Source organism: Paroedura picta, chromosome 2 (assembly GCF_049243985.1).
Source record: "Paroedura picta isolate Pp20150507F chromosome 2, Ppicta_v3.0, whole genome shotgun sequence".
Classification (NCBI taxonomy): domain Eukaryota; kingdom Metazoa; phylum Chordata; class Lepidosauria; order Squamata; family Gekkonidae; genus Paroedura; species Paroedura picta.
The window spans coordinates 125,870,763-125,979,184 of NC_135370.1; the positions used below are offsets into that span (position 1 = coordinate 125,870,763).

Below are 108,422 nucleotides of genomic sequence, written 5' to 3' on the forward strand. Positions count from 1 at the left end.
CCCCCCGCAGGGCTCTGCGCTCTGCGAGTGAAAATCTTCTGGTCGTTCCCGGCCCTAGGGAAGCACGCCTAGCCTCGATCAGGGCCAGGGCCTTTTCGGTCCTGGCCCCCACCTAGTGGAATGAGCTCCCGGGAGAGCTGCGGGCCCTGCGGGACCTTTCAACGTTCCGCAGGGCCTGCAAGATGGAGCTCTTCCACCAGGTCTATGGTTGAGGCTGGGGCTGCTGGGGTACATCGACTGCTCTCCCCCGGGCTTCTTCTTGAACATCGTTGACCTCCTTCTCCTCCACCCCCCCTTTTTTAGGAAGGGAGGTAGGAAGGGGATCTTATTATTGTGCCACCATGTTGTGACATTTTAAAGTCTTTTAATGGGAGTTTTAATGGGGTTTTAAGACACTGTAAACCGCCACGAGCCATTTGGGAGTGGTGGGAAATAAATAATAATAATAATAATAATAATAATAATAATAATAATAATAATAATAATAATAATAATAATAATAATAATAATAATTTTCACATAGCAGTTCTGTCAGAACTCTGCCAGCCCCAACTACCTCACAAGGTATCTGTTCTGGGGAGAGGAAGGCGATTGAAAACCGCTTTGAGATTCCATCTGGAAATCGCGTGTTTGGGAACTGGGGGGCTTTACGCACCGGGATCTTTGTTGCAAATTGGTCACTGAATGAAAAATCGCCATTTAAAATAGTGGAATTTGTCGTTATGCATACCTGCCTTTGTAGTGGTATCCAGTTGCGTTTTGTAGCGTTTCCCACAGGCTTCCGGTCTCGGCAGAAATCGCTAGAAAGGAAGCGCTATTGCCGAGCTCATCCCGCCCCTGGCCGTCAAGCAGCCAATGGGCAGCCGTTAGCATGCTCCCAAACAGCCCCTTTCCCTTTAAGAAAGGTTTTAAAAAAAAAAAAAAACACCCATTGTAACGAATCTGTGTAGATTCGTTGCAACGAAGAGACCCATCCAGCTGCCTGGGGTGTTTGAGCTGTCGTTTGATCGTGGCCACGCTGCCTCCGAGTGAAAACCCCCCCCTCCCCCCCCCCTCTCACGGGCCCGATTTTCGGCTGAATGACTGTGTAAAAAATAAAGTGACTGCTTAGTAGTGTGCTTAGTGACTGAAGGGGAGGGACTGAAGCCGGGGAAGCCTCTGTTTGAGCTGTCATTTGATCGTGGCCACGCTGCCTCCGAGTGAAAAAAAAATCCCCCCTCCCCCCCTCTCACGGGCCCGATTTTCGGCTGAATGACTGTGTAAAAAATAAAGTGACTGCTTAGTAGTGTGCTTAGTGACTGAAGGGGAGGGACTGAAGCCGGGGAAGCCTCTGTTTGAGCTGTCATTTGATCGTGGCCACGCTGCCTCCGAGTGAAAAAAAAAATCCCCCCTCCCCCCCCTCTCACGGGCCCGATTTTCGGCTGAATGACTGTGTAAAAATTAATGGGAAAATACATCAGCAAACGGGCTTTTCTGTGGTTTGTGCTTAGTGACTAAAGGTGAAGGACTGAAGCCAGGGAAGCTTCTAAACAGAAAGAGGCTCGCTGGTGCGTTTATCTACGCTCGCTCGGAGAAAAAAAAATGGCGATCGCTTCACCGGAAGTTTGGAGGACAGGCTCAGGAGGAGGGACTTTGAAGAAACCGCAACAATGTTAACGCACAGGTCTTTTTCGCTAGTGTTGCAGATTGGTTGCAAGAGTGTAGCGCTTTCCGGAGGGTGAATCCACTTTTTGGGATTCCCCTGAAAGTGCTACAAGGAAGCGCTTTTTGCAGATTGGTTTCAGGTGTGTGGCAGATTGTCTACGACGTCGTGCGTTAAGGCAAATCAATAGCGTTTCCAATTGGCAACCATTGTACGATTTTGAAGGCGTGCAAAAAGCCCCTGGATGTTGACCATATCATTTGAGTGATATCTACACTGGATCCCAGTTTGTTTCCAGGCTCAATTCAAGAGGCTGGTATTGACCATTAAAACTCTATATGGTAGAGATCATCATACCAGAAGGACTACCAACTACCTTTTGAACCTACCTAACCACTACGGTCACCTTCCCAAGCCTGCTTTGGGTGCCCCTGCCTTCTGAGATTAGCAGATGCAACCCAGGAGAGGACATTCTCAATCATGACACTAAAACACTGGAACTCTTTCACTGGTGAGACTCATCTGTCCCCCTCAGTTGCTGTCTTTCTCCAGTGCGTAAAGACTTGCTTCATTTGGTGTTTCCTCCGTAATCCATCCTTCCTATCCAGTGTGTCAGTTGTTGCTTTTATGTTTTTTGTTGGTTTTAAGGGTATGACTTTATTATGAAGGGTTTTAATTTGTTAGTCACCTAAAGTGGTCCTTATGAGAGCAGAAATGATGTATCTATCAAAATCGGACCCTCATCTGTGGGCATCTAAATCTGTGGATCAAAGCTAAAAAGATTTTTCTGCAAACTTGGGACACCTCCTAGGTTTGCAGAAAAACCAGAAATCGTAACTAAAAATATTGGGAGGGGGGGTTAAATTGCCTTCAAAATAAAAACAAATGCATTCTCTGCATTTACCAGCAGAGCTGGCGGTGGCTGCTGCAGGGAACCATTTCTGGTACAGACCACTGTAGCAGAAGACACCAGAAGCTCTAGAGTCAGCTGCCATGATAGAGGACACCAGGAGCTGCTTTGGACCTACCCGCTGCTGCAGAGGACACTGGAAGCAACTTGCTGCCATAGTAGAGGACAACAGGAAATCCTTATAGACCACCACTGTCACTGAGTGCGAACGTGGATGATGGGGATCAGAACCATGCTAGGCAAGGCAGACATTTTGCAGGATTTCAGCTTTGCAGTCCAAAATCATGTTTTATTATGCTTTCTTATTCATAAGTAAGTCTTTCTGATCTGGGGCTTATAAGTAGGAAATTGCTATCTTATCAAAATTTACTTTCAACCACCACAGTTAGTCTTTGGAAATGGTCATCTTCTTGTATTTCACTGCTTGAAGAGTTTTTCAAAATCATAGTTTAAAGGTCTTTAAAAATTTTTTTAAGTAATCTAAAAAAACAATGTGGTAACCTCCAAAGACAGAACTATTTCAGTAAATTAAATAACATTGCTATCTTCAGCAGTAATAGTTTGCAAAACGATAGTATCCTTTTGAGCTATGCATTTGAATTTCCATGTTTACAGAAGAGTTTGGGTGGGCATGTATCATTTCAGAATGTGAATTGTGGGTACATTTGGCTGATTGGGGTTTCTTTGTTTTCCGAACTATCTTGGACCTTGTGTATTACCCTAATACAGCACAGAAAATGTTTAAAATGGCATGTCTTTCTAAAAATGGGCAACTATTATTTAAACAATTAAGATTCTTTATATACTGTTTATATATTATAAACTTTGTATACTGTTTTATTGTTGGAAGGGCAGGAGAGAAATAAAAAATATTCTTATATTCTTGTGTGGCACTTTACAGCCTAATACGTATGGCATACGATAGAGTAGCCATGTTGGTCTGAAGCAGCAGAACAATGTCCAGTGGCACCTTTGAGGATAATGTTAGATCTGTAGTTCAAGCAACATGGAGGCACTGGAATCTTTCAAGTCTTTATTGGTGATGGTACATACTACCAGAGTGTACCAAGCCTTCACTGAACCCCCCCCCAAACAAACCCCCAATACATACAGACATAGAACAATAGAGCTATCCGGAGAATCCTACTGCAAGCCAGCCAGTCAGGCTGCAGCTACCAGATACGAATCAACTGGCTTCCGCCACAATGGCTTTGAATTTCAATCCTGCCTTGGACTTCAAGCTTGGTCCTCAGCAGGGCTGCCTATATAACAGACAACAAAGTTTTAGTTTAGGTATAAGCTTTCGTGTGCATTTACTGTGGTACAAGCTTTGTGAACTCCATTTCCCAGGCCACAACAGTGTTCCATCCTTCTAAACCAGCTATGCGCTTCTCAGCCCACGGACTTTAATGGACTTTGAATGCAGTAACTCTGCTTAGGCTGGGATGGCATTGCCAGTCTCTGCACAAAACCGTTGTTGCTGCTCTATCCTGCCCACCGCTCTGCCTTTACTCATTAGCCTGCAAATTATCCTATCTTCATTACCTCGGAAAATGCGACTATTTAGGTTTAGGGGTACGAATTTAATATGGTCAGTGGGCAGTGCAGTAACTGTCATTAATATTTACAGAATGCCTGCCGGAGGGAAGTGAGGCAACAGCGGTACCCCCACCCACCGTTGACTCTTCTCAGACTACTCCGCTCCCTCATTGCCCCACCAGCATTCTTGCCCGATATATCACAGAAAGGAGGGCGCTATTCGCTCGCGCAGAGGGCGTGAGGCGAGAATACCGTGCACGCGCTCGCCCGTGACGTCTGCTGAGAGGCCGGCCGCCAAGTGCGGGCGCCGCTTCCCTTCCCTTTCTAGACAAGGTGGTCGAGAGTCTCGGGGCGGCGACGATTGCGCCTGCGCGCAGCGAAGAGGCGGTGCTTTTGCTCCTGGTATCTGGCACAGGGGGCGGGGCGACGTCGGCTGAAGTTGTGGCTCGCTCTTTTCTCTCCCTCCTTGGCGGTTGCGCGCGAGGTGAGTGGGGAGGAGCTTGTCTCGCGGCTCGGCTGGGGCCCGTCTCTGTTCTCCGGAGGGGCCTGGCGGGAGGTGGTGCCGGCGTCGGAGGAGCCGCGGCCGCTGGGGCTGGCGATGGGAGCGTGACGGTGAGAAGCGCCCCAGGGACTGTTCTTCTCCCCTGGCCCCGGAGGCATTCCACAGGTTCCCCCGGGAGAGGCCGGCGTGCAGTGGGGAGGTGCCCTGGAGCTGCCCAACTTCAAAGAGCAAGCCTGCTCAGAAGTTGTTCCGTGGGTCTTCCTCCCAGAAAAGTGTCCTTCGAGGTGGTGCTTCGGGTCCCCCACTCGTCGTTCTTAGGCTTGGTGGTGGTGTAGTCATGGAGACGTCTTTCTCGGGCTGGGCGTCTTAGGGAAATAGGTGGTGCCATTCCTCTGCTCCCCCCTCCCTCCCCCCCTGTTTGTGTGTGAACTTTATCTCCGTGTCTAGCAGCTGGTCGCCTCCAAGCCCTATCCCGCCTCGCTGGGGTTTTCTTTCCTGCCTGTATTTGTTGTGGAGAGAGTGAAAGCGTCTACATACCTGCCTGTTTGGGGCTAGGGCTGGCTGGCTGGCTGCGTAGAAGTGGTTGGTGTTCCATGTGTTGATCCTGCCGATCTTGTCGTTCGTATGTAATCTGGGTTTCTGCTTCCGTCTGGCACGAAGGAGCCTCGAGATTGGTTAGTTTGAGGCCCTTTTGCCATTGTTGGTTTAGCCTGTCTATTTCGGTGTGTCCTGTGGTTAATCCTGCCCCCACTTTGTAACCTGCTGGAAATCTCGTGTTTGGGGAACTGGCCCTTATAAAGCCTTTAGTCTCACCGGGCACACAGAAATCTTGCAGGAAGGATTAAATTGGTCAACCGGTGCAAGCTAAGCATACATACATTAACACATTTGTTTCTTGAAACTATTTGTTTGGGTGGTGGTGAACTCTTTAGGAATCATGCTTAAGGGTGTGAGCCTTCCAGAATATTTTGCAGAGAAGCCTTGAGTGACGGCTATGGCCCTGGGAGTGTATAAAGCCTGGCACTATAATGTTTTACAGCTTTAAGAGATTAAGCTTTTCTGCATTTTGGTTTATTTGTTTAGGACAAATGTTTTTGCCCTTCTCTGTGCCTGACCCAATATGCATTGGTATTGTGGGACAAAAGTAGAAAATGAAGTAGAGTTTCTTGAAAAGAAATTGTTGGATGTTAATAGCTCGTTTTTGTTGAACAATAAGGTTGGTAAAAATTTTTTTTAGAAAGGTTGATCGTAAAATCTGGAATTTTTGCATGTTAATAAAAGGAAAAGTTTAACTTACAAAATAATTTACCTTTTGTTGTCTTTTCTATCTTAAACTAAGTACCACGAGTGGTGGTGCTTTGTTAATAATTTGTTATGCTACAGTTTAATTGTTAGATTTCATGGTTCACAGGTGTCTTGAGAGCCTATAGATTGAGAATGTGGATTATGATTAAATCAAATATACATAAACTAGAATACAGGCATTTCTATCAGGCTTGGAAGCTATTATTTCTAGAAAGCAGTAAGGTTTATTGTTTTCACTTTCTGGGCAAAACATTCAAACTACCCAGTAAAAGAGTTATAAGGGAAGAAGCAACAAGCACTGTGAGCCAAACAGTGCAGTGTTTTTAAGAAGTCCACATGAGACTTAATTTCCCTGCAGATGCATAGGAGATGTAGGGAACATTTCATTCTGGCTCTTCCACTACTTCCTCTGTCCCTTCCTCAAAAGCCCTCAAAGCCTCTCTTCTCTTCCTGATTCCTTCTCTCCTTCCTACCAGCTGGTCTTCACTTACCTTCCTCTCTTCAGCTTTCCCTCCTTTCCTCCCTTTGGTAGCTGAGACTTGGGAAAACTATATCCCAGTGCTGTGTTATTGACAGCTGTGCCAGAACCAGTTACTGGAGAACCACAAACACTTGCACGGGACACAGCACTCTCCAGTATCCCTCTTCCTACAAAATTCCCTCCTTACCTCCTCCTGGCAACCTTTCCTTGCTTCCTTCTTTCCCTTTTGTATGCCAAATCAACCTTTTACCCACTGCCCCCCCATGTTATATTTATTACTTATTTCATTTATATCTCAGATTTTTTCATGATGGGGACACAAAGCTGCTTATATCATTCTCCTTCTTCGCTTTTATCCTCATGATATCTCTATGGTGTACATTAGGCAGATAATGCATAACTGGCCTAAGGGTACCCAGTGAGCATCTATGGCATAATAGAGACTCAAAACTGAGTCTCCTAGATTTTCATCTGAAACGCTAACCGCTGTACTGCCTTTTGTAGACTGGCCGTTTTGAACAGCAGTGAGCAGCCATTCCCGCATAAATCATGCAAGTTGCATAGTAGCAAATTTCCCAATGGTTGCTGATGGGCCAGGCCCAGTGATTCCTTCTTCAAAGGACAAAACAACCCTAGAAAGTGCCATGCGTTTTACTCACCAGCTTAAAGGCTGGTAATACTGTTGTGGTTGCTTAAAATCCCTGATGGTGCCCATTGTGAAGGCATTCTTTTTTTGTTTAAGTGTAGGTACTGCTTTGGTTAGTTTGGTGGGTTTTAAGCCCTCAGTGTTGTGTGTGTTGTTTTTCTCAATTTCAGATTTTGCTGCAAACCTGGGCTTTTTGGAAGGTTTGTAAAAAGATTCATCGTGTCTGTTCATGGCTCTAATCTCTGGATTAAAATATCCACAGAAGTTGCCACATTGGGTAAACAAGCATGGGATCGGCAAGGTAGATGCAGGGAGAGGGCATTCCATTCCCTCTGCCTTTCCTTCCTCCCCCAGTCCTGTCACTCTTTCTCTTTATCTCTTTCCCCTTCCTGCAAGACTTATGGGGGAACTGGCTTGCACACCCACCTCCTCTGCACTACTGTTTCTACCTTCTAAGCCATTCCTCCTTCCACTGCTTTGGCTCAGCCACATACCCTTTGCTGCTGTTCTTCTTTCATACCCAGCAGCCCAGTCATCTGCCACATGTTGCAATGACAGCAAAATGAGGGCATGGGGGGGGGGACTCATACTCCTCCTTGGTGACCCACTCAGGCAACAGAGCAAAAAGGGGGTTGGGTCATTTGCCCAGCCCCTCTCCCTCCAGTGTTCTTGCTGCCCATCTTAATGGCAGCTTCAGTAGCAGGGGGAGGGGGCTGCAGAGGCTTCCCATTCTCTTTGCCTATTCATTCCCCCTCCAGTACTGCTGCCTCAGCAGTTGTTTCAGCTGTGAGGGCAAGATGTGGGTGGCATAGGCTCTCCCTCTTTCTCACCCACCTGCCTGCTTCCATGGTTGCTGCCTTAGCAATGGCTGAGTAGCCTTGGGAGCCTCAGAGCTTCTCCCAGCCACCTTGCATGTTTCCAGGGAGGCCAGCTCAGTGTTGGGAAGGAAGAAAGAGGGAACCAGAAGACAATTGTCGGTTCAAGTGCAGGCAACTGCTCTGTGACTTTGGGGGGGGCACTCTTTTAAAACTTTGCAGGGTTTTGTACAACTTGGGTTTCCCCAAGTTTGGAGGGGGGGAAAGCTGCCTTTTGTCAATGTGGTCCAGATCCATGGACTTATCTGCAGATTTGGGCGTGTTGAGAATTAAAATAATAGAATCATAGAGTTGGAAGGAACCTCCAGGGTCATCTAGTCCAACCCCTTGCACTATGCAGGACACTCACAACTACCTGCCTATGGTGACCCTAATTTCATGCCCAAATGTTCTTTCCACCAAATATCTCCAGAATCCAGCCTGGCCTGGAGGAAATTCACCTACCATCCCACAGCAGCAATTAGCAATTCCCTGGGTATGCAAGAAAGGGTCACAAGCGACAAACACTGGGATTGATACCTCCAATAGTGGACTAAACTAGAGGGCAAAATTAAAGTTGCAGAAAATCCTGGTGATTATATTTTTGAACTCCTTAACTCATTTATGTCTGGAAGATCAAGATGGGCAGCTGTGTTTGTCTGTAGCAGTGGAAAAGAGCAAGAGTCCATAAATACAGAAAAAATCGAGGCAGGGTATGAGCTTTTGTGAGTCACGACGACAGAGAATGAGGTGGCTGGATGGAGTCCCTAGAGCAGTTGGTGCGAACTTAAATGGACTCCGGGGAATGGTAGAGGACAAGAAGGCCTTGGAGGATCATTGTCCATGGGGTTGCGATGGGTCGGACACGACTTCGCACCTAACAACATCAACCACTTCTTATACAGATTACTAAGTTTCTATGGTGCTGCTGAACTAATGCTCTGCCCTACTCCATTTTGCTCAGAAATATTCTCGTTTTTAAAGTAAACATTTAATCTAGTAATATTTTATTATTTACACATTAATAAACAGGGTGTTCCAGCCTTAAATTATTCAACATTGATCCAGTGCTTTTTGTGTATCTCAGCTTTGCATTGTACACTTGACTTTTGACAATGTCTTCTGAGTTTTTGTGAAGTAATTCCAGGTTTCATTCTGTTTTGTACTTGCCATTTTCCCCACTCTGAAAGCACCATTAACAAGTAACAAACCTTATAATAATCCGCATTACCAGCATGGGATGTGACATAAACTTTTGACTTCCCATTTCCCGGCATTGAGATAAGTGGCTTTAATCAGCTGCTGCAATTGTATATATACAAAGAGTGATGTCCTATCCATATAGAGGGTTGCTTTGCTTGGAGCCACATACTACACAAATATACTGTAACTTGACCAATTTCAGTATAATTGGAATTTGCATGACACACAAGCAAAATGTTTACTCAGGAATAAATTGTGATCTGTGTCTTGCAATTTTCTTGGGTAGTGGTTGGGTTGGGATTGAGCTAGGATATCATTCCAGGGGCCTACAGAATGCCAGCAAATTGGAATGTCATGTGACACAAATGGCATACCGGTAACATAGATTATCACAATTGTTGCAGGCTGCCTTTCCAGAGCAGGAAAAATGTTTTGCACAATAAGGAGTGGTGTCTGGTTGTGATTTGGCTGGTATTTCACAATATTCTGTAAATGAGTGGACTAATAATTTATAGTTTAATTGTCCAAACATTTAACATTTTACACCCCTAAGCTACATACTATCTGTAAGAACTGCTTTTACGTGAGTTATCAGATTTGTTTCTATCCATAAAAGACTCTTTCTTAAGCAATGTCACTTGAAGATACAGAGCCACTCAAGGGTAACTAAAACTACAGTACAATGTTAATAGACTAATAAAAACATCATTGTAAAAATGGAAATATGGACCGGGTAGCAAAACACTTTTAAGTCCTCACATTTGACAGGGAAGTGCATGTTTTAATTTCTTCTCTTGAAGCCAATACAACTTTTCAGTGGCAGGACCAGTTCTTTCTGATAGGCTCAGTCTTCTGGAATGGCTTACCAGTGAGTTCAGAGAACGCCTTCACTCACTGCATTTAGGAAGTGTGAGGGCATAAGGTAAACTGCATTGACAGATCTGGCTGCATTTTTAACCTGTGTAACATTTTTATCTTTTTGAAGGACCCTTTATATTGCTTTTATGTCTTTTTAACATGTTGTTCTTTTAGCTGCCCACAGTAGAAAAGAGCCTTGAAAGAATTGCTAATTCTGGAGGAAAGTACTAAATTTGACTTGTCCCTCCCGCCCCTACTGTTATAGGGAAACTTTTTTCATCTTCAGGCAAGAAGATAAATTCTAAATTTGGTCTCGTGGTCAGCAATGGTAGCATTAAGGGAGACTTTTAGAGTTAATGAGCTAAGAGCTGATCAGCTAGGCTTTTTTTCTCCTGCTGGGTGGTCAATAAGTCGTACTTGAGCTATTAGTATTAAGGATCTGCTTTGACCATTCAAACAACCTATTCTGTCCAGTCATTTAAAGCTTAGAAGGGCATCAGATAGCAACAAGTTAATTAGTAGCTTAGGTCTTATTTGCTTGAATTTCTAATGTGTCTCATTCCATGGCACACTTATTTTTATTTTACTTTTCTCTGTCTTGCAGCTTAGCTCTAGCTGTCAACAGTGAGTTCAAACAAAAGAGAGGTTTCCTTCGGAGGTATTTGAATTTTAACAGATTTACAAGGAGAATTTTGCAAAGGTTGTACCTGCTTTTATTTTGAGTTATCTGTCTATTTTTCAAGTCAGAAACCATCTCAGTATTTTAATATTCCATTGAAATTAATGGCAAGAGGTTGGTTAAGGCATATCTTTGGTACTCTTAATTACATGCCCAAAATCATGTAATTTTTATTACATGTAAAATCATGTAATAAAAACCACCATGCTGGAGGATTAGACCAGCATCCTGTTTCACACAGTGACCAGCCATATGCCCCAGAAGGCCTACAAGAAAGGAAGGGAGCCCACGGTCTCCCTCTGTTGCTGCTTCCTACCACTGGTTACTGGTCATGTGGGTTCCATTTAGTCATCCTGGCTAATAGCCATTGATGGACCGATCATCAATCCATTTGTTTAATTCCCCTTTAAAGCCAACTAAACTAGCAGTTATCTCTGCATCCTGTGGCAATGAATTTCTCAAGTTCTGAGTAAAGAAGTGCTTTCTTTCTCTTTGCCCTGAGTGTATTGCACTTTAGCTTCATTACGTGCCTGCACATACTGGTATTATAGAAGGAGAGTTCTTCCATTCTGAGTTTCCCGACCTATGCATATTTTTTATCCTCTTAGTGTTATTTGTAAAAATGTAAAGGCCTCAAACTTCTTAACACTTTCTCCTATAGGAGGCACTTAAGCCCCTTGATCTTTCTGGTTATGCTTTTCGGTTCCATTTCAGCTCTACAGTATCCTTTTGGAGGTACAGTAGACATGTGCCCTACCAAAAAAATCTGAACCACTTCGGGCTCTTGGACCCTTAAAAGCCTGTCCAGAGCAGCTGTTTTGGATCCAGCTTTGGCCGAAGCACTTCAGACATCTCTGAAATGCTTTGGCCTTTAAAGTCAATGGTGCCATTGACTTTAATGGGGAATATAAGGTGTACGAAGTCTCTGTGGCCTGGGTGGGTGAGTTAAGTTAGAGCAGTGGTTCTCAACCTTACCTGCTCGGCAACCCGAGCATTGGTGGTGGCTTTGGCAGCAGCATGCTTGTATGCGCGTGCGTAGGCGTGCGCAGGCGCAAAACACTAGAGGCAGTGGGGAGGTGGCCATTGGCAAGGCACCGCCATTCACTACCTGCCTCCACACGCTATTGCCCGGTGCCACAGCAGCCTGCAACCTGGGGACCCCGGGGAAGGCGCCAGGCAACCCCAAATGGGTTCCCGACCCACAGGTTGAGAACCACTGAGTTGGAGGCTCCAAAATTTCAGAATAGCTTTAGGAGGTTCCTCTCTGACTCCCCTACAAGTTTCAAAAAGATCGGACCAGGGGGTCCAATTCTCAAGGGTTCCCAAATCTTCACCATAGGACATAATGGGCCATTACTTCCAATGGTGAGAATTTATTATCAGAACAGAGAGTCTATTTTTTCTCATTATTGGATATAATGGGGGTAGGATGGGGATCCCCTAGAATTGGACTGACCGGTCCTATCTCTCACAACGGGAGAATCCCCTAAGGGATTGAAAGAGGCTGTGGTATTGTCCACTGCTGAAAAGAACATCTCTAGATCCATGAGAGCCTGATGACTATCGACCTGTCTTGGACCTAGCGTTTCTGGGGAAAATGGTAGAAAGGGCTGTCGCAAACCAACTAACGGCATACCTTGAAGGTTTTCGGCCTGGCCATGGGGTAGAGACAGTGCTAGTCACCCTGATGGATGACCTCCATTGCCAGTTGGACCAAGGCAGGAAGGCAGTGTTGATATTATTAGACCTCTCAGCAGCGTTCGATACATTCGATCATGAGTTAGCTCGCCGCCTCATTGATGCCTGAATATGAGGAATAGCCTTGCAATGGCTGATCTCCTTCTTCCGGGGTCATCGATAGAGGGTTGCAATAGGAGAGAAAACATCAAACCGCCGACAACTCACTTGCGGAGTCCTACAAGGAGCGGTCCTCTCATCCTGAAGGAGCTGTACTCAGGGTGAGAGCTGGCCACGGGCAGGTGGGGGAGGAGCAATAGAGGTGCTGGCTTCCTCCCCACCTTGGCTGCCAACTCAGCTTCCTGGGACATCCACCAGACAAGCCTTGGAATGAGCAGCACTTGCCATTCTGAGGAGTTCTTCTCCCTCCCTGTGATACTGCCCTTGACGCGCGGCTCACACATGGTCTCAGCTATGTATGTTTCTGACTTTCAGAGGGGCCCAAAGCATTCCTCGAAACCTCTTTGGAGCCTTTGTGCACCGCATGCATGGCTGGAACTTAAGTCTGCATGCACTAGGCCTGGGTCTATAAAGGGGGCATTACCTCACGGGTCTTATGGACCATGGGGAAGACCAGACCCAAACTCACCATGTCAGATGAGAGCATTTCCGTGAAGGTCTTGAAGGGCTTAAGAACCCATAGTCTGGGCAAGAATCTTCCCCTCTTGGTCACTGAACGAAGACCCAATCTCAAAAATCCTTGTCTCTTGGATCAGGGCATTGATGGCTCTCCTCTGCTTCAACAAGTATGCAAACATGGCATATCTCCGATCAGGCAGTGGTCTGGCACACCTATCAGGACCTGCTTTCCCGCAGTCAGAAGTAGTCAATCAAGCTGTGGTTGAAGTGAGCCACGATCTTCCAGCACTTCATGATGAGAAGCTGGAACTCATAAGGCTTGGTGGATAAAGTGGATCCATGTTTGGAACCAATCCCAAGGGCATCCTTCACCAGCAGGTGGAGAAGGTGGACCGCACAGGAGATATGCCCTCAGGCCCATGTCCTTGACGGCTGTCTTCATGTTTAGGGCGCCATCTGTCACCAAGAATTCCCTGGTGACCCCACTCCCACTGTCTACCCAGCCCTCTAACAGCCACATGATGGTGCCCCTGATCTTGTCTGCTGTGTGACGCATATTGAAGGACTTGATGTGTAGCAAGGCATGGCGATCAGCAGCCATCACCCTGCCTGGCAGAAGCCACCCTATGCAGGACCTCACTGATATCCCACCAATTTACAATCAGCGATATGTACGCATCATGTGTATGACGTGCCATCCATATGTCCGACATGAAGTTCATGGTCCCAGAAACTCAGGACATCTCTGCCTCCACATGGCACCTGGCTGACCTGTAAAGAGAGGGCAACGCTGACCTGTTAACCATCATATGACTGGAGGCATGTCCCAGGTGGATATGCGGTGGCATAGTCTGTGTCATGGCCCCGTCTCCAGAGGGTGCCTCTGCACCACGGCCTGAGCTCATTCTGCCAGCTCTCTCGGAGGAAGAAGTGGAGGAGCTGGAGCAAAGCAGCAGGGTGCTGCTTAGAGAGGCAAGTCCCGATAGGGAGCCACAACCAGGTCCCAGCCGGACAAGCACCATGCCCTCTGCACCAGCATTACCTCAGCCTGCAGCAACACCCCTGAACAGCCCAGACTCATCTCCAGAGCGCAGGAGGGGATGCAGGAGGACAACGTTGGCAACACGCAGGCAAAGTGCTCGGCTTAGACTACAGCAGCAGGCTAGGTTGCGCTCAGGTGGGGCTCATTCATCGGAGGAAGGCTGAGTGCCAGGTGCAGCCACTTGGTGTGACAGCTCAGCTTGTTCTTAAGCACAGCCAAGGTGCTTCCCAGTGTGGCTGCAACTTTGTGCATATGTCCACCCGTTGCCTTGACTGGTTTCTTGATCCCCGACGCTTCGGCGAAGCTCTGCTTGACTGATTCCCAGCTTGACCCTGCTTCACCCGACTAGACTACGCTTTGATTGAATGCTCCACAGATTCCCGGCTTGACCTTGGTAAAGATAAATGACAACTCTTTCGGTTCTCCACTAGCAATTCCTGATAAGACCTGGACTGGACTTTTGACTACTCTCTGGTACACACTTTGAACTTGCTTGACTTTGTAACCTTGCTTGCCCTTGCACTAACCCTGCGTGTGCCAGGCTAGGGCAGCAGAGTCTGTGGAACACCTCATCAGCCAGGGAAAAGGGGTACCCAGCCACTGCCATCAGCACAGCCAGCTCGTGGTTCATGGCTCTGAATGCTCTAGGCACACTGGCACCAGCTTGCACAAGCATCTCCATCAGAGTGGCTTGCCATCCTTGTACTACCCTCCGTGAATGCTTTGGGAGAGCTCTGGAGGTGGAGGTCACAGGGGGACTCTCCCTCCTGCTGCTGGCTGGTGGTGCCACACGGTGGTGCCACGCAGTGGCAGCCTGTCTGTTTCCCTGAAGGAGGACCTCCTGGTGGTGCCTCTTCAGGTGGTTCATGAGGGCACGTCGAAAAATGACGGGGTTCTCTTCCTTGACTGACCCTCTGCCTACAGTTCTGGCACTCTGTGAAGTAGGTGCCCTCCACTATATGGAAGTGCTTCCAGATCTGGGATGTTTAGGACCCCCCAGGCTGACTAGCAGCCTCAAGAATCCTCTGAGCTGCCTCCTGTGATGAGCTCTGGGCAGACACACCATGTCCAGAGGTGGGGGCAGAAAGAGTGAAAAGAGGGGCAAGGGGTTGAGAAGGTGGGGCGGGGGTTGCACCTCCATCTTTCCCTCTTGCTCCACCTCTCTTCTCTGCTCCTGTTCCTCCCCCCCCCCCAACTCAGGCCCACTGGATCCTGAAGGAGACAGTGGAGTTGACTAGCACACCTAATTGGACACCCCAAGAAGAACCAAACAGTGTACCCCAGGACACAACAACAGCAAACAAGAACAGCAGCAAATGAGCAGGGTGGCGGGCCACCTACCCAGGTAACCATAGTACCCACAACAACAGCAACAACACTGGGAAGAATGGATTAAAAGTTTAAACTCTAACAACAGCACCCCAGCAAGAACAAGTGGTGCCCCAGCAGGCCATAACATCAGCAACAACAGCGGCAAACCAGAACTGAGCAGCAGGCCACCCACCCCAAAGTGGGCAACCCCCACCGCAAAAACAACACTGAAAAAACTGTAAAGACCAACAGCACCCCAAGAAGAAAAACCAAACAAACAGTACTCTCCCCCCTCCCAGGCTACAACAGCACTCAGTCAGATAAAAAAAAGAAATAAACACAAAGAGAAAAAAAGTGAATCCCAAGCACCCCAGACCTCACCCACAGAAACTCAAAGTTTAAAAACTAGAGATGAAGTCGAATAAAGTGAGAGTAAAAGTGAAAAGAGGAAGAAGAAAAGTGAGAAGGCAAGAGGAATAATAGATCATTAGTCCCTCAGTCAAACCGTCCGATGTCTTCTCCAGCAATGAAGATCCTCCAAGGTTTAGTTCAGCAGCAGCAGCCAGCCAGCCAGGCCTCGCACTCACTCTGGGAGTCAGACTCAAAGAATCTACTCTACCAGAGCAGCACAGGCCAGCAGACAGCAAGAGAAGCAGGTAAGAAAGACCCTCTCCTAGCCTTATACACTACACTCTCTTGGCCATGCATAGAAGATTTTCAGAAAAGAAAAACCTTCTGTGATTGGCCAAGAAACCTGCCTTCCTATAGGCTAACTCTCCCCCCCCCCCAGCCTGCTCCTGCCTCACTTACCTTGCTAACTTTACAGCAAGCTTAGGACGGCCACTTCGGCTCGTGTCTTTCAATGGGAATTTCCACTTTGGACTGTATTCGGTCAATCTGTCTTCAAAGCAGCCGTGCTTCAAAGACTATTCGACCAGAGCAGTCTGAAGCACATATGACTAGTTGTATGCATAGATAAGCTTCCCTGACAGGAAGGCACTTTCATCAACACTGCTCTTAAGAGAAAATAGACCATCAGATACAAAATGAGGGGTGAATTGGCAATCTGCAAAGAGAAGGGAAAATCACTCTCCTTTCCATGGATAGAAAATTAACTTGGATCCAACCTGTCATTCCAAGTATCTAGCATTCCAAGAGTATTGCAGAACTGGCCGTTTTGTTTTCAGTTCTGTTTTTAAAAATCTCTACCAGAGGTTCACATTTTCACTGCCTCCACATGTGTTGACATTTTCATTACCATGACCTCTAAACATTTTCTAGTCAGTCATAGCATTTTTTACTCAGATATGCATCATTTTACAATTATAATGAATCTCCCACTCAACTAGTTTGGAGAGATCCTTTAAGAGTTGTTCACAGTCTGTTGTGATCGTTGTAATGAATAATTTAGTGTAACTTGCAAACCTAGCTGCTCACCTTGATTCTAGATTGTTTTTAAACAAATTTAAATAGCAGGAGTCCTGATTCTCCATGGGCCCCCGGTGTTTACTTCCCTCCTTTGTATGACCTGTTTACTCCTCTCTGCTTCTTGCTGTTTAATTAATTTCTAAAATATGAAAGGCATCTGCTAATCCCCATGACTGATACATTTATTTGAGTTTTTTTTGTGAATGACTTAAAGGTTTTTTTGGTAGTCCATATATAAAATGTATCTGAGGGCACCCTTTTCTATGTAAGTCAACTATCTCAAAGATCATGAGAAGTTGATTAGACAGGGCTTTGCTTTACAAAAGCTATACTTTTTCTGTTTTACAATTACATTTTGAATACATTTTCTTACTTCCTGGATCTCTTCTGGATCCTGTTTTAAAAGTTGGCGCTTCATTTGCTACCTTATAAAACTCTGGAAGGGCAGGCTAATTTAGCAGTCACTTTTTTTTTTAAGAAATAAGGAAGTCTACCTTATTCTGTAAGAACTCATATGTATGTGTTTTTTAGACACTGACTTGTTAACCTTTTAATCTATCTATTAATCTTACTATTTCTACAGAAAACTGTACCTCTGGAAAAGGTAGCTGTCCCACTTTTTTGCTGAACAAAGAATTCATCCAGTCTCCCAAGCTTCTTTTAGCAATTATTTTATCCCTTTTCCAATCAGGGCCCCCACCTCCTCCCCGACCAATTTCTTGTTTCTCAAGTGTTAAATCAACATACTTAATAATTCTTTTAGCACTGTCTTCTTCACATTCTCTTTTTGGCCTACTTAACATATTTATTTTGCCAGATCTTCTTCCTCTTGTTTGGACAAGGACTACTTATTACCTTAGGGTCTTCTATATGGTGGATTTAAATGATTTCCAAGTATAGAGAGCCAGTTTGGTGTAATGGTTAGGAATGTGGGCATGCCAGGTTCAATTCTGCACTCCCCTACATGCAGCCAGCTGGGTGACCTTTGAGCCTCCTCCGGGCAGGGGAAAGCGGCATATAAGAACCAACTCTTCTTCTTCTTCTTCTATCCTAAAGAAGTTTGAACCTTTTACTCTTATGTTTTCCATTGGTCTAATAGTCTCATTTTTAAGACATTTGTTTTTCTAAAATAGGGCTTCTGAGAGTGGGTGGTATGCCCCCCTGGGGCGATGAAGGATCCAGGGTGTGATGAGGAATTTGGGAGCAGTAATGGGTAGTGAGGGGGGGCGCAGTGCCATTCTTCCTGCTGTGGCCATGTTTTCCTAGTGAGAGACATTCCAAGGTAGCTTGGTATTGCCTGCCTCTGGGTAGTAGTGACCCTGGACTTCCTTGGTAGTCTTCCATTTCAGTGCTGACCAGAGTCAGCCCTGCCTAGCTTCCTGAAGAAAATGGCAGCTTCAGAAGGTGGGCTGGATGAGATCATATTCCTGCTGAGCTCCGTCCTTTCCTCAAACCATCCTTCTCAAGTTCTAGCCCAGATCTCCAAGGATTTCTTAATTCAGAGCTAGCAACCCTTCAGCAAAAATCTCACCCTCCCTCTCCATCTGGAGAGCCACAGTTTGGCCATCCCTGCTTTATAGCATAGCCATAAAAAGTAGGATATGCTTTACTTTACTATTATCTCTCAAGCTGTTTTCACTACTGATTATTCAGTTCTAGGTACATTTGCATGTTCAAGTTCAGTTTGACACTCAGTTGCAAACCTAGATGAAGTAAACAAGACACTAAGCAAAATGTAAATTCTCGGTGCAATAGAGCACATATATTACTCAAGGGGGGGACTCTGCAAGAAAACCTATGTTTTGACTTAATCTCCTTATTTGGCATTCTCACTTGAATGTAAGTTATGATGATTTGAGATGGAATTCCATTTTATGTAGGTGTACTTAGGGATTGCAACCCGGATACTGTCATATCCAGTGTGAACATTCTAATGGATTGCTTCCTGCAGTAGGAATGGTATCATTGCTATAAACAGAGGGGAGTGTATATTTGGGGGGGGGGGGGACAGGAATTCTGACTTTTCCAAATCAAATACATGGATTAAAAATTATTAGAATGCTTGGTTGATATCTTGTAGGATGTTGTTGGGTAATCTGTGTGCTCTGGGGGAAGAGTTGATCATCTTCCCATCATAAAACAACATAAGGACCAATCAGATAGGCTGTGTGCTATTCCCGAACACTTCTCCTTGGCCCTGCAGGCATCACCCACCCCAGAGGGACCAATCAGGTAGGGGATGCCCTATCTCTGACTGCCTCTACCTCCTCCTTCCACCCATCTGCAAAGGCCTTGGTGCACCCATCTGAGTCTGGGGGAGGGGTGGGCTGGAAGGCCCTGAAAACGCTGATTGGGCCCATGCTGGTGGTGCCCGGTGTTTTTGGAGCCTCCAAGGGCCACCCCAGTGTATGGCGGCCCTCGGAGGCCTGCACATGTTGCTGCATTTTGGGAGGGGGGGAACCCATAAGGCCCATAGTGGCCTTTGGACACTCCTTTGTTCACCCTGATGGGGGAGGGAGGAGATTCTCCCTTCCTTTCTCTCTCACTCCCTCGTCCTCTTTCTCCTGTCTTGTCCTTTCTGTCCATCATTCTGTCTTTTGTTCTTCCTGTTATTTTCTCTTTTTTCCTGTCTATCTGCCTTCCTTTCCCCCTTCCTTTCCTGACCTGCAGGTTAGCAAGCCAGCTGGCTGCATGTAGAGAAGGAGTGGGGGAACAAACCTGGCACTTGCTATTTGAGTTTGCTAATCTTTATTTACTTCACCATGGTTGGTCTCAAGATCAAGCAGGGGGAGGAGGGCCAGCACCAAGGAAGGACAGACTGTAGGCCTGCGTCCTAGTGCCCGATGCATTCCTGGGTGTACCGGGCTTTGCCCCTAGTTAGTTAAAATTTTGAACCTGCGGGTTGATCCTGAAATCTGCCTTACTCTTGGGGGGGGGGGGATGCAGTAACAAGGAGTGCCTTTTGCCAGCTACATTTCTTGTATAACAATCTTGCAATGGTTTTGTAACTTCTAGGCTTGGCTATTATGATGTGTTCTCCATAGTGCTACCCTTCAAAGTGACTTGGAATTTTCAGTTGGTGATGCTACTCACTTCCTGATGAATATATGGAGGCAGAAATAAATTAAATGAATGTACTACCTACCTATGGACCTGTGAGCTAAATTCAAGATTATGGTGTTTTTGTTCAAAGACCCTCATGGCTTGGAACAAATCAATCTTAATTTGACCTCCCACACTGGTTAAAATCTTCTGTTGCTTGAGGTGCAGTCATCAATGGCTGGAAGCAGAGCCTTTCCTGCATCTGCTCAAAGGTATTGTAAGCTACCAATGGAGAACAAACTAACTCCACTCTTCTGATTATAACTGTAAGGCTTATTTATTTCAGGTTGCTTTTGAATGCTGATGGAGTAGCTGGCGATTGAATTTCTGGAGGGGTTAAGTTTTAATTGTTCTTTACCTGTAGTGGTTTCAGCCTTGGAAGGATGGTGTGTTCGAAAATTAAATAAAATCTAGCAAGCAAGATTCCATGCTCAAGCTACCTTGTGGCATATATGTATGTACAGGCTCAGCACTCAAGCTGATTCTTATTTGTGCAGTAATTTCAAGACTGCTTTAGTATTTACTTATGAGTGTAATTAGCTGTTAATGTTCGTGACTTCTTTAGTTCACTGCAGTCTAGTATATTGTTAAAACATACCTTATGAAATTCTGCACCAGTCTGTGCACCTACAAAGAATGCAAATTTTGTTCCTTCACCACCCCTTGCTATAGTCCTGTGTGACAAGACCTGCCATCAAGATTCCACAAAAGGCAGAAATGACAGTCTTAATAAACACAACTTTTTGGCAGTCTGGAAGGGCTTTTCAGGAAGCCACCAACAGCTTCTGAGTTAGAAAGGAATTGCATTTCTGGTTTTTGTGCTGGGTGAATGTGAAGCAGATTTTGAATCCATCTCTGGCTTCTTACCATTTCACTAAACAATGAATGTATGAGTGGGAACTTTTGAACATGCAAATATGAAGTCATAAATATAGAAAGATTACACTAGGATCAGAATAATAAGGACTTTGAATAAAAGTTGACTGCTCTTAAAGATGTCACTAGATTCAAACTTTGTTCTGTTAACATCTGTATAGCATACCAGGCTTATTTTAATAAAATGGTGTTATGTGGACTTGGTATCAGATTGGACTTCAGCCTTCTGGGAAGAAGAAAAGGCAACAATAACCTTCAGTAAGAAATATAAAAAATAGTAGTTGCTCAAACAGCTGGGCAGGAAGAAGTGTTGTTGAGTGTTGGTTTCTTTCTTACAATGTGTGAGGGCAGTGTGTGAGGGCATATAAGTTACAGGAGAGTGGGGGCTGTTTGAGTGTTGTTGTTTTTCCTGTTCCTTGCCTGGGTGGTAATCGCTTTAACTGGTTTGCCTTCGTTTATTTATTTATTATTTTGATTTATATCCCACCACTTCCCACAGGCTCGTGGCGGGTAACAACAGTCTTAAAAATCCCATTAAAAACTCCCCATTAAAAGACTAAAATATCCATAACATGGCGGTCACACAACCTACTCCCCCCCCTCCCTCTCCCTGCCCTACAACAAGGCATTGAGGAAAGGAGCGAGGATAATGTCCACTGTGGGCAGTTGACATTAGTTGCCAGTTTTGCCTGAGTCTGGCTGCTAGCTCCACCCTGTACTTGGTGGGTCTTTGTGCTATAAAAGGCTCTTGCTCACCAAAGGAGCACACCAAAGGGCGAGAACTAAAGGGCTGTTTGCTTGTAGATCAAGCCGGGGCTCTCTGTAAGTGTTCAAAGTTTTCAGAAGGGGTCTGGTTCTTCCCACAATGGATCAAAACGGTGTAGCTAGTGATGGACCTGACATTGTGACATGCTCTGTCTGTAACATGTTTGTATTTTTACCTCAGGGTAACTTTAAATACATGTGCACCAAGTACAAGTTAGTAGCACTTCTGGTGAAGTTACAGAAGCTAGAAGAACACCTGTCCACACTTTATTCTATAAAGAAGGGTGAAGAGTTCCTGAAAGGAACTCATGGAGCACTTTTTGGAGGGCAAGTGGGAGAGGTAGGAAAGGTGTCTCACCAGTTAGAGGAGAACCCAATACAAGAGGACAATGGATGGAAGAATGTTACACAGGTGTCAAAAATAAGATATTCTGCCCCTCCAATACTCAAAGTGTTTCCAGGAACTGCCTGTAGATAGTGACTCTGGACCACAGGAACAAGGGCTATTCTCACAACTCCCCCGAAGCTCAAAAGATGTTTCACAGGCCCCTGCAGATAAGAGAACTAGCTCTTCTGCTCCCCAATGTATTAGGACTAGGAGATGTGTGCTGGTAATTGGAGATTCCCTGTTGAGAGGCGTAGAAGCCAAAGTATGTCAAATGGACTACTTGTCTCGAGAGGTATGCTGTCTACCTGGCACAAGAATCAATGATGTCACGGAAAGGATGGAAAGACTTGGAAAGCCCAAGGACAGATGATACTGCCCAGTGCAGTGTGAGGCATATGAAACGAGACTACAAGACCTTGCGGGGAAAAGTGAAGGACTTGGGAGTGTAGGTTGTGTTTTCGTTGGTTCTTCTTGTTAATGGCCAAGGCCTAACAAGGGAAAGAAATAATGCAGATAAATGACTGGCTGTGTCATTGATGTCATTGGGAAAGATTTTGGTTTTTGGACCATGGATTGCACTACCGTGATGAGGCTCTTATGTCAGGAGATGGTTTGCACCTCACAATGGTGGGAGCAAATGTCTGCGAAGAATCTTGCAGACCTGGTGACGAGGGCTTTAAACTAAGTCCAATGGGTGAGCGAGGTATACAGTCAAAACCTAGTTAGATGACAATAACTGTAGATGGAAACACTGCAGATTTAAAGGGGATTGTACATATGCAAGGAACTATTGACTTACAGGAAAGTTCAAAAACTACACGCCTGGGGTACTTGAATGAAGGATTACAATGTCTCTGCACTAATGCACAGAGTATGGGAAAACAGCAGGATGAAATAGACGTCCTAATAAAGAGGACAATGATCTAATAGGCATTACAGAAACCTGATAGGATAACAATCACAACTGGAATAATAGGATTGGGGGGTACAACTTATTTAAAATGGACAGACAAATAAAAAAGGGGGAGGAGTACCACTATATATTAAAAATAAATATACTTGTGAGGAAATATATGTGTCTGAGCATGAGAGTTCAGCTGAGAGTCTTTGGGTAAAAATAAAATAAAAGGAGTAGGAAATAATAGTGGTATTATGGTGGGGTTCTGCTATAGATCACCAGGCCAGGCAGAGGACTTGGATGAGATGTTCCTAGACCAGATTAGAAAGTTCTCAGAGACCGGACCTAGTGGTCATGGGAGATTTCAATTGCCCAGATATCTGTTGGAAGACCAGCTCTGCTAAAAATGGGAAGTCCAATTCTTGACTGGATGTTAACTTCATATCCCAGAAAGTGGAATGAGCAACCAGTCTGCTGTTTTAGACTTGATTCTCTCCAGTAGGGAAGAACTGGTTGACAAAGTAAACGTTGTGGGTGTGCTTGGTAGTAATGATGATGTGATTTTGGACTTTATGATCTTGGGGAAGAGGAAAGCTGTACCCAGTTACACATACAGACTGGACTTCAGGAGACAACATTTTAACAAAGTTATATTGGGTAGAATTCTGTAATCAGAAAAACTTAAGGAGATGGCAGTCCAAGAAGGTTGGGAGTTTCTCAAAAGTGAAATACTGAAGAAACCAGTGATGTAGGCAGTGAAGGCCTATATCAACGAACAGAATGGATCAAGATCTATCAATCTTCACAGAAAGGCCCAAGAGCCTTGGGCTGGGTGGAGAGGAACCTGGCCATAATAAGGGCAGACAATGTCCTGGGAGTAGAGAATGTTGCGTCAGAATGGCTGAGTTGGACTCCGATATCTGAAGTGGAATAGCAGCTGAAGGGGGAGGTCTGTCAGTGGCTGACAGATAGGCTGGGAGAACTGGAGGTGGACATGTTTATGTCTCATCTAAACAAACAGGCGTAAAGTTTCTTCTGAACGTACTTCTACCCAGACACTGTGAACATAGATGCACTGACAGCATCCTGGCCAAGGATGCTTCTCTATGACTTCCTTCCACTTCCAATACCACCATTAAGAAAGGTGGTAAACTGTCAGGCTGACATAATAGTGGTGGCACCATGTTGGTCAAGAAGACCATGGTTTTCAATGTTAATGGGGTTGGCAGAGTGACAGCCGGTTCATCTACCAATAACACCAGATCTTCTCATCCAGGGGCCAGTGTGGCATCTGTATCCAGACTGGCTAAATCTGGCCTCACGGAAATGGAAAGGCAAGGCTTGAGGAATCTGGGATATGGTGAGGAGAGCCAGTTTCGTGTAGTGGTTAGGAGTGCGGACTTCTAATCTGGCATGCCAGGTTCGATTCTGTGCTCCCCCACATGCAACCAGCTGGGTGACCTTGGGCTCGCCACGGCACTGATAAAACTGTTCTGACTGAGCAGTGATATCAGCGCTCTCTCAGCCTCACCCACCCCACAGGGTGTCTGTTGTTGGGAGAGGAAAGGGAAGGTGACTGTAAGCCGCTTTGAGCCTCCTTTGGGTAGGAAAAAGCGGCATATAAGAACCAACTCTTATTCTTCTAACAAACACCATCTTTACTTCAAGGAGCAGCACCACTGATAAGATATACAGTTATATATGGAAAGTGTTAATGTGCTGGTGTCGACAGAAGGTCACTAGGTCTGAAGGAAGTATTCCTACTAGATGGAGTGAAGCAGAATTTACAGTGTCACTGAGAAGGCAGTTAGCAGCGTTGTTATCAGTACTACTAAGCATTCAAGGGAAGCTCCTGAGGAGACATTCCCATGTGCTACAATCCTTAAAAGGGGTGGCAGCAACATCAGTGCTGGTGGTGTATAGGTTCCCATCATGGAAGTTGAATATGGTGGAAAGAGGACTGACAAAAAGCCCATTTGAACCATTGAAAAAAGTGCCATTTAAGTGGCTGCAGATGAAGGGTCCTGTCTTTAGTTGCCCTCGCATCAGCAAGTAGGGTGCCTTGTTGGTAAGAAACTATTGCTTTGTGATCCACAAGGACAGGGTGACATTGAGACTTGACCTGACATTCATGCTGAAAGTCACTTCCACATTCTGCAGGAATCAAGACATAGTGCTTCCATCCTACAAGAACCTGAAGAATGACAAAGAGAGAATGTGGCATTCCTAAGATGTTAAGAGTGGTTTAAATGGTCATAAAAAGCATGGTGCCATGTAGGAAAGCAGAAGCGATGTTAATCTCAGGATACCCACCAAAAAGGGGTCAGAAGATTTCACCAGTGGCAGTGAACAGGTGCCTTAAAGAGTGTATTGCGGAGGCATAGAGGCATCAAAAGAAGATGCCTCCACTAAGCATCACGGCTCATTCAATAAGGAGTGCAGCCACAAATGAAGCCATAGTGAAGAGACCTACAGTGGAAGAAATATTTAAGGCGGCAATGTGGTCCTCCAATTCCACACTTATCTGCCAGTACAAGGTTAACTCTTACAGCAACAGTTAATTGACCTTTGGCAGAAGAGTTCTAGAACACTTATCACAAGAGTGATCCTGATGATCCTACCCAAAAAGAAGGGGGACACAATTTGGGAAGATCCCAGAAATGCCCTCGCTCCTCAGAGGGAGAATGACTAGTAGACATACACAGAAGACAATTTTGTTCAAGCTGGCAAACTATAAAAAATTAAAGCCAGTTTTACAAATACACACACACACACACACATAGACATAACAGAGAGAGAGAGAGAGAGAGAGAGAGAGAGCAGGGCTCTGCAGGACCTTAACCAGTTCTGCAGGGCCTACAAGACAGAGCTGTTTCACCAGGTCTATGGTCAGGGCCCAGAGAGACCTACAAGAAATGCTAACCTCACTGCCATAAATTGAGTTGACTGTTTTAAAGATCAGACCCTCCCAATCAAATCCTGAATTAGTCAGTGGTTATATAAGTAGAGTAATTTTATTGCATTTATAGTTCATTTTATAAATTTACTAATTATTTTAACTGTTGTTACTTGTCCTGAGTACAAGAAGGGCAAGTTATAAAAATAATGATGATGATGATTAAAGATTTCTGGTGATAACATGTAGTTGCTTTAATAGGGCAATCAAGCTGGCCATTGTCCAACCTTGAATTTTTTCTGTAAGTCTTCATAAGACATATTTTTAGTGACCTAGAAGGTTTCGTTATTATCTGCCAAAATTGGTCATTAGTCATGGTCTGGATGATAGGAGTCTTGAAGAATTGGAGAAAAGGGTGTGCTAAAGTCCTCAGAGAACCAGACTTCTCCTTCCCATAATTGTCAAGTACTGCATTTATCCTGATTAGGAGTGTCTAGTTTGTTTTTAGAGATGGATTCTTGTTATACCTCTGGATGTATGTAGCTTGAGGATATTGGGAGGGGGGGAGGGGTCTAAAGGATGACTCCCAAGGTAAGTGGATCTTGTTGTAAAGTTAACTCACCAGTCTTAACTGCATTGGTGGGTACTGTTGAAATCCTCATTTCAGTCACACTATTTGAAATCCTAATTTCAATCACACTACTGCCAACTTCCTTGTGAGATTCCAGAGGGTGCAGTTCTGATGCTATTTAACATCTTTATGCACCCTCTTGCCCAGTTAGTCCAGAGCTTTGAGCTTGGGTGCCACCAGTACTCTTTCTCCTGACGGACGATCATCCAGTTGCCACTCTCACTGCACTGGTCCAGTGTCTGAAAGTGGCAACAGAATGGCTTAAAGCAAATTAAACCTGTGGCTGGAAAGGAAGGGATCAGATTAGGAAGCACGCCTTCCCACGCTGGACAGGGTACAACTCACAACTGCACAATCAGCCAGGAACTTGGGAGTGATCTTTGACACTTCCTTAATGATGGAGGCTGAAGTCACAAGAGTAGCTTAGCTGGCATTTTTCCCATCTGCACCAAGCTAAACTATTAGCACCCTGTCTGGCCATATGCAACACTCACCTCCAGACTTCATTACTGTAACTCACTCTACAAGGCCTATCATTGACCCTGCTCTTGAAACTACAGCTTGTCCAAAATGCAGCTGCTTGGGTTCTCAGGCGAACACCATGGAGAGCCCACATAAGATTTGTGTTGCAGCTGCTGTATTGACTCCCAGTCAAATTCCAAATCCAGTTCAAGATTCTGGTTTTAACCTTTAAGGCTGAGGGACCGCCTTTCTGAATATGTGCCCGAGAGACCATTGCTCTCTAGTAATACCAACCAGCTACGGATCTCTGGCCTTAAAAATATGCCTGGCTTAAAACAAGAAGACGAAGAAGAGTAGGTTTCTATATGCCACTTTTCTCTACCTGAAGGAGTCTCAAAGCAGCTTTGCCATCCCTTTCCTCTCCCCACAACAGATACCCTGTGAGGTGGGTGAGGCTGAGAGAGCCCTGATATCACTGCTCGGTCAGAACAGTGCTGTGGCGAGCCCAAGGTCACCCAGCTGGCTGCATGTGGGGGAGTGCAGAATCGAACCCGGCATGCCAGATTAGAAGTCCGGACTCCTAACCACTACACCAAGCTGGCTCTTGCCTAGTGGAATGATCTCCCTGGGGTGTGGGATGAGAAAATCAGGTCCCTGACCAAACTTGCCAAGTCCCGCAGGAACTGTAAGATGAAGCTCTTCCCCCAGGCCTGTGGTTGAGGCCAGCCAGATTGTTGTTGTCATTAGGTGTGAAGTCATGTCCGACCCAACGCGACCCCATGGACAATGATCCTCCAGGTCTTCCTGTCCTCTACCATTCCCCGGGGTCCATTTAAGTTCACACTGACTGCTTCAGTGACTCCATTCAGCCACCTCATTCTCTGTCGTCTCCTTCTTCTTTTTCCCTCAATCACTCCCAGCATTAGGCTATTCTCCAGGGAGTCCTTCCTTCTCATGAGCCAGATAGCTACACCAAAATACTGGTCTTCCTTCCTGTCCCTTTCCCTTTTTCTCGGATGCCTCCTCACAGTTAACATCATAGCTGGTTAATTGACCATCTATCTTAGTAATCTGTTGGTTCAGTCAGTGGTTTTGTTGTGATTTTATATTGCATTGATGATTTCGGTTTATTGTAAACTAGTGGAAAAGCCCATTCTACTGGAAAATACAATGGGCACTAGCCTCCTCCTCCTCCCTGCCTTGGGCAGGTCAGCCGAGGCCTCGGTGGGCCTTTTCCAGGCAGGGTGGAGCACTGCTGGGGACTCCCCCCCCCAATTTCTCTGAGAAACCTCAAAGGTAGACAGAAAATAAATACTACTCATGATTTAACTGTATTATTAATGGTAATTAAGATGTAATGAGAATTTCTGTAAACAGTTGCTTCTTGAATGAGTGCACATCCCTTCCACTTGCACTCGGTGGGACTGAGGGGGCAGATTTTCCAGTTGGGATGTAGTCCACTTCCCAGTCTCGTATGGCGCACTGTTCCAGAGTCCGCTGCCACTCAAGAATAGTTTTTGGGAAGGGTATCAGGGAGGGGCAGATGGAAAATAGATGAGAAGGCCCCTTTGTTCTCAGGAAGCATCATAATTATTTATTTGTATCCAAACAAAATGAGTTGATTATGTTTGTGAAACCTGTTCTTTTATTTGTTAAAATGGCGGTAGAATGGTTTTCTTGTCTGTGCCCAGAAATCTGATCTCTAGGTTGCATATAACTAATGCCATTCCAGGGTGGTGGAGATTATTTTGTAGCTGTGTAGAATTATTTAACACCTTGTGTTTGCATAGGCTTTAGAGGAAATAAATGTAGAGTTCAGTTGAAGATATCTTGATGGGTGAAGAGGGGACTGTGAATAATCTAATCTAAAGCAGGTGTGTACCCTATATTGATATAATTGAAACTGATAACTTTTATTCTTAAATGGAATCTTTCTGTGGTTGGGGGCTAGAAATAACTTTTTCACCTGTGTTGTTAAATTTAAGCACTCACCAATGATTGACATAAATAGAGCAGATAGTTTACGTGCAGTCCCTTAAAGGTTTTGGCATCATTGCTACTGCTTACTAGGAAGCTTTAGCCATCTGCCGACTGAGCTTGATACAGCTAGTAGAAAGATGTTCAGCTCTGCATATAAGTAATCATCTAATTTTCTGTTTAACAAGCTTAGAAGGGCAGTCACTGTTACTTTAAGACCAGAAGAAAAGAATCTGGGGAGACAGAAATCTTTTTTGGTTGCATGATGTGCCTTTTTTTGTTTTTTGTTTTGCATGTGTTGCATGCTAGCTGGCAAAGCTGTTTCCATGGCAACATACAGTCAGCGCCAGAGAGTGCCAATGGAATGCTAATCTGGTATAAATGAGGAGTTCCAGCTGCTGTCCAAAGGTGGGGAGGCATAGAAGAGGAAGTGAAAGCACATTCCATTATTTCAGAAGTTACTCTTTGCAATTCCATGAGAAAATAGTGCAGTAACTATAAAATACTTGCATAATAGACATGTATATTAACTATGCCTTGGCCTGTATGGCCTAGGATATCCCTGTCTCATTGGATCTTGGAAGCTAAGGAGTACAAGATGCAATTTAATAAAGATAAGTGTAAAGTTCTGCATCTGGGTCAGAAAAATGAAACACATGCCTACTGGATGGGGGATACGCTTCTAGGTAGCACTGTGTGTGAACGAGACCTTGGGGTACTTGTGGATTGTAAATTAAACATGAGCAGGCAATGTGATGCAGCGGTAAAAAAGGCAAATGCCATTTTGGGCTGTATCAACAGGGGCATCATATCAAAATCACAAGATGTCATAGTCACATTGTATACGGCACTGGTCAGACCACACCTGGAGTACTGTGTGCAGTTCTGGAGGCCTCACTTCAAGAAGGACGTAGATAAAATTGAAAGGGTACAGAGGAGAGCGACGAAGATGATCTGGTGTCAAGGGACCAAGCCCTATGAAGATAGGTTGAGGGACTTGGAAATGTTCAGCCTGGAGAAAAGAAGGTTGAGAGGGGACATGATAGCCCTCTTTGAAAGGTTGTCACTTGGAGGAGGGCAGGATGCTGTTTCTGCTGGCTGCAGAGGAGAGGACGTGCAGTAATGCGTTTAAATTACAAGTACAACGATATAGGCTAGATATCAGGAAAAAATTTTTCACAGTCAGAGTAGTTCAGCAGTGGAATAGGCTGCCTAAGGAGGTGGTGAGCTCCCCCTCACTGGCAGTCTTCAAGCAAAGGTTGGATACACACTTTTCTTGGATGCTTTAGGATGCTTAGGGCTGATCCTGCATTGAGCAGGGAGTTGGACTGGATGGCCTGTATGGCCCCTTCCAACTCTATGATTCTACTTGGATGGGAGACCACCAAAGACCAGGATCGCTACACAGAGGCAGGCACTGGCAAATAGGGTTGTGCGCTTCGGTGTCCAAAGCTGCCGTTCCAGGCTGAAGCAACCACTGCCGCAGCGCAAGGTGGGGAGGGGTGGTGCCAGTGCGCCAGTGGGCGCACATATGGAGGTGCAAGAGCTCTTTGCCTGTGTACAAGTGCCAGGTTCCGCACCGCGACCCGCGTCTCATGCTGGCAGGGAGTCATGGTCATTGTAGCCCATGGATATCTAGTGAGCCACAGTTTGGCCACTTCTGGTATAGAACATCCTGTATCTAGCATCAGCTTCCTATCTTCTGGGTGTCTCTCACTAAGGCTGGGATTGACTGCTAGAGCCTTGCACCTTACCTGTGATTTTTTTCACTTGATGAGATGGGTTTTCTAAAGACATGTGCATGTATTTCATTAGTTTGGGGGTAAATTGGGATTTTGTTGTTCTTTATTGTACCTTGGATTTTTTTTAGTTTAATATTGTAAACCATTTTGAAATAATGGGGAAAGATGAGGTATAAAATTGTAGTAAAAAATAAAAACCATAAAAATAAAACAATAAAAAGGAGTAATCAGAAAAGATTCTTCTTCCCCCTGAAAAACTGTTTCTGTAAGCCAGGAGTTCTTCAGGAACAGTAAGATGCAGGAGTGGGGTAGAAAAGCAGGAATGAGCAGAAATGACACATACATGTAAAAACGGACATGAACCTAACAATTCCAATTTGGGGTTCAGGTCAGCCCCCAAACCAAATCCTGAACCACGCCAAAAATGCCCTGAACCAGCCAGTTCAATGGGATAAAGAGGGCAGATTGGCCAGGAAGGGTTAAATGGCTGCCAGCCATTTAGCCTGTCTGTTTTGCTTCCCTGGCTTCAAAATGAGGGGGGGGGAGTCAAATGGGAAGTTTTATTGGCTCACCGCTATTTAAACCTAACAACTGACAGGACCGACACACCTTGCTGTTAGGCTGAAATGGCTGACTAAACCAAAACCAAAAAAGGAACACAAGTAGGAACTCAGAAGTTGATCTGTACAATAAAATAATTTAAAAATGTTAATTATTTATTATAGTGCACAATTAAAACAGAATAAAAACTACATAAAAACTATACAGAAATAACAGCACATGAGACCAAACGTGTTTCGACCCTACTGGGTCTTCCTCAGTGGTCAGAACTGTGACAATATACTCTATCTAAAATCTCTAAACTCATTATAAAGTGTAGCTGAGTGGTTGAATAGGATCTGTAAATTATGGCTCCAACCAATATATGTAACTTTTAGACTTTTTGGAGACCTTTTTTCTGACACACATGAGATTCTCAGTACAGAATTGTATAATAGTGAAGAGTGGTGAGCTTGGGCATATGCCATAGGAGGTGGTCCATTAAAGCTTTCCATTAAAGCTTTGTGATATATAAATCATGACTGAATGATTGGAACACCTTTAACTAGCTGATAGCCCCAAGTCATTAATTTCCTTAAACATGAGTATTTAGGACATTCAAAGTGAATAGAATAATGCCTTTTTAAATTAGCACAATGTCTATTCATAAAAGAATGTAGAATTTTCTAATTCTGACTGGCAGAATTCATAGTTCTATATATACTTCCTCCAAATTTGTCAAAGAGAATTGTACTGTAACATTCAGTTTGGATACATTGGTTCCTAAGACCAGGGTATCTTTGACTTATTGTACAAAATGTTACTATTAAACTACTGTAATATCAGGATGGATATATAATTTGAGACGTCTATATCAGAGTATAGGACTCAGAGGTGAAGCCAGCAGAGCTTGGCAGCTGCATTGACAAACTATTTTGTGCTTTGTTGAGTTAATTGTATGGGTCAACCTTCTGTCTGGCCATAGTGTGGTCTGTTTGCAAATCAGCTGTGGTTGCTTGGGTTTTGCCTGATTGCAGTGAAACCCATAGAGGTGAAATGTTATCTCCATTACTCAGCAGCAGATGCTGAATAGTTAAAGCTAGAGAGAGTGAAAGAGAATGGTCTGCTGATATCCGAGAACCTTCTGTGTTTATTGCTAATGGCCAGTCTAGTTGGGAGTAGGGATGTTTAAGGGATAGAGGCCAGGAGGGATCTTTGCCACTTCCCCTGTTGTTGCTCAGTCCACTGTGTACCCTGAAAAGCTACTCTGAACACTCAGAAGATCCTTGGCAATAGTACATAGCAGTCTGCTGCAAGAAGCTTTTAGGTCTTTTAAAAGATGTATACTATGTTTTATGAACGCACACACTAGTTTTTATCCATCATAATTAAAAAAGCAATATATCTGTTTAAAAAAACAGTAGAAACAGTAGTGCATAGTAATAGCATCCAGTACAATAGTTATTTAGAAATGCCTATTCTCTGTAGAAACTGGAGCTGTAAAAATTGTCAGGTATTTCCCCCCTGGAAATTTGGGGTGGGTGGGTTGGGAATAATATATGCAGTATTTTCTTGTAAAATCTAAATACATTGCACAGCTTTAGTAACATAAAATATATAACTCATATCCAAGTGTAACATTTGTTATATTTATACTAGAATGTTTTAGTATTCAACAATTAAAATTGCGAAAGACCTAATCCTTGAGAAAGAGCTACAAAATGCTGTACTATGCCATCTTAGCATATATTGCATAGTTTTTAGAAGAAGAATTGGTTCTTATATGTCACTTTCCTCTACCCAAAGAAGTCTCAAAACAGCTTACAGTCGCCTTCCCTTTCCTCTCCCCACAACAGACACCCTGTGAGGCTGAGAGAGCCCTGATATTACTGCTCAGTCAGAACAGTTTTATCAGTGCCCCGGCAAGCCCAAGGCCACCCAGCTGGCTGCATGTGGGGGAGTGCAGAATCGAACCCGGCATGCCAGATTAGACGTCCACACTCCTAACCACTACAGCAAACTGGCTTTATCTGAGAGATAGGAAGAACAGTGAACAAAGATTTTATTTTGGCAAATGGTCTCATACAGTCACAAGCATTAGCAGCATATTTGGCTATAGAGTTAAAAACATTAAACTCTTGAGTTTAAAACTATTATATACACTACTGACTGTGGGCAAATTAGTCACACTTTAAATTATAAATATATGCTTGCAAATATGTTCTGTGTGTCTGCATTATACATAGAAACAAATCAGGAGAAAAAGAGTATTATGCGAGATGAACAAGGGTGGGGTGGAATTAAAAATATTAACTGTATCTACAACAAAAAGTAGAATAAGTCAATAAAACACCTGTGAAAATATGAATGTTTTCACATAGCAAAGCTTAAAAAAATTGTGACTAGATAAATTAGCAAAAGAGATATCTTATACCATTTTATACCATCCAACAGCCTTTGTGCAGAAATCTTGCAACTTACATTCTGCTTTATATCTAAGATGTATTTAAGGATCAGAAAGGAAGGAAGAACTTGTGTGCTTTGTAGCTGAATATAACATAAGAAAAGTACCCTGAAGGAAACTGGTTACAGCAGAATCTCTGAAATTTGGTTCTCCCATCTCTTGAGAATGGGGCAGAAAGAGGCATCATGGTGAGTCAGATCAGGTGGTGGCAGGTTGACATGGACAGAGAGGCTGTTGAGAGGAACCTGATTGCATTGGATGAGTTCAGATCCTCTGAGCTGGATGGTATGCACCCAAGAGCACTCCAAGAACTTTCTGGAAAGTTTCCAGAACCCTTTCCCATCATCTTTAGGACCTCTTAGAGCAGGGGTAGTCAAACTGCGGCCCTCCAGATGTCCATGGACTACAATTCCCAGGAGCCCCTGCCAGCAAATGCTGGCAGGGGCTCCTGGGAATTGTAGTCCATGGACATCTGGAGGGCCTCAGTTTGACGTCTTAGAGTAATGGAGAGGTGTCAGAAGACTGGAGGAGAGCAAATGTTATTCCAGTCTTTAAAAAAGGGAAGAGAGATGACCCAGGAAATTACAGGCAGGTGAGTCTGACTTCAATTGCAGGGAAGATAATGGATCAGAATTTAAAGGGGCAATCTGCAGTTATATGGAGAACAATGTGTTGATCTGGGGTAGTCCCTACAGATTTGTCTCCAACAGATCCTGCGAGACCAACTTGGGCAGAGTCTGTTTATTTGTTTATTCCATTGTCAATCCTGTTGAATTCAGATCGCTTTGAACTCTGGTCTTCCTCTCCCTCCCCCCCATTAAAACAGGAAAGTGTTCTGCACGTGGTTAGGGAGGCTCAGAAGGGGGGTGGGGTGGAGGCAAGCCTCTTTCTTTCTTTTCATGAAGGGGGGGGGAGAGCAGCCAAACAGGGAGCCTCTTTATTTTCTTGGGTGGGGGGGAGAGGATCGAAAAAAGGCAGGGAAGGGAGAAAAAATCCAGGATCGACAGAAGTTGAGAAAAATTAGGGCTTCTCCTTTAAGGCAAGCTTGTCACATGACCAAGTGTGACCTATCAGAGGTTCTCTACCACGGAGCTTGCTTTCCCAATCCGGATTTGAAAAATATTGAATGTTAAAAGCACTCTAAGATATCACACAATTAAGGTAGGGTTGCTCCGGATCAATCCTTCTTGCTGCAGAAGGAAAATTTAAATTGTCCCAAATCCAAACGGAAATCGCATTCTGTGTAGATGGCAGGGACTGAATCGACCTGGGATTGGAATAAAAGCTCCATGCAGTTTACACCCTGGTTTCCTTCTTTGACCAGGTGACAGGCTTATTAGATTGTAGAAACTCAGTGGATGCTTCATTAAGGCTTTTGATTGGGTTCCCCATGATGTTCTGAGGGAGGATGGTTTCTATGATTCTATGATCACAAAGGTAGAGGGTATCAAATAGCCAATTCCACGAAGTCTCTGAAAATCATTTACCTGCACTACAAAAGTATTATTAAAGGGTTACTATGGTCCAAAGGTACCTAATGATAACTACTATTGTTCTGTTTAAGGTTTCAAGTAATTTTTATTTGCAACGGATAGTTCATTGTATTCACATTTCAAATATAAGGTTTGTTTTGAACTTTATGTATATTTTGGGTTGGATTTAATGTGGATTGTACAAGTAAAGCACCTGACTTTCATTAGTATATGCAGATTTTTATTACTTGCCTGAGGAATACGAAGAATCATATAAAACACTTTTTGGAAGTAATATGAAATTCCATTTTCCATGTTAACTCTGTAACATGTAGCATACATCCTTTGGATTTAAGTTTGCAATCTATAGTACATTATGTTATCTTGAGGTTTTCATTTTTAAAGCCAGACAGTACCCCATAGGTGTGCTTAGAAGCAGACTTTTCCATTATTCTATAGAAATAGCATTTTCAGGTAGATGTTAAACCACTAAATTAGAAGCTTGTTTGTTCATTTGTTTATTAAAACTTTTGCATCCCAACTTTCTCCTTGGTTCAAAGTAGCTTACATTAATAGTCTAGACATCCACAGCATTCAGTAACATAAAACTTAAAATTACAAGTTTGAAATCTCAAATCAGTTGTGTTTGAAGAACTATTGCAGTGAAATTTTAGGTACGCTTGTAATACAAATGGTACTCATAATAAATATAAGTAACACAGTGAGAACAGGTTGCTTCCAAATATGAACAAGACTATATCTGCAGGTATAAAACTTCTCATTTGTCACTTCATATTTTACTCCCAGGGCTGTGGAGCACGATTTGGCATTTAGTATAAGAATGGTTGCTGCTGAAAGTGGTGCTTGCTGACACCTTCTGAGAGTAATACAGGAGATGGTAATCACATCCTGCTTGTGAGCTCTCAGAGGCATCTTGCTGGCTAGTCCTGGTAATAGATTGGTGGTGTGATCCAGGAAAGTTTCTTTCCATCTAGAGTAGCACATTATACTTTTGAAACATAATAAAAAGGTTATTCTCCGTAATCAGCAATAAAAGACATTATGCCAAGAATACTCCCTCCAATGCCATCACAAAATTTAAGTAGATGGAAGTAAAGGGAGTTGACCAGTGTCAATAGAAACTTTTATTTAATTAAGCTTCATTTTGGAATGACCATCATGGTCAATCTGACTTTTGACAGTCAGCTTGTATTGTAGAAATTATTAAAGCAGCTCATTTTGCTGATGTAAGCAACAAAAAAGCTTCCTGTAGAATAATATGTTCTAATTACTGATTAGAAATTCAGAAAATGGCAAACATGCCAGTCTTTTCCTCCTCCCCATCCCCTGCCAACAAGTAGGCCTAAGCTCAGGTAAGTTTGGGGCCACTTTTAAAAATGCTTACTAGCAACAGCATCCCCCCTTTCACTGTCTGGTGAAGGCAATTATAGTGAGGTGTTAGGGAAACCTTTGTGTAAGAGGTCATTTTGACTCCTTCCTAGAGTGTTGTAATGTCAGTGTTGTTACCAGAGAGTCTGAAAAATGTGATTTTGCAGGTTCTGAATCTGTACTATGGATGTCCAAGAAGTCTGGGTGCCCATGACAAAGCATCCTTAATCTGAGGCTGGTTTAGGGAGTGTTACAAGCCAATACGCTTTCCCAGTTTTTTGTGGTAAAATTAGGTGCCTCGGCTTATATTCAGGTCGGCTTATACTTGAGTACAGTATTTGCTGGCTTATAAGACTACTTTCCCCCCCTGAAAAACATGCCTCCAAGTGGGGGGATCGTCCTATACGCCGGGTGCACTTCAGTTGGGATAGACATAGCTGCCCATAGTGGCCATAGTGGCCTCCCGATGCCCGCCCACCTCCTTCTAAATACTATCCAGTATCGCACGGTATCCAGCGCGGCCGTGGCGGGTCATCAGCGTGGCTGCAGTGAGCATCAGCAGCGAGACAGGGGTGCCAGCCTTTTCGGCGTGACCAGCCCGTTCTGCTCGGCAGGAAACAGCGGTGCTCTGGCCCGCCCCTTGTCTATGCAGAGCTCGCACATGCGTACTTGCGCACTAGTGCTGGTCACAGGGAGATGCAGGGGCGGGCCGGAGGCACTGCAGTCATGCTGTGGCCGTACAATGGTGACAAACTCTATTTTGAGTGGAAATATTGGGGGGGGGGTCATCTTATACGCCGGCAAATACGGTATATACAGTATTCTGTTTGAGAGAGAAACTACATAAGCACCATTTCCTTCCTCCCCCCGAGGATGTGTGTGGGTTTGATAAATACCTATTCATACAGGGATCACCTTCTCCCTAATCTTTAAACTCCTCTGGGAACGGTATAAATAATTGGTTAAGGGCTAAGTCGGCGGAGAGTGGGCGGGGCCAGTCCACGTGAAGAACCAATCGGAAGGTGCTTTGTGCCTTTCAATTGGGCCCTCACCAGGACAAGCCAAATTTCCAGCCAGGCACGACAGCATGAGTACAGAGGGAGGCCTTCCCCAGGGCCCAGAAGTGAGGCCCTGGGTGTGCTTCTGGGCCAGGGGGGAAGGCCGCGCTGTGGCCGGGAGGGAGGGGGGATAGGAGGCCTTCTCATGGGGCCCAGAAGCACAGGCCCCCGGGTGTGCTTCTAGGCCCAGCAGGAAGGCCATGCTGCCACCGAGCAAGAGGGAGGCCTTCCCCCCCAGGCCCAGAAGCACACCCTGGGCCTCGAAAAGGCCCCGGGTGCGCTTCTGGGCCTGGGGGGAAGGCCACGCCATGGCCGGGGGGGAGGGAGCCCCAGGGGGAAGGCTGAGCCACTGCCATGGCTGGGTGGCGGCAAGGAGCCCTCTCAAACCCTTATATTTCTCTTTCTTTTGTGCCCTCACTCCTCTCCATCTGCTGCTACCTTCCTCCCTCTCTTCTCCATTCACTTTAACTCGTCCACCTCTGGCCCACCTCCTTACCCTTCACCTGCCTTCCACCCCCTCTGTATTCTTCCTTTCTTTTCTCCCTCTTGCAGATCTGTCTTCTTCATTCATACAACTCTCTCCTCCCAGCCATCCTTTCTAGCACCCATTGTATTTACAAGTACAACGTGCTTTAAATCTAGTACTTACAAAATTGCACAGATATATGGAAGTTTTTACTTTAATATTTCCACTAAATTCACTAAAACCAATGACATATACAGGAAATATTGAAGATAAGAATTGGCTTTTCCTTATTAACACTATTTCCTGTGTTTTATGTTTCCTCATAGATTATCTCGCTGGATATTTCTTTTCATCTGGGTTTGATAAAGTGTAAGAAGAATTATTTGAAATTATAATGGATTTTAAGTGGTACCATCAAGAAAATAGCCTTTATAATAAATTTTATGTCTGACAAGTTGTACAACTTTTTATGTACAACAATGACAACCACTCATATGAATGGACATGTAACAGAAGATTCAGACAATGAAACAAAAAATGTGGATCTTGCACCTTTTGAAGAGCCTCAGAAGCATAGAGAGATGGCTGTTGATTGCCCTGGTGATCTTGGCACCAGGATGATGCCACTACGACGGAGTGCTCAACTTGAGCGAATTCGACAACAGCAGGAGGATCTGAGGCGAAGGCGAGAAGAAGAAGGAAAGAAACAGGAACTGGACCTAAATTCTTCTATGCGACTAAAAAAGCTAGCTCAAATTCCTCCCAAAACTGGAATAGACAATCCTATGTTTGATACAGGAGAAGGAGTTATTTTGGAGAGCCCACACTGTGCTGTGAAAGTCTTAGGTATGTGTTGCTCTCAAATGGAATTAAACTTTCATATACGTTTGGCCTCTTAAAACAAGATTCACTTTGCTACACTTGTTAGGCAATAGTTCTACCAAGATGAACGTCCACCCACTAATTGTTGTGATTACCCCAATTGCTTTGATCATAAAATGTGATAAAAGCATTTTAATTCCCACTAAGAGAATTTTCAGCGCATGATACTTTCTTAGCACTATTTATTATGACTACCTCACATGTGCCTGAGGCTGTTCATGAGGATTTCTAGCCCCCACTAGTGATGTATATTGTTAGCTAGGGTAATGGTGGTGAAACGACGTATACTTGCTAGACTTGAAAGCTGAATCAGATGAGAGCCTTAGAGATAGGAAAGTTTAATGTACATGGAATCTAGATGCAGGGTGGCTAAAAAGAGACATGAAGAGCTAGTGGCTGGTGGGGGAGAAGAAGCCATGGAGAATGATCAGGAGGTAGGCCCAAGGAGACAGATAAGTTGAAGTAAGCATAGGCCAGTCATAAGGGAGGAATGGGGGGAGCATTCTGGGAAAGTTCCAATATAAAGGCAGTACCAGCCACATATTATGGGATCTCACAGATTTGACACACAGATTCTATTAGCAGCTTATCTACATATCCTATGCACCCAGATTGCTGCTCCATATAGCAGTTTAGTCAGTACCTTAGTGAGGAAAACTGTAATTGTTGCCAGCGAATACAGTCTCCTTTCCTTTAGAAAAAAAACTTGATTGCAGTGCCACAGCAGGCCACTGATACTACCACAGCTTTTTATTGAGGTCTCCAAGTTAGAGACTACTTGTGATTATCAAACACATTATAGCATTTTCATTGTTGCCAGAATTACTCATTTTAAATAATAAAATGAAAAGGTACTTTATATGTCTACAGTAAACATAAACAGTATCATTCCTTAATGCTTTAGATTGTCTTGCATAGAAAATTTCATGCTATATACTGAGTGTACCTTGAAAAGAATGTCACTCATTTGAAAAGAAAATCTTAGTAGTTTTCTTTACTGCTCCTCAACATTTCCTTGGGTGGGGGTGGATGTTCTTCCTAATTGTTCTAGTTTGCTGAGCCTTCACATAATCTCTGCTCTAGCACAAATGAATAAGCAGATGCCTAAATGCCATTGCTTTTAATTCAAAGATTAGTACTTGGAAAGCTATGAACTCTAGTGATATCAGGAGATAAGATAATGTCTCATCAAGGAAATTAATAGAAAATATTCAAGATACTCCTTGGACAAAGCCCATTAATGATCATGGGTGTTGTTTTAAGGAGAAGAGAACTTGAATGCAAATAAATACACTGAGAAGTCAGGAGAATGTATAGCAGGAACAAAATTTGGTGGTGCTTGGAGAGACAATAGGTAATGAAGAATCATTGTTCTTTGTAACAGGGCTAGTACTGTCAAGATTAAATGTCACCTCTCTACTAACTCTGGTTACAACTGAATTCCGGTGCAGAATTTAAGAAGAGAGACATTCTTCACAGATTAGATCCCATTTACTTCCCTATTTCCATTGATGGGTATACCTTTGGTGTGACACCCCTTGTCCACTCACACATGAGTTTCTATCACTCTCTATAATATTTTATTCAAGTTATGGGTTATAAGTAGATCATGACTTCAAACTCACCACCTTTCTTTTTAAATTTTAGAATCTATTTACGAATACAATGGGGAATACAAAACAGAAAAGAAGAAAAAAGGGGGTTTTACAACATAATTGTGTTTGTCAAGGACAAGCATTTAATGCAAAATGTATAAGAAATTATTTTCCCTTACATCCTCTTTATTATAATTTTTAAGGTATTAGAAGAACAGTTTGTTCTTATAAGCTGCTTTTCTCTCCCCAAAGGAGTCTCAGAATGGCTTACAATCTCCTTCCCTTTCCTCTCCCCACAACAGACACCCTGTGAGATAGGTGAGGCCGAGAGTCCTGATGTTACTGCTCAGTCAGAACAGCTTTATCCGTGCTGTGGTGAGCCCAAGGTCACCCAGTTGGCTGCATGTGGGGAAACGGGGAATCAAACCTGGCTCACCATATTAGAAGTCCACTCTCCTAATTAAGCTGGCTTACCTATAATATACAATGGTTCTTACTTCTGTTGGGATATGTCTGTATTTAACATTGTAAGTTTAAGTTTCAAACTTCATAATTTTGACTAAATTGTTAGTTTCATCATTGCTACATATGCAATGTTACATATTTTCACCACTTCTACATATTCGTTAATCGGTAAACCGCTCCTGCGGAGTGGTAGGAATAAAAGGGTAAGGGCTAAAGGGGAGGAGAAAGGGCGGGCCCTGTCCAGGATAAAAACTCGGAGGGCCCAATCAGGAGTTTAAGTGCAAATGGCCAACTTGAGAAAAAAATTATGTTCCCGCTTATGATAGCAACCCATTTACAGACTTGTATCTTGGTTATTTTGTAGGCAGCTCCTTGGGCTGATGCAGAAGCAGGGTAGTCCCTGAAAAGCACTTCTTGGTATGTTTGAACAACAGACCTGAATGACTTCAGCATTACTTCTGAATATACTTCCACCAGAGAGGCTGTCCCAACATGTTGGCTAATATATAACACAATACACACTTCTGTATCAAAAACTTAGTATGACTAGGTCAAGCTATCTTTAGCCTTTTTTCACGCATGTAAACCTTGTCTTTTGCTCACTGTATGCAATTGCTGGCCTTTTACAGCTATGTGCTTGTAAATGAACAGGGTATCAAAAGCCTTATTGTTTTCTAGCAATCCTTATTGTGTTAATAAACAAGAGCAAAGGATTTGGGATGCCACTAGCTCAGCATTGGGGAAATCTTCCCACTGAGGCAGGTTGGGAGGAGACAGTAAGGTCAATAAAAGCAGTCAAGCCCACTGCTTGGTAGTAATTAGATTTTGTACTCAAGAAGACTTGCCTTTGCTGGTGAAAGTACATTTAAAGATCTAGGTGAGTGCAAACTCCCATGGCGATGGGTAGGCATACAGATGCCCCATCAGTGAATCACTCTCTTGCGAAAGTCTTTGGAGCATAGCCTTCTCTTAAAAGCAAGGTATCGTTATTTCCTTAAATGGCTGCCACAGCAAGTTTAGCCAAGATGGGGTTGGGACAGCCAGCACAAATCTATAAGGGGAGGGGGGGTCCCTCCTTGATAACTGTTTTTCAGTCTCTTGTGTTGAAGGACTGATGAGTGCAAAAAAAGACTAAAATTTCATTGTTAAATATTTTCTATATATATTCGTGACAAGATTGAATAAAACCAAGGATAAATGAATAATGCTAGTTTTAAGCAATCCTTATTTGAGGAACCAATTCATAAGGAAAATATCCAGGTTTCTATGTAACTAATCTTCTAGAATAAATTAACTAGATTTTAAATGTTTAGAACCTGAAGGATTGTGAAGAGCTTCCCTAATTTTACCTGCAAATATTCAGTTTTCAAATAATAAAAAGGTAGTTAACAGCACTTTAAAGTTCCTTTTTTTTCTGTACTCTTGCTTTATTTTTCTGCTTTTCTATGTTTAGCAGTCAAGGATTTGGCATTTTTGTTGAACTTCAAAACAAAATTTTAGTTGTTTTTTCTTAAGCTATCAAACTTTAAGATCTGTATGTGTGGAATAGCCAGCTGGATAATATGCTTTTAAAAATCTCAGTTCCTATATCATTCTCTGCTTGCTTATTTAGAAAGGGACAGTGTATGATTGCTGTTGCACCCCTGGAACTTTAAAAAAATTGCTTCCCTTAAAACTCTACTTTTTTGTTGTGGCTCTATGCAGATTACAAAATACAGGCATCAGTTAGACAGCATAAGATATCCATTCAACAATAGAATAGGATTTCCAGTCAGGAAGTTTCCTTCTCTGATTTCTGTCATATGAGAACAAAGTTAAAAATCCTAAATGAATCCAGTGTTCCATATGTTCACAAATAAGTAAAAGTGAATCTTCATTCTAAAAAAAAGCCTGTTGACCCTGTTGTTTCAAATAACAAACTGTCTTGGTGATTTCCCCTTATGATACAATAGGGTTCTATGTGATAAGGAATAAAGGAAATTAAGAAGATGTAGTTGTATGTTTGTTCATCTCCTGTATTTTATTTAAAATGCGGAAGTGCAAAAACAAAGTTTTCCATTAGCTCACTAATTGCATTGCGCAAAATAAAGAATGTTTCAGTTGGTAGGTGAGCTGGTGTTCTCAAGCCTCCCAATCTTGAAAAAGAGTCCTCCCTCAGAGTCACTGATCTTTTCCTCTTATGTTGTTCTTGGGTTTGGACTGGATTGGCTATCTTCCTGTCTGCTGCTGAAGCCAGAAAAGGGCGTCATTTGACTCATTATTATTCATATTATTTTAAATAAAAGACCTACTGGGGGGAGAAATACGCATTGCCATTTATCATGGTTGAGAAGAAAACCTGTCATTCTGTGAGTAAACTACCTCTTTTTTGGCCATGTATGTGCAAAATACTTCTGCATGCATATGGGGGAGTGGGTGGTTGAGGGCTTATAGCTCCTTAAGCTTTGCGGGGTGCTACTGTGAAGTATTCCCAGTGTTCGAGTTGCTACAAATGTGGAACTGAAAAGCACTTTAGATTCTGACTTGTGTTTTATTTAATTAAGAAGAGTTGCTTGTAAGGGTCTGTTAAATGTTAGCGTATGATGAAGCACTTTAGTTGAGAAATAAGGGGAGTAGGCATCATTTATCCATATTTTATTTGAGAGAGCCAGTGTGGTGGAGTGGTTCAGAGTGCTGGATGTTTATTTGGGAGACCCAAGCTCAAATACCCACGCATACCATGGACGCTTGCTGGGGGAATCTTGGGCCAGTCACCCTCTGTTAGTCTGACCTACCTCACAGGGTTGTTGTGAAGATAAAATGCAGGAGAGGAGAATGCTGTAAGCTGCTTGTAGTCTTTTTTGTGTATAGTCAAAATTTTGTTTACCAGGGGTGTTGAGATGTATGCAAAAGAAACTGTTATAATTCCTGTCCATGTTTTGCTTTGTATAACAATAATAATAACAGAATTTTCACTTACAAAAAATGTTAAGTCTTTTAATCCAAATCATTTTTGCTGTTGATTTTCAAGAAATTAATTCACATTCCATCTAACTCTACATATTTATCCTAATTTCTGAAACATAACAGTCAAATCTTCTGCCCTCTTTCAGAAGTGTAAAGTGAGATAAAGATCTTTTATGTTCTAATGCCTATTTATAATTCTTTTATTATTGCTTTCATGTTTTAAGATTTATGATGTGCTGAGGAATGATAGCGCATTCTTTGCTTCATCTTTCTCCCTCCTCCTTTCCCAATTAAACTATTTGGCTTTTAGTCAGAAAGGAGGGATGTGACTTTACTTAAGTACTGTAGAGACTTGTGCCCAATTGTCATGCTTTTCTGAATGTAACAGATCAGTGTTGATAAATTTTGTGTTCATAATAATTAGCTTAAGCAAAAAGTGAGGGTGCAGTTTAGAAAACTCCTTTGCATAGAACAGTGCTTTTGTTAGTATGGTGTACCTAGTGTGATAGGCTTTAATATACATGGAGACACCTTCCTGTCCCCTGAATAGGTTGAATGACTCTTGACACGAAACCTCACTGGTTTACATTGGTTTTGTAGGCACTATTGTTGCCTCGTCCCAGTATGGTTTGGGATGAAGAGGGTTCAGAAAGTATTGCTTACTCAGGTGGTTCTTTGATCTGAACTAGGACATCTTACTCTTCCGTTTGTGATCTCAGTATGTTATTATCCAGCCCAGGGGTTCTAGCACACACTCATATGCTCATAACTACATGCAAGGATCTCTGCATGTTCATCTGGGGGGCAGTTTAGTGATGCAATATTGCTCCCTAAGGGAGCATAGATTTAGAAGGGAAGGCACTTCAGAATCTTTGAGAGAAACATTCTGTTAAACATAGTCTGCATATAATGTGTGTTAGACTTTGTCTCTGTTGTCTGTCTTCCAGTGCATATTAGAGAATAACATATTGGTCTTAATTTGAAATAACACTGCAAAATGTGTAGAACAAATGTGTTATATATTGAACGGCTGTTGATGTTAGCTGAAACTGATTACAGAAATTGCACACATAATTTGAGAAGGAATTTTGGCTTTCAGTCTTTCTGCAAGTGTTGATCTATTTCTGTGCTTTTAATCTTTTTGTTTTGCACTTAGAAGTGAAGCTTTCATCAATGCAAAAAAAACACTTTTCTATTAAAGACTGCTGATGCAGTCAAAGGTCTACATCCAGGGAACTGCAACTGGGAAAGTTATAACGTGTCTGATAGCTACTGTTTTTGTCCTGCATATTTAGTATATCTAGGCTAACTAATGTGTATTGATTTCCTTTTCAGAAGTTGATGAGCTGCTATCTTCTCTTAAACATGTCCAGCACACTCTCATAGATCCCCAAAGCCAAGAGGAAATTGCTCTAATATTGCAGCTAGTCCAAAACACTGACTTTCAAAATGCTTTTAAGATACACAATGCTGTTACAGTTCATATGAACAAAGCAAGTCCTCCATACCCTCTAATCTCCAATGCACAAGAACTTGCTCAAGAGGTATGTATTTTGTACCTTTTTATCTAGTACTACTAATACTAATACTTTTCAAAACAACTAAACATAGGTACAGCATTTTAAAAATACGAAGATAGGGGGCAACAAACATATGCATAGTCTATGTTTTTATTTTTTTCTCTTAAAAGAGAATATATTTAAACTTTGAGAAGCTAGCTTTTGCATATAAAGAGATGGAAAGAAACATAAATAGCAAATATCATTAATATCTAAGTGTTTATTTTTTTAAATGCCAGGATCCAAAGGCCTGCATTGCTACTTCTACATGCTGGAGGAGGGTTAGGCTTTTTTTCTTTTTTAATCAAGCAGCAGCCCAACATACCACTTGTTAAACCAACCAGAGGAGACTTTGAAAAGCAGACTGTAACATGGCATAGGGGTTACTGTTCATAGGAGGTTAAAAAAATTCTCAAACCCTTGAGGAAACCTTAAAGTAGCTCCTGCCAAATCCTACCAAGCATGCTGTATTCAAACAAAATTGTGCTTTTCACTAACATCCAAGGGATATCATATAAATGATGAACCATCATAACAACAAATGCAGGTTTGACTTTTTTCATTGTTTGTTTGCCTTCCAAATAGGTGACTGACATAAAAGCAAGCCTTACTTTTTCTGTTAACATCATTTGAGTGGTGATTATTTTGTTTTTCCAACACAGATGCCCACTTGAATTTGTTTTTCCATAGTTAGTTAAGTTAGAGAACTGTGTTAATTAGTAATTATACTGCATTTAGAGAACTGTGTTAATTAGTAATTATACTGCATTTTGGAGAGTTCAAAGCAGTTTGAATTAAAATAAAATAACAATTTTGTTCAGATTTATTGGCTGGTATATTTTCACATGGCATATTCTATCTCAATGAGAATATTGTGTTTTGTATTTTGTATTTCTTGAAATGCCTTTCCTTAACGTTATGAAACAACTGCAAGAAACCCCCAGCCTAATGAGACCTGAATGATTGCTGCAGAATGGTTAGGCAACTTTATTGCCTTATCCTATAATAGAATTAAAGCCCATTTATAAAAATGGGCAGACCACACTGAATAGCGTGCGGGGGAGGGCACGGCAGAAGGCCGGGCCCAGCATTGGGCCTGCAGGCGGCCCTCAGCTGGTCTGCCACGCAGGTGGGCGGGTAGCCTTTGCTGGGCAAAGGCTTCCTGGGGCATCGCAGTCCGCGGTCACGACCCACAGTGCATGGGCAGGAAAGGAGTAAGGTGCGGCCCCCCTCCCTGCGCAAGCCAGTCGCATGTCTGGCAGGAAAGGAACAGGGCCATGGCGTCCCTGTTCCTTTCCGAAGGGCGAAGGGACCCCGGGGCGTGAAAGGAGCAGGGATGCCGCGTTAAAGACGTGGCATCCCTGCTCCTTTCCCCCGCATGAAGGGAGCCTGGGTGGGAAAGGAACGGCCTTTCTTTGACACGGCCTCTCTGCTCCTTTCCTGAGGGTGGGGGTAAGCCGGCCAGAGGACTTACCAGCTGGGAAGGCAGCTTTCTTGGCGTGGCAACTCCCCGGCCAGCCCAGTCGAGGACAGGCCAACCAGCCAATGGGGAGGTCACTTGGCCCGTTGGCCACCTGGCCCTCAAGTGACACTCGGAGGGCCCAATCAGGAGCTGCAAAGTGGCTCCTGATTGTGGCTCCAAGTGGCTCCAAGTTTTTATCACGGACTCGGTCCGCCCTCTCTCCTCCCCTTTACCTCTTAGTGGTTTATTAATACTGCTCCACAGGGAGCGGTTTACAGATGAAAGAGAGAGCCCAAATAACAGAAAGACTGTCCGGTGAGTGATGGCTGCAATCGATTATATTTCTGAGAGTAAATTCAGACCAGTTTTTAATATTTCCCCTGATGAAAGGTTACTGTTTGTCAGCTGCAGTGTGAATATGAAGGAGGTTTTGAAATGGAGCGTATGCATACTTTGCTGTAGCTCTGTTTCTTGAATCCAAAGATAATTTGTATCTTCTGAAAGCAACCATACTCTCTACAGAACTACTTTCACTTCTTCCATTTTGGTGATGTTTGCAGTACTTTGTAGTTACCTCAGATTTTCTAGCCCCAGTGTAATTGTTTTTATTTTGCATATTTCAGGCAATTAAGCTGATATAAACCATTTTACTTTGTGTAGCATTATAGCACCCTGTTGGGAATGGCAAACCACCCTGTATTGAGTCTGCCAAAAAATGCTAGAGGCCGTCACCCCAAAGGTCAGACATTTGGTGCTTGCACAGGGGATACTTTTGTTCCTTAAAACCTTTTATGCTCAGATCAAATACCTGAAAGAACAGCCTGCATTTCTCTCAACAGTTTTCAGATATGGCATTATGTGGCATGATATAGAATGAATGAGAATCAGGAAATAGGTGAGAAGGTGACATGTACATACTTTTGTAAGGGAACTGCCCACCAGTGTACATCTAATATTTTTCTTAAGATTCCTCAAATTGCTTTCAAACTTAGAAAGTGAGAAAGAAGTTTTGAACTCCTGTGGAGGCAGTGGTTGACAGAATACTACAGGATAGGCTGGGTGAATGCATGGATGCTGTGCACACACCCTTCTGGAAAGCGACCTTACTGATTCATTGATCAGAGGTTAAAAATTCAAAAGCAGATATGTTGTTAACTTTCCAGTTTGAATTCTGAATAATGTTTTGGTGAGTTAAGTCTAAGTACTTTTTCAGTTATTATTGGGGGCAAATAAGTAATTTTAATAAAGCAAAGAAAATATCTTTTTCTTGAAACTTTAATTTAATTAGAAGGCTGAGTAAAGCATACAGGCTTAAGGAATTTATGTGGAGATTAACTCCCTAAAATAATGTGGAGCACTCTGTGTCTGGTATAAAAATAGCTGTTGAACATCAAATTTAATTAAATTGATTAAGCCAGTTAAACTTGACAAAAATGAAGCAAGGATTACAGAAACATGGTCTGAATGACCCTCAAAGATAATTTGATGCAACTATCAATATGGTGTCTTGACACGGAAGACTCTGTATGTCAGCAAGATATATTTCACATACTAAATAAGCCTATTTGTACTGAGTGCTTAGATTACAGTAGATTTAGCATTTGACTTGGCATGGAACTTTAACCAAAAAGCACACAACTTTATATATTTCTTTTACTGAGAAAAACAAAGTGTATCTACTAGTTCTAGAACGTGTCTCTTTCAAATTATGTAATATAGAATTCTAATTTGACTTAAGAATTCTGTACATTTTCAGCTTTATTAATACTTATAAACTAAAATTAGTTCTCATACTTATTAAAAATAATCTGCCTCATACTTTGATCATAACTAAACGTATATGTGGATTAAATCCTATTGACTAATAGAATTTCATTCCAAGCATTCTTGTATCTGTTCAGCAGTTTCCCATCACTCCATTACAGTGTTTAATCAAAAGCATGGACTTTGCTGCATTGATCTGCTTCGTTAGCATTAATGGGTCCTGCTATCTGTGCCCACGTTATGAAGGATGTCAGTAGTCATTGCTGTGGAAAGTAAAAGAGGGAGCCCTAAGGTGGCTTACAAACACCTTACTGTTTTTCTCCCACAACTGAATGACAGCTCTCTGAGAACAGCCTTTGGAGAACTGTGACTAGCCCATGGTCACCCAGCTGGCTTCATGTAGAGAAATGGGAAATCAAACCTGGTTCTCCGTTCTAAGCTGTTTTATGTTCTGCTCTCCTAAGGACTGTTTAAGATGCTGTCTGTTACATGTTGTCTGTTTCGTACTTCTTGATACTTATGTTTTTTAAATTATTTTATTGTACTCTTTTTTTAATTATTCTATGAACTTCCACAGGCAGGTCTCTGGAAAGGTGACATGTACATTTTCTAAATAATCAAAGTAGGACAGGAAGTAATTGTAATCCAGTCTGATCAGTTTTACCATTCTGTTAACTAGCTGCAGTTCAGAATCAAGAAAGCAGAGTGAGCAGCTTTCTCCCCTCTTCACTTTCATGTAGTTGAAATATACTGATGCTGAATCAGAGCATGTACAACAGTAGTTCAAAGGGAGATATTTCTCCTTTTGAAATACAAAATGACTTTTAATCATACACTGTCAAAATATAAACTTGTATGGTCATTCCTGCATTATTTTATTTTGTTATAAACTAGGACAAATCGTAGTTCAGAAAAAACAGTCTTTAACATAATCTGTTGAACCAATATGAGGTCAACCTTTCTGGCTGTTGTTCAGTTAGCTTAGGGTAGAACTGAAAGTTATACCAGCAAACAGGCATTTTCAGGGGAAAGATGGCAGAAGGAAGTGCTAGCCATTTCCTGTTTTCCATTTTATCTGGTAATTTATACCTGAGGTCAACTTTCTCCAGTGCCAGCTTATTTTTTACTTTGGTTGAGAGAAAAATCAGGTACAAAAGTGATGAGGGAGAGGTTACATTACATTCCCTTTGAGGAATGTTAGGCAGCTTTCTCCCTTCTTATAAAAAACAAAAGTTAGGAATCTTAACTTTCTGATATAACATTAAAAGCAGCAGCATGTTTTGAGAGGACCATGGTATTAGCTTTTTGTTCTCTTGTCTTTCAGGTACAGTGTGTATTGAAACCAAGTCATCAGAAAGATGGACTGGAACTTAATTCTTTATTGAATGCTCCTCATATTCAGGTAGGAAACAACTAATTACCTGTACATTAAAACAATTATCTTAGCATTCTTAATATGTGTGTATGTTTTAGGTGCTTATATGTTTTGTTAAAGTTGCCATTTTCTTATGCATTCCCACTCTGGGACTGTGTTTGCACTGGATGGCTGTGAACATTTTCTTTCTGTCTGGAACTGAAAATGCTGTGCTGTAAACATCAGAATAAAAATGTGTACAGTTTTTACATATAGCCTATGTGATAAATTTATACTTGCTAAGTGGAATTTTTAGACTCATATTTCCACAGGTTCAATTTACTACTAATTAAGGACATTGTATGAGTATAAATGGCTTTATTTATTTTGCACCAGGCATTGCTGTTGGCTCATGATAAAGTTGCTGAGCAGGAAATGCAACCAGAGCCATTAACCGATGAAAAGGTTTATGAGAATGTTGGTCTGTATGGAGGAGAGACAGTTAAAATAGTCCGCATTGAGAAAGCTAGAGATATTCCATTGGTAAGTATTGACATTCATTGGCATATACAGAAAATTGGCATTTGGCCAGCAATCCCTTTTGATCCCTTACCACACAGAGGCTTCTTTTGCCCATTCTTGGACTTTTTGGATAGTTGCTGCACTACTATGGAATGGCTTCACGCAGAAGTGAAAACCATCTGTTTTGTATATTTCTTTGGAAGACGCAAACTCTTTATATTTTATTTTATTTATTTGTTTGTTTGTTTGTTTGTTTACATACTGCCCTCCCCTAGGGCTCAGGGCAGTTTACATGGAACATAAGGAATTATATATATTGAACTCAATTTTGCCAGTGAACTAGAATATAACAATGGTAACAGTAACAGAAGATAATAGTTTAGCAAACTAGTAATCAAACAGGTCCATGGAGTATATTCAGATACATGGATTCAAGGGAGGGAGGTTCAGGGGCCCAGTAGGCGTTGTTGATTCTGGACGACCTCAGCCAAATGCCTTGTGGAGGAACTCCCTTTTGTAGGCCCTGCAGAACTGCTTTAGCTCCAGCAGGGCTCTGATCTCCTCCAGAAGCTCATTCCACCAGGTGGGGGCAAGGACAGAGAAGGCTCTGGTCCTGGTTGAGGTCAAACGGGCTTTTTTTGGGCAGTTGGCAGTGGTGGGGCACAAGACTCTTTGAGGGTCTGAGGAAGAAAGGCAGTCCCTCAGGTACACTGGGCCCTGATTGCAATTGACCTTGAAGATAATTACCAAGACCTTTAGCCTGATCTGGAATTCAACTGGTAACCATTGTAGTTCGTGGAGGATGGGCCGGATGTGGGACCTCCGTGGTGTTGCTGTGGCCACTGCATTTTTGACCAGCTGTAGTTTCCAGATCAAGGCTAAGGGCAGGCCGGCGTAGAGTGAGTTGCAGAAGTCCAATCTAGAGGTGACTGTTGCATGGGCCAAGTAGGGTGCTAGTAGTTTGGCTTGGCAAAGGTGGTAGAATTCCACACTACCCTCGTGACCAGAGCTTCCATTGAGAGGGGAGCATCCAGGATCACGCCCAAGTTCCTGGCAAAGTGAGCCCCTGAGAGCTGTACTCCATCCAGGGTGGGCAGGTGCGCTTCCTCACATGATCTCTTCCTACCCAGCCACAGAACCTCCGTCTTTGAAGGGTTGAGCTTCAGATGACACTGCTGGAGCCATCTTGTCACTGCTTCCAGGCAGCTGGCTAATGTTTCTGGGGGAGAATCAGGGCGGTCATCCATCAGGAGGAAGAGCTGGGAATCATCAATATATTGATTGCAAGTAGGGTTGTGTGCGGCGGAGTCCAAAGTGGCTGTTCCAGCCGACGCAGCCAGTGCCGCACTGTGAGGGTGTGTTTGGGGAGGCGTGGGCATCGATGCGCCAGTCGGCACAGACACACAGGCACTGAGCTCTGCGCCTGCGTGTGTGTGCCAACTGACACACTGGCACCTGTGCCCATGCCTCCCCTCCCCTTCTGCGGCACAGCCCTGGCTATTTCTCCTCTAAATATAAATTCGAACGTTGAAATTCTCCCTCAGATAATAAAGATTGAGTTCAGTATAAATAAAATTCCTAGCAGTGCAACCAGTTCTGCAGAACAGCCTTGGAAACTGAAAGAGAGTTAATTTGGGCTTATGCTCCCAAATTATGTCTATTTACAAAGATCTGGGCATCAGCTTTTCCTGTTATGTGTAAAATGGTAATGGAAGAATGAAAATCTAAAATATATATCTGTAATAGCGGGTCGCTGTTAAATAAAAGGCTAAGGGCTAAGTGGGGAGAGAGTGGGCGTGGCCAATCCAGCCCACCCAGCTGGCCAGGGGCTCTCTGCCGCCATTGTCAGTAGTTTGCCCTGGACACTCCCCAGGATTGTTCTCTTGCACCTGGAACCTAGGCCAGTTAACAAATGTTATCATTCTAGTACTGGGAAATAACCCAACCCTACTTTGTGGTCTCTGTTATGGAGGAAAAGGGGGAAAGGTGGCTGTTCTTGCTGGAAAGTTCTCTTAGGCCAAGTATTCCTTGGAAAAATATGCTCGTGACCTGCCACCACTGCTCAAGACCTGCTGAGAACTGACTCTTTATAAAGGCACTCAGAGGCTATAGTTACCAATGAGCCATATAAAATACAGTTTCACCTCCATCAAGCGCCTGGTAATAGCTCCGAATTTCAATTAAGAAAATGAAGGGCTGTACCAATAAGAGAAAGACAAAGTAAAAACAATATTGCTGTGGTAAGGGCTTATTAATATATTGGAATAAAATTTTCTTCCCACTACATCTTTTTTTACTCTTTGCTCTGGATTTGCATGGCAAATAAGTGGCCTGTTCCAAACTGCATTGTCCTTTGTCCAAAAAGGGTTAAGTCTGGCAGAATGATCCAGTGTAGAAAAAAACGGGCAGTCATTCTAAAGTAGCCCTCCTGGGGTCCAAGATTTCAGGCACTCTAAGTGATATTCTTGCCCTACTAAGGTGTTATCATTTCTGTCAATGTCATGCATCAGTTTAACTTAGCAAAGAAGCACCTGCTGGTTATCCCAAACCTTGTGAGGATGCTTTCCATTGCTTGCCATTGATGAGATTTCTTTTTAGGTATTCCAGCCTTTCCAGAAGAAATTAGGAAGGCTTCATGTCTTTTTCAATTTTGTAGGGCTGTATGATAGAACTTTAAAAGAATTTTTGGAGTCTTTTGATTGGTTAGTATAGACTGGTTCTTAGGGGCAAGGATATCTTCTGGATACCCCAACTACCCCATGCTTTTTAACATCTACCAGCTCCCTCTGGCACAGCTGGCCTGGAGTTTTGGGCTGGATTGTTACCAATATGCGGATGTCGCCCAGCTTTATCTCCTTATGGATGGCCCACCCGACTTCCCCCAGAAACATTAGGCAGATGTTTGGAAGCAATGACTGGATGGCTCAGGCAGAGTCGCCTGAATCTCAACCCCTCCGAGACGGAGGTCCTATGGCTGGACAGGAAGGGGCAGGAGCAGGAAGCATGTTTACCCTCCCTGGATGGGGTGCAACTTGAGACTGTACCTACCAACAGGAATTTGGGCATGACCCCTTGACACTTCCCTATCCATGGCGGCGCAGGTAACCTAGGTAGCATTATTCCATCTATGCCAAGCCAGGCTACTAGCACTCTACCTGTCCCCAGAACACCTTGCCACAATGGTCACTTCTAGACTAGACTTCTGTAACTCACAGTATGTGGTCCTTCCCTTGTCCCTGGCCCAGAAATTATAATTGGTGCAAAATTCAGCTGCTAGGGTCATCTTGGAGAGCCCATATCCAGCCTATGCTAAGCCAGTTGCATTGGTTGCCCATTTTGTTCCAGATCCAGTTCAAAGTTCTGGTATTAAACTTTAAGGGCATCCGCAGTCTGGACCCTGCATATCTGACGGAACCGCCCACAGGGCTTTTTGCTCTGCAGGTCTGAACGTACTGGTGGTCCCCAGCCCCTGGGGGTGAGCCTGGCCTCACCCCAGCCTTTTCAGTTCTGGCCCTGACCTTGTGGAATGAGGTCCCTAAGAGCTGAAGGCCCTGACAGAGCTGGCACAGTTCCACAGGCCCTGGAAGATCAAGGGTCACTCTGTAGGTTTTCCTGAACATTTAGGGCAGATACTCCCCCTCTTCCAAGGTGGACTGGCAGTGGGTGCGGGGTCCTGGACTGGCAGGGGGCAGGAATCAGATGGGTTATGTCCCATGAAAATTTATTGTCAGTATTTTATTGAGGTTTTATTGTGAACCGCGACAAGCCAGCTTGGCCTGGAAGTGACGGTTAATAAATATAGATACAAATAAATAAAATACCATTTCTAATGTTTTTGATTGGGGAAAGCTTTTGACCCTTTCTGTTTTTCTCATGTAGCTTGCTGAAGGCCTTTAGTTTTTATGGATGAGCTGTTTGTAACCTGCCACGAGCCAGCTTCAGGAGTGGCGGGAAATAAAAATATAATTATAATAATTCATAATTCAGTTAAGGGTGTTGTATTTTATTGTATATATTCTATCACTTCATATATTATAAATAATATGTTAATTTAATTTGAACTCTCAAGTAACGGCAAGCTCTTCTACTTAAACTAAAAACAAAAGTATTATTCTTTAAAAACCGTAAAGAACAATGGCCCATATCCATGTACACATTCCTAAAGAGTTAAGGGAAGTTACATTTTCTTAAAAGGTGTGGCAATTTCTGTATGTTCTCATTCTGAGGAGGATGTCATTTCATCATGGGTGATTCCTACCATTTAGTCAATGAGGAAGGAATTAATTGTTAATTTCCTGTTGGCACAAGTGGTGGGTGGGGGGTCACTGTACTCTTCAGTTCATTCCTGCCTAAGAGCACTCTCTAAGGTAGGCCTCTCTCACATCCTTTTCCTTTGTTGTATAATTTTCTCAGTCCATGTTTTGACATTTCCCTAGCTAGAGGGTCTGATGTATGATTTCCCACCACTCCCCTTCATTCCAAAGTTTATGAGGAACCTAGAATTAAATAAGATCACTCAGAGTTTCTTGGCACTTCAAAGCCCACATTGACCATGCTTCTTAACCCTAGTAGATAAGTTGTTTTTAGAACCATGAGAATTTCACTGGTCTCAGATATATTTATTGCAGGACTTGCTGTGCTTACTGTTAAGATACTAAGCTTCTGAGATGAGATAACCAAAACATTGGCTTCTGAAAAAGGTGCTCAGTATCTATTTGGTAGGGTCACATCCACTGAGCATGACCCATTCCAGGGATCCGTGTAACATATATGGTGCTTAATTAATTTTAAAAGTTTCTATGATGCCTTTCTGCTCATATATGATACTCTCTGAATTCCACAGGGCCTGCAAGACACAGCTCATCCGCTAGGCGTTGAGGGTCGTCCCCCCCCTTAAATTTCCTGGGAACAGTGCTAGACTGCACCCAGAGCTGCCAGATGATCTAGCCCCTGATTTCTACCACCACCAGTGTTGTAATCTGGACCGACTCCAATGTCTCTGCTGCAGGGAGAGGAGTTTTTGCCACCATGCTATAGATTTATAGCTTTGGGGAACTGTTTGTAGGTTATTATTGTATATATTGTATGTGGTTTTATGGAAATGTCTATTTTTTAATATTATAGCACTGTGAACCACCACAAGCCAGCTTGCTGGGAGTGGTGGTATACAAATCCAATTCATAAATAAATAAATAAATTGTGCCTTTACATAAGCACGGGGCTATTTTCTCTCACCCAGATTGCTGCACACAGAGCGTCTGGCTCAGCCAGTCATTCCATTCATGCATCTACATAAATCGGCACAGTTGGAGAGCTGGTCAAAGGTTTTCCACAAGCACCTATGACCATGGGCACCTTCCATGGGCTGCCTGCAAGTGGGAAGCCACTCGACTGAGCTTAGGGAAGTTGTGCTAAAAAGATTCTGCTTGATACACATGAACAGCTAGCCATCTTTCCACAAGTCTTGGTAGTAGAGGAAGGAACCAAATGGCTGTAGGAGGAGGTGGCCGTTAGAATGGCCCAGCCCCTCAGTAACACCCCACTATAGGCTTTTCCAATCCACACTTGGACTTGTTCCCTTCCAGTTGCTCGTGGGCCAGATAAGAGCCCTAGACAGGCTGGTCCTGGCCCCTAGGCTGTATGTTTGATATGACTGCCTTAAACTTTTATTCATTCAATGAATTCTCTTATATGTTGTTACATGCAGTTGCTTGTCCAAGCTATTTTCTGTACAGTTGGGAAGTTAAAAGCAGTTTTTCCACAGCTTGGGGAAGTATCTGAATTGAGGAGTTAAGGCAGATCTCATCAGTGGAAACAGGAAGGGCTCTCCCATTCATTTTTATTCATGAGAGCAAGTGAGCCACCAGGCAAGGGATCTTTTAGGCATAGCATGAGGGGGAAAGTGAGAGTCTGTCAAGAGAAGGTGGGGAGTCAACAGAAGTTTCACCTCCTCTTTAGAAAGTCTCTGTATCCTTTTGTCTTCAGAATATGCAGTTGAATAGAGGTTTGTGCAGTTTCCATAACAGGTTAATTAGTCAGTTTGTATTGAAAGATATTTCTGATATTTTAAAATGGTCACTTTTTAACTTATGCAGGGTGCTACAGTACGCAATGAAATGGATTCCGTCATCATTAGTCGAATAGTGAAAGGAGGTGCTGCAGAGAAGAGTGGGCTGTTGCATGAAGGTGATGAAGTTCTGGAAATTAATGGAATTGAAATTCGTGGAAAAGATGTCAATGAAGTTTTTGACTTACTGGTATGTGAAATCTGTTATAGAAAATACTTAGGACGTAAACAGACATGATGTTGGGAGAACTGTGATGGATGTCTAAGCATTCTTAAAAGGTAATAACTGTTTCTTTCAGATCATGGGGATGGCATTGAGGGATTTAACCCTTTCTTTCCTACAGTTTTTCTCATTAACACTAGTGGTTTTGATAGGCATAGAGAACAAGAAAATCTATGAAGATGGACGGATATTGTCTTTCCACAAACCACAGCATGAGGGTGTGGCAAGAACATCCTACCACACGCTTATGAAGGCATATGAGATGGCGGTGAAAGGGGTGAAACAGGAATTTTTCCCCACCAAAATCACATCCGGTAGCACTCGCCTGGTGCTTTCAGCACTCTCACCCACGCTTTTTAACATCAATATGTGCCCTCTGGCACAGCTGATCCAGGGCTTTGGGCTGGGTTGTCATCCATATGCTGATGACACCCAGCTCTATCTCCTGATGGATGGCCAACTGGACTCCCCCCCCCCCCCCCCGAAACATTTGCCAGTTGTTTGGAAGCAGTGTCTGGATGGCTCAGGAAGAGTCGCTTGAAACTCAATTCCTCCAAGGTGGCGGTCCTGTGACTGGGTAGGAAGAGGCAGGATCAGGAAGCGTGTCTCCCCTGCCGGGATGGGGTACAACTTACGGCTGTTCCTGCAGCCAGGAATTTGGGGTGATCTTTGATGCCTCCTTATCTATGGAGGCTCAGATCATGACAGTAGCCCAAATGGCATTTTAGCATCTTTGCCAAGCTAGGCTACTAGTACCCTACCTGTCCCCTGAACACTTGGCCACAGTGATCCATGTAATAGCCACTTCCAGATTAGACTTCTGTTACTCACTGTATGTGGGCCTTCCCTTGTCTCTGACCCAGAAATTGCAGTTGGTGCAAAATGTGGCTTCTAGGGTCCTCACAATATCATCTTGGAGGCTCATGTTCAGCCTATGCTGAAGTAGCTGCATTGGTTACCGATTGGCTAATGGATGTTTTGGTTCTTACCTTTAAGGCTGTGGCCTGGGCCCTGCTAATCTGAGGGATCACTTGTCTCCTTATGCCCCCCGTAGGGCTCTCAGCTCTGCAGATATGAATTTGCTGGAGGTCCCCAGGAGGCTCGACTGGCCTTGACCAGGGCCTTTTGGTCCTGGCCCTGACCTGGTGGAATGAGCTCCCGGAAGAGCTGAGGGCCCTGCCGGAGTTGTCAGCGTTCTGCAGAGCCTGCAAGACAGAGCTCTTCCACCAGGCATTTGGTTGACATCAGGCCAGGAAAATCAGGTCCCTCCCTATATAGGCCCCTGTAGAGGCACTGCATTTTGTTAACTGGACACAGATTCTTCTCCTGAGAATGATGGTGGCTATTGGGGACCTATCAGGGTAGGGGGTGGGTTTTTAATTTGGTTTTCTGCCATCAAGGATCATTGTTGTTTTATGGGGTTATATTGTATTGTTTTATCATATTGTGTTGTGTTTTCTGTTATTGTAAACCACCATGAGCTGGACTGGCTTTGGGAGTGGTGAGGATAAATCCAAATAATAAATACATAGAAATATATAAATACTTCAGTGAGTGAAACTCTGTGGGTAGAAGGATTAAATTCCTTTTCTATCAAGTACCATGATTCCAGTATAAATCAGCCACAACAGTCTCCTAAAAACATTGGGAAGATGCACTCATGGTTCTCCCAGTGTTTCATCTGTTTGGGTCTTGATTGTTATGCCAATTGAAGTTGCTGCTTGTTATCACCCTGCCACTTGTTATTTTAAAACTGTTAAGTTGTAGTGCAGGCACTGGTCTATTTGTTTTGTTGCACAGTAGTTTTGAAAAAGAAGAAGAGTTGGTTCTTATAGTTTTGAAAAAAATGGTTGAGTATGTGACATCACTAGGCCACTCCCCACAGCCCAGGATGTGACAGCGCAGAAATATTTTCAGATGATTTGTGAACAGAACCATACCTGCACTCTGGGCTGGCTAACATTTTGTTCTTCTTTACCAAAGGGAGCCTGCAGTGGGAGCCTGTAGAAATAGGGGCAGGCCTATGCCACTCCATCGCCCCCCCTAGTTCCAGAAATGTCCCAGTGGCCCACTCTGTGGACCAGGAACAGGCCTATGCCACTCTGTTATCACCCTACAGTTACAATGAGAGTACTTCTCTCTCTGTACTCCAGTTGCTACCAAGTGCAGTGAGCCTTGACCAGCAAGAATGTGTATGGCCGGGGGGCTTCCCCCTCCCACCTCCTCCAGGCCCATCCTTATCCGTTGAGAGGGGGGAGCGATGACATGACGATATATGGTCATATCACCAGTTAATTTTTAAAAACATTTTAAAATATAAAAATTTAATTCCCAATTGGTGAAGCCCATGACCATTATGCACGGGGGGAATAACGCACATTCGGGGTGGAACGGCGGCAACTAAAATCACAGATAACGCATGGTGCCGGCTGCAACCGGCCGCAGATTCGGTGCATGCCGCCAAAAAAGCCGCGTTAGCAAAACGCGGAAGAAAGCGCAGCTTCTGGGTGACCGGGGCGCAACCAGAAGCGGCGCCCGGATTGCAGCGTGCATAATCAGTTACTCTGGGTTATGCCGCCGTTGCGCCCCGCCCCGTGCATAACCGGTGTGCGTCGTGTCTTCCCCCTCCGCGTTTTCCATGTGACCCGAAATCGCCGGTTCGGCGGCTGTGCATAATGGGCCTATCTGAGGCCATCATGAAACACCAGGGTTTCACGAAACTCTGGTTGAGAAAGCCTGATCTAATGGAATGAGAGATTGACAGAAGCAGTGTAAATTTGTGCGTACATGCACACACACACACAACAGACTTGTCTCTCACTGTGAACAAGTATCTTATATCAGAAACTTCAAGCTGTCACTGAATATCTGCTTTTATCATAGGCGGACATGCATGGCACTTTGACGTTTGTGCTGATTCCCAGTCAGCAGAACAAGCCACCATCTGCAAAAGAGACAGTGGTAAGTTATTTTAACACATTTACAATATATGGCAATCTGAATTGCAGGTGTATTTTGTCTTTGTTTAATGGCACATTAAATGAAACATGCAATACCTCTTTCTGTCCCCAAAATACTAGTTTCATAAATTTTTAGACAGAGGTAGTCTCAGTTTACTAAAGGCATTTGCTTTTTCCCCCCACTGTGTTGTGTCACTATACAGAAATAAGGCTACTATTCTTGGTACTTGTGAATATTCACTTTCATTTCCTTGTTTGAACCTTAAGCTGCTCTGTGCAAAATTCATACACTGACTTTTTTGTTTATGTCGTCAGACGTACATACTAATGAATACATATCAGAGTGACCTGGAACAGGCTGCCAGTTTCGATATTTGCTTTCCTCCTGCCACTCCTCCATTTTCCTCTGTGCCTTTTGAAATTTCCTCATACAGCCACTCTTCAAAGTGGCCTTCCATTGAGCTCAGCTCAGCACTTGCTGCCCCACCCTTGTCTAAACAGAATGATTTCTCCTTGAGAAATGCATGTTTGAAAAGGGGATGGGCAAATGTTAATTAGTTTAAGGAAAACCAGTTTCGTTTTAAAATCGGCTCCATGTATTCCAATTCTTCATTCTTTCAAGAGCTGCTTCAGAGTTGATATATCCAGGTCCACAATTTTTTTGAAGTGAGATCTTATAGAAGTTCTAGTATTCTCATGGTGATCAGTTCATACATTACTTCTTGCTATTTTCATGTATCTCATTTTAATTTGAGATACTACTTTTTTACACCAAAAATTTTGGATCATTTCCCACTTGACGTGATTAATGAATGTTGAATAAATTTGTAAACCACCACTCCAAAAATCGGCTTGAGGCAGGTCACAAAATAAAACATGATGAAATCAGTAAAATTAGCAAGCCATTAAAAACCCCAAGTAAAGCATAAAAACAGCTTAAAACTTAAAGAGCTGAAAATTATCATCATGAAAGTCCTCAGGCTAAACACAGACAGGAAAAATAATTTTTCTTAAGTATAGTATTTGCTGGCGTATAAGACTACTTTTCCCCCCTGAAAAACATGCCTCCAAGTGGGGGAGTCGTCTTATACGCCAGGTGCACTTCAAGTTGGGATAGACATAGCTGCCCATAGTGGCCCATAGTACTGTATTTTGAGTGGAAATTTTGGGGGGTCGTCTTATACGCCCAGTCGTCTTATACGCCGGCAAATACGGTAAGTAAAAAGACGTTTTAGCCAGGTGATGCTTATGGGGCCATTCCACAGACAAGAAAGCTGTGTCCCCAGTCACCACTACCTCACCTCGACAAGTGGGAACACAAAGAACAGGGCTTATGAGAAGGGTATTGGCTGGTGGGCTGGACAGTACAGGAGGAAGCACTCGTTCAAGTGCCTTGGCCCCGATCTCTTGAGGGCTGTAAAGATAAGAATCAGCCCAATAAATGTCAAGCAGTTGCTGCACTCTAGCTCAAGTTTGGTTTCTACAGATTTTGGTCAGATTTGGGGTTTGCCGCCATGATTTAGACTTAGTGCCTATAATGGTTTATTGAGGGGGAAGAATCATAGGTACATGTAATATTTTTTCTATTTTCTAGTGAAGATAGATATTTAAAATTACATCTTTGTGTTGTTGCATTTAAAACTAATTCTTACATCTTGATTAGATGAGAAAGTGTTTGAATGCTTCTAACTTTTGTACTGGTAGCTTGTTATGTTTGTGTGTGAACTCCCTCTTCTGTATGAGAAAGTAAGCCTTATCTTCTCATATGCAAAAGCAAGCATGTACCAGATTACATATCCTTGGATCTGTTTGTCTATTTTTATGTTTACACTTCCTTGTTTCCTAGATCCACGTGAAAGCTCACTTTGACTATGATCCATCTGATGACCCCTATGTCCCTTGCAGAGAGCTAGGCCTGTCCTTTCAAAAGGGTGATATCCTCCATGTAATCAGCCAGGAAGATCCAAACTGGTGGCAGGCTTATCGAGATGGAGATGAAGAAAATCAACCTTTGGCAGGCCTTATTCCAGGTATTTTGTCATGGAATGCCTGTATGCTAACAAAAAGGGTCAGGTATTGCTATTCATTTTTTTTTTGTGAATCTATGGGCTGTTGCTGTGGTTTGGGCTATGAGCTGTTTTCTGCTGGCCCATAGGCAAAATAGAACATTTTATCTTAGATGTTTTCACTTTACATCCCTGAAGACCATATTTCTACCATCTCCCTTTCTTCAAATGGATTATAGCAGGAGAGCTGACTATTGTGGTAGCTGAAATCATAGACCTGATCTATGATGTATGTTTTCAAGATTTGGGTCACTAGGAATTACCCTTGCCTTATTTCCCTGTCCATTCAGTTTGATCTAACATAATCGTAAAGTTCTGAGTTCAAATTTCTTCCTCAGGATAATAATTTCAGTTAACCCCTCCCCTTTACCCTAAATAACTCAAAAGCAAAGTATGATCCTCAGACCAGAGAAATACATTCCAGTCTAGCATTCCAAATTGCATTTTACTATTCATGTCTAAGACTACACGGGTAAGTCTCACGAGGTGGGGGGAATTCAAAATGTATTGCTTTCCTGTCTCTAATTTACTTGGAAGTATTTGAAGTGGGAAGCATGTAGTTTAACCCTAGGAATGTTTTTTTTAGAAATCTGTCTAGTTCAAACAAACAGATGAAGTAGTTTGTCTTACACAAATAACTCTAACTCCATGTCATTCCCTCTAACCACCTTAGCTAATGAGAAGCTTCTGCTTAGTAAATGTTTGTTCTTCAAGTTGCTAGATTGTAGAACTGTGCAGAAATATATTTACTGCCAATCCAAGGGCATTTTATTGATAAGGATTTTCAGTATATCCATTTTGTGAGAGACAGTGACATTATAAGCAGTCTTCCTATTCTGAATAGTAAGCAGTATGGCAGCATCAACGTTGGTCTCTGGCGTGTCCCAAGTTATAGGTTAGAATTTAAATATTTTCCAGAGTTGTTAGGCCGGCTTGTCAAGTTGCCAATACTACCATGTTAGAATGTGGTGTAAGCTGCAGCCAGAATTGCAAAAAGGCACTGTGCATGCATAGGAGATTTGTCTTGTCATATATCAGTCCTGCATTCTGAAAGACTATTGCATAATCATTACTTCTGTGCACTTGAAGTTGACATTCTGTCCTCAGTTTAAGACCCAGTAAATAGGGTTTCATTTGTACCACCTTCCTGCAGCTTATGATGAAACTTAACTGATTGTCCTTGAGTAGAAAGAAAGATGTGATTCTCCCTACTGACCCCGCTCCATTTCCCTTTCTTGATAAATACTTATAGTAACATCAGTTATGCTACTGCTACAGTGACCCATAGTTTAGAGTGGTAGCAGTGGAGGGGAGGGCTGCAATGCTCCCCCCCAGTAGTATGGCCAATAGTGTGAGAGAGGTTGATAATTGATTTACTGAGGTCAAATCCTTCTACTTCATCAACTTTAGCAAAGAAATTTGATGAGCTGATTAACAGTACTGGCATTCATTTGGGGAGCCATGTTGAGCTGAAGTGGCAGAACAAAATTTGAGTCCAAAGACCAAGAAAGCTTCATTCAAGATCTGAATTTTCATGTGCATGCACATTTCCTCAGACGTTGCACATGAAAGCTCATACCTGGAATGAAGCTTTGTTGGTCTTAAAGGTTCCTTTGGACTCAAATTTAGTACTGGCATTTGTTAGTGATTTAACAAGTTGGTAATATTTGCTGTTAGATTTTCTTTAGTATGAGGGATTACACTATATTTTCTAATTCTTCCTTGTCAGAAAAGCTAAAATCATTGGTTTCTTGTTTGTTCACTTAGTACATTTTTATTCTACCCTCCCTCTGAGGAGCTCAGGGCAGCATACATCATTTGACCTTCATGACAATCCTGCATGGAGGGTTAGGCTGCCCCAAGGTCACTAACCAGCTTTATGTTGCAGTAGAAGCCTGGGTCTAACCACTGCACTCTTGACATATTCAGTAGATGTTGAAAAGACCTTGTGTGTCAATAACTTAGACTGGCATGTGTTGGTTATCCTCCAGCATGTATTTTCCTGGGATTAAAAATGTTGAAAAGAGGGATTTTTTAGATAAATAAAAATGTATGCAAACCAGCAGTTTTTGTGTGTCCAACCAGAGAAGCTGGACCTTTTAATATATAACTTCTAACTATATTAAATAGCCAAGAACTAGAGATTATTGTTTGCTACCTGTAAATGACAGGATTGCCATAGTACCACATGAACAGAGCTTACAAAAGTGGAGGGAACTACATCGTACTGCAGATCCTCTATGGGAAGCACATACCTTATGTAATCCCTGTGGATCATACATTCCAGATGGAATTTGTTGATCTCAGTCATAGAAGAATGCAGTCCAGTACGTTATATATGACAGAGATCAACAAATACAAGTAGAATTTGTACTCCCCGAAATGCATCATGTGTAACTGATAGAGATACTTCAGTAAAATACATTTTGGTTGTAGTGACACAGCTTGAGAAGGCTCTTCATATGTAGGTATTGAAATTTTGTGAGAAAAGATTTGAAAGATTTGAAATTTGTGAGAAAAAAATCAGTGTTTGGTAATAGTCACTTTCTAGGGCTGACTTCTATCATCTGTCTCCATTCACTGTTAGAAAAATGTATCATGATAAGAATGCTTACATATATTTTTTGGATCCCAAAGTCCTTTAGATAACCATTAATTCCTAGATATTATTTACCAAACATATCTATGTAGAGAAGTGTCTTATTTTTAAAAAGTGGTGGAAGCTCTGAGCCCTGCTTCATAAGATAAACTTGCCTTTGCAACTACTTGGATAATCAGGTATTATTTCTGTAAGATGGAGGAGTAGAAGGAACTAGTCCAGGGACATTTCTAAATTTTAAAAGATAAGTTTTCCCTTCTGCATGAAAAAACAATTCTGAATTTTTGACATATGACCTCCTTCTGTAAATTTATTTTAGCTATTCATGTGACTGTAATTGTTGGTGAGCCAGAGCTTTTAATTTTGTAAAGTTCAGCAGAATTTTGAAGGAAATTAAGAAGCAGGTCACCATGTAGTCATTGCAGTACTGTTGTGCTACACTAGTTCAGTACTGTCCACAAGACTTTCTTGTGGAATTACCTCCTTTTTACTTCTTAATGGGATGGACATATGAATTCACTGTCATGGAAAACTACAGATGTTTTCTGTTGCTAATTATCTTTGTATGTGAATTTTTTTAAAGGAAAAAGCTTTCAGCAACAAAGGGAAGCCATGAAGCAAACTATAGAAGAAGATAAAGAACCAGAAAAATCAGGTAGGCTGAAACATTTGAAGACATGTCTGGAATTGCTGCTTAATATTTTAAGAAAAGTCCACCTCTTGGGCTCTATCTCATGTTTCCCAGGGCACACCGGAATACGACACATCTGTATTGTCCCCACATGCTTAAGGAGGGACTGGACTGGCAGCATCTTTTGCTGAGGCCTTATCAATACATCCGAACCCCTTTGTGAAGTAGGGCTCTAGAAATAGCATGGCGACTAAACCCAGTTCTATATTTCTTTTTCAAAACTTCCCAGAGCTGCTATAGAGGTCTTGCACCAGTGCTTGGTTGCTGTGTTTAAATGGTTATGGGTGAACAAGCTGAAACTAAATTCTGGCAAGTCAGAGATTATGTTGGTTGACTTTGGAGGACTTTCTGCTTTCCTTGCCACATTTGGTAGAGTTCAGCTGACCTTTGCTGGCTCGGTTAAGAGTCTAGGTGTAATAAAGGACCCAGCAAGTTAATTCCGTAGCAAAAATGCTTTCTGCTATCATTTAGCTTGGAAGATCATCATGTGGATCCATACCAAGGCTAGATTACTGTAATACATTTTACATGGATCTGCTCTCAAAGACAACCTAGAAGTTCCAGGTGGTTCAGAACGCCACAGTTCCATTATGACCAGGAACAAATCAAAGTGCATAAATTACACCTGTTTCTCAGGTGCTCCATTGGTTGCTAGTTCAAAATATTGACTGTCACTTATAAAGCTCTTCATGTTCTAGGACTTGAGTTGGCAATTGCCTGGAGAGGAAAAAAATGCCCTGTCCCTTTACAGAAAGGTTTAATGAGAAGTTATTTACCAGGTAATATTATGTAGTGTGCACAGGGCCATGCCAATTTGCACACATTAAGCCTCTATTAAAGGGACATGAACTAAGTAAAAAGGCTGTGCTACAAAAGACTCATTTTCAGAAAGAGCCAGATAAAATATACCATTATAGCATTGCTTGACTTCTAGGTCTGGTCTTGAGCATGACCATATAACCTTTGAATTAGCCTGGTGCCTTTCAGTTTTATTCTATGTCATGATGGTGTAGTCAAGGAATTCAGCCTTGATTAATAATGATAAAAAGAATCATTATTTTTTGTAAAGAGATGCTATTAACTATGGACTGCTGGCAAGAGAGCCATAGTATTGGTATGAAAAGCCAATAGAAAGTGCAGTGTTGGTGGCTGATGTTTAGTATAACTAATTGTATGATATTTGGAACTAATATGAATGCAGTGTTCCAATTATTACAGCTGCCAACCAAGAAAATCCTGGTCGTTATATATGTACAACTTGGAATCTCATATACATATTTTTAATCTTCTAGGGAAACTTTGGTGTGCAAAGAAAAACAAAAAGAAACGAAAAAAAGTTCTGTATAATGCCAATAAAAATGATGGTAAGATATTTAAAATGATTTCAAGGGTTGTTTTTTTTCTGCTTAAAAGATTGGCTCCTACTAGTTCTTCTGGCACTAGGACATTATGTTGCTGGGAGGAAAGAATCCCCTCCAGCAGTGGAATAGATTGGTAGGATCCTAAGCATTAAAAATGTAGTTCACTTGTTTCTGTAACTGGTATTTATTGTTTTTACAAGCAAGCAATTAAGACATTTCAACCCTACGAATTTCCTTTGGCGGGCTTAGAAGGGTTTAACTCTGTTTTAGATTGTGCTTTTTTTACTCACTTAAATACAAAAACTATAGTAATGTACTTCTGCTTCCTCCTATCTGTTGTTCTTTTTCCTTTCTTCTTCCTCTTCTTGTTCATGCTGACATACACCAAAAGCCATATCCTTGAATTCATCATCTCCAAAGCATTGGAGAAACTGTACCTATTGTCTCCTCCAAGGCACCCAACTGTTTTGTCTTTTACCAGGTTCCAGAAAAATTCATGTACCTGTAAAAGGTGTTTCTACATGATGGAAGAGTATAAAGGTGTTTTCCATTATGCCTAGTTAGAAGCTGTTGTAGGACTCTTTCAGCCTTTGACTTCAGGATTGCCATTGGGGGGTGTTTGCTGAAAAGTCCCCTGCATACATGTGTACTTTGGATGATATAATGAACAGCTGTGGCCCAGTTTATTAGAGCTGTGAGGAAGGATTAGTATCAATCACCCAGAGTCCAAAGCTTATCCATAATAATAAAGAGTTACTATAGCTAACCATCATAGAAAAATGACTATATACAAATGGATCAAAAACCTTGGAACGTATATTTTCCAGATAATACAGAACTAACTATAGATGGCTTTTTATGTGTACTGATTACTTATCAATTTAAGAAATAAATTTGGAGTTACGATTCAGTGAAGGGAAACTTTATTTTCCAGACATTTTGTGGATTTGACTTTTGATTTTCCACTCATTTGATTTTTATTTTCAATATGATTTATTTTAGATTTGTTTGTCATCATGATTTTTATTATTGTCAGTCTTCATTTAGCAGCAGAGGCAGCAGGATACATATATCTAAAATAAATAGAATATCCTGAAAACTGAATAAAATACATAAAACACATGAAAGGAATTCTAGGAATATACAAATCCAGAAAAAATGATATGCCATTTTTGTAACAGTACCTTTGTGCATTCAGTATTGACAAATAGTAGCTTAAATGTTTTGATGATAGATTGAATGGTCCTTTACATTCTTTTAATAAAAGTGTGTTTTCATAATTGTAAAAATTATTGCCGCATGATGTGATGCCTGTTGCTTGAATCCCACCTAAATCTCCTCAGGTGTATGGGTGGGGGTCATTTTTACCACCGTCTCCATGGCAGACCTCCAGTTCTTCCCCCTAAGCTTTCCTTGGGAGATCTCCTTGCCCAGAAGTAGCATTTCAGAGTTTCTTTTAATGGCTGCAAGAGGGAGGAGTCATCAAAAAACACACATACACCCCTGTACTCAAAGAAATTATGCAGGACTAAACTCATAGAGTAGGGGTAGGCATTCAGTTAATCTGAACTGAAAAAAATATTGGTATTTTTCAGGTATTAATTCAGCCTGGTTATTTTTTTCTATATTTCCAGCTTTCCAAAATATCCAGACTGAAAAATCTCAAAAATATATGGGTTTTTTTTGGGACTGCTGAGTAGCTACAGTTAGAATGCATTTAAAGGGTTCTCAGTCCCTTTAAATGCTGTTGGAGTGAACCTTTGGCTTAGAGAATGCATTTAAAGGAATTGCAAGCCCTTTAAATGCCTTCTGGATTTGTTTGTGGCAACATTGCTTCCAAATGCATTTAAGTTTTAAAGGGATCACATTCCTTTTTGCATTCACTCTCATCACTACATCTTGCAAAAGGCATTTAAGCTTTAAGTGACTTTCCCCCCTTCCAATGGAAGCAATGAAGGATGGGGGCATCTTCTTTGAAGGCTCATAGAATTGGATCCCCTAGGGTGGGGGGGGGGTTGAGGAGTGGCACGGCTACCATTCAGGTAGTGTTTATGGCTTGAAAATATGGCCTGGTATTCTCAGAGACTCGAGAGCAAGCTTTTTTGAATATGAAAGTATGTTTCTCTCTCACAGTTATGTAATCTAGACACGAGATTCCTCTTAACCAAAGGTGCCAGTGATTGAATTTGAGACCTTGTATCTGCAGATTTGAGACCTTGTATCTGGGTCACAGCCCCTCCCTACTGAATGTCATGGCAATTAATGCTCATTGTGGGAAAAGCATTCACATTTTATTTTGGTCCTTCTCTCTGAAGATTATGACAATGAGGAGATTTTGACTTATGAGGAAATGTCACTTTATCATCAACCGGCAAACAGGAAACGACCCATTGTCCTGATTGGCCCACAGAACTGCGGCCAGAATGAACTACGGCAGAGGCTAATGAATAATGAAGCTGATCGGTTTGCTTCTGCAGTTCCTCGTAAGTTTGAAGTTTTGGACTCAATGCCACAAGTACAGCCTTCAGCTTCTCTCTTTCCTGCTCTTTTCTTTTCTGAACACCAGTGTCTACCTGGGGACACCCAGGCCATGTTTTCATTTGTACTCCACTTTTTCGCCAAATGGAAATCCAAAGTGACGTACATGATTCTCACCTCCATTTTATCCTCAAAAGACTCCCCAAACGTAGGCTAGGCTGTGAGTGTGTGACTGACCAAAGGTCACCCAGCTAACTTCCATGGCAAATCAGGGACTCGAATCTGGGTCTCCTAACTCCTAATCCAACACTTTAACCATTACAAGACACTGCACCTTTGCCCTACAAGCCTAATTTTGTCACTGTGTAAACTAAATCAAGAGCAACTTACAACCCAGTAGGGAATGGGAGCTGCTTTAATAAATTCTTCATTAAACCAGTAGACGTGTGCTGCTGAAAATACCGTATATGAGGGTATTTTAACGTGAAATCCTATGTGAAGTCGCTTTCCCAAGGATGTCAGTTACTAATAGTTATTAAATTATCATTTATATGGGTACAGTTGTCATTCTTCATATGCTTCAGGAGTTTCAGTTGCATATAACATTCCTTCCTTCGTGTGATACATTTTTGGGCAGAATGCCTTTGCATGACTGGACATGTGCTATGCACTTTACAGAGACTGCTTACAAGCTTTTCTGGATGAACAACTAGAAGAGATTGGCATTGTTCACCTAACACAAGAACATTCTGCTAAGATTCCTTCTCAAGTTCCTTTTCCTTATAAAGGCTTGCAAATTAACATCAAAATGTTTTCTGCATTGTCCCTGTCTCCAAGAATGAATAGTTTTAATTTACTGTCTTGTTTTGTGGGTGTTTTTTGCGGTATTTAGATACCACACGGAATAGGAGAGACAATGAAGTAGCTGGCCGAGATTACCATTTTGTGTCACGACAAGTATTTGAAGCTGACATAGCTGCTGGGAAGTTTATTGAACATGGTGAATTTGAGAAGAATTTGTATGGTACCAGCATAGATTCTGTCCGGCAAGTGATCAATTCTGGAAAGATATGTCTTTTAAATCTTCATGCACAGGTATCAGCAAAGTTTATTTATTTACAAAATTTATATCCTATCTGTTTTTGCAAGGGCTGCCAAAGTGGCTGTTTAAACATACTTGATAAAATACATTACAAAATTGTTAAAATAACCCCCTGTCAAATTTTCTTCATTAAAAAAAACATTAAAAATAGTGAAATAGCACAGTTAGAATACATAAAAAAACAAAAACTTTGGTTAGGAAGGCGGATCATTGAGGGAACACCAAACAAAACCTCGCAGAAGATGGCCACAGAGGGAGACATGAATCTACCAAGGGAGAGAGGTTTGGTGCTATGACCAAGAAGGCTGTCTCCTGGGTTGCCACCCACCAACTCTCAGAAGGGCCTCTAAGGATGCAGGGCCCTGAGTGACCTTGGGCTCTCCATGGCTGTGATAAAGCTGTTCTGACCGAGCAGTAATATCAAGGCTCTCTCAGCCTCACCCACCTCACAGGCTGTCTGTTGTGGGGAGAGGAAAGGGAAGGAGATTGTAAGCTGCTTTGAGCCTCCTTCAGGTAGAGACAAGTGGACATGTAAGAACCAACTCTTCTTCTTAATGCAGCTGTTAATTTACACCATTGTTGGCTGCAACAGTTACGTAAAACAAGACATACATTCCTAAACATATAGTAAATGTATGCCAGGAAGCAATGGCCAAGTATGGTTTTCAGGCATGTTTTTGAGTGGTTAGGTACATATGACTTGGCTATCTTAGCAAGCCTCATCCTTCAGCATTACTCTGCAAGAGGGGTGGCAATGAGGGCCGGTGTCTTTGCACTTTCTTAGCCTCCTCCACATTTGTGTTAGAAACTTTTTGGAATCCTTAACTTTTCAGCTGTTATTTAAGAGAGTCTATGCACTATATGTAGCAACTAAAACCATCCCAAAGAAAAAGAAATGCAAGAAATCAAAATGGCTGTCTGAGGAAGCTTTACAAATAGCTAAGGAGAGAAGGGAAGTGAAAGGCAAGGGAGAAAGAGAAAGATACACCCAATTGAATGCAGAATTCCAGAGAAAAGCTAGAAGAGATAAGAATGCCTTCTTAAATGAACAGTGCAAACAAATAGAAGAAAACAATAGAATGGGGAGGACCAGAGATCTTTTCAAGAAAATTGGAGATATGAAGAGAACGTTTCATGCAAAGATGGGTATGATAAGGGACCAAAATGGTAGGGACCTCACAGAAGCAGAAGAGATCAAACAAAGGTGGCAAAATTATACAGAAGAACTATACAAGAGCGAGCTTAACATCCCTGATGACCACAATGGGGTAGTTACTGACCTGGAGCCAGACATCCTGGAATGTGAAGTCAAATGGGCCTTAGGAAGTCTGAGCAACAATAAAGCTAGTGGTAGTGACAGCATTCCAGTTGAACTATTCAAAATCTTAAAGGACGATGCAGTAAAAGTGCTACACTCAATATGCCAGCAAATTTGGAAAACTCAACAATGGCCACAGGATTGGAAAAGGTCAGTTTACATTCCAATCCCAAAGAAGGGCAATGCCAAAGAATGTTCAAACTACCGCACCATCGCACTAATTTCTCATGCTAGCAAAGTTATGCTCAAAATCCTACAAGCTAGGCTCCAGCAATATGTGGACCGAGAACTTCCAGAAGTACAGGCAGGATTTCGAAGAGGCAGAGGAACTAGAGATCAAATTGCCAACATACGCTGGATCATGGAGAAAGCTAGGGAGTACCAGAAGAACGTCTACTTCTGCTTCATTGACTATGCTAAAGCCTTTGATTGTGTGGAGCACAACAAATTGTGGCAAGTTCTTAAAGAGATGGGAATACCAGAGCATCTTATTTGTCTCTTGAGAAATTTATATGCAGGTCAAGAAGCAACAGTGAGAACTGAACATGGAATCACTGACTGGTTCAAAATTGAGAAAGGAGTTCGGCAAGGCTGTATACTGTCGCCTTGCCTATTTAACTTGTATGCAGAGCACATCATGAGAAATGCGGGATTAGAGGAGTCACAAATTGGGATCAAGATTGCAGGGAGAAATATCAACAACCTCAGATATGCAGATGATACCACTCTAATGGCAGAAAGTGAAGAGGAACTAAAGAGCCTGTTGATGCGGATGAAGGAGGAGAGTGCCAAAGTTGGCTTGAAACTCAACATCAAGAAAACAAAGATCATGGCATCCGGCCCTCTCAATTCCTGGCAAATAGAAGGGGAAGAAATGGAGATAGTGACAGATTTTATTTTCCTGGGCTCCAAGATCACTGCAGATGGGGACTGCAGCAAAGAAATTAAAAGACGCTTGCTCCTGGGGAGGAAAGCTATGGCAAATCTAGACAGCATCCTAAAAAGCAGAGACATCACCCTGCCAACAAAAGTGCGTTTAGTCAAGGCTATGGTCTTCCCAGTTGCAATGTATGGCTGCGAAAGTTGGACCATAAGGAAGGCCGAGCGTCAAAGAATTGAGGCTTTTGAACTCTGGTGCTGGAGAAGACTCTTGCGAGTCCCTTGGACTGCAAGGCGAACAAACCAGTCAGTCCTAGAGGAGATCAGCCCTGACTGCTCTTTAGAAGGCCAGATCCTGAAGATGAAACTCAAATATTTTGGCCACCTCATGAGAAGGAAGGACTCCCTGGAGAAGAGCCTAATGCTGGGAGAGATCGAGGGCAAAAGAAGAAGGGGACGACAGAGAATGAGGTGGATGGATGGAGTCACTGAAGCAGTAGGTGCAAACTTAAATGGACTCCGGGGAATGGTAGAGGACAGGAAGGCCTGGAGGATCATTGTCCATGGGGTCGCGATGGGTCGGACACGACTTCGCACATAACAACAACAACAAATGCACTATATGTTGCTAACTACTAAATTGTGAGAGAAAAGGAAAATGACTCTACAAAAACTCTTGAAAACAAATTGCCAGATTGTTTTCCACGCCCTACAGTGGTGTGTTGCACCACAGTTTTTTCTTTGCAGAAAATAAGAACAAGCTGTAGTCGGAATGTGGCATGTCCAAATTTAGAGTCTTGGGAATATTAAAGGCAGTTAATTTGCACAATTCCTATTCACAAAAATATTAAAAATGCATAATGAACATTTCCTGTATGTAGGTTTGTGTTTCTCAGATGTGCCATCCTGCCAGGGTCTATAACTATGACATTTGGACAGATACCTTACATGAAGAAGACTGTTTCTGGACTTGTCTTTTTGTTTTTTAAACACAATTAGAAACTGGAATTTTTTGTTAGCATAACATGTTGTGCACCGCTCATGAGCCTATGCATGGGGAGAAGTGATTTATAAGTCCAGTAATACATTTTTTAAAATAAAAATAAGAGCCCTGCTGGATCATACCAAAGATCCATCTAGTCTGTCTTCCTGCTTTCACGCCATGGCCAACCAGTTGCTCTGCAGAGCCAACAAACAGGGCACAGAAGACAAGGTTTTCTTCCGCTGATGCTGCCTCCCAGTACTGGATTTCAAAGGTTTGCGTGTATAGCATATTTCATACTACTTCATGCTGTTTAAGCTAAACTCATTTTGATGGCCACCCATGCTGCCCAAAACAGGAAGGCTTTTTAAAAGTTCACTAGTTTAACTTGTCAAGCAAGTTTTTCTAAGCAGACATCTTGCACTGCAAGTCCTATAGAAATTCACTATTTATAATGCTGCACTACGAAAATTGTATTGGTAGTGGATAATATGAATGATGAAATATATTTTTCCTCATAAATGAAAAATATTTAACAAACACAAATTACATTTCCCAACAGTCACTGAAGAGCTTGCGTAATTCAGACTTGAAGCCATATATCATCTTCATTGCGCCACCTTCTCAAGAGCGACTTCGTGCATTACTGGCCAAAGAGGGCAAAAATCCAAAGGTAACATTCATGCTGTGTAGCATTTTGCTGCCTTGTTCGTAAGCCTTCCAAAGGTCTCTCAAGCGCACTGCAATTCATTTTGAACCTCCAGCTTTATGACTTCTACTGAACACAGCACTTAGTATAAGAAAGGGAGACAGGAATTCATGCCTTAGCCACATGTATGGGCAATTCTGCTCCTATCCAGAGGTTCTGTAGAATGGGGCTCATCAACCCCTGGGGTGCGGCCCGGTAGTGGGCTGTGAAAACCTCAGCATCAGGCCGCCGCTGGCTGCGCCTCCCTCCCCCCTCCCCCCGCAGCGAGAAGCTGGTCATTCCTGGCCCTAGGGAAGCACGCCTGGCCTTAACCAAGGTCAGGGCCTTTTTGGTCCTGGCCCCAACGTGGTGGAACGAGCTCCCGGGAGAGCTGCGGGCCCTGAGGGATCTTTCACCGTTCCACAGGGCCTGCAAAACGGAGCTCTTCCACCAGGTATATGGTTGAGGCCAGGGTTGGTAAGATAGATCTACGCCCCCCCTGGGATCTGGGACCTGAAGTGAACATCATCGGGACCTCATCTCCACCCGCTAGTAGTGGGAGGAGGGAAGTTGAGTTTACTGATCTCCGCCATGTCGGTAATGTTTTATGTCTTTTAATGGGGTTTTAATGGGGATTTTAAGACACTGTAACCCATCACAAGCCATAAGGGAGTGGCGGGAAATAATAATAATAATAATAGTTATTGTTGTTGTTATTGTTATTGTTATTGTTGTTATTAAGCAGCTCACCGGGCCTTGAGCGAATGTTGACCACCCTTGTTTAGTATTTGTTTCTGAATGTTAAAGAATATCCCAGTTTCCTTTTTTAAAAGCTGGTGATAATACATCATTAGTGTTTGTCAGTATTGTGTTGTGGGCTGTATAGAAGATGTTCTGCACTCTAAAAAAACCCTCTTTAAGTCATATCTGGTAGTCCTGGAAGCAGATAGACAACCCCATTTCTGCCACAACTCTTCAGTTCAGTAGAGCTCAGGTAGGCATTGCAATGCAGAGATAACTTGCATCCAGATGTGCATTAGTTTCATGCTCAAAGGGATGTTTGCTGGATTGGAGCACATCTATAAATAAAACATGAGCCGTTCAGTGTTAAGTTTACAACTGCAGCTTTCAGATTTTGCCACTTTTAGTTGAAACAGTTTATTCTGTTCCAGCCACCTTTTTATTGTCTAGCCTCGTCTAGCCTGATATAATTGTAGAGAAATTTGCAGGCTGTCTTGTAATGGATACAAATATTGGGTTAGTCCTAACACAAGGTAATAACTTTAGTGTTTGGAATGTGTTATTCCAGGCTGTGCCACTAGGTGGCACCAACCTGTTGCTATTTATGTGCTTACATGCATGATACTCAGTGACTCAGAAGCCAACTGTGCCACCATTCATGGAAAGTAGACAATGACTTTGCTCAGTGGATCTTGTGGTTGGCAAGTGGCTTCCAGGAGAACAGATGCTGCTGGAGGAACAGATAAGTTACAAGCCTCCCTGTGGTGCAGGCCTCAGGCCAGGAATGGAAGTAAATGTGGCTCTTTAGGCTGGTTGTAATTGTGAATGTAGCTCTCTGCAAGCCACAAAGTGAGTACCACCGGCTATTTCTGATCCATCATTTGAAGTAGGACACACAATTTTTAAAAATTAGGAAAGCTTTTGTCTGGGAAGCATATTCTATCAAGAAGGAAGCGTATAATGTAACTGTTTGCACTTAACAAGGTCCGTTATATTAATATTTTCTCTAGCTAAAAGCAGCTGCGGGACCTTGCCATCTGGATTGCAAATTCACATTGAGGGAGAGGGTACTTAGCACTTTCTGGCATCATTTTTCTTATCAAAGGTGCTTCTTCTGAGAAGCTTGTAGATGATTTTGATGATTAAAGGTAAAGGTATCCCCTGTGCAAGCACCGGGTCATATCTGACCCTTGGGGTGACGCCCTCTAGTGTTTTCATGGCAGACTCAATATGGGGTGGTTTGCCAGTGCCTTCCCCAGTCATTACCGTTCCCCCCCCCCCCAGCAAGCTGGATACTCATTTTACCGACCTCGGAAGGATGGAAGGCTGAGTCAACTGTGAGCGGGCTGCTGGGATTGAACTCCCAGCCTCATGGGCAGAGCTTTCAGACTGCATGTCTGCTGCTTTGCCACTCTGCGCCACAAGAGGCTCTTTTTTGATGATTTTGGTGGTGTTTGGTTATATTGAACCCAAAATATATATTTCCCAACATTCCCGAAACCCAATACTAGTTATGGTATTTGGATTCAGTAAACATTCAGGAATGCTGATTCCTGTTTTGCTCCATTATACCTTCCTAGGAACTTTGTAGTCAATGGCATATAATGGATAATTGATCTAGGAGTATCTGGGACTTTGCCGGTAGATGCACCAAATTTGCAGCATGGCTGCTGGTGCCTCTCCACAAACCCACACCCCAGTTTGAAATAGACTGAACCAAGAGGCCCAATTCTATGGGCTCCCAAAGAAAGTACCATCTTCTAATGCTTAAAGGGAATGTGTCCCCTTTAAAATTTAAGCCTTTTGCTTGTCGTGGAGTGAGTGAACTGGGAAGGTGTGTAAGACCTTGCAATTCTTTTCAATACCTTATCCAAGCCACAAGTCCACCTGGAAGGTATTTAAAGGTATTTAAAGGAATTGCAACCCCTTTAAACACCCTTCAACTTCAGCTATCCAGTGGTCCTGAAAACTCTTGAATAAGTGAAAAATATCAAAATCTAAATCTGGCTGAAATAATACCTGAAAAATACCGAAAGGTGTTCTGTGGGTTTTTTGGCTCTGATTAGCTGAATGCATGCCCTTAATGCTAAAATAGGTGCCTCCTGTCCCCAGGCAAATGTCCAATCCAGACTGCAGCTCCTTGGATCACCACTGCAACCAAACCTCTCCAATAAAAAAAAGTCCCAAGTATTATTGGTAGCTTGACCTCTGGTTTCTACTATAGGGTTGCCAACTTCCAGGTGGTAGTAGCACCTGGGATTGCAACTGATTTCCAGGTACCAAAGATAAGTTCACTATGAGAAAATGGCCACTTTAGAAGATGAAGTGTTATGCCCCATTGAACTGTTGTACTTCTTCAAACCCAGTTCTTTTCAGGCTCCACTCCAAAAATCTCCAGGTATTTCTCAGCCCAGAGCCCACTACAGGTACAGAACCTTGCTTTCTCTACTTTGTACAATGTGTGATTGCATGTGTTTATGATGCAAAATCCCTTGTTATTGAAAGAGCATATTTCTGTTCACTTTCAGCCTGAAGAACTACGAGAAATCATAGAAAAAACCAGAGAGATGGAACAAAATAATGGCCATTACTTTGATACGGCAATTGTTAACTCTGATATTGATAAAGCATATCAAGAACTGCTTCGTTTAATTAACAAACTTGATACAGAACCTCAGTGGGTCCCATCCTCCTGGCTACGGTAAAAAGAACAGTTCCAGGGCAAAGGAGGCTCCGGCCAAGAGAAGACTGGCTCCTTCCTGGCATTAGATAACAGGTCAAGCGATAGCGCTCTGGGTATGTGATGATCAGTGTGAAGAAATCATGCAAACAGAACAGTTCCGGTGTGATTTAGAAACTAAGAGCTTTCACTACCTTTTGACCAGACATGGACATTCTGAACAAGCCACTACCTTTTTAAAAGTCATTTGAGTTAGCTTATAAGCAGTTGCTTTAAATTTCTGTTTAGAATATTTCTTAAAACTCAGCCTTTAAAGCAAGTTGTATGTGTACAATCCCAATTGTTATAAATATTAGTTATTATTTAACATGGTTAACTTAATGATCTTGTGGACATGCTTGCACACATACTTTTACAAAATATCGGATAAAGGAATTCATCTGAATTCTCTCACTCAGTGGTATAAAGGGGACACTTTGATCAGGGGTTGTTGCCCTGCTAGGCTTGAATTTGTTAATGATAAAACATTCCATTATCTGATAGCACTGCAGTTTTGATCAGAAAATATGTGTAATGTAAATATTTCAACTTTTTTGTCTTCAGTTATTTTGTAAATCAGATTTGACAACTTATTATATAGGTCTAAATCTCACAGGACATGAATTATATATTAGCTGATATTTTAGATGTGATATTTTTAAATTTATTGGTTGGCAGCCACTGTTATCCTGTAGCACTGTAGAGAATTTAGAAGGGAAAGGTTATATTTTTATTAAAATAGACATTCTTATATGGATTTTTAAAAAAAGGATTTGCTTCATTATAATGTAAAATGTCTTTTATAACTAAGAAAAACAGACTTTGGGATGATAAACATCAGAATATATTCTTGTATTTTTTTACCCAGGTACAAAATGTCTCACGGCTGTTTGTCATGTAGGTAACTAACTGGAGTTACTTAAATTGTTATTGCCCTTGAAACTGTAAAACAAAACTAATAGTGAGAGAATGTGAACTGCTAAATTAGAAATTTGGCATGTTCTCTTTTGTAGAATGAGGAAATATTTACGTGCAATTGAAAATATTTTTGAAGATCCCAATATTATGTCTATTATGTTTATGAAGCATCTGCCAAGTGTAGTCTGCTTTTTGAAATATCCTTTTGTTGCTTCTTTTTTGTGGCATCCTTGAATGTGAATATTAATAGTTTTCTTTGTTTTCAGTCATAGCTTATTTTTTCTATACAGTCAAACACTGGAATTGCTTCAACATATGACTAGAACTAATAATGAAGAATTAGTTATCTTTCCACGTTTCATATTTTTCTGTAAAAGTTCAATTGAACAAATTTAACCAAGAGGGAGAACTTTTTAGTTTTCACAGCTGCACATCATTCATTGGTGTATGGAGTGCATGAAAAGCTTTGTTTTGGAAGAATTCTATAAATGCTATGACTCTAGGGGAGAAGGAAGAGAAATCTGGGAAAACCCAGTGGCTCCACTACTGTGAGTACTACAGACAAAAGATTTTACACTATAACATAGAGAAATCACAGAATTACTCAGATGTGCCTCCATCCAATAAAGCCTTTGGGTAAGGTTTGGGTTACTATAAAGCCTGCAAGTAATTGTTCACTTAGAACGCCAGGTAAAAAGAAGAATGCATTGTTGGGGGAGGGGGTATTAAGTGTTCTTTTAGTCACCAACATTAAGACATTGTGGGCCAGTGCAAATGTAATACATAATTTAAAAATCAGAAATGACTGTGAACTTAGACACGCTGCTCCCTTTCCCCTCTTACACAAACCGCCCCTATCCACAGAACATAAACCATGGCTAGTGCAGATAAAGGCTAATCTATAAACTGGCATTACAAACTTATTCTGGTTAGGGACTAATCATAGTTAATGTTGGTAGACACATGAAAAATTGGGTGTAAGGATAGTGGCATTTGTGCACAAGAGGCTGTGACCTCTTCCAAATTCCTGACCATAGTTAGGGTGGAAAGTGTTGTATTTCTAATCATTTTCTTTGAATTACCAAGTACTGGTATTGTATGCCCTCTCTTAAGACGTATAGTTCTGATTCATGAGACCTAAATTTATAATTACTTTAATAGCCATGAGGGGAAATAATCTGAAAACTTTTATATTATAGGTTAAATGCCACATTGCCATTTAAATCTCTACTAATCTGTGGTGAAATGCTGCAGTTGGCATCTTACACCATCAGTATATTAAGCAATAAAACTTGTTTCTTTGATTACTATCTTTTGAATTCTTGAAATGGTTTAAAATTTAATTGGAATATAGTCTTTAAATGAACAAACTACCAGATGGTGTTAGCTGTTTCTTGCCTTTGTTTGGCCTAAATGTTCATATTGAGCTCAGGTTACAGAAGTGCATCATTGGTAGGCTGCAGTGAAGTCTTAAGGAAGAATATAATTGAGTCAAAATGTATCCTTTCTTCTGCTAAAGTGTAGAAGAGTGTTTTCTTTGTCATGGAAGAAAATGAGAACTGTGTACCAATGGCCTATGGTATTCCATATCACAAAGAGCAAAAACGGTTGGTAAAACTTTTGTTCTAGATAAATGAAGGAGATACTTCCTTTGCTATTGGGTCTCTGTTGACAATACATGAATGTAATTGTGATTAAATATGAAGAGTTAACAAAAGGCATAAAAGCCTTGACCTATGGATAGCCCTAGGTTGTAGCTTGATCCCATGTATTCTATTTTGAGATGTTAGGAACTGCACACTAATGTAAAGATGTAAAATATTTCTCAGCTTCAAATAAATCACTGTAAATGTATGTTATGCTAATGTGTTTCCCTTGTACCAAGATTACTCCAAAATATGCATCTGTACTGCTGAGAGCCAGTTTGGTAAATGGTTAAAAGTGGTGGCTTCTAATGTGATGAGCAGGGTTTGATTCCCGAGTCTTCCATCTGCAGCCATCTGGGTAACCTTGGGCTGACCACAGTCCTATTAGAGCTATTCTTAGAGCAGCTTCTCTTAAAACTCTCTCAACTTCAGCACAATATAAAAACCAACCTTGTATCAGCTAGTGATGACAAATGATGCATACAACCCCTGTTTAGACCCTGCTTCCTTTACTGATCCCACAGCAGAGGCAAATGGACTAGCCAAATACAGTTTGGTGTGAGAGCCAGTTTGGTGTAGTGGTTAGGAGCGTGGACTTCTAGTCTGGTACACCGGGTTTGATTCCTTGCTCCCCCACATGCAGCCAGCTGGGTGACCTTGGGCTCACCACAGCACTGATAAAGCTGTTCTGACTGAGCAGTAATATCAGGGAGGCTCACCCACCTCACAGGGTGTCTGTTGTGGGGAAAGGAAAGGGGAGGCGACTGTAAGACACTTTGAGCCTCCTTCAGGGAGAAAAAGCGGCATATAAGAACCAACTCTTTTTCTTCTTCAACATGAAACAGAAGTAGAACCTTCCTTACAAGAAAGAGAAACTGAAACAAAAGATGCAGCTATAATTATTTCATCATTTAATAAGGTTGTAATGCTGCAATACCCGATTTCAACTGTGAACACAAAGCAGGTACACAAGCACTTACACCCACAACAATTTGGCAGTTTGGAAAAAGGAGTGAGCGGAGTCTAAGAATAGCTGATAGCACTGCCGAAGCAAAGGCTCCAGTTCTTCTGTGGCCAAAGAAATGAAATGGAGATGGATGAACTGAATTAGAAATGACTCTGCTTCATGCATGTGCTCAATGATCAGACATTAGTTGTTTCCCATACCAGAAGAACCCTTAGATTAAATCCAGAGAGTCTAGATCACAGACTAATACACCAAATGAAGAACCACATCATAAATGAAGCACCACTGCAGGTCCAGAACTGTATCTCAGTGAATCACTGTTCTGTCTTCTTGCTTCATCACAGATGTACACTTCTATTCAAAAAGAAGATCTTCATCCTTGTCTTCTGCAAGCAAATTGGCAGGTTCGTGCTCTCCAGCAGCTCTTCGTAATTCTTGTTCTTTTTCGTTCCTCTCTTTTATTATTTTTTTCTTCTCCTGGATCTTTTTTAACCTTAGAATAAATAATTGAGATGATTGATAATTCCGGTACCTATAAACATTCACTGCTGGCTTGCTTTTATGCAGAATATGCCAAAGATTTTTTTAAAATATTTTTAAAAAATCCTTAGGAAAGTGCGAGTTTAAATAATAGCATAAAGAATTGAAACTTTTCAAAACCGAGTATCAATCTGTTTTACTTGTGATGTATAAGCAATGAAGCTATAATCTGTAAGTGTCCATTATTGTCCTTCCTGTCTCTCCATTGATATGTTGTTAAACAATAGTAGTCTGTACCCTGAAGAACCAAGTGCTGAGCCAAAACAGGAGAATGGATGGGTGTTTTTAATGAACATTTTCTCAGGAAATGTGTCCTCCCCCATTCATCTGTTTGTTTGTTTTTTCTTCAAATGGACACACAAGCATTTATACCTTCATGGCAGCACCAGACGATCCCCAAATGTAAATGGTGTTGTCTTTTTGCCTCGATTGCTGTTTTTTTTAAGATGTGCTGCTCTTGAAGAATCAGATCATCATTCTGTCAGTCAAATTAGTCTAACTGATGACTTTATCAAACCATAGTGAACCACAATAAAAATAATTCCTTTCCCACACTCAACTTTAAATTCCTGAGTCAACAGGTATACCATGACCTTAGTCACCTGGGGCTGAAAAACAAGGGACACTTTCACTGGCATTTACTTTTTAGTCTTTTTGTCCAGTATGAAACTATGTTTCATGCCAACTTTTACTTCTGCATTAAAATTAATTTCAAATTTGGACATAATAGATGCAAGCAGCTCTAACATATTTACCAAGCAATGCTCCTTTTCCTTCCTACCATTACAAGTGGCTGAAACAGTGATTCTGCATTTTTCATTCCAGTGCTTTTGTGCAAAAGCAGGCCTAACGCTAACTTTAAATCCTTAAGCCAAATCCTCTGAGCTGGTTGTCTATTTATTGTACAGCAGAGATACACAGGAAGCTGGTGTCTCCCTAATAAGGACTCACAGGTTTGTCCAGTAAAGTTCCAAACCACTGTAATTTTAATGCCCATGACAAACCAGAGCTCTTCTACATATGCCAGACTTTGCCAATAACCAGTCCAAAATCAACTAGCCACTTGGTAAGAGTAGTGATGAGGCTTGGCTGTTTCAAGGCTTTGCAGTGGCTAATATGCCAGCCAGCTACTTCACCACTGAGTCTTCATACAGGCAGTCTCATTAGTACAGGATGATGTAAAGAAACCGCAGTGTGAACTAAAATGTACAGCCAGAAATCTTTAATAATTCCTGTTATCTTATCCATTTGATGCCTCTTAATAATTGTGAAAGTGCCTTGGGGGACGGATGGTCCGGCCTCTCAAGGGCTGATCAGGGTGCAGCCAGCTTGATTGGCCCTGCCCATGCAGATCCCGCCCTCCCTGTCAGAGTTAGAATAGGGCCAATCAGGGTGCAGCCAGCTGCACCCTGGTTGGCCCTGCCCCTACAGCTCCCGCTCTCCCTCACCAAGCCCTCACCTCTTGCCTCACAGACGTGCCTGGCAGGGCCCCAGGTAAGAGGACCGGCCGCGGGGGAGGGGAGACGCATCCCAAAGGCCTGGAAAGCACACCTGGGGCCTCTCAGCCTGGAAAGCACATCCAGGGCCTCTCTTCCCAAAGGCCTGCAAAGCACGCCCCAGGCCTTGCACCGGCCCCGAGTCTGCTTCCCAGGCCCCCAGGAGGCACTCCCTCTCCCCCCCCTCGCTCTCAGTGCTTCTCAGCGGCCTAGATAGCAGCTAGGAAGCTGACAGAGAGGACCCTTTCAAAGTTCATTCTTGGCCTTATAGGTGCACTGGACCGGAACTTTCTTTTCCTGTTCACACCAATTCTTCTTCACATAATCTGCATCTGTGGATGCTTCAGAGGAACCACTTGAAAGAAAAAAATGCAGCTATTATGCTCTTTAAAAGTAATAGTATGGTTCATCAGCACTCCCTGGAATCAAATTGCTCTCTGATTATAACAGAGTTCTTGAAGGAATTACAATTGTTAACACATGAGATTATTTGGTGAAACTCTACACAAATACAGGTTCAGACTTTTCAAATGAAAAGACTGTTAAGTCACTCACCTGTAGAATTCCTCCCGCTCTCTCTCATCCAACTCAGTGATTATATAAGAAAGTGTACGTTCAATTCTGGGAATAATCACTATGAAAATAAATTAGTAGCAAACAAATTTATATACATATAAGCAGTATAGTCATGCAAAACATTGTCCTGGTGAGCAAAAAATGCAAAAACTATAGTACTGATTTAAAAGCACAAAATGTTTGTAGAACCCTAATACCTTTAGCACTCTGGCTGCAACTATGTTTACACAGATATGGTTTTATCTCACTAGAATAAAACTTTTTGCTGTAAGGAATCAAAATCCCCTGGCTTAGTATAGCAAAAAAGCCCTACATCAGTATATCCTGAAGGAATATCAGCAACAAGCCCAAGCAGTATTGTGCTGGCACCCACCAGTGTAACTACTAGACTGGCCTAGAACTGGGTAGTCTCAGGGGCATGCCCTGGATGGAGCAGAACTCAAACAGCTTCTTAAACCCTTCCAGCCCCAAGCATAACCTCAGTGATATTACACCACTGAAACCTTGGTGTAGCTTAAAAAGAAGCTGTAGGATACCAGCTAATGGCAGTAGCATAAGGATCTTAGAATAAGAGTGCCTGTTATTTCATGCTGTAGTTAACCCTGTGACACTTGATGGTTACACTACATGGCCATATCACTGGCCAATATGTGACACCACAAGCCAAAAAATATCCTCAGGTAATCTGGGAGGATAACATGAGCTGCATCCAACCAGTCAACTGTAATATGCAACTCTCCCAAGGTGAGTCAATTCCAAATCATATTTTGTTCATGAAAATGGGCCAAAATTTCACAGAAACCCAAAGGATGTGCTGCCACAGAATATTGCTTGGGTCTGGGGGTCTTTAGTTATACTGTCTACAAAAAGAAAGCACTGAACCAGAATTGTCAAAATAAAGTCCTTGAGGCACTCTGCCTAGTTATCAAAACTTCAGATGCCCTGCCCAAAAGCAGGTTTCCTCCTCATGATTACAGGGAAAGATGTGAGAAGGGGACTGCACAATATTCTAGAGTGGTTGGAAAAGTGGTGTTACTCATTCCTAACATGAGTTCCTTTTGGATTCCTAATCTTTTTCCAAGATCTTCTTGTGAAATGGGATCCCAATATGCCCCCTTCATCACTGTGATTGTTTTAAAATGAACACTGGAGACCACAATCACTCCCTGAGTCCAACTAAAGGGAGGCCTGTTTCTACAGCGATCCTGTTGCTGCCCATACTGCCTCCGCCTACCTAATGTTGCCAATTCATGCTAGAAGAGCTTTTAAGCACCATCCCCATTCACTTACCATGTTCAATAGCATTCACGCGCCTGTTCGTTATCTTGATGGCTTCATCCAGTGTAACGAATGAAGTCTATGGAATGCAGTACAAAATGACAAATTGGGTCTCAGGATTTCAATTCAGACTAAAGCATGCTGGGAATAAATATTTGGGGATTTCATTACCCAAAAGATAGCCAAACTGGAGTGATGGGGGGGGGGGTAATTTAGATGGTATTTCACATGCAAGTTTCCCAAAAAAGAATATTAACTAGAACTCCAGTTTTCAAAATTATTGGCACAACCTTATCTGCACCAGACTTGTATGGAAGGCACTGGACCAGGACAGAAATTATCCCACCAAATTCCCACTATCTACTCCCAGTGGTGCCTTGCACAATTAAGCTACAATCTTTCCTAGACTGACACAATGGCTAAGGGAGTAGGAAAATTATCATGCAGCATGTCTATATGAATGCAAAACTGAGCTTAGAAGAAGAGTTGGTTCTTATATGCCACTTTGCCTGAAGGAGGCTCAAAGCGGCTTCCCTTTCCTCTCCCCACAATAGACACCCTGTGAGGTGGGTGAGGCTGAGAGAGGTCAGAATACCTTTATCAGTGCTGTGGCGAGCCCAAAATCACCCAGCTAGCTGCATGTGGGGGGGTGCAGAATGGAACCCGGCATGCCAATTAGAAGTCCGCACTCCTAACCACTACACCAAACTGGCTTAGTGTTGTACCACCTCCTAGGTATAACTCTACAGATGAATGTAATTAGATTGCTGCGTGGGCCTGGTAATACTAGGTAGGAGGCTTTACTTATAAGATACTGCCTGTTTTGGAAGCCAAGGCTGCAGCAGTGCCAGTCAATTTTCCCCATAACATAACTATGCGTACTCCAGGCCAGTGTAGTTTCCACAAACCCCCAGATAGCACTCAGGGAGCAGGCTGAAAAACAGCATACATGTCCTGATAGTGCACTTTAGCTGCAGCTTTTACTACCATGTTTATATCCTGCCTTTCTTCCACCATGGAAGTCAGAGAACAGATGCTAAAGGACCTCATTAGGAATTACCAGGTTTTTTAAAAGCTTATATTGTGGTATGGTTCCTTAGTTGTGTGGATGCCCTAAAATGAATCAATACCAAAGATCCTCAGGATGGTCTTGTGTTGCTACCTACCTGCAGTGAGGCCAGTTCTACAAGGAGCTCTACGGCTTTGGCATAGTTTCGTTTCAGTTTTGCCAGTTGTTCCCCACCTCTGGCTAAACCAGTCAGCTCATAACCTGAAGTGATTCAGCAAAAATAGTGGTCTCATAAAAAATACCACAAGACTTAGTCCACCAGAAGACATTACATAGAGGAGGATGGTTCTAAGCAGAAGAGAGATGCTAAGCCCCTCGTTTCAGCTTTTTCTAAATAGCTGAGGACCTGCAATGAATTGCAGGGTCATTTCATTTTCCCACAATACCCACGGGGGATCCCTTTTCCTTCTAACGCATATTTCTCCTCCATTTCTGCCACGGGGCCTGGTGTGGTTTCTAGCCTCCACTGCCAATGGTTCCCCCCCCCCACCCCATGATGGCTGCCAGCAAGCCCAGTACAGCTCCCAGCCTCTACCCACAAGGCCCACTCAAGGTTCCTTTCCCTCCTCCTGGTTGTTGTCCTCCTTGTCACTGCCTGATCGAGGAGAAGGAAGTAGGGTGCATTCTCTGCACTTGTACAGACAATGCTATTTTATTTGGAGGTGATTAACCTGCCCAATACATTTAATTGTTTTCAATTTTTTATGCAAACCTGGAGTGTCCCTCAAGTTTGCAGAACTATGTTTTCTTGCACTGTGGCTCTGACCCTACAGAAGATCATGAAATAAGGAAAATCCAAGTCGTGACAAAGAGTGCTACCCACTGAAGTAAACAGCAAGCATTTTATTCATTTCAAAATCTCTGGATGGCATCTGAAAGTCTCAGGTGCTCACAGCTGGTGTCAAAATCTCAAACATCTCCTGCCAGCTTTCATCTGTTGCACTTTGCTCCAGCAGCTGAAAGCAACCCACTGGAATGGAACTGATTAATATTTACAAAAAAGCTATAAAAAGCCCAATCAACAGTTTATTGTCATTTCATGGAGCTACAATGGAAAAATATATAGCTTCCAAGACTCTCAATTCAATATTACTTTACAAACCACATACGCGAGATTCTTAGAATATGAGGGGCCATAATTTCTTACTTACTGTCTCCTCCTTCTTGGTAGTGCTCAAAAACTGGCAGGGTCACACCTGTAAAAGCCAGACAATACTTTATACAAAAATATTTTGCAGCATCAAAACAGTTCTCTCTCATGACTCCTGAAAATGGCTCCTTTAGGAGTTTAAGCATTTACTTTTTTGACCAGGGGTAATAGCAATTTGAAGGCAGGAACCTGTGAAGGATTGCTCAAGTCGCTATATGGATAAATGCCACAACAAGGGCTGCAGTTTCAGACCCCCCTAATCACTAACAGTCAAGTCCTAGCTGGAACTATGGTGGGCCTGGGTAATTTTCAATACCCTGTTTCAAAAACCAAAATTCTATAATGGTATTAATGGAAATTTGCTTCACATATACACACCACACAATCTATATGTAGTGCAATTTTGAGAATATCAGGAGCATGACAAGTCACCATTGTTCTAATCTGTGTCTAGTTTTCTTCCATTCATAACAAGAATGTGTTCTGCCACACTGCAGAAGCAGACCTGAATGATCACTGATTTGGAGCAAAACAATCATACTTATGTTGCCACCTTAAGAAAGTTACAACTTGCTAAGCCCACTGATTTCCACTCACACTGGAATGGCATACTGTTAGTCTCAAAAGTTTTTAGACAGCAGCCAGTTATTCATCATATTCAAAAAGCATTTCTATAAGGGGGTTGGACTAGATGACCCATGAGGTACCTTCCAACTCTATTATTCTATAATTCTATGATACTATGAGATTATCCTGAGCCATTTGCAAAAGAATCATAGAATAATAGTTGGAAGGGACCTCATGGGTCATCTAGTCCAACCTCCTGCACTATGCAGGACACTCACATCCCAATCGCTCATCTGCTGTAACCTCCCACCCCTTTGCCTTCACAGAATCAGCCTCTCCATCAGATGGCTATCTAGCCTCTGTTTAAAATTTTCCAAAGATGGAGAACCCACCACCTCCCGAGGAAGCCTGTTCCACTGAGAAACCGCTCTGTCAGGAACTTCTTCCGGATATTTAGATGGAATTTCTTTTGAATTAATTTCATCCCATTCATTCTGGTCTGTCCCTCTGGGGCAAGAGAGAACAATTCTGCTCCACCCTCCGTATGGCACCCTTTTAAATACTTGATGATGGTTATCAGATCCCCTCTCAGTCGTCTCCTCTCTAGGCTAAACAGACCAAGCTCCCCCAACCTTCACCTTCTTTGTTGCCCCCCTCTGGACACGCTCCAGTTTGTCAACATCCTTCTTGAATTGGGGTGCCCAAAACTGAACACAGTACTCCAAGTGAGGCCAAACCAGAGCAGAGTAAAGTGGTACCATCACCTCCCGTGATCTGGACACGATACTCCGTTGGATACAGCCCAAAATCCTATTTGCCTTTTTAGCCACTGAGTCACACTGCTGACTCATGTTCAGTGTATGGTCTACTAAGACTCCTAGATCCTTTTCACACACGCTACTGCCAAGACAAGTCTCCCCCATCTTATACTGGTGTGTTTAGTTTTTCCTACCTAAATTAAGAAGTTTACATTTATCCCAATTGAACTTCATTTTATTCAGTTTAGCCCATTTCTCGAGCCTATCAAGATCATCCTGTATTCTGTTGCTGTCTTCAGTTGTGTTTGCTACCCCTCCCAGTTTAGTATCATCTGCTAATTTAAAAAGTATCCCCTCTAATCCCTCATCCAAATCATTTATAAGTATGTTGAATAACAGGCCCCAGGACAGATCCTTGGGGTACTTCACTTGTCAATCTTTTCCAAGAAGATGCTGAACCATTAACAAGTACCCTCGATACGATTTGTCAACCAGTTATTGAAGAAACATCCTTTTTTTTTCAAAAACACACTGCACATCCTGGTTGTCTTGGGAGAGAAATAGGTCTACAATTTCATCACCTGCAACATTGTCTTTCTTGGCTCTGATCTTGACTTGAGCTTTGTTCACATTCTGAATCACTGTAGTACTGCAGAAACAAAATGATGTATTGTTAATCATTAAATATGACACATCCCTTCTGTAATAATCAATAGTTGAACTATAAATTTAAAGGCACAACCAATACTTGCTGACTGGGTGTTTTTCAAGTACATGTCATGTCAAAGCTAGCCTTGAGAAAACAACTAGTAACTTGCAGTTAACTAAGCAAGAGAGATGGTTACTTCAAGAAACTTACATATATAATTCTTGGATGCGTGGGAACTTCCAATCCCAACACATGAGAGCTGTAGAGATTAATTAGGATAAGCCAACTAAGTTGTTGCACTTTTTAATATCCTACAAAATATAGTCAGTCTTTACAAAAGCCCATAGCTCTTTCAGAAACCAAATAAAACAGATATACACAAATAGAAAATTAACTGTCTACATAAAATCTCTCAATATATCTGTTAAAAGGTTAGAATCTGAGTAAATGATGCACTGGACATTATCTCAGCCCAAATTTTCATTACAGAACACAGAAACTTTGCCCCAAACAGTAGTTTTCCGGTCAACCCTTCCCATTAGATGGAAAGTCTTCTAATCAGAGAACAATTTTTTGTCATCATCCAACACAGGTGACACTAAATCCAAGCTTTCCTAGATGAACAGTCTTCAGTGGGAAAACATGTCAGCTAATGCCTCAATTAACAGAGCAAAGACAAAATCTGTAATTCGAGGGAATGCTTTTGTATCTTCAGTTGGTAGTGCTAACTACAAAGTACAACAGCTGGAAGAACTGCTTTTTTAGAATGTGGAACTGAGCTGTACAGCACTGTACAATATTTAAGGATGTTATGCTACCTTTGTATACATAAATGTAATAGTTCTGATAGTTACACCTTAAAGCAGGGGTAGTCAAACTGCGGCCCTCCAGACGTCCATGCACTACAATTCTCATGAGCCCCTGCCAGCATTTTCTGGCAGGGGCTCATGGGAACTGTGGTACATGGACATCTGGAGGGCCGCAGTTTGACTATCCCTGCCTTAAAGAATACAGTGCACTGCTACAGCTTTTGAATAAACTTCGTTACAAGCTGTAATACAGCCAAAAGGGATTGATTGAAATGTACATTTTTGAGATCTGCCCAATTGTTGTCACGATTTTTCTACCCTGAAAAGGGATACTTTTGCTCATGTGTTTTCATCCAAGCAATGACCGTGCCAAGCTATGTGAATCCAAAGCCTCCTAATATGTCCAGTCTGCTCAAGTTATAAGAAAACAAGGATACCTTGAGAACTTGCTTCTTCGGTTAGATGATAGATTTGAAAGTTCCCCCCCCCCCCTTCTCCCTACTCATTTTTGCAACCCCTATTCAAATGCTTTATCATCTTATAAAATTATCCTCTCCCAATCTCTTCTCCACAAACAGAAGAGATTTGAAAGGTCAGTACTTCTAGTTATTCTCCCTTCTTTGTAAAACAGAAATGCCCCAAACTACAATTATAAGCCTTACCTGAAATCTCCAGCTGTGAACTTTGCCTCTGCCAGTGAGAAAGCAGCTTCTCTCATCACCTCACCCATCAACATTTTTGTCTGCAATTGCAACAAGATACCAACATGGAGGCTACAACCAATAACGAAGAAAAGTAAACCAAAACTTACTGTATAATGCTAGTCACAAATTGCCTTTTTAAATAAAACTAACATTTCCTTATTAATAGAAACATAACAAAAGATCATTCACTTACCTCAATAATTTTCTTTAGGATCTGCCGGAATCGCATAGTAAGAGCATCAGACTTTTTCTTCAAGAGGTTTCTGCCTGTCTGGGCTCCTTTCAAACGGGCCTTCATGATGGTCTGAGCCCTGCCAAATTCACAAAGGAATAATTGATCCTATCACATCATTATGCTATCAATCAAAGAGACAAAATGATTTTAAAATGGGAAAGCAAGAGAAATTCAACAGTGGTCCTTGGCTCAAATAACTTGAGTATATAGGTAAGACACATAAACAAAACTCTGCAGTGGGAAAAGGTGTTTACCACTTAATGGCTACTTGCAAATGGTTATACAATGCAGCAGATTCTATATCCTCATCTCTTCCAATCATCTCAGGGAAGTCACAACAGTTGCCTTAACATATGTTCAGACTCTACAGACAATCTGCTCTTCAAATATAATTGTAAATTTGGCTTATACTTAATTCCTAAAAATGCTATCATGGGAGAAACCCCAGAGAATAATGTGGGACTTCCTAGAAGACCCGCTCAAGGTTGCTCCCTTGGACCTTTTTGCCAATTGACATTTGTTACAGATAACCAAAGATCCTGGTGAAAGCCCTGATCTCAAAGGAAAATCATTATTAACTAAAGGCATTATTTAAACATACTGGGCAAGCAAATGTCATGACAACTCCTGAAAGAGTTACAACATAACAAAGCATCTTAAGGACACAAGTCAAACTTTCAAAATTCAGGCAGCTTTTACTTTCCTGTACCAACTGGCTTGTACCACTGCTTACATATCGAAACCTAATTCATTTACTAGCTGGAACAAGATTCTGCAAAACTGTGTGTCTGCAATAAACAAGGTTGTGTTTAGTATCAAGAATGTCAGACCAGATTCAGCAAACATAACTATAGATGTGCCTCCACAATCCACTTGAGAACAAGACAAGGAATGAAGGAAACATAGCTTCATATTTTTTAAAGTTATCTTGAATGCATATTGCAATAATTATTCGTTGCAATAATTTTAAAATGAAGACTCAATATTAAATTTCTTAAGAAGGAAGAGAGAAAGAGGGAAAATGTCATTTCCTAGTCATGTTGCCTGTTTTTACAATTTATTTGGATAAATAGAGTATACAAAACGAATGGAAAGTCAAAGTCCCAGTCATGAAACACTGAGGAGACTACTACATAGGCATTAGTCACTGGAACTGAACTTAGAAACATTGCAAGGTCACCTTCATGTTCAAGATCCCTAGGACTCTTAAACCTTTCCCGGGTCACATACACCATATTATCAATGGATGGAAATTCATTCAGCAAGACTTCCTTTGTGTAGGCAAGCATCCTGCTAAATGTGTTCACCATTCTCAGAGATGACCTTCTACCCAACCAAGGAAAGACATCCAGGGCATTGAAGGATTTGGTGTGGTTGTGATCAATCCTATATATCTAGGCATGTCTAAGCCCTCTGAAAACAGTGAGCTATGGCACATCTCAGTCTTTTTCAGATTACATGGGTCTTCGCTGGAGCCATCAACTTGATATGTTTAAAAGCCAAACACAACTACTTACTGCTCGTTTTCAGTTTTATTTGAGAATTATTACTACAATCTCCGTTTTTTGCACAGGGAGGAACGTTTCAGCAACCTTATCTCTAATGCAAATGTGTTAAATAATAATTCTTCAGCACCTATGCTAAGACCCTTTGTAAGCAGCTCATGTTGCGAAAGGATGATAACCCTGCTCCATAATTGTCAAAGACATCTGACTACATGACAAAGCATTTGCTGTTTGGGCCTGGAAATTACTTGTTTTACACTTCCTCATTTTCTCTAAAAATGGTTACATGTGTAATTCTGAGCCCAGTCAAAAGATCTGCAACATGGCCACAGGATACCTTCCCAACAAGACCTTCATCTACCCCCACCCCATGAATCCCTACAGGAGTCACATATTTCATTTAAGGCAGCACCTTCATGCAGTCACAAGCCCTGGCACCTACGAGAACCAGATAACAACGGGAAATATATCCCCATATTATGAAATCTCTCACTAGCGGTAAACCGATCTCGTTATCTATAACATTTGGATATACCAACGAGTGCAACTTCCAACAAGCCCTGAAGCTCCCCATAAGCCTCCTTCCTTGTCTTATGCGCTCTTCCAAGAAGGTCAGGAGCAGGCCAGCCCGTGGCTGCGCAGGATTTGGGTCCGTGGCGTGGTCGGGGCAGCACATCCCCTCGAGCCAAGCTGCGGCAACCCCCGCCCAGCCCCGGTGCGGCTGTTCGAGGAGGAGAGCGGCCACTCACATCCGCGAGGGGAAGATCTCGATCCTGTCCTTGCCCGACATCCTGCTGGCGGCGGCGAGGGGCCAGAGCAGCCGAGGAGCGCCGCGGTCTCTCTTGCACAGGGGCCGAGGGCGGGAAGGCGGCGTCTTCCCCGGACGCTAATCTGGCCGGCCCTCCCTTCGCGGGGGCGGGGAGGAGCACGCGTCACAGCCGCCCGTCACCGCGGCAAGCACCATAGAGAGGGAGAGGCAGAGAGGCGCCTTCCGGCGGAAGCCATAGCTGACGGCCACGGACTACCATGACCATGAGCCCCTGGCCGCGTGGCGCCGGCAGGAGCTCGCGGAAATGGGAGTCCACGGACGTCCGGAGCGCTACCGCGTGGCCAGTCCCCAGCGAAGCGAGGCCGCGTCCACCGCTGTGGACGCTGCAAGACATTCGTCGGTCTCCGGGCCGCTGCTGACGGCCGCCTCGGATTTCATTTTTTGAACCGAGGACTAGATTAGGCTGCGCCCTGTGGGGGCAAAAGCAGCAGGAGTCTGGCGGCACGTGGCCCCTCAAGGTCATTTCACGCCGCTCAAAATTCTGGCCAGGCCAGCAAAGTACTTCAGGCCCGGCCATTTGTGTTCTACGTGAACTTAAGATTCGGCTGGGCAGCCGAACAAGAATCCCACATGACGTCCTGAAGCTGAGAGGTGCAGCCCCGGATCAGGAATCCTCACCTGGGAACCCAAGCACTCTCCCCCCCCCCCCCCAACCCCTGGTCAAGCACGCGCTTTTCTCCCACTCCCGGCCCTGCACACCCGAGAGGCAAATCTAAACAGGAAGTTCAGGGACGCCTCGAAGTTGACGCGACGTAGATCCGCTTCCGGCTTCTGTGAAACCGGAAGAGGCGGGGAGGCGGCTGCGCATTTGGCGGTGGGGCGCTTACTGCAGTCGAGCCGGATACACGCCGTGGGCCTGGACGGCAGTCAGCGCTCCGGAGAGTGGGACCCCGAAGCCGCAGGTACCGGAGTGGCGGCGGCCCGCTGGCCTGGGCTGTGAGGGGCATGGGGGTCTCCGCGGAGGGGGCTGAGGCCCGCCGGGGGTGACCGGGGGGCTCGCGCTCTTCACGCAGCCGCCGTTCCTTCCGCTCGGGCTGGCCGGGGCGGAAGAAGCAGCCTCTGGAAGGCGGTCCTGAGGCCAGGCTGCCAGGCCTCCTAGATAGCGCTGAGGGATGCCTTAAAGTGCCTTTTCTTCGGCCTGAAATCGGCCAGCCGCATACTAAATGCAGGCACGCCCAGCAAACGTGTCTGTTGGAAGGTGGTCTTTGGTAGGCACTTGCCTTCATTGACTAGAATTCCTCGCCCCACCCCAAAAAAATCCGTAAGACATAGGAGTTGCTGGCCGATCGCATGGGGCCATTTTCACACTATCGTTTTAGAATTCTGATTTTATTTCCATATGTACAGTTGTCCTATAGAATGGTGATCCCCCGATGGCTTAAAAATAAGGTTTGAACCAAGCCATTTATCATGAAATATTTATGAAATTTGGCCCTCTGTCATGCTGTGCTGGGTAAATTCTGTCGGATTGCAGGCTCATGTCAAAAGAATGTGATTTTATTATGATTGCAATATTTAAGCTGTGTAATGGCAAAGGATGAAAAGCATACTTTGAAAATTATCTACTTCCACCCTTCTGCGACTATTGTAGGAATCTGGGGGGGAGCATTTCGTTTAGGCAGCCTTTCTGCTCTAGATCATTAATTGATTAATTGCTTTATTTAATTGATTAATGGTTTATTCTTTATATATTGGCAGAAAATGGTTCATGACCAGCTTGTCTTCTATAAAGTTGTATCCCCCCCCCCATTGCCTTACAAAAAGAATGGATGAAGGAAAGGGTCCCACTAGTAAATTACACTGTTGTGCTTTGAGTTTTTAAATGATATCTTGCAGGTCTTTGCTTAGTGGATCCGCTAAAGTGGTTTTGACTTATTACATACACAAATAAAATGAACTAAAAGATTATTGCAACAAACATTTTCGCTGCGGACTACAACCAAGATAATATATACAGTATAGTTGTAAAAGACTGTCCAGACAAGAATGGTTGAGCAAGATTCAAGTATCATTCACCACATTTGTGTATGAGGCATAATTGGGATACAAATATTTCCCTTGTGAAGTTTTCCCCTCGGCAATTTTTGCTATTGGATACCGCCTAAAATAATGCCTTTTCAGCCAGGAGTCCTCTCTGCTAACCCAGTCCCCTAGTGGCACCTTTGCAGGGCTCAAGGGAGGAAAGAAAAAGGTTGAGAAAGATCCACAGGTGCCATTTGCTGGTAGTGTGTGGGATTCAGCCCCTTGTATTTTGATTTAACTGCAATAGTGGTTTCATTTGACTTAATAGTTATAGCTGTTAGCCCAGGCTAGCCTGATCTTGTCAGACCACAAAGGAAAGCAGGGTTGACCCTGGCTAGTATTTGGATGGGAGACCACCAAGGTAAAGTAGGAGCAAGATGCAGAGGCAGGCAATGGCAAACTACCTCTGGACATCTCCTGCTTTGAAAACGCTTTAGGGTTGCTATAAGTTCGCTTTGACTTAGGGTTGGGCGCTTCGCCCTCTGAATCAACCGTTCGCGCTGGAAGCAGCCAGTGCTGTGGCTCGGGGCAAGGGTGCCCACACTAGTGCCCACACTGCCCCCCCCCCATGATGCTAGTTGCTTCAATGGCTGAAGCATCCAACCCTACTTGACAGTAATTTCCACCACCTGGTACATCTGTTAATGTTGTGTTTTACAAGTATGTAAGGTGTAATACACAGTTTTGGAGTGTACACAGGTAAGTACACAAGTAAGAATGTATTCTTTTAATCATGGTCTGGTTTTGCTGTTATGACTATATTAAATGCTTCTCTTTCTCGACTCCAATATTACAGGATGCCTGGACTAAGTTGTAGGTTTTACCAGCATAAATTTCCAGAAGTTGAAGATGTTGTCATGGTCAATGTTCGGTCCATTGCAGAAATGGGAGCCTATGTTAGCCTCCTGGAATACAACAATATTGAAGGCATGATTCTGCTCAGTGAGTTGTCCAGAAGGCGTATTCGTTCTATAAACAAACTGATCCGAATAGGCAGAAATGAATGTGTCGTCGTTATAAGGGTTGATAAAGAAAAAGGTGAGTGAAAGAACCATGTAATGCTATTTTAAATCCTAACTACACACATTGTTTTCATTCTGACATCTTGTGTCATAACCTTGGTGATTTATCTGGGAATTTAAGAAAAGACATCTGTTTCAGATGTGTACTTGTAGTTTTCTAGCTTCAGTCAGTGAATAGAATTGGCTTTCTTTAAAAAGAGAAACTGGAAGTTGAGTTGAATCTTAATTACATTTTAAAATATTTATTTTTCTATTAGGCTACATTGACTTGTCAAAAAGAAGAGTTTCCCCAGAGGAGGCAATTAAATGTGAAGACAAGTTCACCAAATCAAAAACTGTAAGTTACATTTATTTATTTATTTTTGGATTTATATCCTGCCTGTCATGACTTTTGTCACCTCAAGGCAGCTAACAATTAAAACCGTAAACAATCACCCTATAAAAAACCATTAAAACGGTAACAGTGCATATAGTAACTCACAAGATGGCGGTAACAAACTATCCCAACACAATCTGAGTCCAGTCATAGTTGTTATTATATTACAGGGATACTCAGCTAGGGTGGGATCTTTGGTCATTACTATGGTACTTTTTAGAATAATGAAACTGTGAGTAAACTGAGACTATACCAATGTGGCAAAGTGATTAGGATGTCAGTCTGGTATCTGGGAAGCCCAAGTTCAAATCCACACTTCTGTCATGGAAGCTCACTGGGTGACCTTGGGCAAGTTATGTGCTATCAGCCTAACCTAATTCACAGGGACGTTGCAAGATTCAAATGGAAGAGGGAAACATAATATGGCAAGCAGGTTCCTACTGGGGAGGAAACCACCCCAAGCCCACTTGCAAGGAGGGGCAGTATAAAAGTCAAATTATAAATAAATATAGACTAATTGTGGACTGTTTTGCACCAACAATTTTTTTTCCTGGACTGAATTCCTGTGAAGTCACCATCATAGAATGGTTTCCTCCTTATAGTCTCTGTTTAGCTTTACATTGCTTTAATTATTTATTTATTTATATTTATATTTTTATACCGCCCTTCCCTACGGCTCTGGGCGGTTTACATAAAACATTTTTCAACATTCACATAGAACACTATCAAAATCAATATCAAAATCAATATAACAATATAACAATAACAACAACATATAAACTGGAACAATTAGAATGGCACTTCAACAATAATTTGACAATCCCTCAGTCAGTTCGTTCCCTCAGTCTGGGGGGCACCTGTAGGTGTTATGGCTCAGTCGGCCCCACCAAATGCCTGGAGGAAGAGCTCCTTTTTGCAGGCCCTGCGGAACTGTGGAAGTTCCGGCAGGGCCCTGATCTCTTCGGGGAGCTCATTCCACCAGGTGGGGGCCAGGACCGAGAAGGCTCTGGCCCTTGTTGAGGCCAGACGTGCCTCTTTAGGGCCAGGGATCCGTAGCCAGTTGGAGGTGGCGGAGCGCAGAGCTATTCTGGGGGTATAGGCAGGGAGGCGGTCTCTCAGATACACTGGGCCCAGACCGCGTATGGCCTTAAAGGTGATTACCAAAACCTTAAGCTTAATCCGGAATTCAACTGGGAGCCAACCAAGTTCTTGAAGTACCGGCCGGATATGTGATCTCCATGATGTCTTAGTGAGAATCCTGGCCGCGGCATTCTGGACCAGTTGTAGTTTCCGGATCAAGGATAAGGGTAGGCCTGCATAGAGCGAGTTACAGAAGTCCAGTCTGGAGGTGACCATCGCATGGATCACTAGGTGCTCTGGTTCCAGGTAGGGCACTAGTAGTTTGGCTTGGCAGAGGTGGTAGAATGCCAGCCGTGCTACCTTCGTGACCTGGGCTTCCATTGTAAGGGAAGCATCCAGGATCACGCCCAGGTTCCTGGCGGAGTGAGTCGCTAGGAGCTGCACACCATCCAGGATGGGCAGGCGCGTTTCCTCCCATGGTCCCTTCCTACCCAAACACAGGACCTCCGTCTTTGCAGGATTGAGCTTCAGACGACTCTGCTTGATCCATTTTGTCACTGCTTCCAGGCATCTGGCTAAAGATTCTGGGGGGGAGTCAGGGCAGTCATCCATCAGGAGGAAGAGCTGGGTGTCATCTGCGTATTGGTGGCAACCCAGCCCAAACCTCCGCACCAGCTGAGCAAGAGGGCGCATGAAGATATTAAATAGGATAGGAGAGAGCACTGCTCCTTGTGGGACTCCACATGTGAGCTGGTGACGGCTAGAAACTCTCTCTCCTATTGCTACCCTCTGTCCGCGACCCTGGAGGAAGGAGATCAGCCATTTTAGGGCTGTCCCCCGTATCCCAGCGTCGGCAAGGCGGTGAGCTAGGAGCTCATGATCGACTGTGTCAAACGCTGCCGACAGGTCTAATAGTATCAGCAACGCTGATTATCTTGCATGTGATTACACTTTATCACATTGTAATGGCTTTTTCAATGGCATATAAGGCCCTGTTTCTACTTTAGTCAATGTTCGATGTGAACAGGTGAAAAAATTCCTTGTCCAATTATTTGCATGAAGAACATTAATGAAGTTGACAGAATTTTTAATATATAGTAGTTTGTTAATATAGCTAACATGTTCGAGGTATTACATTGATATAGCACAATTTGCACAATTTATGCTTCTGAATTATTTCTATATTGGAGGATTTTCCAATCATGTTCTTTCTAGTTTTTGGTTGGTATTGCTCATTGTGCTTTTATAAGATGATAGTATATGTGTATTATTCAAATATTATGCATTATGTTCTCAGGAATGTGGAGTTAGTGCAAACATACATGAATATGTGAGAGCAGGAGTCCCACAAACTAAATGGAGAAGATACCAGTCTGTGTGGCTTTTTAGAGACCTTTAAAAAATAATCATTCGAATCCCTAGTGCAGGGGTAGTCAACCGGTGGTCCTCCAGACGTTCATGGACTACAATTCCCATGAGCCCCTGCCAGCAAATGCTGGCAGAGGCTCATGGGAATTGTAGTCCATGGACATCTGGAGGACCACAGGTTGACTACCCCTGCCCTAGTGGACATCTTTTTGTGACTAGTTCCCATGCCACTGAGTAAATGACCAGCCATGGAAGCAAGGTCTAATTGCATCGTTCTCCTACCACCGGCAGAGTACAGATTCTATTATTAGGCCAGTGCACAGTTGATTGTCAAAACTAGGTCTTTAAGGCAGTGGTCCCCAACCTTTTTATCACCGGGGACCGGTCAGCGCTTGACAATTTTACTGAGGCCGGGGGGGGGGTAGTCTTTTGCTGAGGAACGTCACCGCCGCCTGAGCCCCTGCTCCGCTTGCTTTCCCACCAGCGCCCCTGACTTCCCACCGCCCACTGGGGAGGCGCTGCCAGCAGCAACTATGCAGTGCCACGCTGAGGGGGAGCCCCAGCCATGGTGGCCGCTGGAGAGCACCAAAGGTGAGCTGATGGCAGAGTGGCAGGGTAGCTCCCGAGGCAGCAGCCAGGGAGGAGGATGAGGAGGAGCCACGGCCAACTGATCTACGGACCGGTACCGGTCCCCAGACCGGGGGTTGGGGACCACTGTTTTAAGGCATCACATCAGTTTTGAGGGAACCACTCATGAAAAGTGTCTCACCCATGATAACATTTTAAAGAGCTCTGTAAGTAAATTCTGTAGCAGAGGATGAGGTACAGATGGCAGGGAGGTACATACAGAAGAGTGTGAACTTGCAGCTTTATCCTGGTCAAAATAGCACTTTAAATGGTAGGATGACTGAATTAATTACTGATATAAAGGTGTGCAAGCACCGGGTCATGTCTGACCCTTGGGGTGACGCCCTCTAGCGTTTTCATGGCAGACTCAATATGGGGTGGCTTGCCAGTGCCTTCCCCAGTCATTACCGTTTACCCCCCAGCAAGCTGGGTACTCATTTTACCAACCTCGGAAGGATGGAAGGCTGAGTCAACATTGAGCCGGCTGCTGAGTTAGAACTCCCGGCCTCATGGGCAGAGCTTTCAGACTGCATGACTGCTGCCTTACCACTCTGCACCACAAGAGGCTGTTAATTACTGGTACAGATTCTTAATTTATGCTATGTGTATCACAGATGAAATGTTTAAGGTTCAGGAAGACTTTTATCACCATGAGATACTGTCATTTTTGTATGTTCTTTAACTTTTAATACCAGTGCCTTCTTGATATGCTCTTGCTATGGAAATTACTATGGAATTGTTATAGAAATTATATTGCATTCTTTCCTTATTCCCCCCCATCCCGCTTCTGCTTTTATTACTCATGTTTATGCAATAGGTTTATAGTATCCTTCGCCACGTTGCTGAAGTTTTGGAATACGTAAAGGATGAGCAGCTGGAGAGCCTGTTCCAGAGAACTGCTTGGGTGTTTGATGACAAATATAAAAGGCCTGGATATGGTGCCTATGATGCCTTCAAGCATGCAGTTTCGTAAGTATATACAACTTTCCCATCTTGTATCCTGACTCCTCTCAAAGAGGTAGGATAGGTTTGGTTTATTTCTATGCCCAAATATTTTATTTTCATTAAAAATACGTGCATATCATGCTGCCTTTAAAATGGTAGTGTAAAGGGACAGGCTCCCCCTCCAGCTATGTTTAGTTAATAACTTGCAGAGCAGAGCTTGAGACTTATAATTACTTCTTCATGCTAATCGCATTGTAACCTGATTATTACTAAGGCTGGGGAAGAACATCATGAAGGAAACTGGCTATTCAGCCAAAATGGTTATAGGGCTTTTCCACATGGTTCTTTTTTCAGTTTTGGCCCTTACTGCTTTGGTTCATTTCCTGATTTCTGCACAAACTTTTGTGTCTTTAGTTTTCATTTTGTTTTTTTCCCTCCAGCTCTTTTGCAGCCACTTTTACCCTGATCTTCTGGAAGCTGATTTTGAGTTGACTTTTTCCTAGTGCATAATGTTTTTATTTGTTTTCTTTGTCTCACCTGTTCCCACTCACTTCCAGTCCGTTTTTCAGTGACTGGACTGTCATAATTGTTAAGCTACTACCTCCCCCGCCACAGGCAGTGATTTCAGCTTTTTAAGGGCCCTAAAATATTGCAATGAGGCTATAGTGTTATAATGATTGTTTAAGCAGGTTGTCTGAATTCCCAGCTTTTTAAAAAAGTAAGTCTTTAGTTTTCTGCCTGCAGAAAACAGAAATCTGCCTACAGATACAAGGAAAAAGGTATATTATGAAAGGAAGAAACTAGATACTTTTTAATGGAAACTGGGAATTCAGAGAACCTGCTTAAACTACTATCATTGCAACACTACAGCATTACAGCAATACTTCAGAGCTGTTTGGGAGGCGGGGGGTGGGAGTTTGATGCCACTAAAACTGATGATGACAGCACTTCCCCTTGAAAATACTCATGCTTTGAATAAAGTAAATATGACTCCAAATCTCTGAAAATGCACAGGGGAAACAGATGTGTGGAAGAACTCTGCATGGACTAATTTCATTGCTTGTGGATCAACTCCCAAGGAAATCAGGAATTCCAGTGTGCAGCAAGAGTGATAGTTAAAACTATATCTTGCTTTCTCTTAAGACAGATCTGTTGCCCCCTGGTGTTTAAAAGGATGAATTGACAACTTTTTTTCTCATTTTTGGAAAGCTATATTATATATTTAAGAAACAATGGTAAATATTTGTGACTTCTGTTTTAACCTAGGGATCCCGCTATCCTTGATGGGCTTGATCTGACAGAAGATGAGAAGCGTGTGCTAATTGACAATATTAATAGGCGTCTTACACCACAAGCTGTCAAAATTCGAGCTGGTAAGTTCCACAATCAAAATCACTTAGACCATGCTCATTATTACAGATTTATGGACAAATGTTCTGGCAGCAAACAAAGTGGCTTAGTTTTTTTTTATCTCAGGAGACCTGAGTTCTGCTATTTGCTACATAGGATTTTAAATATTTAAATTAGCTAAATTGCAGGTTTCTGACTTGTTTAAAAGACCATTATTGGTTTAGTGTTCCAGATTTAGAATGCTTCTAGCAAACACTCTTTCTTGGCGGTTAAGTAGCCTGAGGCAAAAGAAAAGGCCCTAACTTTTATTTAGCTTTATTCTGATTTCCTTTTTGAGATCAGAATACTGTGATGAATGGGTAGAGGTTCTGCTCATTTGTCTCAGTTAGTGGTCCCCTGTATGCCTTTTTGATGTATGAGCAGATCAGCCAACAACCAGTCAAGACCTATGAGATTCTGGAGGAACCAACAACATGTAGCCAAGTGGCTATGATCTTTCATGACTTATGATAATTGTTTTGTAAATCACTGAAGCTCTTATATGTCTGCAGTTTAAAGGGTGGATACTGGATCTAGATAGGTTGAAGACAGCTGCTCCTGGGAATAGTAGCTATGTGTAGGGCAGGCTGAAAACTAGAAAAAGATCCCATAAGGGTCGGTAAGTGAAGAGATAGGGAGCCAGGCAAAGGGGCTTAAGGAGCTGGCTGTGAACTGAAAATTGGCAGCACAAAGTTACAGGAAGGAAAAGGATGCTTGAAGAAAAAGGCAGAGGATGCAAGGAGCTGAGACAAAGGAGCTGATAAGAGGCAAGAAGTAAGGTATGAATTTCACGGATCAGTTTTTAGTCTCTGTTTTCTAGGGTTTTTAATATCTTGTAGAAAAAGCACCTATAAGTAGTTCTGTGTGTGAAAGTGTGCCTGCTTGTAGTATAAGTTATATATTGCCAGATCAAATGTATTTATTTTGGGGACTTAAGCAATCTCCCCACAGATGCTCCAAAACTTAAGGATGCTGGGGAACCTCTCAGCGTTCATGCATCAAAGCACCTTTTAAGGAAAGCCTACTGCTCCACTGCCTAATAGAGACTGGCCCTAACAGCCTTGAGCCAGGGGTGAAAAACAAGATGAGTCACAGCTAGGATGTGGGGTGGAAACCACTTTCCACCAAAATCCTTCAGGAGTTCCAGAGGGGTGGAGCCTCCAGAGGCTGGTTCAAGGCAAACGAGGTCTTTGAGCTCATGCACAAGTCCCTGTCTGTCAAAGCTCTCCTGAAGCCAGGCAGGACTTTTGCAGTTTATCTAAACTATACCTGCCTTTCTTTTAAGCATGATAGCACGCAAGAATTTATTTGACAAAATCAAGCTGTTTGGTTAGAGCTGTTTGCTTTTATATTCATAGTTAAAGGACATGCTGGAATTTCCATAACATTTTTCACAAGGTGTGTGATGAGTCCTAGGCTATTTATGATATTTAAGATTAGTCTTGACTGCTGCAATTATTAGTTGGATGTTACAGATCTTATGGGATTTGGGTGGCAGGCAGGTTGAGGCTAATCCTGACATGTCTGCAGCTTCACAAATAATACCAGAAATGGGTGTTGCTTGGTGAAACAACAGGTTACAAGTAGGACGCAGAGACACTATTCTTTATTGACAAGACTATCTCCCAATCCTGAGACACCACTTTGCAGATGGGCCCTTCATTTGTGAATTGCCTATTCCGTTTGTGTGCATAAAACATGCCTTAGCATTAATCTATGCACTGGACCATGTGAAGTTTTGGATTGAAATTAATAGTGAAACCATGTGAATATTAATGGAGCCTTTCTTCAGCATCTGGTAGGATCCAGTTATAAAATTCCCATTGTAAATTTCCCTAGTTTTCTAAGTCAGGAGATCATTGTCATTCAAATTTCAAGTAATATGATTACTACTGATTAACTGCTAAGTTTGGAAAGAAGATAGGGATAGTCACCATATATCTAGATCATTCCTAAAGCTGCTCCCCACCCCTTTAAAGTTTTTATTTTATTTTGAGCACTTGCCATGGTTGTATATAGAGTAATGAGGAACTCATTTTCTGAAATAATGATTCTGGCAAGTGGAAAACTTTACCGGAAAACACTTGTGTTTGCTTCAAAATGTATGGTTTGATTCCTTGATAACCATTCTGTTGCAGCCTCACAGAAGATGGCAGTCAAAAGCAGCTAGAGATTGACATAAATAGAAGACCAAGAGTGGGCCTGAAAGAATTAGGAGAGCAGGAAACGGACTTGGGTGCCCTAGGAAGAGACGTACAGGAAGCAGAGGGCCCAGGGAGGAATAGATACAGAATACTGGACTAGTAGAAAGAGAGGTAGTGGTGGCTGGAAATGCTTTGCAGTGCTAGTTGTCAAATGCTTAGGGTGTGTAGTGAGGGCTGTTTGCTTTTGGAGGAAAGAGACAGGATTGGCTGAATTTCAACAGAGTTCTCCGCAAGTATTCATACTACCTTTGGCTGCTGTGCATTTCCATTTGGAAGACTCTTGACCATGCATATGAGCCCTTTGGGGATGAATTTTGTAAGCAGGAATGAATTTAGAATGGAAGAGAATTATTGTTCCAAGAGCAAGTCTAAGCAGGTCTAGACAGAAAGTCCCATTTTGGTGAGGGAAGTTTCCTTCCAAATAAGCAATCACAGCATTGCTTTAAAGAGCTTCCATTCAGTGAAGAAGGGTTTGGTTTCCCTGATCTTATAGTTTATGTTATTAGGCATGCTTATTAACCTGAACTGATTGCTGGTATCACTCCTCTTCTTGGGCTCTTCTGGCTGATTTTGGGAAGTAGAATTACTGGATGGCAGATGTTAGAAATCTATCAGTACTTGAAGAAAACAATTGTGTGGACTTGTTTCAGCCATTCGGAAACCTTTTATAGAAACTTATGTTTCATTCTGCCACACTGGTTATATATTTGTTCTCCACTTCATGTATACTTTAAAAAATATATATTTGTGTTGATGGATTTTAATTTTTTTTCTCTTTTTTTAAAGTTTTTTGTTTGTTGAAGAAAAAATGTTTAAAAGGGGTTTGCAGACAATGCCAGGGAACTGTATAGTTGAGTGGTAATTTTGGGGTCTTTTACAGTAGAGATTTTAATGTAATCCAATTGTGGTCCTTTTAGATATTGAAGTTGCCTGCTATGGTTATGAGGGTATTGATGCAGTGAAAGAAGCTCTGAGAGCTGGCCTGAGCTGTTCTACAGAGAGCATGCCCATCAAAGTAAGTGGCATCATTGATGTGGGTCCTGCTCTGATACTGGAAGTAAGCTGAGCTTTTTAGTTGTACATTTTTCCTGTTGCCTGGTTACTAGTGGCAAGTAGCAGCGACCCCGATAGTTGGAGAGGGCATAATTTGAGATCACTGTGCAGCATTAATTTGGCCATGCATGCTCTTCTCTCTCCTTGCCTATAGAAACACAGGATGTACTCATGGACTCACAGCAGGTGATGTGTATATATGTGCAGCTGGTGGGCAATTGCCTTATCAATATTACTTGCAAGCCTGTTGCTGTGACCACCTAGTAATTCCAAATTAACATATGGCTAAGGCCAAAATAACAACTACTATTTACACAGAAAACCTGTTATGGGTCACATGCCACCTCCAGTGTCTGTAGAATATTAGTGAGAAATATAATAGAAACTATTTCATCTGCTTGGCTGCTTTTCAGCACAAATCATATTGGTTCTGTCCTCTAATTCAAGTGACAGCTGCATCCAGTATTCCCTCTCCCCCAAGGAGATTAGGATCTATTTTGGATAAATTGTTTTTGAAGCCACAATAGCCTGAAACTTTCTAAGAGTAGCTGCGACTTCAGATATACCAGAAAGCACATCCCATTTATTATCCATTTCACTTTCTCTGCAAGTTGCGTAACGACTGCATGCATGTGGCTTTTGTGTCGCCATCTATTTTGCAAATGTGAAAACTTACTCACAAATAATTTCCTTAATATGGAAAATGAGATGGACCTGTCACCTTTTACTTTAAATGCTCATATTTTAGTACATGTAATGTCTGCAGTCATTCTCTGTGGTGGTTCAAGATTTAAGGAACTGGCTTGTCTTTGCAACATTTAAGTCTGCAATCGTCATCTCACCCTCTTTTAGATTAATTTGATAGCTCCTCCACGATACGTTATGACTACTACAACACTGGAGAGGACTGAAGGTCTTTCTGTCCTCAAGCAAGCCATGGCTGTCATCAAGGAGAAGATTGAAGAGAAGAGGGGAGTGTTCAATGTGCAGATGGAAGTAAGAACCTGTTGTTTGCCTGAACAATGATGTCTGATCTCAAGAATTCTGGCAGTTTGTGGTGGTACCACTTTCCACATCTGCCCAAGAGAGCCCATGCAAGGGGGGAATATGCCTCACTAAGTCACATACCTTGTCTTCATTGGTGACCTGATTTTGGATGGTTTAGGAAGATTTAACCCCAAGTAGAACCGGGTGGGTTTCATTTTCTGATGTTTACATCCAGCTTGCATCTAAGAACTGTGAGTAGATTTCCTGCCTTTCTTTTCCTTTTTTTTAAACTCCTCAACTGATCTTTGGCTACCTGTTAACCATATGTTTCAGCTTAATGCCCTCATAACTTCCTGTGTGCTCCTGTTGAAAGTAATCAGATTTATAAGAGAATTAGTCAAAGGAGTAGACTTTCAAGCAGGGAGACCGGCACATTCTTGGTGTTATTTCTATACCTCAACTATAGACCTAGTGGAACATCTCCACTTACAGTCTCTGCGGAACTGGTTAAGGTCCATGAGGGGCATAGTGGAAGAGAGAGTCCTGCAGATACAAAGGTTCCATTCCATTTAGGGTTTTAAACGTTTAACACCAGAACTTTGAACCTGATCCAGTCTAGGACTGTGCAGCTGGGAGAACACAGGTTGAATACATGGTCTCCAGTGGGGATCCAGGCAGCCACATTCTGGACCTGTTGCAGTTTATGGAGCAGCTTCAAGGGCAGCCCTACATAGAGCAAGTTCTCCAAGAAATCTTCATTCGTCTGGGTGTTAAAAGGGAAGGGGGAAGGGAATAAAGAATTTTCTAGCTATGGCACATTGCCTGTATCTTATGTAGAATCGTGACCTGAAAATCTTTTCCCCCTATTTCTTCCCCCCTCCCATTTTGCTTTAAACCCATCTACAAGCCTACAGGCTCTATCTAGAAATCCTCTTTGCTCTGAAATTTAATATGCTTTCAAGACATTCCACATTCAAGGCTGATCCCAGGATTCGAAGGAGAAATAGACCTTGTTCCACTAAGAGTCCAGCTTGGATTTCTCTGTGCTAGACAGCTGGTATCTGTTCTCACACAAAACCTTTTTTTTTTTTAGTTGAAATCACAAATATAACAATTTTCCTTTTCTATTATTTTCCCATTAATGCCACTTTTACATTGTCACATGTATGGTTGATTGTAGTCTGGTAACTAGTCTTTGACTTATTGTTTTAATTAACTCTAATTGAAGCAATCCAATCTCACTGTATTGTTCAAAACACTGCCCTCATCTAGTTCGTGTTTATCCATCTTATCTTAGAAAGACTATATAAGAATTACTGAGACAGTCAGCTACAAAGCAGTTAAGTCAGTATTTTGGCAAAACACCTGCTTTATAATCTGCGAAAACATCTTTTCTGATGCAGTGTCACAGGATGCTGTCACTGTTGTGGGTGATACGCCACTATTGTTAGTGCTTGGTGCAAGTTGGTCACACTGATAGCTAAATGTTGTGTAACCTTTCAGCCCAAGGTCGTTACGGAAACTGATGAAACCGAGCTTGCAAGACAGCTGGAAAGGTTGGAGCGTGAAAATGCCGAAGTGGATGGAGATGACGATGCTGAGGAGATGGAGGCAAAAACCGAAGACTAACTGGCTTGGGAGGAGCCTAAGGTGCCAAGTAATAGATACAACCACACCAGTGAAGACACCTGGATTGGCAAGATGGCTGGTATGGAAAACTCCAAAAGAAAAGACTTGGAAAACACTTTCAAGTTTTAATGAGACCAAATTTTGAAGAAATAAGAAATTACCTGCTGCAACTTGAGCTGACTTCCGCAAAGGCAAGAATGTGCCTTTTTCTGAAGACTTAACACCCACTTCCAGATGAAGGATTGGGCTCAAGGCCTTGCTTAATATTTTCATATCTAACAACTCTTGATTGGCAATTGTTTAGTAAGTCTGAGGTTTCTGGGAATTGTCCTAGTATTCCTGCACAGACTGTTCTAAAGCAAATACTCAATAAATTCCTTGGATACTTCACTCTATGCTGCTTTTCTTTCTTATTCCATATTTTTGAGAGAGATGTGGAGCACAGTGGGAAGAGGAAAAGAGGGAAGAAGATTTTGAAGATGAAAAGTTAATGAATCCTGATGTGTTTTGATTATCCTCCTACAATTCGTGCAGGCATCAGTAGAGATGGTTGAAATACAGATGGTTAAGATTTCAGAGCATGGAAAGAGTAAATTTATATTTCCACCTCTTGATTCTTTCCAACTTTAGTAGCCTTGGATGGAACTGAAGTTTTAATGCTAATGTATGGCAGACAAACCATAGGTGACTAATTCATTTGAAAATGGGAGTTTTCTGAATAAGTCATAGGGAAGGTGATGCATAAGTGCCTACCTGCTT

The 108,422-nt window shown here is 42.6% G+C and overlaps 3 protein-coding genes across 5 annotated transcripts; 2 read left to right on the plus strand and 1 right to left on the minus strand.

Annotated features, from left to right (window-relative positions):
• Positions 1 to 4,464: 4,464 nt before the first annotated feature.
• PALS1 (protein associated with LIN7 1, MAGUK p55 family member) lies at positions 4,465 to 80,037 on the plus strand. Of its 3 annotated transcripts, none has more exons than XM_077322497.1 (14): positions 4,465 to 4,575; positions 38,169 to 38,688; positions 45,066 to 45,274; positions 49,840 to 49,917; positions 50,266 to 50,412; positions 56,487 to 56,648; positions 59,565 to 59,642; positions 61,488 to 61,671; positions 64,890 to 64,961; positions 66,290 to 66,361; positions 68,674 to 68,841; positions 69,729 to 69,931; positions 73,680 to 73,790; positions 77,075 to 80,037. In XM_077322497.1, exons 2-14 carry the CDS (start codon positions 38,286 to 38,288, stop codon positions 77,249 to 77,251), a joined length of 2,064 nt encoding a protein of 687 aa, XP_077178612.1. In that variant the 5' UTR covers positions 4,465 to 4,575; positions 38,169 to 38,285; the 3' UTR covers positions 77,252 to 80,037. The 3 variants fall into 3 exon arrangements, with proteins under 3 accessions (XP_077178612.1, XP_077178611.1, XP_077178613.1); XM_077322496.1 differs by having other exon boundaries at positions 4,562 to 4,703; XM_077322498.1 differs by lacking the exon at positions 4,465 to 4,575 and adding an exon at positions 5,249 to 5,267.
• Positions 80,038 to 80,717: 680 nt separating this feature from the next.
• Positions 80,718 to 93,119, minus strand: ATP6V1D (ATPase H+ transporting V1 subunit D). The gene is made up of 9 exons (XM_077322504.1): positions 92,882 to 93,119; positions 90,586 to 90,703; positions 90,351 to 90,430; positions 88,812 to 88,879; positions 86,907 to 86,951; positions 85,853 to 85,956; positions 84,699 to 84,765; positions 83,388 to 83,466; positions 80,718 to 81,289 (listed from the first exon to the last, which is right to left on the minus strand). Exons 1-9 carry the CDS (start codon positions 92,920 to 92,922, stop codon positions 81,151 to 81,153), a joined length of 741 nt encoding a protein of 246 aa, XP_077178619.1. The 5' UTR covers positions 92,923 to 93,119; the 3' UTR covers positions 80,718 to 81,150.
• A 564-nt stretch (positions 93,120 to 93,683) lies between these two features.
• On the plus strand, positions 93,684 to 108,053 carry EIF2S1 (eukaryotic translation initiation factor 2 subunit alpha). Its single transcript, XM_077322502.1, has 8 exons — positions 93,684 to 93,863; positions 95,780 to 96,021; positions 96,263 to 96,342; positions 100,274 to 100,425; positions 101,668 to 101,774; positions 104,912 to 105,009; positions 105,900 to 106,043; positions 107,538 to 108,053. Exons 2-8 carry the CDS (start codon positions 95,781 to 95,783, stop codon positions 107,661 to 107,663), a joined length of 948 nt encoding a protein of 315 aa, XP_077178617.1. The 5' UTR covers positions 93,684 to 93,863; position 95,780; the 3' UTR covers positions 107,664 to 108,053.
• The last annotated feature ends 369 nt before the right edge of the window (positions 108,054 to 108,422 follow it).

Excerpts from the sequence above, each read along its gene's own strand:
- PALS1 (XM_077322497.1), top strand. The coding sequence starts at position 38,286 with ATGTCTGACAAGTTGTACAACTTTTTATGTACAACAATGACAACCACT. Across the intron at positions 45,275-49,839 it reads CACAAGAACTTGCTCAAGAG|GTACAGTGTGTATTGAAACC; the intron begins GTATGTATTTTG and ends CTTGTCTTTCAG. Across the intron at positions 49,918-50,265 it reads TGAATGCTCCTCATATTCAG|GCATTGCTGTTGGCTCATGA; the intron begins GTAGGAAACAAC and ends ATTTTGCACCAG.
- ATP6V1D (XM_077322504.1), bottom strand. The coding sequence starts at position 92,922 with ATGTCGGGCAAGGACAGGATCGAGATCTTCCCCTCGCGGAT. Across the intron at positions 86,952-88,811 it reads CAAGAAAGACAATGTTGCAG|GTGTGACCCTGCCAGTTTTT; the intron begins GTGATGAAATTG and ends TGGCTTTTACAG. Across the intron at positions 83,467-84,698 it reads CGTGAATGCTATTGAACATG|TGATTATTCCCAGAATTGAA; the intron begins GTAAGTGAATGG and ends TTATTTTCATAG.
- EIF2S1 (XM_077322502.1), top strand. The coding sequence starts at position 95,781 with ATGCCTGGACTAAGTTGTAGGTTTTACCAGCATAAATTTCCAGAAGTT. Across the intron at positions 96,022-96,262 it reads AAGGGTTGATAAAGAAAAAG|GCTACATTGACTTGTCAAAA; the intron begins GTGAGTGAAAGA and ends TTTTTCTATTAG. Across the intron at positions 100,426-101,667 it reads GCCTTCAAGCATGCAGTTTC|GGATCCCGCTATCCTTGATG; the intron begins GTAAGTATATAC and ends GTTTTAACCTAG.